This window comes from Phoxinus phoxinus, assembly GCF_949152265.1.
Source record: "Phoxinus phoxinus genome assembly, chromosome: 24".
In the NCBI taxonomy this organism is placed as follows: domain Eukaryota; kingdom Metazoa; phylum Chordata; class Actinopteri; order Cypriniformes; family Leuciscidae; genus Phoxinus; species Phoxinus phoxinus.
The window spans coordinates 22206748-22350926 of record NC_136899.1 but is presented as its reverse complement, the minus strand read 5'-3'; the positions used below and the strand labels follow the sequence as shown (position 1 = coordinate 22350926).

General features: G+C 38.3%; 3 protein-coding genes across 5 annotated transcripts; all 3 read left to right on the top strand.

Moving 5' to 3' along the window:
- The first annotated feature begins 4670 nt into the window (after window positions 1-4670).
- LOC306992737 (phospholipid scramblase 1) lies at window positions 4671-12563 on the top strand. 2 transcript variants are annotated; one of them, XM_079601894.1, is made up of 7 exons: window positions 4671-4798; window positions 5318-5401; window positions 6057-6099; window positions 6224-6444; window positions 8758-8919; window positions 10586-10744; window positions 10835-12563. In XM_079601894.1, the coding sequence occupies exons 2-7, from the start codon at window positions 5324-5326 to the stop codon at window positions 10862-10864; spliced, it is 693 nt and encodes a 230-aa protein (XP_079458020.1). In that variant the 5' UTR covers window positions 4671-4798; window positions 5318-5323; the 3' UTR covers window positions 10865-12563. The 2 variants fall into 2 exon arrangements, with proteins under 2 accessions (XP_079458020.1, XP_079458021.1); XM_079601895.1 differs by having other exon boundaries at window positions 4732-4798; window positions 5322-5401.
- An 18607-nt stretch (window positions 12564-31170) lies between these two features.
- On the top strand, window positions 31171-80587 carry plod2 (procollagen-lysine, 2-oxoglutarate 5-dioxygenase 2). 2 transcript variants are annotated; one of them, XM_079601875.1, is made up of 20 exons: window positions 31173-31564; window positions 50911-51002; window positions 51224-51360; window positions 54719-54882; window positions 57622-57734; window positions 57948-58011; window positions 58487-58584; window positions 60593-60694; window positions 67475-67600; window positions 67696-67817; window positions 69180-69284; window positions 70153-70278; window positions 71211-71352; window positions 72846-72908; window positions 74073-74186; window positions 74439-74504; window positions 76522-76626; window positions 76905-77051; window positions 78837-78962; window positions 79061-80582. In XM_079601875.1, the coding sequence occupies exons 1-20, from the start codon at window positions 31468-31470 to the stop codon at window positions 79214-79216; spliced, it is 2265 nt and encodes a 754-aa protein (XP_079458001.1). In that variant the 5' UTR covers window positions 31173-31467; the 3' UTR covers window positions 79217-80582. The 2 variants fall into 2 exon arrangements, with proteins under 2 accessions (XP_079458002.1, XP_079458001.1); XM_079601876.1 differs by lacking the exon at window positions 72846-72908 and having other exon boundaries at window positions 31171-31564; window positions 79061-80587.
- Window positions 80588-84411: 3824 nt separating this feature from the next.
- Window positions 84412-87816, top strand: LOC306992901 (uncharacterized protein). The gene is made up of 2 exons (XM_079602175.1): window positions 84412-85829; window positions 87080-87816. The coding sequence occupies exons 1-2, from the start codon at window positions 84540-84542 to the stop codon at window positions 87107-87109; spliced, it is 1320 nt and encodes a 439-aa protein (XP_079458301.1). The 5' UTR covers window positions 84412-84539; the 3' UTR covers window positions 87110-87816.
- The last annotated feature ends 56363 nt before the right edge of the window (window positions 87817-144179 follow it).

Below are 144179 nucleotides of genomic sequence, written 5' to 3'. Positions count from 1 at the left end.
CATGTGTGTTCTCTAGTCTAGCGGCAAGCCATTCAGTGAAGCTACATTGATTTTAGACTCGTTTCTTAGGTGCATTATGGGATTGAATTGGTTTTGGACACAAACAAATTCTTGTCCCTTCAAATACAGTAGTGTGGGTATAGGGGTGATTTCAACATAGCCTTGGACTCGACCCAGGTGATCCAACCTGATCACAATTATTGGACCGTTTCTCCACTGATTATAGCCACGACTATGTGTCAGCTCAATACTGCACTCCTGTGGTCACTGCTGAGATATCTTCTAGATACCATGTGGAGACAAATGCCAAACCAAGGTGTATCAGTCTGACTCCAAACAAAGGGAAAGTGTAGATTCATACACAGATGAGATGAACAGATTTCTGAAATCAAAACAAGGGACGTTTCCTGGGTCAGTTGTCAAAATATAATTTAAATCTCACTTGTTATAATCTATGAAAATAAATTAATAAATAAACCAATCAAATGAGCAATAAATTATGATCAATAAGTCATGACAACATGTTTTTACATTACTTTAACCAATTTCAACCTTTTTTAAGGTCTAAGATTCAACTAATTTAAGTCAGTTTATAAATTGAAATTATTTATTCAGCCAAGTTGATTGTACTTTTGTGATTTTCTTTTCACAGTGTGGATCATAATAGTATAATATTATAACAAAGGTATGACTTTACAAAAACACTCGCTAAAGTATTATTACAAAAATAAGACAACATAATGAGTTTTATATAACATAAAATTGTATTTAACTGGGACATCATGGTCACCCTATGACAGCACAACCTCTAATGCGTTGTTATTTAGGCTAATGTTATTGGATTAGAATAATTGATTTCATGAATGTGATTTGAATGATCAGAGATTTAAGGGACAAAAGATACTGCTCTATTTCATCACATACCTCAATAAATACATAAACAGACTAAAAACTGACTCAAACTCAAATAATGTGAAATAGTGTAACTCTTATTATATCACATTCTATTAGTATTAAAGGTACAATATGTAAGATTTGTGGTTTAAAATGTCCAAAAACCACTAGAGCACTGTAATATATTTTGTTGACTTGTATACTTCATCATCCCAAATGTTTCCAACATTGTTTAAATCTAGAGAAATCAGCTAATGTAACCAGTGTAACAGTTAACCCCCATGTCACTGCATCACCTGTCAATGACGTATAACGTCAACACCAAGGACACTTTAATATATTATGCTTTTTATTAGACAGGTGATTGCTTAGATACTTTTATCGACAGACAACTGTCATTGCTATACTCAACACGGTCTTATTGTTTGAATCTCGTTTTCTTGATTTACCGCAAATTCCATCATTATACATCAGTAATACAAAATTTTCTCCACCATGCAATATATTTTTTAATTAATATTTTTTTGTTAATTTATTTATTATTAATTATTTTTCTTTATTAATTTAAATAATTATGATCAATAAGTCATGAAAACATATATTTTTACATTACTTTAACAAAAAAAAATTATAAGTTCTAAGATTCAACTCATTTAAGTCAGTTTAAGTTGAAATTACTTATTGCCAATCTGAAATTCAATCAAGGGACATTTCGTCAGTTGTCAAAATATAATTTAAATCTCACTTGTTATAATCTATGCAAATAAATAAATAAATAAGACAATACATTTGTGTATGTTTTGTTGTTGATTTTTAGTTGTTGTGGGTTCCATGCTATTATAATTAAGAATTATCATGATGAACTGATTTTAATACAATTCACAAAAAAAATCACTGAAAAATGGTAAAGAAACCCGTTAAAATTAGGAATAAATTATGATCAATAAGGCATGACAACATATGTTGTCATCAACAAGTCATCATGCTTTTATTATGCTATTCTAATATCTACTTACTGCAATATGTACAGTAAGACAGTAACAAGGGTCTCATAGCCACCGAGCGAACGCACAGAGTAACGTAACAACTGTTAACACACTCAAATGTATTAGTTTGAGTGTACGATTGTTTTGACCAAGTAAAACTGCGCTGCATTACCCTACAATTTTAAATTGTCAAATAAATTGACATGTTTAGGCTATTTTCAGCATGTGATCAAGCATATAACTGTAAAAAATCCCAAGTGGGGTAATAGCTACTGGTTTATTTTATGTCGAATAAAATAGATGTAGAATAAAACATAAGTGTCTGAGTTTGTGTTCAGTACAGACCTTATTTCTGCCATTTAACCAAAAACCCATGACTTCAGGACGATGGAACCAAGAGTGCTAAAATGCTACTCACTTCCAGTGTCATACCTGCACCACTCTATTAGTGACCTCTACAGGTGAAACCTACATACTGCACCAAGCTATCGGGAATGTCAAAACAACACTCTTTGGCTAAATTCAGAATGTAAAACAAGGTTGTTCTTACTGAGATGTTTTCAGGCATGTTTCTATCTGATGTTCTCAACCAGGGGCCCTCAGGGTGATTTCGAGTATTTTAATGAATATAACTTATTATTCAATTACAGGCCTATATATTAAACTAAAATAAATGTAAAAATTGTAAAAAAAAAGATATATATATAATAATAATAATAATCTAAAATCAAAGTTAAAAGGCTAAAACAATATATTATGGGCCTTTGAGTCAAAAAGGTTGAGAGCCACATTTGTTTGCTATCACCACACACAACCTCAAGTAGGCTACTCAATTCCCTAATTATTTGTATTATTTTAAATAATAGACATTTAAATGCATAATACACCCATTTGTATTAAACAGGAAATAAAATAGGATAACTCAAGTCAACATTTAATAGGCCTACTGATCCAGACCATTTCTAATAAAACAAAAAAAGTATGAATATTAATTAGGACGTGCTGACGTTGGAGACGACCCGTGGCTAAATTAATATTCATGATTCAAGTCTTTCCTAGCGTCCATAGCCTATGGTTGAAAGGGACTCTGCTAGCCATAGATATATAACAAAGGCTAGATGTCTCGTCCGCGCTGCTGGCAAATGGAGGTCAACGTCCGCACACGGCGGCCATCTTGCCACAGGGGGCTCGCTCACTCGTAACATTGTTTTAATGATGCATGCACTTTTTAAATAACCATAACTTGCTCAATTTTCTACCAATTTTCGAACGGGTTGGTTTGTTATAAACGTCAGAGATGTAGTTATGACACTGCGTACTTATGAATAATTATGATATTATATATTTCAATATATTCAAGCATCCAGAATTATAGCCACGTTAATAGCGTTTGTAAGAAACCAAACCGTTTGTAAATCCGTCAAGATTTCAGCGAGATAAGAGTATTTGTGTTCGTGCAGATCACTCACCTTACAGAAAGCTTCCCTGTGACAAGATGGCCACCGGGTGATGCCGTTCGAGACTCCGCCGTAAGACATCTAGCCTTTATTGTTTCTATGCTGCTAGCGCCCACGCGCCCACTAACAAACGTCCTCTGCAAACGCAAACGTCTTCCTTTGAACCAGTCAGATAGTATTATATGGCGAATGTTACATTTTACGTAATTAATATTCATGACCCAAGGCTTTACCATACTGCTATGGGCTTTACCATAGTAGGATTTGTTAATTCGCTTCCGGGAAATCTCGACCAAAGCATAGATATTATATAGAGACTAGATGCCCTATTGGCCGCTGGGCACCGAGAAATACGGCCGCCATCTTAAACCGGTCGCACTCCTAGTTTCGTTGCTTAGCAGCAGTTAGATTCCAGAGCACTGTGGAGCATTTTCCTGTTCTAATCGGCGGACCAGCGCAATATAGGGCCCGGGATTACTTTTCACAAGTAATTTTTAACATTACCGTACTTTTGGTTGTGTTTTGTGAATAGAATATTAACAGATAATTGAGAAGGAGCAAGGATCTTTGATATTACTGTACTGAACTCGTAGCCAGCTAACGTTAGCTAGGCTATGTTTACTGCATCACTCGACATGGAGAGGTGGGGTAAAGTAATAATTACAAGAGCTTCTCGGTTATCAGATACAAGCATTCAACGGCCCTGTAGTATAAGCATATATAAATATAGGTTATTTGTGTTTGCGCACGTGATATCAGGAAGCAATCTATGTAAGTTAATAACTTTAACTTACCTGTGTAACGTTAACTTTAATACACACATGACGGCGATGCGCAAATCGAGTGTATGTATATGTATGTGTGTGTGTGTGTGTCACATCATTATTGTTTCTTCAACTTATTAAAATATCTTACTTTACTGAAACTATCTGTTTCTGCTTCTTTATCATATTTATAGTGTGTGATTTATAAAATACCTTATATCCTACATCACATATTTTGATTTTGGACGTCTGGTCACTTTATATCTGATATCAGAATATTATATTACTGTTAAGCCTACTATGAATATTAAAATATGCCGAACCATGTGTCCTGTATCATAGCTACATGAATGACATTTGCAGAAAAAAACCCCGCGTTAAAATCAGTTGGGTATTCAGTGAGGTATGATTAATTAAATGCGCTGACAGCTCATTGCACCTGCCATACAGAATACACTGAGTGGAGCGGGTGACCGGTTTAAGATGGCGGCCCCACGGCTCGACCGCGCTAATAGGCAGTAGCGGTCGATAGGGCGTCTATCTATATGATGTCTATGGACCAAAGCGTAATGACGTAAAGACGGTTTTAGAGCACGCGAGCAGCATGCCAGCCAATAGGATGTGGTGTTTAATATGGGGCCGAGCCCGAGACTCTTAAGTCAGCCCGTTATACACTCCTTATCATAAGAAGACGCAGGTGAGTTTTGATCTTGCAAATAGATGTGTACAGTGGATTTAACACATCCGAAAGCGTCATGCTGGTTATAAAGCATACTTTTGATTTTGATTTGCACTACGAGGGATACATCTGGTCAGCCACTACAAGCAGACCAGCCTTGAACGCACGCGCGGAATGACATAAACTGCTGTGATTCTTGTTGTCATGTTCTTAAATTAATTCATTTTATGACGAAATAATTTCCTCCTTATTTTCAGGCTATTCCATACACGAATATTTTAGGATTTAAATAGTCTCATAGTTCAGATTTCGATTACTTATTGTCTTTTCTCTCAATGAATGCTGCTCTTCTGAGAACATTTTATGATTATATATGTTTTTGATAAGTATTAATGTTACAAAGGCTATCTTTTCGAATTATTGAGCATTTATGCAGGACTATTTAAATGAATGTCCATGTTTGTTTATTGTCAATGAACCACCTGTAGTTGGTGCTAAAAACGAATTGACCATTATACAAATGTTTCTTTTCTTAAGGCAGCCATGCAACCTATGAATATGTATATGGTTCCAAATCCAGGGATACCAGGCTGTCCACCGGGATTAGAGTACCTGACGCAGGTTAGATAACAGCATCAATATCATACAAATATATATATATATATATATATATGAATATCTATAGTACAGGTCAAAAGTGATAACTGGCCTACTGTAGCAAAATGTAAATATTCACCCTTTATTCAAATATTTAAAAGGTTATTGTGTAGTTTTGCTTTAAATTGGGGGTCAATTGTTGTATTTGTGATAACTCAATTAAACATGCCAAATTATTCATAGGACATAACTTTTAGCCAGGATGTGATGCGGATAAATTATGAACACACGTAAACAACTGAGAATTAAAAAAATATTACCCTAATAACTGATTAGCATATGTTGTAGTCAATGTATGCTTTTTCCTGTGAGCTTTTTGTTTTTCTATGCTTTTTATTTTTTTTATAGTAGTTTGCCTTTTTTTTTCCAAACAATTTTGTCAGAAAAATACATTAACCAAGTTTTGTGTTTTGTTCTTTCCTCATATTAATTACAAACAAATATTCCCACCGGACATCACTTTTAGCCACTACTGTACTGTACTGTACTGTACTGTGTGTGTGTGTGTGTGTGTGTGTGTGTGTGTGTGTGTGTGTGTGTGTGTGTGTGTGTGTGTGTGTGTGTGTGTGTATTAGAAATACGTATACATCTAAATCACTTGTTTTTCCAACTTTCTCAGGTAGATCAACTTCTTATTAAACAGAAAGTTGAGCTTATTGAAGGTATGTATAACAGTTTATTACAGATGGACCTATTTTTGCCCTAAACCTAAATATGCATAGGACATTTAATAGAAATACTTTATATTTCATTAATAATAGTAAGTCGTTTGTGTGTTTTATGCAGCTTTGGCAGGCTTTGAGAGCAACAATAAATATGATATCCGTAACTCCATGGGTCAGAACGTGTTTTATGCGGTGGAGGAGAACGACTGTCTCACCCGTCAGTGCTGCGGCCCGCTGAGATCCTTTACCATCCGTGTCCTCGATAACATCGGACAGGAAATCATCACAGTCAACCGTCCTCTAAAATGCATGTCCTGCTTCTTCCCATGTTGTCTGCAAGAGGTGATCTGCCTGGAAGGCTAAAATGGCTCTGAATAGCGAATATGCAGTTGTAATTGAAAGTGTAAAAATTATTCAACCCCTTCATGGCAAGCATCTTTAGTTCTTAGTAGAACACCCTTTCGCTTTTATGACCTGCTGCAGAGAGATGTATAACCAGACACCAGCTTCTGGCAGTGTTTCTGAGGAATATTAGCCCATTCCTCATGAGCAATGGCCTCCAGTTCAGTAATATTCCTGGGTTTGCGTGCTGCAACCACCTTCTTCAAATCCCACCAGAGATTTTATATGGGGTTCAAGTCAGGTGACTGTGATGGGCACTGTAGAATCTTCTGCATCCAAGCCTTGGTGGAATTTGAGGTATGCTTGGGAATCGGGATCATTGTCCTGTTGGAAGCAGTGTTGTTTTTGGCAGCCCTTTTAGTTTTAGTCTCAGTCTTTTTTACGAAAATTCTTTTTAGTTTTAGTCACATTTTAGTCACTTATAAACTTGATAGTTTTAGTCAAGTTTTAGTCGACGAAAACACAAAAAGGTTTTAGTCAATTTTAGTAAAAAAAAAAATAGTCTTTTTTATTTTAACAAATTAATTTAGGTTAAAAAGTATTGGAAATGGGCTTAGGTTTGACAGGTTGCAGCAAGTGTTGCAATTCATGAAACAACAGTAAACCTTAAAACCTTTGCATAATAAACTGGACTTTCTCATTGATGAAGATGCAGAGCTGCCAAGCTGTACATTGTCGCATTGGGCAGAAACCTTTTATCCCCATATTCACCTAGTTTGTGGCCACATTTACCGTCTTCTCCCAATACTATGCATTCCGTTTTTCTTTCTGATTGATTATACTGAAAGTATTTCCATAAATCATCTCGTCGTTTCCGACCACCAAGCCCGTTTATTGGCGTCGCCTCCATGGTCCTTCGAAGATGTGTGGCGAGTAACTAGCCGCAGCCGCAGGTGTGTTGTTGTTGTGTGGAATCTGGTGCGCGGCAGCCGGGTGGTGTGCGTACCCAAAACAACGATTAGAATGCGGCATTGCTGATACTTTTTTAGCTCAAAACAGACCGATTTCACGCAAAATAGGCAGAAATGACATGCATTGTGAACGTCAGACTTATAATCATTTTCGTTCCATCTCGTCATGTAACGTTATCGTCATAAAAAAAAGGTGCGTCAACAAAATAATTGCATTATCGTCATCGTTGACGAAAACAACATTGGTCGGAAGGTCCAATGCTTCAGCTTCATCACTGAAGGCATGACGTTTTTTCCTAGGATTTCCTGATACTTCAATGAATCCATCTTGCCTTCCACACGCTGCAAGTTTCCAGTGCCAGACGATGCAAAGCAGCCCCAGAGCATCACTGAGCACCACCATGCCTAACTGTAGGTAATATTCAGATTGAATCTGAATCATAGTGCCGAAAACAGAATCCCGAAACTTCTGTGGCTTATTTATATAATTTTGAGCACTTTTTTGTGCTTTTTGCTCAGTATTGGTGTACATCTTGGAGTTCTGGCATGGAAACCGCATGCGTTTGAAACCTCAGTGCCTGTTGCCACTAAGTCTTGCTGCAGGTCTTTTTCAGTCACTCTGGTTTTTCTGAACCTGCTTTCTCAGAAATCTGTTTGCAGCCGTTGATAGCTTCCCTTTTCTGCCTCGTCCAGGTAGTTTAACCACTGTTTCTTTATCTTTGAACTTGCAAACTATGCGGTGTCTCTTGAAACATTTGGTGCCTTCGCTATCTTTTTGTATCCTGTTCCTTGTTTGTGGAGGACGATGATATTTTCTCTTAACTTTTTGGACCATTCTTTTGGCTGGTCTTTCTTTCAACAAACCTAATATCTAGCCAGATATTCCATGTGTTCTAGCTCAAGCACACCTGGTGCAACTAATGAAGCCCTTGATTAGTTGCATCAGGTGTTCTTGAGACAACACCTGTTTTGCAGATTTGTGTGTTGTGAGAGATTATTTTCAGGGGGTTGAATAATTTTGAGACTGCAGAAGACATTAGAAGTTGCATTTTCAGTTGAATTTGGGGAAACCACTTGAAACATTTGTTGTGTTGAACTATTTAAATGAGTTTTGTTTGATTAGTTCATTGCAAACAGCAGAAGTCTGCACATGTTGCCAATAAACCTGGTTTGCAATGGGGGTTGAATAATTTTGATAACAACTGTAGTAATGAGAATTGCAGCATTTGTTTGCAGATGTCGTTTGCTTTGATATAGACCATGCAGAACCTACCAGAATAGTTATGATTAATGGGACAGTTTTGTGTATTCCTTCTTTTCACCCTCTCCTCTCCTCTCTCAGTTGGAGATCCAGGCTCCTCCAGGGAACACAGTGGGATATATTCAACAGCAATGGCACCCTTTCCTCCCCAAGTTCACTATACAGAATGAGCACAGAGAGCCGGTTCTCAAGCTCCAGGGGCCGTTCTGCGGTTGGAGCTGCCTGCCAGACGTGGACTTTGAGGTACATCAACTCAAACCTGTGTGATTAAATCCTCACAGACACTAAATACTTCTAACGTTCACTGAAAATGAATGATTTCTGTATCACACAGCCCTTAAAGAGATGGTTCACATAGTTAGTTTGAGCTTCTGCAAGAACCAATGAGGTTTGTTCTTACGCGTCAAAGATCTCGTTATGAACGTTTTGAAGCATCAAGTGATAGTTGCGTAGCTGTCAATGGACGGACAGAAAGCTCTCAGATTTCATCTAAAATATCTTTATTTGTGTTGTGAAAATGAACGAAAGTCTTACAGGTTTGGAACGACATGAGGGTTAGTAAATTATGACAGATTTTTTATTTTTGGTTGAACTAACCCTTTAATTCTCTTGAAAGCTTTGTTTAGGTTGGCAAACTGAGATTGATGTTTTAGCAAAAACATACTAATTATTTTTGGCATTAAGAACATTATTTTTTTGACATTATTTTCAACAAAAAATAATTCTACATCATATTATTTGTTGCATCTTTAATGTATGCTAGTTGTATTTGCAATACAGGCATTCAAATGTGTTGGGGGAAATGTAACATGCTGAATTGTCAGAAAAAAATATATAAATAATAATCATAAAAACTTTTGTTATAGGCCTGGTTTCACAGACAGGGTTTAGAATAAGCCAGGATTAGGCCTTTTACGATTAGGACATTTGAATAGCTTTTATAAATGTGTCTTTAAAAAAAACATTACTGGTGTGCATCTTGTGACAAAACAATGTCATTGAGATTTTTGTAGATATGCCAGTGTAAGTTAATAATAAATAAAAAAAATGTATATGCCAATACAAGTTGCTTTCATTTAAAACCGCTCAAACATGCATTTTAGTCTTTTCTGCCATTCCGTCTCTGCCTGCTGTCTATTTGGCTCTGTCTATAAATGCCCACTAGGGGGAACTGTTATTCAGGAGATCAGTGGTTCCCAAACTTTTTAGAGTGGCGTATCACTCAGGCATTTAACATCCTTCTGCGTACAATTAGACTGCAGTCACACCTTTTCCATTAAGGGTCAATATTTGCCCCCTTAAATTGATTTTCAGGTGCATTTTTTACCTTTTAACCCTATATTCTAACCCTATTAATCAAATCAGTATCAACAAAAGCCATCTTTACACAGTAGTGGCACAAACCACATCTAGATGTATTTACCCACTGTTTAATGCTGCTCAGAGGTGGCATGAATGCAATTACAATGGCATAAATAATGTCATGAGATGATGTTTTAAATATAAATTGTTGGTTACACCTTTATTTCGATGGTCCACTTTAAACATTAACTATAAGTAACTTTGCAACTACATGTCAACTAACTCTCATTAGAGTATTAGTAGACTATAGTAGACTATTAGGTTAGGGTTAGTAGAATAAGTTAATATGTACTTGCAAAGTTACTTATAATCAGTAGGAAGTCAATTCGGGAGCATCAAAAATTATTTAAAAATTTACATAACGTAATATTACCTTTTTGTTGTTAATATTACCGTAGCTTAATATTACCTTACTATTTTATAAAATAAATGTCACATTGGCAAGAAACTCATACATGTGGGCAATAAAAAGATGACAGAATTTTCCATTTTGTGTGAACTATCCCTGTAAGTACAATTGAAAATGTTATTTGCTACTTCTGTCTAGATTCTAACCATGGATGAAGTTGGCATCGGAAAGATCAGCAAACAGTGGACAGGTCTTCTCCGAGAGGCTTTCACGGATTCGGACAACTTTGGGATACAGTTCCCTATGGATCTTGATGTGAGAATGAAGGCAGTGATGATCGGAGCCTGCTTTCTCATTGTGAGTTGGAGTGTATGGAGGATATGGTTTGTAGTGTGGGAGAAAGGCCAAGAAAGTGTTAGTAATGACATTTATGTTAATTTTTTTCAGGACTTCATGTTTTTTGAGTCGAATAACTAACTGCTATGCAGAGGGAGTCGTAACGTCCAGCTCTGTGGAAACGGGTGAAAAGAGATGTTTACCTTTGCACTTCATACATCTGTGAATCCCTATGGAATGCATGTGAATATAAAGCCAGAAGTATAAGGGAATAACGGTGCTTTTAGAGACTGAAGTAGCTTCAGGTGTGTGATAGAACTGGCTGTACCGATTAAAGTGCATTGTTTTATATTTTTTATCTACACATAACAGATTAATAAAAATAACTCATGCTATGAATGGCATTTAAAGGAATAGTTCACTCCAAAATAAATAAATCTGCCGCTATTTACGCATGTCCTGGCTGCTCCTTTTTCACCATGAAATGAAATAGACAACAGCCATACGAGAGATTTGTATGAAGAACAGAAAGTGAACTATTCCTTTAAGAGCTTTCAGTACGACTATGCATTTTCAAGTTTGCAGTAATACCTGCACTGAATGACCATTATTATCCTTTACAACACAAAATTATAATTTATAATTATAGTTTTCAACACTTAGTTTTATTGATTACTTAACAAAAATATATTTTGCATGCAAACAGCTAAACAGTTGGTCAAAATGTTCATGAACATGTGGTAATTTATTTATTGTGTGATTTATTTAGCTTATGTATTGTTTGTTTGTTTAATTTGTAGTGTCAACAATTAGCTTATAAATATGATTGTTTTTTAAAGAACTTCTTTCGTTGTACTCAAATTCTCCTGAAGAGGGCAATGCTGATCTTTACTGTATGTATATAAAAATGTCAATGTTTTAGGTTATTTAGGTAATATATTAATTATTATTAAATGTTAATGTTTGTTATGACTCAGGTTTGCAATTTAGGCATATTTTCATCTTCATGACACTACATGGATGCCTGTTATAGTTTATGTCTGACTAACAGAATGTATTTCTATCAAGACACTGTTCTTATGTTTGTTTGTTTTGTTTAAAATGTTATGTATATTATATATATTATATCTAGTGCTAAACATAATTTTATAAACTACACACGTTTGTCTAATCATTGTGTAGCCGATGTACTGTTATTTTCAATCACTAGTTATAATTTTATGTTTTGATTGAATTTGTCTTAAAGAAATAACACAAAATTGTGTCTTGCATAAACCCTTAAAAGAAATGGTATTTGTTGGGGAACTTAGGGAATATATGCATGTGTATACACAGAAAAGAATAATAATTTCCTACTCTATATTTTTGTCTTATTTTCCAGTACAAGTATCTAAACATTCTTAAATCAAGATACATTTACTTGTAAAAATTGTTTTCGGAAAGATTGGTCAAAATGAAGTGAGTTTATGCCTAAAAAGAGAATAAATATCTGCCCGTGGAATCAGAAACAAAAAAATCTTGTTTTCATCCTAATAGTTTTTTTTTTTATAAAGAATATAGGAAATCATTTTGCTTCTCAGCTGAATGTATATTGTTTCTTCTTGTACCTGGAAAGCAAGACAAAAATACCAAATAAGAAAGGGTTTTTTTGTTTGATTGTTGCAGTGTAGATATAAATAAATTTGGTGGAAACTTTTTACCCTCAAGCTACAGTCAACAAGTCAGCAGTAATGCCTCCTAATGATCTGAGTAATGAATACTGATGTAAGACATCATGGCTGTACGTCATCCAAAAGCTGTTTATTGGTTTTAGAAAAATAAATAAATATTTATTACAATTTAGCAGAGAGTTTTCAGTCAAGCATGGCATCAATGCAGAGAAAGTAACAAAGAAAGCAGTGCAGAGAAAGTAGAAATGTAGTGTAATGGAAACACATGAGGCACTGAACTCTGATCTGGAATACAATAAAGAGTATTATTTAGTAATTATCACTGCACATATGCCATTCGTTATGTGTCACTGGCTGCTTGTGTTTTAATATAATTATTAAATAACCCTATTTTGTTGGAAACGACTTCCACTAGTCGCTATACTAACACTTACTATTCTATATCTGAGATTATTTATTTTGTTAAACACACCTTCCTACTCTTTCTGTGGTCACAGCACTTGCATATGTTGCCATTTTGTTTCTTTGATTGCTTATTGTTCTCCTAATTTGTAAGTCACTTTGGATAAAAGCGTCTGCTAAATGATTACATGGAAATGTAAGAAATGTTAAAGTGCTCCATTATCTTGCTCTGTACATTTTGCTCAACAGCTGGCTTTCATTAAGTGGAGGGAAACTAAAATAGCTTAAATATTAGAATAGTTTTTGTATTAACTATTCCTCTGTCACTTCAGACAGGTAGTGTTACTGTGATGTTCTATTACAATATTACCTGTTCGGTTTTGATATTATGATATTGTATAGTCTATTTCTCTTCTACTGTATGTACTGTATATTTAATCTGCTGTGAGTTTATATTCATACAAGAACTGATTTTTTTTGTTTTTTTTACAAATTTTGTCTATTTTGGAAAGACTGTTGGGGGGCTCAAATGTCAGAGTTGTAACAGTGTTGTTATTGAAAGGAAGATTTTTGAAGTCAATCAGCAAACTGGCTTTCACAACTCACTCAAAATACCAAGATTGGACAGAGCCAAATCAATCTGCCAAGCAGGATGAGGACGTGAAGGTTTCCTCTCGGATGTCCCTGAGTGAAGCTTGGTTTATGTGCTGTCTATTCATTTCTAAAGAAAAAATAAAGAATTATAATTGCTCAGGTAGCATTACAGGCCAGAGTTGCAATGTTTTACCACAAACCGCCATGAGTAACAAAATATCAGATGACGGATTGAAGCAACTCTACGCCCTTTGAAGAGCCTGCCTTTTTCCTATAAAGAGATTGTGATGAGGTTCAAGAGTTAGAAAAGGAATAAGACAAGGGTCGGTGTGACTGGGACTCGTACTTTATTAAAAGTAAACAAAACAAAGAAAAGGCGCTCAATCGCTTTCACTATGACACACACTATGGCACAAAAACACTGCAATCAAAATGTTGAGCTCTCTCCAGTCCCTTGTACGAGTCCTCAGTCCATCTCTCTCTTGTTCCAGCACGGCTTTTAATCGGCCAATTACTGCAATAAGACAAAGGTGTTCATAATTTATCTCTCTCCCGTTACAGACTGCGCTGAACCACGCTCCGCTCGCCACATACCCCCACCATACCCCCCAAAAAACTCCTTTTCAATGGTGCTGTACTTAGTCTCTCTCTTCGAGAGCTTCCGACTAATGTACAGCACCGGCCGTTCTTCACCCTCTATCTCCTGTGACAGGACCGCGCCCAGCCCTCTGTCCAACGCGTCAGTCTGCAACATAAAGGGCAGAGAAAAGTCAGGAGCATGTAAGAGCGGACCGCCACATAGAGCAGCCTTTATCTGTGTGAAAGCCTGCTGGCACTGCTCCGTCCACTGGACCGTATCTGGTACTTTCTTTTTAGTTAAATCAGTCAGTGGGCTGGCGAGGCCCCAGGAACTCTCTAACCTCCTTTTTTGGCCTTGGGTCTCGGACAGGTTGCAACTGCTGCCTTCTTGTCAATTTGGGGACGCACCTGTCTGTGACCCAAGTGGAAGCCCAGATACCTGACTTCCACACGCCCAAACGTTTATCCGACCCCCCTCAGCTTCCTCAGGACAGCCCGCAAGTGCTGCATATAACGCTGCCAGTCATTACTATAGATGATAATATCATCTAGATAGGCAGCGGCATACGCAGCATGCGGCAGCTGAAATGTGGCCTGAGCCCCGAACAACCCGAAAGGAAGTATAACAAATTGGTGTAACCCAAACGGCGTTGTAAAAGCAGTTTTTTCTTTGGAAATAGGAGATAAGGAGATATGCCAATATCGTTTTGTTAAATCCAGTGTCAAATAAAATCGAGCAGTACCCAGCCGATCAAGCAATTCGTCAACCCGCGGCATTTGGAACTTCGACACAGCATTCATCTTGCGATAATCCACACAGTATCGAATCGAGCCGTCAGTTTTAGACACTAAAACTATCGGGCTCGCCCGAATCACTGCTGGATTCTTCTATTACTCCCATGTCTAGCATTGCCTCTAATTCACTCTGAACTACCTTTTTACGAACTACCTGTGCACGTTATCGTGAATGACTGGCCAAACAAATCGGGTCATTAATCGGGATTAAGTGTTGCTGCTTGTTCTAAATGCCCGGCCGTAGGATTATAGTGAGCCGCCTGGAAAAGCATTTCCCGACTGCTTTTTGGTATCAACAACTGAGTTGTAGTATCTTGTTTTGACTGAGTGTCTTGGATCACCCGATACAACTTATATTTTAAAATAGCAAAATAAGGAAATGAGAGCGGTCGACCTGGTTGGAGAAGCTGTCCTGTCAGGATCCAGGTTTCCTTTCCACTCACATTCTGTCTTCCCCATTTACACATACATTTACACCCTTCTGTTACATTCATTCATCTCTTCACACACGCACGCACATACACTCTCACACACGCTCGCGCACACGCACATACACACACACGCTCTTTCGTGATTATCTCATCTCCTGCAGCCCTTCTCAATCAGCGTCTCCGCTACTTTGCGGTGACACCTGTCTCTAATTACTTTTGATTACCCTGTCTATTTCTAGTGTTTGTTCTCTCTGGTTTTTGTTGGATTATTATGTGTGATGTGTTCTCGTGTTGACTGCTCATTTACCCAGTCTTGTCCTGTGCCTCAGACCGCGTTCATTGTACCTCCAGTCTGCGAGCCTTCTGCTGTGGTGAGCCTTTGAGCCTTTAAAGGTCCTCTGCCCTGTCGTCAAGGATCCCTGCTCTTTTGAGGATTTGTTTTCAGTTTTCCTTTTATTTTTATGTGCCTGAAGTATGCCACCTCTTTGGTGAGAGTTTATTTTGTTACTCGTGGGAGCTGTTTGTCAGCCTGCTTTTGTTCTTCATTAAAAGACTTTTTGCTGCATTCCCTCTGCTTTTGGATCTTATTACATCCCGTGACAGAATAATCCAACCAGAAGATGGATCCAGCGAGGGAAGAGTCGATCTTGTCGGCGGTGGAGGCCCAGGGTACATTGCTGGGTCGACACCAGGAAGAATTGTTAGCGGCCAGACGGGCCGTGGAGAATTTGACCGCTCAGGTTAACGACCTGTCTACTCGTCTTCACCATTCACAGATTGAACCCCCGGTTCTACGGAATTCCTCGTCTCCTGCTGAACCGCGAATTAACAACCCCCCATGTTACGCGGGAGAGCCAGCGGAATGCAGAGCGTTTTTGACCCAGTGTGAGGTGGCCTTTTCTTTACAACCGATGACTTACGCTGAGGATCAAGCTCGCATCGCATATGTTATCTCTCTGCTGACTGGACGCGCCCGCGACTGGGGTACTTCCGTATGGGAGGCAGGAGGTCCTTGTTGTCGACGTTTTAGTCTCTTCAGAGAGGAGATGATTAAGGTCTTTGACCAGTCAGTGTTTGGACGAGAGGCTTCACGTCTGCTGACCACATTTCGTCAGGGGAGGCGATCTGTGGTGGATTATGCGATTGAATTTCGCACACTATCTACTACCTGTGAATGGAATGAGCCTGCTCTAGTGGCTCGTTTCCTGGAGGGTTTAAGTGTGGATCTTAAAGAAGAGATTTATGCTCGAGGTTCTCCGGACCAGCTCGATCCTCTCATTGAGTTGGCTATCCGTTTGGACAGATGTTTTGAACAGCGAAGACGTGCTCGTAGTTCTCTTGTTTCACTTCGCGAGCCCCTTCCTCGTTCAACATCTTCTTCTTTTTCTGAGTCCGAGCCCATGCAGCTGGGGAATATCCGTCTCCAGCCGGAGGAGAGACAGCGCCGGATTTCGAACAAGCTCTGCCTCTATTGCGGGGCGGCTGGTCATTTTGCCTCTATGTGTCCGGTAAAAGGAGGAGCTCGCCAGTAGACAGAGGAGTACTGACGAGCGCGGCGGTGACATCCTCTTCTTCCAGATCCTGTACCACTCTGCCTGCTATTCTCCGGTGGTCCGGCCGATCCACTTCATGCCCTGCGCTGATCGACTCAGGGGCCGAGGGGAACTTTATCGATGAGGGATGGGCTCGGGAGCACGACATTCCCCTGATGGACCTGACAGAAGGCTCTACTGTTTTTGCTTTAGATGGCAGGATGTTATCTAAGATCCGACGTGTTACCAGCCCGGTGAGTCTGACTGTATCGGGTAACCACCAAGAGACTATTTCTTTTCTCATTTTTCATTCACCTCTTGCTCCAGTTGTTTTGGGACACCCCTGGCTTACTCAACATAACCCTCATATTAATTGGGTCAAGAGCTCTATTTTGTCTTGGAGTCTTCCCTGTCATGTTAATTGTTTAGTCTCTGCTATCCCTGTTTGTCCTTCTGTTTCTGTTTTTCAGGAGGAGCCTGGTGATCTGTCGGGGGTACCGGAGGAGTACCACGATTTGCGGGCGGTCTTCAGCAGGTCCCGGGCTGTCTCTCTTCCACCACATCGCCCTTACGATTGCAGCATCGAGCTTCTTCCCGGCACCACGCCACCCCGCGGTAGATTGTATTCTCTATCCGTACCTGAACGAGAGGCGTTAGAGAAATATCTCTCTGAGTCACTAGAGGCTGGCATCATTGTCCCGTCCTCTTCTCCCGCGGGGGCAGGGTTTTTCTTTGTGAAGAAAAAGGATGGTTCGTTGCGTCCCTGCATCGATTATCGAGGGCTGAATGCCATAACGGTCAAGAATCGCTATCCCTTGCCCCTTATGGCGTCGGCCTTCGAAATCCTGCAGGGCGCGAAGTTCTTCACAAAGTTAGACTTGCGTAACGCTTACCATCTCGTTCGGATCAAGCAGGGAGACGAATGGAAGACCGCTTTTAACACCCCTATTGGCCACTTTGAGTATTGCGTTCTTCCCTTCGGGTTGGTCAACGCTCCCGCCGTGTTTCAGGCGTTGGTCAACGACGTCTTGCGTGACATGCTGAATGTCTTTGTATTCGTTTATCTGGACGACATCCTTATTTTTTCACCCTCTCTCGAGGTACACATTTTACATGTTCGCCGAGTATTGCAACGTTTACTTGAGAACCGTCTCTTTGTTAAATCAGAGAAGTGTGCGTTTCATGCTCGATCGGTAACATTCCTTGGCTCGGTGGTCTCTGCTGAGGGTATCAGCATGGACCCCGAGAAGGTACGGGCGGTCCTCGATTGGCCTGTTCCTGAGTCTCGGGTTGCACTACAGCGGTTTTTAGGCTTCGCTAATTTTTACAGACGATTCGTTCGTAATTTTAGTCAGGTTGCCGCTCCGTTGTCTGCCCTCACTTCGACCAAGTCTCAATTTCTTTGGTCGGAGAGAGCGCAGAGCGCTTTCGCCCGACTAAAGAGATTGTTCACCTCAGCGCCCATTTTGGTTTCCCCAGATCCTGAGAGACAATTTATAGTTGAGGTTGACGCTTCCAGCGTGGGAGTAGGGGCTATTTTGTCTCAACGTTCTTCCTCTGATAACAAGGTTCACCCATGCGCTTTTTTTTCACATCGCCTATCTCCTGCGGAGCAGAATTATGATGTGGGTAATCGGGAACTCCTGGCGATTCGTTTAGCGCTGGGAGAGTGGCGTCATTGGCTTGAGGGTGCCAAATTTCCGTTTGTTGTCTGGACTGACCACCGCAACCTCGAATACATCCGCTCCGCCAAACGACTTAACGCTCGGCAAGCTCGTTGGGCTTTGTTTTTTGGTCGTTTTGACTTTTCAATTTCGTACCGCCCTGGCTCTAAGAACCTTAAGACCGACGCCCTTTCACGACAGTTCTGCTTCACAGAGGAGATTCCGGCCGAGGAGGTCATCATTCCTCAAACATGCGTGGTCGGAGCTGCCGTCTGGGGAGTCGAGCAGACCGTCAAGAAGGCTCTTTCACGCGCGATTAGACCTCCCTCCGCTCCTGAGGGGAGATTATTCGTACCCGAGATCGCTCGTTCTGTTGTTCTTCACTGGGGTCACTCCTCTAGGTTAGTCGCTCATCCCGGCATCAGGGGTACCTTAGCTGCTATTCGTCAGAGGTTTTGGTGGCCTACTAGGGAACGAGACGTACGTCGGTTTGTGGCTTCATGTCCTGTCTGCGCTCAGACCAAGTCATGTAATGCTCCGCCAGCAGGTCTCCTTAGACCTCTGCCCATTCCTTCTCGTCCATGGTCGCATATAGCTGTTGATTTCGTTACGGGTCTTCCGTCGTCTGCTGGTAATACTGTGATTCTCACGGTCGTAGATCGTTTTTCCAAGGCTGCTCGTTTTGTTCCGCTACCTAAGTTGCCTTCAGCCCGTGAGACCGCCCAGATCGTAGTTGATCACATTTTTAAGATTCACGGTCTTCCTTCGGACATTGTGTCTGACAGAGGGCCCCAATTTGCCTCTCTGTTCTGGAGGGAGTTCTGCCGACTGATTGGGGCGTCCCCCAGTCTGTCGTCCGGATTCCATCCCCAGACCAATGGTCAAGCCGAACGGACCAATCAGACCCTAGGGCGTCTGCTGCGCAGTTTGACCTTGAAGAATCCCGCGTCTTGGGCCGACCAACTCTCCTGGGCCGAATATGCCCATAATTCTTTACCCTCGTCCGCTACCGGTCTCTCTCCTTTTGAGAGTTGTCTGGGGTACCAACCCCCACTATTTGCGTCGCAGGAGTCTGAGTCTTCCGTTCCCTCTGTGCAGGCTTTTATTCAGAGATGTAGGCGTACATGGAAGAGAGTGAGATCGTCGCTGTGTCAGACCAGAGTTCGTACCTGTAGAGCTGCTAACCGCCGTCGAGTTAGGGCCCCCAGATACGTGTGTGGGCAGAAGGTGTGGCTCTCTACTCGCAATCTGCCCATACATGAGGGCTCACGTAAGCTCATGCCCCGTTTTGTTGGTCCCTTTCCCATCAGTAAGGTCGTAAGTCCAGCCGCTGTCAAATTAAAGCTGTCGGGTCAGTTACGTCGCGTTCACCCAGTATTCCATGTGTCATGTATCAAGCCTGTTGTCCGTGCTCCCGCCCGTCCCACCCTTCCTCCTCCACCTCTCGATGAGGTGGACTCTATTTATAGGGTTCGCAAGCTACTTGACGTTCGTCCTCGGGGCCGTGGCCACCAGTTCTTGGTGGACTGGGAAGGCTACGGTCCTGAGGAGAGGCAGTGGATTCCGGCCCGGGACATTCTGGACCGCTCCCTCATCGAGGATTTCTACCGGTCCCGCCAGATCCCTTCCTCTGGAGCGCCTGGTGACGCTCCTTGAGAGAGGGGTACTGTCAGGATCCAGGTTTCCTTTCCACTCACATTCTGTCTTCCCCATTTACACATACATTTACACCCTTCTGTTACATTCATTCATCTCTTCACACACGCACGCACATACACTCTCACACACGCTCGCGCACACGCACATACACACACACGCTCTTTCGTGATTATCTCATCTCCTGCAGCCCTTCTCAATCAGCGTCTCCGCTACTTTGCGGTGACACCTGTCTCTAATTACTTTTGATTACCCTGTCTATTTCTAGTGTTTGTTCTCTCTGGTTTTTGTTGGATTATTATGTGTGATGTGTTCTCGTGTTGACTGCTCATTTACCCAGTCTTGTCCTGTGCCTCAGACCGCGTTCATTGTACCTCCAGTCTGCGAGCCTTCTGCTGTGGTGAGCCTTTGAGCCTTTAAAGGTCCTCTGCCCTGTCGTCAAGGATCCCTGCTCTTTTGAGGATTTGTTTTCAGTTTTCCTTTTATTTTTATGTGCCTGAAGTATGCCACCTCTTTGGTGAGAGTTTATTTTGTTACTCGTGGGAGCTGTTTGTCAGCCTGCTTTTGTTCTTCATTAAAAGACTTTTTGCTGCATTCCCTCTGCTTTTGGATCTTATTACATCCCGTGACATGTCCGTCGATAGAACGGACCTGTTCAAAAGCATTTTTGAGCGTTTCGTCCTGGGACTGTTCCAGAGGAAAATCATTGCGCTCTGTAAGGATCCTCCTTTCTTTTTTTCTTTTTTTTTCTTTTTTGCAAGGACAGTGCATATTAACATAACAGCTCAACTGTAAAATATGCCAGAGTTAGCCAAAAGGCTAGTTTTCATCCTAGGCCAGATGTACAATAGGCATCCTGGAAAGAGGAATTCATGCTTTCAAGAGCGCTCCGGTCCCCTGGCTCAGCTCCCAGAGGTCCCGGCTCAGCTTCTCCCACCTGAGCGACCGCCCCCCTTCCCCGCTCCCTTTTTGTCCAAGGGCAAAATACCCCAGTAATATACTAAACCCTGGCCAATTTGTCCCCAAAATTAGCGGATGTCGGAGGTGCGGGCTAACTGCCACCTCTACATTATGCTTTTGTCCCCGAAATTGAATAGCCACCGACATTAAAGGATAGTTCACCACCTCCCAGTGTACGCACCGTACCTTAACCATGCGGCTATTATCCAATACCTCTGGTTGAATAAGGCTTTGATGAATGGAGGTTTGGTTACATCCTGAATCCACCAACACCTGATACGTACCCCCCTTAATACTCACTGGTATCTGGTACAGGCCAGCGTGATCGAGGGCAACCTGCGGGGCACAATATGTCATCATGTGCAATGACCCAGATTTTATGATTTGAAAAGAAAAAAAATGTAAAAGGCCCTTTTGAGCCTTTTTTAAGAAGAAATATGTACTCATTCTCCTCATGACTTCTAAATGATTTCCAAACAGGTTTTTTTTGTTAACTTTTGGACAAGGACTAATGTATACATACCTCTGATGGTGTAATCTCCTGTGATGGGAGAATGGTATAAATAAAGTGTTCATCACTGAACTTGTCAAACTTTAAGAGCAGGGTTTGGTTGAAACATCTAAATGTTTACTTAAGCTGCGATCGGTGTGAAGAGAACATCTCTTGGCTTGTGTCTCCCCTTTTGTGTAATGACAGTAAAATAAATGGTTCCCTGGTAGTTCAATCTATATACTCTCATCTAAAACCTGGAGAAATATCTTCTGTTTGTTCTGTAACAACTTTACCTAAAACCCAACCTTTATGTCAACCCATATATTAAAAGTCTTTCTCTGTCTTTAAAATATGTCTGAGTGGAATGTTAACATGTCCTATTAGCTAAATCTTGGTAAGCCCAAGACAATATAAAGTGAACACAAATGTCACAGTCAAGAGTCATTGCACTGAATGACGATTCCAAGCCCAAATTATACATTTTACTCCTTACAACATCATAAGTAATTGTTTTCTTCATTTTAAAAAGTTTACTTCTTTTAAATACTCAAGTACTTAAAGTGGTATACTTTAGTGGTAGGCTATACTCTGACTTTTGAGTAAGTTTTACACAATACCCATACTTTAACATAGGTGTGTAATTATATAAAATGACCTGGTTGCATAAATGTGCACACCCTTTTATAATGGGGCATGGTACACTGTCTGGAATTAACCGATCACATTTCAACTTTTGCTAAAAAGTAGCCTAATTGTCATCATTTAAGTGATGATGGTTAACCTTGAAAAGCCATCTTCTATGGTCACATCTTATTACTGAAGCCATCTTGAAAATGTACAAAGCAATTATTATTATTGTTTTACTTTTTTTGCTAAGCTGGACTAATAATCCTAGATAGTAGCTTGGCTTTATTCAGAGAGTATACATAAACATTAATCAGTTTACATTTGGCTTGCCTTTGTGGGTCTGCTCTGAAAAATATACATAGGTGACATGCAGCATGTATTACATTTAAAATATTCGATAATGCGTTGTGTCATATTTATTTGGAAAGATACAAAAAAGTTGCACAAATAATAAAAAACCCAGTTTAGCTCGATTATAAATGTGCATGTACACTGAAAGAGAATGCTCACTGGAAGTGTCAGAGCCAACATCCATCATGGCAATTCGTAACTGTTTAATATTTTGGAAAATTGGTGATGAATTTGTCTGCATTTATATGATTCCCATGTTTTCGTAGGGTCTGCTCATGCCCCACATTGTAAAAAAAAAAAAGTTTCTGCCTGAAATTTTTAAATACAAAAAACTTGGATGTTTGTTATGTATATATAGTTGAAAATTGCTTAACTTATTTTGATGAGTTAAATCAATGAAAAAACATATGCGGTCAACAGTATTTTGTGTAATTTTTTTTTTTTTACAGTGCACCAAGGGTTAGGTTAAGGAGTGGGAAATGGAATGGAAAATCATTGAAATGCTGTTCCAAGACCAACAAGGATGCTGATCCAGCAACATGTCCCACTTGGCAAAATCACAGTAAGCCACCCAAGGCCATATTTAAGTGATCAAGAACATCATATTTTGCATTATGTCTATGATACAGTGAATGATAGTAACACTTCAAAAATGAATATAACCTAAGACATCCATCACTTTTTTCATTAAATTAATTCCATGACAGACAACCCTCCAAGCTGATACTAAAATACCAGAACACTCCTAGAAGAGCGGGGGATTTACACTATAGGGTTCAACTGAAGTGCATATGTCAGAAAAGACAACTGTGAGTTTCTTATTTGAATGCAATTATTTTCAGTAACCAGGCTAACTGATGCCTGTATATAAAGGATGTTTAGGAATGTGCTGGCATACCTGCTTGCAAATCAATTATGTCATAGTTTACATATACACACTTCAAGGACCCCTAGAAAGAACATACTGTGTGGAATGTGTGTCAGTGTGTAAAGACCACACAGTCAAACAGAGGTCCTACAAACATCTGTGCAAACAAAGCTTGGAGATACAGTCTCCAGTGGGATGGGACATTGAGAACTGGCTCAAGATACAGTGCAGCTGAATGAATCCACTGAAAACTGCAATGTTTAGGCATCCACTCCAGCTGAGTTATTGTTCAGAGTTAGTGAATGCCGTGGCAAGACTCTCCTCTTGGGTCTTGTCCACATGTGATGGGCTCCCTTGAGATTTTCTCAGATATACTTTTTTCTAACCATATACTCTACATTCTGCTTGTAATGCACATTCCTCAAAAGGCTTGTCCTTTCTTTTTTCCCCTGGAAATGGTGATGGTCAGGGTGTATAAATATATCCAAGCATCTCATTTCAGGCTGGCCTCTCTAATGATCATGTTTGGTATTACTCTAATGAGAGACTGCTCATGAAGCTCACCCTGTATAATTAAACTTAAAATGAAGATGTCTCCCAAGAGGACAACTAAAGTTACCCAATGGAGTCCCTCCTTGGCTCCACCTAAGTTCTCATTGATTTATTACCATCTCTACGGTCAAACGTATGATGCCGTTGTGTGACCATGTCTCGAATGGTCACTGAAAAGTATAGTTTGAAAAAAAGACGTCACCCTCAAATTTTTGCAAGACCATATGACTTTCTTTATTCAGTGGGAGACAAAAGCAGAATGAAGCAGAATGTTCATGCTGCTCTTTTCCGTACATTGCAAGTATACAGTGACTGGGGACTGTCAAGCTCCACAAAGCACAAAAAAGCATCAAGTAGCCTATACTTAAAAGGTTGTGCACTAATTCGACGTCATCTCATGTCAAATGACAGCTTTGTGTGAGAAACTGACTGAAATGTAAAGTATTCAAATTATATTTAAAGTATATTCATATTCAGTGTGAAAACATATTACCTTGGGTTTGATGTCAATAATATTGAACACCATTGATTCCTGCATGACCAATCAATGTGGCAAGTTAAAATACACAGGATTTCAAATTAAATATGAGCAAATGTCAAGATTTTCAGTGACAATAACAATACACCATTTATAAATAATTTTCTATAGTATTTTCCTTATGTAAATTTTATTGAAACTTGCATGTGATGTATTTAAACATTTATATTTACACATTTATAATGAAGAAGTTGTCATTATACATTTATATATAACTAAATGTAAAATCAAATAACACACATTATACAATTATAATCAAGTACTTTAAATGTGCTTTAGTATGTTAGTCAACACATCAATGTGTGTAAAGAAACATTAAAGTTTGTTATTTTTAAGTAGACTTTAGTGGCCTTATATTTCATTGATTTAATAATATGTATTAATATCATGTACAGTTTTTCACAAGAGTCTTTTCAAGCAAATTAGCTTTCCTGCTTGTGTGGCCAATTGACTCCATACCCTATATTGTGTGTTTCTGAAATCTCCAACACTGTTATCCGCCTGTCTTCAGTCTTGCAAATGGCGCCATTGTGAATGCATAGATTGCCACCCATATGAATGACGGGTTCTTAAGGATGGTTATAGAGCAAGATGACAAATGTGTTTCCCTGGAGGTAAAGTTCTCTTTGTGATTTTGGCTGAATTGTGGGATTTCCCATCTTAACTTCACTCAAACCAGTACACAGATGTGGAAATGAGGTGGTCAGACTGAGAGCGACTGGTCTATCTAGAGGCACTGGTCTTCTTTCATTGCCAGTTTATAATTAACGCAAAGTGGCAGGATAAAAGGCATATATTTGAAACAAAAAAGCTATTATTGGAAATAATTATAGCAATAGATTCATCAGGTCCATGAGATCATGGCGTCTTGGATGGGTGACTCATCATTGTAATCGAGAAACCATTTGCCAGGCCTGCCAGTACCGCAAAAAGACACGTGTATATATTTTCGGTTTGCTCCATGCACTAGGGGAAAAACTAGGTGGGCTAATGCTTTTAGATGGTCTTACTGTGTAATTCAAGACAAAAGGTCTCAACGTCTGTTAAAATCTTTATCTCTGATTCATTTATTGGTTCTACCACTGCCCTGACTGTCATCAACATCAAAATTCACTGTACTTGACATTTTCGATGAATGGAAATATAGATGGAGATTCATGAACGCCTTTATTGCCTGCAGACATCAATGTCTCCTCAAACTAATCTCTTTGCCTTTCAAAGAAATTACAACAAGAAACACTTTGATTAACTTTATTTCCCTTTTAGGGGATCTTGTACACCATAAAATCTTGAATAGACACCAAAACCTCGGCCAGTAAGAATAAAACATAGGGTAATTCTCACATTTCATCCCAAAAATGAGATTCGTTGCATTCAGACAATATCTCCATGACAATTAAGCACATTTTACATTGAAATTATTATTATTATCATATTGCGTCTATAAGTTTTACTTTGGAATTTATGTTTTTTTGTTGTATTCATAACTCATTACAATTATACAATTATCTTTGTGTGTGTGTGTGTGTGTGTGTGTGTGTGTGTGTGTGGTCCTTGTAAACCCTACTTTAAGGGGACCAAATGCCCCCACCAAAGATAGAACTAACGGTAAATTGACCTTGTGGGGAGATGGGTAGATTTAGGGATAGGGTTTAGGGTTAGAGGATAGAATATACATTTTGTACAGTGTAAAAATCATTATGTCTATGGAGAGTACCCATAAAACATAAAAACCTAACGTGTGTGTGTGTGTATAAGCAAAGCATACACATATTCATTAAAAAATTTAAGCTATGTTCAGACTGCAGGCAAATCAGATTTTAGCTTTTGCTGTGCCCGTTGTGAGGAGCCGGCTAAGACCTTGAGCGGTGAGATCCTGCTGGAATGTCGGCGCCTGCTTTTTGGCCTCCTGAATCCTCTCAACAACTGAGTTGATGGGGTCGACGAAGAGGCCAGGAGGTGAAAGCAGGGCATCCATCAAAAAAGGACTTGTCCGTTTCTGTTATTTTAGGTTCAACCACAGGTGCCTCTCCGAAGATACCAGGGCTGCCATACACCAACCTAGCTTGGTAGCCCAAAGAGACAGGTCTGTGGCCCGACGCAGTTCTCGAATTGTATCAGGATTAACTCCCTCGCCCTCATCCAGGTCTTTTAGCAGGTCGGCCTGGTATGTCTGCAGTATACCCATTGTGTGCAGACATGCACCGGCCTGACCTGCTGTCGTATGTAAGCCGAAGTTGTTTTAAATGGCTTGCAGGGAAAGGTCGGGCCTTGCAGGACGATGCCGTGTCAGGGGAGAGATAGCAAATGTCTGCTCCACCTTAGGCATTGCGCCATAACCATAGTGTCTCAACCCCAGTATTTTCTTAAATAATTCAAAACCTGAGGGCCATACTCGCGAGAGGAAGTGCGGAGATCGTGAAAAAATGGAAGGCCCCGATGTACAGGTTGTGCATTAGCCTTAGTAACACTTTACAATGAGGTCTCATTTGTTAACATTAGTTGATGCATTAGCTACTGTAACATGAACTAAAAATGAGCAATATCATTTTAAGCATTTGTTAATCTTTGTTAGTAAAAATCTAAGTGTTCATTGTGTGTTCATGTTAGTTCACAGTGCTTTAACAAATGTTAGCAAATACAATTTAAAATAAAAATGTATTTGTAAATGTGGAAATTACCAACGATTAATAAATTATGTAGAAGTATTGTTCATTTTTAGTTCATTTTAAGTTACATGCACTAAACGTACATTGTTAACCGTATTGTAAAGTGTTGCAAATTTAAAAGGCAGTTCAATACTTATTTTTTACTCGTTATACTGATGGGAATTGGTCAGGATATTGTCTACTTATAAAATGTACTGTCTGTATTTAATGTAGAAAAATCATATTTGTTTTCTTTAAGCAAAATTTCAGTCTTAAATTATTAATTATACTCTCTTTTGATTTTGGGTTGAAATATGAAGTGTGCATTAGGATTAAAGCATTAATCCTTTAACTACACATTTGAATTGACAGATTTTAGACAACATCGTAATGAAATTGTTCAGATTTTTCTGAATCACTGGCAGTCTTCTGCCTCTATGGATCAAGATGCATTCACTTCACTTTGAAGTTATAATGATGTAAAAGCAATCTCATACAGTTGACCGCCCACACAAAATGCATGTAATTTGCACATCCATGCTCACATCTATATTGTTTCTCAATGAATTGCCAAGACCAGATGTGTTTCTAACTGTATGATACCGGTAAGTGATTTCAGCTGTTCACGCTTCCATCCCCCCAATACGTCCAAACAAACCCCTCTGTCTCACAAAGCTGTGAAATGTCACAGGATGTACAGTATCTACTCGAGAGCATTTTCCATTTGCAGTGACGAAGACTGCGACAAGACATTTTAATGGCTCACCGAGAACTGTGAACCTTTGATGAACTTGTGTTTTGAGTATTTGTATTGCTCGGCTGCTAAATGCACGAGTGAAACTGAATCTTGTAAAAAGGAATGAACGAGAATACACTGGCCTCGGTGACATCAATCAGTGGCTATTAAGAATGTTGGACGTGAACCAGGTGACCTCATTATAACACTGTGCAACAACACCATATGTCTGAAAGCTTGAGACCACAATAAAATGCATAAATGGCATGATCAAGACCCAACTCTGACATATAGTTTTTCTTTGGCACAGATGATATTTCTTTTCAATGCACTGCAATGTCATTGTGGTATAGCAATGGAGCTCAATTTATATGCCCGCAGGGAAAATTATACAATATTTAAGTACAGCGGTAATCAAGCGGTCAGTCAATGTATGTGGGCAGCCTCAACACATTTGTTTTTCCTAGTTGGGGATTTCTTTTGTTTTAATGCTGAACTGTTTCATTACAACATCATTAGAATGTTTATTAAGCTTTTTATACTATTTCATAATGGGGGCCGTTGCCTGATTCTCACAATGCAGGCGATTTTTGATGGTATTTATACTTTTAGGAAAACTTTACTATAAGGTCCCCATTAGTTAACATTAGTTAATGCAATAACTGGCATTAAGTAATTACAGTATTTAGCGTTAGATAGCTGCAAATTACAGAAACAATTTTTTATTTGAAATAATGTATTAGTAAATGTTGCAATTAATATTAACTAACATTAATAAAGTCTTTACAACTATTTCCCATTGTTAGTTAATGCAGTTAACTATTACAAAATAATAACCTTATTGTAAAGTGTTACCATACTTTTTTATTAGCATTGCACGTTTGTTATATCAGTGCGGACCTCCCATATACGTATATTGTTCTTAAAAATTGCTAACAATAACAACTTTAACCCTAAAATACACATTAGAAGTAAAATAAGACAATATTTGTTGTCTTTTTGAACCATTTTCTTTCAGCTGACATCCCAAAAAGAGTGTTCTGCAGTATCTGCAATCCACAAAGTAGTTATCTTATCAGCAATTTTATCCACAAATTATAGCTATCTTCACAAAAAAAGTACAGTAGCGGTATCATGTGATGGAATCCAGATAATACCACTCTCTTAAACATAAAAGTACAAAAGGGGGGTTTTGCTGGAATGCCATTGAAGAACCATTTTGGGTTTCTCAAAGAACCTTTCAGTGAACAGTTCTTAAAATAACCCTTTTTTCTAGTGATAAGAAGATTTTAGTAATCAGGGGAACCGTTGATAACACTTTATTTTACAGTGTCCTTGTAATTTTACATTGTCCTGTAGTTACTGTAGTAATAACTTTAAATCAAGCATACTTGCATGCAACTAACCCTAAACCAAACCCTAACCCTACATGCAGTTAATTATTAGTATTACTCAGTACTTAAATATAATTACACTGTAACACGGATACCTTAAAAAAATGTGTAACCAAACTGTTTTTCACTATAAAGAACCTCCTGTGCATTGGGAAATCTACATGGATGTAAAGGGTTCTTCACAGAACCATCAATTCTAATAAAGAAACTTGCATGGAACTACTGTAAATGATTACAGTACTGCATTCAAGGACCATATTTATACTTATATTACCTATATGAGTTATATATGCTCTTATTTTTTTTGTTTATTTATTTTTTATTTTTTTTTATTTTTTTCTGTCATAGTTTAACCACTGATATTTTCTATCCACTACTACAAATTTAACCCTCAAAGCTTTTATATTTCCATTAAAGCATAATTTGGTATGTTTATAAGCCTTTTTCCTCATGAGGGCAGTTGGCTTTCTGGTTTTATGGACATTTGGGGCTTACAATGTAAAGCCTGACCCACCCCGTACACATTTGGTTTTATGATGATGAGGACCTCCCTTTAGATAAAGCTAACTGTAAATTCTATAGTGACCCAAACCTTATCATTTAAAATGGGACACCATTTAGTTCCTTTATGAAGCTGTTCCACAATCATTTTAAGTTTGACTTACTATCTTGAACTTTGTTGTATTGTAAACAAACATGTATTGTGACATTATCCATTCAGTTTATTTCTCAAATGAGTGATTCTAAATTAGAGATATTTTACATTTCAAAAAGTTAAGGACTGTTAAAACTGTTTACTAACAGGACTTCTTTCCAGTATCTCACGAAAAAATATTTAATCTTAATAATTCAGTTTTTGTTTTATATAAAAAACAGTTTGCTCTATAGTATTGTTTGTCAACTGTCAATTCTGTTACATGTCAACATGCTTACTCTTCCTTGATAACAGAGTTTGACAGTAACAGAATTGACGATTTTAAACTTTTTTGTCAAAAACTCTGCGTGCTAGCATAAATGTTAAGAGCACATGGCACTAATGAAATCATGATTACGAGACTTTTAAACAACCCACTGTATTTATTTTGATATTGTGGTAACAATTTTGACGTTTCACAAAAATACTCTGGGTGTAAGACCTTTTTAGATTAACATATTTTCTCAGAGAGAGCACACATACACATTCCAGTGCTTCAGATCTTATCAGTGAGGGAAAGTGACATCATTTCCTGTATCTTATAGTTGTGGGAGATAATTCCTCCAATTTAAAGGCAAACGGTCACGGAATTGACGCATATTTAGACACACATTTGTATAAGATACCAGTTATAAACTATTTAATGTGGTAGAATTAGAAAAAAAATTACTATTTAGGGCTTTTATAATAAATTAATTGAAATTACCAAAAGAAAAGTAAAATAAATGATATCTACATGATGGGGGGAAATGCACTGACTAATTCGGACAAGGAATCATGATTTTCAGATAAGACACTCTTTACAGAAAATGACATTGTTATGGTATTTAATGTTATGATCCATGACAATGAGTATTAATACAATTATTAAAATATAACCATTTGAAAAAAGCAGGGGAAAAATAATGACTTTGGGCACAAAACGTAGCTGCAATTAGGCTATAGAATCACTCATATGCACTCTGTAAAAATGACTGTAAATATTGTATTCTAACATAATTTGTTGCATCCATTTAACTTGTCACAATGTTTTCTATTTTGTAATTTCTTTACATTTTCAAAGTTTTAACTTCGTTTTATTCATCTATAACTAATTTAGTGGTCAGAAAGTGCTCTGACACTAGCACTCAAACACTTTGTACAAGGTTTCACTTTTATTGTGCTGTTTTCCTTTTTATTATTTTACAGTGGACGCAGCGTGACTCCGGGTGTGAATTAGGGCGGTGCAGGGGGGCATTATTTGAGCCCGTGTTTGAGGACTGCAGGAGGGAGGAGGGGTGCTCAAACACAGCTGGACTTGTTCAATCACACACGCTCCTGTCACCCTGTCCGGGGAACATCGAGGGCACCATCACACTCAGCTCGTTCTTGAGGGACTAATCAACACGTGTATTGCTACTGCTTTCCAATTGAAATGACTTTACATGTTTGAGAAATGTTTTATTAGCTACTGACCCCAGGACTTCTCGGACTCGCCGCGCGCTGACCAGCAGCAGAGCTAAACAAAACTTCGCAAACTTGCTCGTTCACGCTGTCTCTGAGGACTTCACCGAAGCGACGATGGAGCATTATCGGTGCTTTTGCGCGTTCGTTTTGGTGCTGATGTCCTGTGTTCATTATTCCCTGAGCATGGAGGGGAATAAGGATATTCCAACAGGTAAGCGAGCCCGTTATATTGGGAGCACGCTGTGCTGTGACACTGAATGCGACGCGACGCAACTAGAATTAAGCTTCCTCTAAACGTCTTTAAAAATGATTATCTGAACAATTAACTAATGTGATGGTAATTCTAATTATCAATGACAACCTTAAATCATTATCATCTGATCGATAGATTATGCTCCTTTAAAGATAGTCACATGGTGTTGTCACAAGGGAACATTTTAAGTCACCCAATGTGTGTGTGTGTGTGTGGTCCTGGTAAATCCTACGTTATTGGGACAAAATGTTCCTATAAAAATTGCAATTTCCAAAATCCTTTTCCTTGTGGGAACCTTTTTTTTGTCCCCATGAGCAAACACAGCTTATAAATACTAGTCTAAGTGATAATTCTTTCTTTAAAAAACAAACAAATAAAGACTGCAGAACGCTTTCTGTGATGGGTGTAAGGGGATAGAATACACAGTTTGTACAGTATTAAAAAACATTATGTCTATGGAATGTCCCCATAAAACAGGATAACCTAACATGACGGTTCCCCAATAATGCTGTAATTTATTGTAGCCAAGATTTTAATGCTTGTGGCTATACAGAAAGAAAATGATTTTCAAAAATAACTCACCATGAGAAATATTCACTGGAGAAAAAAAATCTGAAACTAGCCTCAGTGCCACAGAACACCTTGCTTCTTGCTGGGACATGAGGGATGTCAGATAGACCTTTTTTTTTTCTCACACATTCGTGTTGTGAGGGAATGTGTGTGTGGGAGATATAACACTATGCTGTTCAAACTACAAGGCTGAGAGTGTTGTCTAGTGCAATAACTACACTGTTATAAAAAGCACACAGTTAATGCACACAATAATGAGTCAAGCACAAACAAGTTTTTTAATTACTTTCTGGATTCCATTAGGTTGTACAGTAATTTGTTTGCAATAGTAAAACATTTACAGCATAAAAACTTGTGTAAATAATTAAAACATCTCTATGTTTTGTGCACATTTTCCTGTGCACTTTTTAGTTACTGTACAGGAATATAAAGTTGCTCTGTTGAGTTTCAACAAGCCTAGTCAAAGTGAAAAATATGACCCATACTGTTTTCATTCATCTTGGCGTTCATCATTTCCATGCAACAGAAATTTGGCAATCTTTAAACTTGACTGTTCTAGAGCTTCATTTATATTGCATGCATAAGGTGATAAGCCTAACGCATCTATCAACCCAGCTTTGAGAGCGCAATGTATTGCTTAAATAAATGTCAAACATTTTAGTAAACAACCCTGTGTGCTCTGGATCATCTAAATACTCTTAATTTGGCCTGTAGACTAAAGTCAATTAGGTTTTATTAATGCAGTTAAAGGCAATGGAAAGTACATCAAGTTCTGGAAAAATGTAGTGTCACAACTTTATTGCAAGCTTTACTAAATAACATCACATCTAAAAAGCATCTTTCTAGAAAGGTCACTGGGTAAAACTTTCCAAGAGCAAATACCCCAAAGTGCAGCCATGTGTCACATTTGAGTATTGCACGACTGTGATTTCACAGTTTTATGGAGGGCAAAGGTGTGACCATTTCATGTGAATATATAGGCTATCTGCTGAGAACGTTTGTAACATCTGCCGTTTAGTATAACACAACTAAAGTACTGTTTCACATTTGAAGCCTTTGCAAGTTGTTTCTGTACAAGCCAATGAGCCTTGTCACCCGCCAAAAGTGCTGTTTACATATCCCTTGTCTTTGCGAAAAATTAAACATATTTATATTCACATATTTATTTAATTTATTTCCTTTTTTTACCCCAACTGTAGTCTAACTGTTCCTCTAATCTTGAACTGTTTCGATCTTTTGGTCTTTCCATTTTTCAATTATATTCCTTGATAATAAATTAAATAGCCCTCCTTACAAAAACCTGCCTAAGGTTGTTTGCTGGTCTTAGCTAGTTTAAGATTGACTCCCAGTCTGTTTTGCTAAAAAGAGCCCAAATATCTTTAAAATCAGCCAACAGACCAGGCCAAGACCATGAACCAAGTTTAGGCTGGTCTAAGAGGGGATGGAGACATCTCTCTTGACTTATCAAATGTCTTTGTACCTGTTTAGGCTCCTCTATTTGGTTGAATGGTGGATGATATATTATATTAACTTTTTTTTATTGTTATGCATTATTCATTATGGACAACACCATGTGTGACCCATTTTACTTCCATAATAAGAAACATGAGTGAAACCAGAAAAAGTGTAGGGTGGGACTTGGTTTTATCCATCAGAAATTGATAGGATTGTAAGAAGTCACATGGAAGCCGGAGAGTTGGAGGGGAGGGGCTAAAAAAGAAGAGGGTTTGATGACATCAGCCAAAGGAAAGTTGTTTAAAAAGCAAAGCAAATTTACAAAAAAAAACAATCATTTGATTTTGTGACATCCACAGATGAAGATCATTTACATGCATTCATTTTTTTTGTTTACATTTTGACCATGTTGACTTGAAACTATACCATGTTTCATAAGCTTTCACTTTCAAAACCACTGTACTGACACATACTGACCTCAAGAAATCCGGCTGTAAATTTCCAAATTTAAGGTGCACAGCAGATTCAAATCTAAATTGGTCTCTTAATTGCCCCCGATTTGAGTTTTTTCCGTACCTTTGCACACAGTAATTAAGCTACAGTCATTAACAGTTACTGGTATGTAGATGACGCATGCTATCCTAAACGCAGGGGAAGACATAGAAAGAAAAATACATGGCTTATGTAGCAGAAAGGGAGTGAACGGCACAGGAAATCTCTAGTGTTTGTAGCATGACATCACCCCAGTCTGAAAACCCATCCGTCAGCCTGTGAAGCCCAGAAACTCAAACGTTTAAATGACGCTAGATGTCATCTCTACTCAAATGCCTGTGGGTGAACTATCACCTTCTGTGAGTTTTCAATGTCCACCCACGTTTAGCCCTCTGTGAACCCTTCACAATGAAATACTGCCCTGTGAGTTGAACTGCTGTGTGAGATTTACGACTTCCGAGTCCCAGTAAAAGAGAACATATATGCTGGTCTATAGTGTTGACTGCTGGACCTGGCAGCACAAGCCTGTAATTGGTCTTGTGCAACATGGTGTCAGTCAACCACACTCTTGATTAAAGAAGTATGGTTTTGTAAAAGCAGTTTAAATGGATGTCTGCTGTGTTTGACAAACCGTTAAATGACTGTCCGAGCCAAAAGACACATAAACAGAAATACAGTTTTATCGTCAAATTTAAACTTTGTGCCACAACCTTGTGGCCTCTAGTCTCGGTTTTTACTTTTTCTCTCATCAAGTTTTGCATGCAGCTGCTCAGATTTGGCAGAAATGACCATTTGTTCCCGTAGACATCAGCCTTCAGCAGCATTTTAAAGTCACTATTACAGTAAAATACATTACTATATTGTAAATATTTCGTCAAGAGTTTTATCCTTTTCACAATAACTCTCAGAAAAAAATGTCCAACACTTTTACCTTTAGGGGAACAACAGGAAGTTGTTGTTCCTTATTTACCCATTGAAGGGATACTTCAGCATTTAGCATTAAGCTTTGTATCAGTAGAAAACCTGTAGTATTTTCGAATTACCATGCTTCCCTCCCTCATGTCCCCCTGAGATGAGAGATTTATGTATTTTTTTGTCTGGAAAAAATCCTCAGATGACGCAAAAATCGCCATTTTGCGTCATCGTAGGATTTTTTGGCCAGGGGCTAGAGACTACAGCCAGTAGTAGTAGCTAGTTCCGCATGTTTTCAACCCACCCATAGATCTCACTCACAGAATGTACAAATAGTGTCAGCCATCTTTTTTGGGAAGCTAAGCTAACAGGCTCTTGTTCTGTGGAGAAAGCGGAGTAGTAGGGGTTACCATACATCCTTTTTCCCGGACACGTCCGGCCGTCAAGATCGTCCAAAATGTCCGGGATTCGCCTTTTGCTTTCTACAGTTGCCATTCATTGTTTACATGCACACCATTCGTTTCAATTTAACTGAATTCATTCCGATTGGTGAATCTGAATGTAGTGTTTACATGAACGCTAAACAAGTGATCGGTTGATGTGCGTTGTAGCATTGCTAAGAAAATTCCCACTCCTCCCTGAGAGATACGAGACCGGTGCGTCTCACAGGTGCCGCTCATCAGTAATCACGCCACCGTCCTCGTGTCGTTCTCCCGCGGCCGTCAGCCTTGTCCTGCTCGCACACAGTAAACATAATGAATGGCGACTGTAGAACGCAAAAGCCGAATCCCGGACATTTTGGGCCAATTCCGGACAATCTTGGGCAGACTTGTCACGGAGACTCACAATAAAACGGCGTCTTTTAAGTTTCGAGTCAACTAGTAAGTAAGGGAGTGGCCTCATAGGGCAGCGAAGCAAGTGCATTCTGGGAGTTGTTGTCTTTCATCCACATGATCCAAAAATACATTTTCTGACTTTTCTCAGTCTAGAAGGCTCCAAATTCAAAAATAATTTCACATTTCTACTACATAAATTACCTATTTTAAATACACATTCATCTTTCCAGAGAGGAAGTATTCCTTTAAAGTTCATAGTAGTACCTTAGGTTACACATTTCTACTCTAAAGTACTAAAATGCACCTTTTAGTGGTAGATAAGTTTCAACGTTTTTCTTTTAAGGGTACTGCCCCAGTGGAAAGCTGTTATACCCCTAAAGCTGGGGGGTTTTTTGGACGTTTTCTCAGTACACGGACTATGTACTTTTCATCTGGCCAAGAACCGTTTTTCTAAGGTGAAAACACACAGAATGTTCTGGGGTGGGGTTTATTATATTCTGGTCATTAGAGCAGGCTTGTTACCTCCTTCAATGGAAGTCTGTGGAATTTTACACCCGCGTTTGAATAATTAATAGCATGCACACCCAGGGTCGGCCTGTGCCATAGGCGGATTAGGCAAATGCTAGGGATTCTGCCCATCCATAGGGGTGCCCACACTGAAGCTTGTAGGTGTGTTCGACTTGAAACGGCGCTGAGCAGACCGATCGGTGTATGACATCAAAGTACTGCGGGAGCTTTTTCGACATCTAGTTAATAGTGAGAATTGGACCCTAACTAAAGTGTTACCAGAAAAAGAAATGCTAGGTTTCTTTTCATTCATTTTGAACAGACAGTAGTGCAAATTACACTTTGTTCCAACTAGCGGCATTTAGTCCCCTCTGAGGTAGTTGGTAAGCACTAAGCAGTAAACCGAATGTACTCTTGTGTAGCCCCTCCAGCTCTAAGCGGGACTCGAACCCGGCCCTATCCACATGGGAGTCGGGCACTCTAACAAGGAAGCTAAAGACTATAGAGCACCTCTTGAGATTAGGGGAGTGAGGTTTACATGCACAGCTCACACTAGCCTAAGTCTGTTACACTCACCCCTCTAAATCTCACTCCCATCCGGGTCATGGCACCACCTGTAGCCCCTCCATTTCGAACCGCCCACTCTAAGCGGGACTCGAACCTGGGCCCGTCCGCATGGGAGGCGGGCGCTCTAACAAGGAGGCTAAAGTTCGGGACGAATACGTCACACCCATAAATTGTGGGCATTTTTAATGAATTCATATGAAAGCCAAGCATAATGCTCACATGTTGGATTGTGGGATTTTATGTAAATGAGGAGGCTGGTTGACAGCTGGTCACAGTGAGGTGCAGGTAATGCCGTATGTCTTAGTTTACAACTATATTTTTCAAATGCAGTTTGGATGCTGTCAATGTGACTAGACTAGTTGGGTTAATCAAATTGTTTAAATTGATTTAATTTTGAGCAGCACTGAACAGACACGCACAGAAAAAGCCGAAGTATACTTCAGTTATGACAGTTTTGAATACTAAGCATATGCTTACAGTGGAACTCTAAGAATGAGCAGTGATGCTTGCCTTCGTGGTTCATATCCTTATACGAACTCTTATAACTGTGTGCAGTATTCAATCTCTAGGTTACGAGGGTTTCCAGAATCAAACAGAAGCTGTTCCTCTGTTTGGCTTGTTTAATTGCTCTGGCCAACAGCAACTCCATGGCAACGCTAAACTCAGCTCAGCACAGGAAGTGATCACAGTAATTGTGAGCTTTAGGTCACGGCAGGCGCAATTTTGGTGATGTTAACCAAATATCCTCCTTCTTTTGCTCTGTTCTTTATATTTGTGATTGTTTTTCCAGCTAAGGAAAAAATAAATAAGAGTTACTGGTAGGTTAAACCCCCAAACCGAAATATTGTGGGCAAGCCCATGTTAAACCAGATGCTGCTGATGTCATGCAATGTTCCATTCTAGAGGCAATTTCAGCTGCTTTGAAAGGGGTGCATTTGAAGCACAACCCCCTCTGCCAGTGTACTACAAAATCCTCGGGTTATAGACACGGGGGCATGTTTAAACAATCAAGAAAATTTCCAGGCCCCAAGAGAGAAAGTTTTTCTATATAAGTTGCGAACAGCTGAAATAATGTCTTTCTACAATCACCCCACCACCCGTTTCCCCTAGTTTGTTTTGCACCCAGCCTTCAAATTTGGTTTCTGGTCCCTAAGTGATAACACATTTGGCAGTCACCTGGCTACAGATTTAGAGCATTTTAGAATATCCGCATGTCTGTGTTTATAGATAAGTATCTCATTGTTGAGTCACAGCTACCTGTGGTTACATTAAAATTCTTCCGATCCGATTCCGTTTTTTTTCTTGCAGTGTAATGAGGCGTAAGTCTGACCTCTTGACATGTGTGTGTGTGTATATATGTTCTGGCAGTTGATTCTGGTGATTTTGGTTGAGTTTGAACTAACATGCTCATGTTAAGCGGCCAGAACAGGGTGCTCCCTACACCGATTCGGAAGTGCTGGTCTGTTGAAGAAACATAGTGACATACTTGCGATGAATGATTGACTGGATGCTGTGGTAAAGTCTGGCTGTTGAGGGATCAGACTGCCTAATGAGGTCAGTTATATGACTCAGTAGACTATGTTTCCCAGAACTGCCTAAAGTAAAATCACCTCTGTTAGCCACCATTTCATTCGCTGCTGTAACACAGTGTTCAACTGGCTTAATGTTTAGAAATAGATTTAGCTGATGTTAGTAATTCTAAGAATTTTATAGCAGAAATAAAAAAATAAATAATACTAATTATTACTTTTTCCGTTTCATTCTTTATTAGATTCCTAAAGAAAATTATTTAATCCTGTTGCTTTAGGAGACCTATAGGTTTAATAATACTGCATTAGTAGCTTCTGATCAGTGTGCAACCAGTGTTATTTTATTATATATATTTTGTTAATATTTTTAATTAGAAATTTAACTTTTATTTTTCTATTTTCTATAAAGTTTTAGTAATTTTGATTCAAATTATAATCATAAAAAAAAATTAGTAAGTTGATTTTTGCACACAATGCAAAAAAGACTGAACTATTATTGGTTGGCCAGTTTTCTTCACAGTGTGACGGAATAGAGATTAGAACAACTCTGAACAAATATGATTGATGGCATGCAAATGGTTGTGTTGCTTTGAATAGATGCAATCAGACAGAATTATTGCAGTTGATGGGCTGACAATCTTTTATGATAACATTATCATTTACTTTTACAAAAACCCATTTATAGTGCAACAATTGTAAGGACTCAGTAATTATTCAGTCCTACATTGCCTTAGTTGGGATACAATCGAGTAGCCTACTGTTGTAGCTACTTAAATGTCCTATTTGAACTAAGGCCTAATCCTGGCTTAAAGGGATAGTTCACTTTAAAATTAAAATTCTGTCATCATTTACTCACCCTCAAGTTGTTTCAAAACTGTATTAATTTATTTCTTCTGCTGAACACAAAGAAATATATTTTGAAGAATGTCAGTAACCAAACAGTAGACTGTACCCATTGACTTCCATAATATTTTTTTTAAGTTTTAAGTTTGTTTAAATTAACTTTCATTTATGTATACAAACTTTTAGACACATTTTTGATTCTATATCATTATTTATTTGCTTTTAGAATAAGGCCTGTAAAACATGGCCAAATTCGCCAAAACTCTGCTCCGATAGCGTTGCACTATCACCACCTCACAATAAGCATTTTATATCATTCATGGCATCAGTACTTCATCAAATATGGATAAAATTATGGAGAAGAGCACCATTAACAGATTTAATGCAGATGCGCAGTAGCCTGGGTTTCCTCATGCTGCCTTGCGCGCAGCACAATTTTATTCACGTTGCTAGGCAGCCTGGACTCCATGGACCAGATTTTCGCCTCAGCGAGGGGACCAATCACAGAACGGGGAGGGAGCAGCAAGACGATGACGACGTCTATGCGACACACCGAAGCAGTTTGTTTATATCAACGTGCACTGCAGATTTACCTTCTACCCTCATGTTTGTGTTGCACAAACGGAAATAGTCGCTGAACGCCATCGTGTACACATAAATCTATGACCCATCGTCTTCTTCCTCGTCAAATTTCTCGCTCTACATACGTCATCTGGTATAATTGAAACGATTGGCTATGAGCTACATACAGGCGCATTTGATAGACATTCGTAGCGCCCAATAAATGGCTCTGGGCATTCGTAAACCACGCCTCAAATACGAGAAAGTGAACATGAGGTTCCCTGACCACATCTCAATGAGACGAGGTCTGATGTTAGCCAGGCTAGATGCGCTGTGTAGTCAAGAATTTTCAGCATTTTAGATGAGCCCATTCAAGTGCCTGGAGTGATAACGCACAGTTCCAGATAAATAAGTTATCTTCCACAAACAAGGAATCAGAACCAGCTTACCAGATGGGCAATAACACCATGCAAGTACAATTCATTCTTAGTTTATTCCCCTAGTGTGATTTACCCACCTGATGTATGTCGAGCCACCAGAGAGCTGACCGAAAAAGTGTGAAAGGCCATGTTATTGTAGACTGAGAGCTTACTTAAACATACACCGTCTCCAGAGCCTCAAGCATTACTTGGAAGATAAGCTGAGAGGGCCACAGAGAAAACAAAGTGTGTTCTCTAGTTTCCCAGTCATTTTGTTGAGAAATGCTTACTTTAGGGGGCATTATTTTGCTTTATCTTGGACTCTTGACTCTCCCACTGAGACTTAATTGTTCTTTGTGGTAGAATTCTGAGCGTATTACGGTGCCCTTCCAGTGCATTGTGAAAGTTTACACAGACAGCCCTGGACTGTGTGAGCAGGAATACTTTTAAAGCACCACACTGAGAAATGAAACAGCTAGCCTGTCTCAAGCAGCATTCCTCTGGACCTCAGCAGTTCACACTGATCTGTCAAACACTGTCTCCTCAAGTCAGCCCAGACTATGTACTACATTCAAAATAGCCATCTTTTAAAAGCCCACACCGCTTTTTCCGCATTTTTTTTTGCTCTAAAAACAGTGTTCCTACATCAAGGAGCGGAAAATGAAATTCTTTGGAGTGTTGGACAGTGACCTCTCTGTCTGCACTGAATGTCTGCCTGCACTACATTACGCACTATCTGTAGACTCCATTAACACACATTATTGCCTCTACAGGGTGCACACTCCCATAATATGATTCTTCTGGTTTTGCAATTCTTACTGTTTTACATGTAGGCTAAATGAATCATGGAAAATACATTGATCGAGTGCATTATTGCAGCTGCTTTAAGTGATTACATTATGTGGTGGCTAGGATTCTGTTTTTGAGAAGATACTTTAGAACCACTAAGCACATCTTCTGCTCAGTTCACGTGAAGCTCCATATGGCAGACATGTCAAGATTAATAGCACATCATTATTCATTATTTACCATTTCAAAAGTGGCTTTTGAGAAAGAAATAAGAGAAACAGCACATCTTATCATCTCATAAGTTAGAAATCACATTTAGTTGAGCGGAAAATAATTGTAATAATCCTCACTATTACAATTGCTCATACTTGGCTTTTCAAAAGCTACGCTTAGGGTTAGTCTATTGTCTATTAAAGTTGATGTAGGGAGCACAGCTCACACAGAAATCACTTTTTTCAAACCAAGCAGCTTTCTGTTGGTCAATACAGTGCTTGAACACACCAAAATGACTAAAAGCAACTGTCAACTAGCATGTGCTAACTTTCATCACTTTTGTTTTTATTTTCCTGCACTGGCTCGTTCGCCAAGATGAAGAGCCAATCAGAGATCTATCTCTCACCGACAGCCTGACGCCGATTCAAAATGCTGAATCGCACACCCCAATAAACAAAACAAAACAAAACAATGGCATCCGACTAGTGCCAGCGTTGCGGAACACACCAAAAAAATAAGCAGACAGATCAAAAACGGCCCGACGTTGCCTGGAGGCTGACCATCGGCATGGTGTGTCCCTGTCTTTATGCGAAATCTGTAAAAATTGTCACGCAGTTAATTCCCTGTTGAAATTACTGGATTAAATGTAGGTGTACTCTTCTCAAACTGTCACAACCAATACCTCAAATCATTTGATTAATGATGCTATTGCTTTTCTAATTGATCAAACTTTCAGTTTTTGTGGCCCTCCAGGACCAAAGATGCCTATCCTTGACCTAAAAGTACACAATCAACCACCTAGGACCCTCATTGTAATTGTCATTTTAAAATCAATTACTCTAAACACCTTAACAACATCAGTAGAAATGGTACAAGACAGAAGACAAATCTTCCTGTGAAATCCTGTATTTGAGCTGAGTGGAATGTTTAAGTCATGCTTGCGATCCAGACAAAGACAGTGGCTAGCGTACGCATTGTCAGCTACTGCGGTCGTTTGTTTATTGCTGTTGTCTTACAAGGATCAGGGGAAGGTTAGGTCACTTGTGGGTCAAAGCAATTGGTGTTTATTGGTTGGCCTTAGGAGAAGACTACAGACAAAGAATGTAACAATCCACCCCCGATCGCCCACCCTCATCTGTTATGCAAATGCTTTGAGACATGCTGGGAAATACCCTCCAAATTCTTTTCTGGTGTGACTTTTCAGATATGCATATCCAGAATGAAATAGAGTCAGATATATATTGTGCTGTGATTGATTGTACACATAAATGGATTATTGTGAAACTTTATTGTAAGTACAAGGAGTCCCAGTGGTGTAATACATTCTATATTGGCAAAGCATGTATACATGAATGAAAACCGTTGGCGTATTCTGAAAATAATGACATTTAGATGTCGATTCCAAACAAGATACATAGCTCAGTATATCTTGGTTAAACAAGCAATCATTGATTTATCCATGATTTACAAATCCCACATGAAAATGCTATTTTTCTGTGGTTACTCTCTCAAAGCTCTAAAGATTTTAAGATCTCAAAAGCCCCTTTCACACAGCGCGTTGATCCCGGGAAATTGCCAGAGTGCCTTCTGTGTGAACGCAAACACGTCCCGGGATTGATGCCGGGATCGATCCCGGGTTGGGGACCTAGTAACATTGCCGGGATCAGTCCCGGAACGTGGCCTGTGTGAACAATAGCCAGGATCAATGCCGCAAGGGGTGTGTCATAGTGATGACGCACGTGCCATTACGCGACTCTGTTGCTCTTTGAAGAAAGTTTGTGTTCGTCATCAACAAAGAAAGAACGAAAACATTTCTTCAAACTGGAATGAAGCAGAGACCAGGAGCTCCTTACTATCCGCGCTGAAGCTGACATCATTCGCCAGCTTTGTGGAACGGTATGCGATGCGTTAGTGTACATGTGTTCGACGCGTACGTTACACGTCTCATCCTGACGTCACTTGTCTTTACGGGATCTTACCGGGATGTGTGTGAATCCACAGATCCCAGAAAATCACTGGCAGTGTGAATTAACCAAAATCAAACGATCCCGGGACAAATCCCGGGACACATTATCTGTGTATTGTCTGGAATCTCTGTGTGAAACGGGCTTAAGACAAAACTGATACTTCACTGCAATATAACATGAGATAATTCTAATAAAATCCCAGAAGAGAAATCAAAATAGAGACAAAGGAGACATTTGCTGGGGATACAGTAAGAATATGTATGGAGCTATAAAATGAATGTGGCCATAATAGCTAAGGTTATTGTATCTTGGAAGAATTTGATACGAAATGTAGGCTATGAGTTCATATTGAGATTTTGATAGAAGACTTGGCATATTGGCAAATCTAAGCCTATCTTTTTTTATGAAACTGAGGAGATGCTGAAGCCCCCTAAAACCTCAAATGCACTACACCATTTGGTCACTATTTGTATTTAATCTTGTTGCTGTCTAGGAGAAACAACTGAGATGAGGAGATTTTTTTCCTACCCATGGGAGTGTACAATGATTAAAGACCCTTCAGATTTTCTTTAACATAACCCATGTTTAAAGCTGACGTAACCAGTGAACAAAAACAGCAGTCCAGACAATTTCATTGTATAGATTTCCCCAGCTGTTACTTTAAACTCAAGCTGCTCTTAGAAAGGGGCTTTCTCAGACAATGAGGCTCAATGAGACCTGGACGTTTATAAGATGCTGTGTGCACATGGCGTGACCATCATTACTCTAGTGGCCTTACGTTGGATGTAACATTACCGTTAAGCGTCCAGATAAAACATTTACTGCATCTTATAGAACAGCATATAGCTTATGTGTGTGAGAGAAACCATACCTTTTAGTCTGGAACTTAGAAAGGAATCAGAGGGATCATAGTTCAGTTCAAACAAAAAAAGCAACGAAGCCTGCTTTGTGACGGTCTCCAGGGCTTTCAGCCTTTTCTTGAGAAGTCCCTACCGATTGTATTGTGTTCTTCAGAACATTTTGGCTTTTTTTCTTATACATTGACTTACTTTATTTATGCTTCCATGGAAGCTGGGCTCTTTTTCTAACTTTTGAGTTTTGACTGTGGAGGAAATTCAGTGGAATTTTCTCTCATTGGCTTTAATATGGTAGAATCTGCTGAACGTATCACACCCTAATATACAGCTGAAACAAATAGTCTAAAAGATCGAATATACATGTAGAGAGCTATATATTGTCATTTCCATTCATTTCAATGGCAGTTACTCGGATGGTACACGACCCGCTGGAAATATGTGACCTGGAGGATGCCATCTTTTCTCAGTTTCGGATCAATTGAGACGTAAAGCCATGTGACTGATCATAGGCTATTACAAGCATATGTCTATTTAATGGTGATAGGAGCTAAGAGCCCTAGAATGCATGGCAAAAGCAACAGTGACTTGGGAAAAACTCTCAAAGATTATTTGGTAAGATGAATAAACAACTTTTGGACAACATACCAACATACCATCCTGTAGGTAATGTTGTTCCAACTTCAATAGATGGGCCGGTTTAAACATCTAACCATGACATTTTCAGAAGGGCTCAGAAATAGATCATTTTCAGTAAGCTATATTCTTAACGCGTGGAAATCATTGGATTTTTAATCGAATTTAATTCAGTATTCTGACTTTGGAGTGAAACTTAATATTAAATGAGAAGAAATAGAGATTGAGGCTTGAGTTAAGTACACATCCGCGTCATCTTGGTTGGAGGCGAGTGGTTAATGATGTGGTCGATGGCCGTATAGCCGTCAAACTGATGTCATCAGAGAAGGAATACATAGGAATGTATAAAACATTGTTAATGTTACATTTCCATGGTTTGCTCAGCACATGGAGTACTAACACTATTCTGAAATTGTACAGTTGAGCCATTTTATGAGGTGAGAAATCCTGTTGCTCCTGCCATGACTTTTTATTTTATTGCTGAATGTGTAATAATGTGACCCATTCCGAAATGAGTGAGGCACAGGCACTGACCAGTTGTGACTTCTCTTTCAACTTGATTTTCCTTAGAGATATTTAGAAACACATCAACGTAGTTCCAACTGTAGAGAAAGCATTTTAAGTGCAGTTTTTTTTAGTGGTCAAAAAGTGAAAGTGACTTGTGAAGACTATGTGGTAACCCAAAAAGTTTCTTCTAATCCAGTTAATTCAACAAAGACAAGTAGGCATATTGTGCCACCTTTGCTCATGGGCACTGTATACCTGTTTTTTAAGCCAATCACCTGAACCGCAAATACCATGTGACACTTGAGGTTTTATTCTATACATGCTTGCCATTTGTTTGAATCAGTACAGTTATGAAACCTACACTGTGTTACAGAGTTACTGACGTACACACATCCTGTTCCTTACTCTTAAGTTTGCTTAAGATTTCTCTGGGGCTGTTTCCCAAACCAAGAGATGACGGACGATTGAAGTTACCCAGCCCTTCACACCCCAGTCTGGAATTTATTTCCCCACACTGCTCTACTAGAGGGTCTGTACCTGCTCACTGGCACGTCCAGCGGAAATGTAGTGGGTGCTTAAGAAACTTAAGACCCTCTTCTACAGCTAACCATCAGCACCACTGTTACCACCATCAGATGTAACACTTGTTCACATTATGGAACACGTCCTGCCAAAACTATTTCAAATCATGGTGATTTTAACTTTACTCTGCATTTATCCTCACAGGAGGAGGGGATGAACTTTGGGAATCAGTCTTGCGAGTGTTGACATAGGTTTGAGGTTTGGTTGTAGTTTGGTTTGGAGTAATAAGATACCGTCTACTTCCTACTGTAGGCAAAAAGCGACATTTTGTATATGTATATATATATATATTGGTAAGGAGTCTGTAGATTCTAAAAATCATGCTTCCCCCATAATTGTTAAATCACGGAAGCTACACCTGATATCTTGCCAAGAGATTTATTATTTGAACATGTGTCATGTGTCAGACAGAGAGAAACACAGGCATATAAGAATAAGGCTACATGAGAGAAGGTCTTCATTCTAGATTTCTCTATTCCCCATTATCTATCTTCTCACCTCATCATGCTAGATGTAAATGGTTTCTGGGTTTCTCCTTCCTTACCCCATAATCTCTATGTTTCCTCCTTCCTCTCACCCCCTCATCATGCCTTAATGCTTCTCTGAGTTGGTACAGTAAGATTCAGCTTATATACATCACAGAGAGACTTACAACTTCCTTGTAAGGTAGAAAAACATATTGCTTATGTTTAAAGATGGAATGTCTACCTAATGCACATGGTCAATCCACTATCCACATTAAGAAACTATTTCTTCAGTGTATACATTAGTGGTGTATACATTAGTGTTATACAAATGGTACATTTGCATCAGTTGAAACATTCATTCTCCTTGCAAAGAACATACGAACTGTACACATTTGAAGTATCATCATCATTGGAACATCTCCGCTAAGTGAACATTGCATACCTCTAAGCAAAATATAACTTTACCATAACTCTACTAGCTCTCTGCTCAGCACACATGTACAAACATAGTCTGACTTCACAAAATACATTATGAAATTATAAAGAAAATTAATAAAGAAAAATAATACTAAAAAATAACATTAAACAGTCAATTTTCAGTCTTCATTCCCTCCACTGGAACTACGGCCGTCAGTTCCACACCTTCACTCCACCAGTGGCCACCTAATGAAGCGATAGTGAAGAAAAGGAAAAGCAGACCAAAGAAAGATACGATAGAAAAACAAAATAAACAAAATAAAGATACAATGGAAACAAAAGGAAAACACAAAACGAAAAACACAAAGGAAAAACAAAACAAACAAATAACCCCAACCCATGGTATGTCCCCGTATACTATGTGTCTTTAACGTCTATGTGTAAGCATCCAAAATGTACCCCAATCATCTAAGAAAAGAAAAAACTAATAAGTCTTCACCGATGCCTTGACTCGTTAAGTAAGTACTTAACTACTTCAAGTTCCCGGCTCCAAAATAATAAACAAAAATAAACGTTGATGTTAAAGGATCCTATCCCTTGGGGTTGAAAATCAGTAAACGGGTGTTCATTGTTTGTGAGGTTGTGTTTTGTAAGTAATGTAGCATGTGTAAAATCTCTTATTTTACTCCTTATGTCCCATTCTCGGTTTTATCCATTTGTTCATCAAAGGAACATTTCTAAAGTTATCTTTAATTTAAATAATGAATTTATTTATCCCCTGTTATCCAGACCTCTCTTGAGTTAGCAAAAACAATCTTCATCCTTAACAACACCATGTCTTATAATTGTCCAAATGCCATGTCTAATGATCTGCAAAAGTGAAAACTATGGTAGACATATTAATTCACATATGATTCAGGATCTAATACTTTAGACAATGTTGTCCATAAGGCAACTAACATTATATTTCTAAAATAAATGAACAATGTTTGGTTTAGTCTCCACAGAATTAATGACAATCACCCTCATGGTCTCAGCTAGCTCTTGAAAACTCCTTCCCATCAGCTCTTTTTTAAATAATCTCCTCCTCAGGGTGTTCCCCTGGCATAGTTATATCAAGTTATGACACTTGTCACATCCAAGGAATGCGGTTTCTGGTGATCAGGCATTGGAGAGCTCACATTTTTGGGCAGACTGCTGTAACCCTCAATGATGCTGTTGGCCTAACAAACATCTGCTCAACCATACCCATCTCACATAAACACCCCCCTTCAGGGTAGGTGCCCAGTGGCGGTGACACCCTGCCTAGGAAGTCCTCCGTTGGCCATTAGAGAATCATGCCGTCTTTGAGAAATCACCTCATGCTCACTGCAACCGCTCTTTCCCATTAGGAAACTGTAACAGGTATTTTCTGGAGCTCAGGAAAGTTTATTCAAGACCCATCAGAGCCATTTGGAATGCCTAATAGTGTAAACATATGGAGACAAATTAATGACAGTATTTAATCACCAAAATCCATTCGACATCTTCAAACATCAATATATCAATGCTGAGTTTATACTCAGTGAATCTAGTTATTACAACCGTCCATTAAGTGTAATGTTCTGTTACATCAACAACCGGTACCATCCGCCCTGTACATGGTGAAGACAAAGATGAGACAAAGAAGTTACTGGTCATGGGATAAACAAATAAAAAATGCTCACCTCTATCATTCAAGGTAGATTATCTTTTCTTAAAACATTTAACTCCCAATTAAATGTATCATTTCTTTTAAAATCTCTGTGTCTATAATCTCCAACTGAGACACTGTGCTGTACTTTGAATAGCTTGTTACTTATGCCACAGGCTCAAATATCAGAATCTAACTGACTTTGAATGAGAGAAAGACTGAAAGAAAGTCCAGAATGCCTCAGAGTAATTCTGCATTTTCATAACTTTTATAATTTCATTCTACTGACTTTTTACTCTGACTCAGTCAGAAATGACATGTTTTCCCAAATAAACATCTCTGTTAATTTTTTTCCTTATATATTTTCCAACTCACATTCTTTTGGAGTCATTATCTATAATTGTTCATCAACTTCTACTTGTCAATTAACTATACAACTATTATCATAGATCTTTCCTCAAAGTAATTCCTTAACTTTAATCTTATGATCTTATTTTTTATCTCTTGTTCTTTTCAGACAAAAACTAAAATTTTGTAACGTTAAACAATTATTTACTTTTAAACCAACATTAACACCAGAAATTTCTGTTCAAAAGCTTAGCTTGTTTCTGTTCTTCTCTCAAATACCCCGAAGATAATGTTTTGCTATACAATTACTTTCGGTCATTTTACCACTCTCTGTGTATACTAGAGAAGCAACAGGCTTTCTATTTATATCTCTGTGTGTCTGTGTGTAAAGGAGGGTATAGATTCCAAAGGAAGGGGCTGCTACTCCGTTCTCTCTCAGTTATCTTTTTCCTTCCTTTTCAGTTTAACTCAAATCAGTTTCTTTTTCCTTCTTTATTATTTTTTTATCTCAGATTAATTTATTTTAATTTTCTTTTTCTTTAAGTTTAACTCAGATCAGTAACCTCAAATATTTGAACAGCTTTACGGTCAAAATAAGAATACCCGCGATCCTAGCTAGTTACAAAGGGCTCCTTTAATACTTGTATTACTTCAGCGTGTTACAATGTTTTAGATATTAATCTGCCATCGTTTTTACAGTATCGCCACACTTAACCGCTTCTGTCAATCAAGTATCGCTTGTCACACTTTCCTCGTCTCCTTCTGAGATCGAATCTTCAAGTGTGTTGGATATGTTTTAGGGATCTGCCATCGTTTTAAACAGTCCCGCCACAGTCCAACCACGTGAACAGTCGTAATCAAGCAACTTTTCTAGCTTAACCGTCTTATAGCTAATTCTCCCAAATGACTAAATGGCCTTTTTTCTAAAAAAGATCCATCTCCATCCCAGCATATCAAATATTGTTGGAGGATTACTTTTCAGAGAAACTTTAATAAGTCAAATTAAATTGAATTACTTAATTTAATTCAATTTTTTCTTAATTTTAATTGTTTTAATTTATGTCTGACACATATATTCTTTGGCTACACATCTGGTACTTTAAATAACACAGTTCTTTTAAGCAGTCTCAGTCAATGTCTCAAATCATCAGGCAGACTTAAACTTTTTTAGAATAGAAAAAGTCTTACCTGGAATGACTGAGACAAATGCCTGAAGATGCGATCCTGTTCGTTCGTGACGCCAACTGTAGATTCTAAAAATCATGCTTCCCCCATAATTGTTAAATCACGGAAGCTACACCTGATATCTTGCCAAGAGATTTATTATTTGAACATGTGTCATGTGTCAGACAGAGAGAAACACAGGCATATAAGAATAAGGCTACATGAGAGAAGGTCTTCATTCTAGATTTCTCTATTCCCCATTATCTATCTTCTCACCTCATCATGCTAGATGTAAATGGTTTCTGGGTTTCTCCTTCCTTACCCCATAATCTCTATGTTTCCTCCTTCCTCTCACCCCCTCATCATGCCTTAATGCTTCTCTGAGTTGGTACAGTAAGATTCAGCTTATATACATCACAGAGAGACTTACAACTTCCTTGTAAGGTAGAAAAACATATTGCTTATGTTTAAAGATGGAATGTCTACCTAATGCACATGGTCAATCCACTATCCACATTAAGAAACTATTTCTTCAGTGTATACATTAGTGGTGTATACATTAGTGTTATACAAATGGTACATTTGCATCAGTTGAAACATTCATTCTCCTTGCAAAGAACATACGAACTGTACACATTTGAAGTATCATCATCATTGGAACATCTCCGCTAAGTGAACATTGCATACCTCTAAGCAAAATATAACTTTACCATAACTCTACTAGCTCTCTGCTCAGCACACATGTACAAACATAGTCTGACTTCACAAAATACATTATGAAATTATAAAGAAAATTAATAAAGAAAAATAATACTAAAAAATAACATTAAACAGTCAATTTTCAGTCTTCAGAGTCTTTTTAGTGAATGGCAGGGTTTTGGAAAACCTCATGAGTCCTAAATATCTTCAGGTTTTCAAGGAATACAGCCCTGGAATTGTAGTGTTTCTACGTCAGACATTTACTCTTTATTTTTTTCTCTTGATTATCTTTTGTCAGAAAAACTGCTTGTACTTACTGTTGCAACGGAGGAGACGGAAGGATTCCACCGTTTCATGCAGTCTGCAAACTACTTCAACTTCAACGTGAAGGTAAGATTTATTTCACACTTAATTTATTACACACACACACACACACACACACACACACACACACACACACACACACACACACACACACACACACACACACACATCACTGCTTCTCACCTGGGTGCTTAATTTTTAAACTCGTTCACAACATGCGGGTAGATGGAGGTGGGATGGTAGTATATGACTGAGCTGCTGTTTGAACTGACACATGCTGAGTGCAGGTGTTGGGGATGGGAGAGGAGTGGAAAGGAGGGGATGTCGGTCGGTCCATTGGTGGAGGCCAAAAGGTTCGACTGCTGAAGGAAGCCATGGAGTCTCTGAGTGACCAAGAGGACTTGGTGGTCTTGTTTGTGGACAGGTAGGTGTGCTTGTCAATTGCCTGTTGAAAAAAAGACGGTTGGATGATATTTATCTGGCCATGGAGCTGGTTTCTTTTAGTAGATTGATGGGTTTGATATACAGTTTTTGAGAACTTTTCAGATGGTCTGGCTATCAGGCTATACACTTTATATTGATAGATAAGTGACCTTGTAACTAAGGTCAACTACCAATTATTAGAGTATTAGTAGACTGATGGTCCCCAACAGACATTCTCAATATAGGTAACTTTGCAAGTACATGTTAACTAATCCCGAGTTCACACTGCACAATTTTAGCCCCGATTTTCACTCACCAACAGGTTTTGAGAGATTGCCGACAAATCCCGAAATCATAGGCAAATCGGTGCTCATTCACGCGGGTGACAATCACGCAGTGTGAATTATCAAAGACGCTAAAGCATGGCATGCTAAATATCTGGACCTGTTGGCGATTCAAAATCCTGTTGTGTGAATGTGTTCTGACTGAAAACTACATCGGCAATGACCTACAGCCAATGAGAGAGCAAGATACAGGGCAGCGGGATGTTTGGGGAGGAGTTATAGACTAGAATATCAGTATTTTAATAGAGATATGTACAATTATATCAAACAGAAACAAAGCACAAACATTTGCTTGACCAGCAGCAACATCAGCACATTACACAATTATTTATTTACCCCCAACTCTCTTTGTAGAACACACAATCGCTCCCCGCGACTCCCCAACCATTTCCTCCTGCATAATCTGTTTTTATTTTTCTCCTTTTCGTTGAAAATCAGCGCACAGACAATTTGGATCGCAAGCTTCTTGCGGGCTATAATTTTTAATAACAATTTCAGTCTTGCGCGAGAACTCCGGTCTCACGCACGCATGATCTTTGTTTGGTTGTGAAACGTAGTTTGCGGACCAGACAGAAGTTGTCGGCGATTCTTTCTTTTGTAAAGTCATGCAATGTGAAACCCCCTGTCGCCGATACATTGTGCAGTGTGCACACAGCAGCTACTGAATGTTACCCCAAATAGTCGGGCAGTGTGAAAAAGAACTGTGATCTGACTCTGCCTTATTCTACTTACTGTATCCTTCCTTACCCTAACAGTCTACTAATATTCTAATGACATGTTAGTTAGTTGATATGAATTTGCAAAGTTACTTATAGTTTGTAGAATGTATACTACTGTGTACTGTCAAAAGTGTAACCAATGTTACATCATGAACTTGAACATTAACAACTTTAAAAGTTTGAGATGCTTAGCCAAGATGTACAGTTGGTGTATTGTAAAAAAAAAAGATCACACACTAAGGCCCTGTTTACACATACATGGTTATTTTGAAAAACTGATATATTTCCCTCCGTTTGTGCCCTTCGTTTACACGCAAACGGAGAATTCGCCTCTGAAAACGATTCTTTCTAAAAACTCCGGCCAGAGTGGAAATTTTGGAAAACTTTGCATGTAAACTGAGAAAAACTGAGTTTTAGGCACCCGACGTCACAGTATGTGACTATTTTGGGGATTCTGATTGGCTAACGTGGGCTTGAGCTTCTCGTTACACTGTCACCTACAGGTTTGGCATGCCATTCACGGCATATACATGGGTTCCTGTAAACGAACACTTTTCTGAAAGCTCAAAGGTGTCCACGATGTTATTTTTGAAAACTGAGAGGGGTGAAATTTCCGTTTATGAAAATAGCCATCCACGTGTAAACGTAGCCTAAATCTTGGGTTAATTATTATTTTTTTGAACTAGTTAAAGACACGTTTAACCTTGGGTAAACAAAAAATTAATTGAAATTTTGAAAGTGGGTTTAGCACCGCTTTAGATTCTACATTATGAAGCCTTTGACAACCCTAAACTGCATTGTATGGCAACTATTAATACTGGGTAAAATATGAACAATCTGAAACATGAAGCAAGACAGCCTAAGATTAAGTGTTAAGGATTAATAAACTTTGTTTACAATTCATGTGTGAAAGGCCCATAAATGGTATCAGATTTACTACACAGTAAAAATACTGGTCCACATACCAGAGACAGAAAAGGTTCCAAAATCCAGTTCTCTATGTGGGGACGAGCTGTGAATAGACTCTAATCTGCCATAAAATGCTTACTACTTACTTTGCCTCAATACTTACTATAATTATTTACCTAGTAATTACCTGTAATTTAAAGTAAATTACGCCCAGCAAAAAATATAGTCTTGATAAAGGCAAAATACCTGGCTAAATATATAGTAGCTTTTCATCAACTATAACAAATGTGTCATAAGTGTAAATGCATATCCTTTTCCACCCATCTCAGTAAGAGAAATCTTACATTATCATTTACAGTTCAATGGGAAACCTCAAGACTCTGTGTGAAGGCAAAACGGTCGGGAATTTGTTCAACAATTTTGTAGACCTACCTTTCAAACAGGCTCTTGCAGAAATGGTGGCGTTTTGCTCAATTTATGCGAAACAACCATAATAAATTGCACGTTATTTAACTTCAGCATTCAAGGGAAATTACAGCATGTCAATTTATAATGAAAGTGTGGCGAGATTATTATTATTTTTTTTTGCTGTGCAGATCTGGGTGTGTTCTACAGAATTGTGAGTTATTATTATCATCACAAAGTAGAAAAAGATTAGTATTTGAAGTCAACTTCACGCTTACCTGCCACGTGCCGTTTTATCAAGGGGTCATTTATATAAATCACCTCAAATCGAATCAAGTTCTTATTGCAGAACTCTCTGAACTCTGAAGCAGCTATTTATACACACCCATATCTGGAATTACACATATTTCTAGGTCTCCTAAACAGCTCAGAGTTCAGAGAAGTTTAGAATAACATTCAGGGCCGCACGTTAGTGAATAGCTAGCCTTGTGTATAAGCTAAACATTTAGCGAAGTAGCTAGCAAATCAGAGTTCTGGGTTCCTTTGAAATATATTTTACAGTATTATTTCCTTTACAGGTGTAGTTGAGACCATTTTGCCACATTAAAGCTGTGTCACATATTCCAGAGATTAATTTTAAGTCATGATAGAAAAAAGTATAATGATTTGTGTGCACAGGTGTTCCCCAGACGAGAGGAAACCATGGTGCCTCCCTCACAGTTTACTTCCTCTGATGACATTTATAGTTACTAACGTTACCAGGCATATTAATAGTGTCTGAAATAGAAGACTAACATGCCTAAGAAATGCCCTCCACTCCCTTCCAGCAGTTCAATGAAAACAGACACAGCTGATTAAATAAACTGGACGGGGATTAGCAAACATAATTTGCGCAACTGCTTGATAATGTCTTAAATGTGAAAATCGCTGATCCGTTGGGACGCTTGGTGAACATAACAATTTACTTCTTTTCCCTGTTTAGTTATGACCTCATCTTTGCTGGTGGACCTGAGGAGATTCTCAGAAAGTTCCAGCAGACCAATCATAAGCTGGCGTTCGCTGCTGAGGGAATCATCTGGCCAGATTCTCGACTGGTAGAGAAGTATCCTTCTGTCCGGAGTGGGAAACGCTTTCTTAACTCTGGAGGTGTGTAAAAATGGGAATGGAAAATAGGAAAGTTGCTTCATAGTTACTCATAATGGTTTATCAGATGAGCCCAAAGCCTTTTTATTATTGAGATTCCTTCAGTTTGGTTCAATTGGATTTCTACAGCTCTTATATTCTATCAAAACAGTATGAGGGCATTTACATGTGCTATCTTATACTGATTATGCTAAATAACCAAATAAAGGTCATTATGTAAATGCCTTAATCAATATTATTTTTCAACGGAAAGGCATAAACACATGGAAACCACACATGCAAGCTAGTAACATTTCTGTTAACTTGAATATAGTGTTTCAGACATAATTCTTGGTATCACAATCACGATGCTGCATTTACATGATATTTTTTAAGTCATAAATGTGCTTGAGCTCACCAATTTTGGTATAAATAAACAGACTTTTGCATATAACAGGTCAACATCTGATTGGCACACATTGTTGGCTTTTACCCTCATTTCTGCATGTAAGCACCTTTACTGCCAATCTGGTAACTTATTCATTGTGTACACATCTTATATTTTTATGTCAAAACCTGACGATTTTCTTGTTGTTTTATAGATATTCACTTTCACTAATCAGCATTTTGTAAACACTTTTTGCATTTTGCAAATGTAAAAACCAAACCATTCAAGTACGTTTTTATCTTTAATGCATCATCCAACATGTGTCAAACACACTGTTACCACAAGGGGCGCTATAAAGACCAGTGTGAAATAGGTTATGTTTAAGAAACAGTTAAAGACAACTTTGCTGAGAAAGTTAGGCTAGTTAAACGGTTGACATGTACTGTATATAACAGGCTACCTGAATCTGAATTCTCTTTAAGATTGTGCACAGTTAATTTGTGCAACTGTTTAGTCTGTAAACATGCTATTGGTTCTTCACAGCTTGTAATACCTTATGGTTTACATTCTTCAACATCCCATGTTATTTATACACATGTTTGCATGTTTTTCTTGTGTGTTTGGGAGGTCAGTCTTCAAGAATTCAACTCAGGCAGCATATCACTGGAAGACTTTATGCACATGAGGTCATGGCCAGCTGCCATTCAGCCGTATCATCACAGTGCAGTTTGCCCCGGACGCTTCTGTGTGGGTTTGTTTGGTCTGGTAGGATTTAGAACAACGCAAGGAGGGTGATTATAGAGAGCGAAGTACAAACAGTGGAATTTCATTATCTGTATAATATGATAGAGAAAGTGTTTTCTGTGTAAACTGCCAAGCGGCGGCCACTCACCCTGTGGAATTTCCTGAGGGCCACCAGGCATAGTGGACTATTCATACAGGGGTCTTCATGAATGGTGCATTCATTTGAGTGTGTGTACGTGTGCATCCATCCATCTTTCTCAGATTGTCCATTGAAGAACAGTAACGTCAGCCCCTCTGTACTCAAAAAACCCTGTGGTCATTGCTCGTCTACACTTTGTAGTCCTGATTCTTTCTATTTTCATCTGGTCAATTACTGCTTTGACTGCAGTGGTCACTTCATCTTGTGTAGTGTCCTTTCAGGGCGTTGAGCCTGTGTCATTAACAGGACAAGTTTGTTTGTGTTGGACTTCCTGTTCGATTGCCTGTACATCCAAAATTGAAGGTTGGTTTTATCCCTTCGGCTGCTCCGTAGATTGCGGTGACTACTGTTTTGTTTCAGTTGGACCAGAAATGCCATGTTGACCAGTGCGTTTGTGGAAATAAGAAAGACTGCATTGCACAGCTCGTCTCTTTCTGATCATCCCTTATGTTGCCCAAATTCATGCTTCTTGAAGCTAGAGTTGATTTGATCTGTGGGAAAAAAACAAGCTGGATTCTAAATTAAAACCACATGTCATAATGCATTACATCTGGCTTCAGCTATTGCTTTCGAACCTGGGCATTATGTCAAGGGTTTTACTTTATTGCACTGTAATAAAACAATATTCATGTCACCACATCTGTGGTGACCGCCTTCAGACTAAGAATATCAGCTAATTTAGCGAATGAACTGACATGTAAATCATATTTGCTTGAAAACTTGCCTTGTTTATCTTCTTTTGGATTCTAGCGGATTGGTGATTAATTGAAAGATCCCTCAAGTCTCGATTTCCAGTAAAATCATTTGAGGTGTGATGGTGCCTTCTGAACAGATTTGTACAGATTCCTACTAAAGCCACTGGCAACATCAATTTGAAGTGTTTTAAATGGTTTTCAGATCAGCCTTTTAATGTAAGCAATAGAAAAAGGTTATTAGGAATTAAAAATGTCTAGGGCGGTAACTTAAAATAGTTCCTAATTCCTGCGGAATGATGGTATCTAAAACTGCACAGAGGCCAATGTGAGAACCAAGCCCAACAATTTTTAACTGCGGTTAGAGCTTTAAGAAAATGATGAGAAATCCTTATGCAGGTTACTATAGGAACACAGAGAGGCAGCACATATGCTGATCAGAGTCCTCCGTCCTGAGTAGATGTAGAAAGTCTGTGCCATCTGAGGTTAGACGTGGCCACACAACACTTGTTGCTTGTTGGTCAGATACTTCTGCCAGACTTCCCACTGTTTTGAGGGTTTGAGGAACCGCACCAGAATTGGGAGTGAGATTTAAGATTCTCAGAAAGGCATAATTGAAATTGGAATTGTTATGTCCAGACATCCCATAATGTCAACGCTTCACACATATCTTTTACATCCTATACTTTCTTTTACAACATAGACAGTCCATAAAACAACCAATGTGATGTCTTTCACAGGCTTTATTGGCTATGCTCCATACATACAGAAGATTATGAACCAGTGGGACCTTCATGATAACGATGATGATCAGCTATTCTACACGAAGATCTACGTGGATCCACTTCAGAGGGTCAGTGAAGAAACAAGCCTTAAGGCACTCTGCGAGAACACAAATGTGTTTGTAACTTGACCACATGCACTTATAAAACGCTTACAACCATATCATACCATTCAAAAGAAAACAAACTGGTTAAAAATACGAAACTATAAACAGTTTACACAAGGACAAAGGTTACACCGTCACTTTTACACAAACTCAAGTGTGTTCTCTTCTTTATTTTAGGAAAGGCTTAATATGACCTTGGACCACAAGTGTGAGATTTTCCAGAATTTGAATGGAGCAGTGGGTGAGTCAATCCAAGATGCTGCGTAAAACTTGCTATTAAACACAATTAGTTTTTTTTTCATATATTGCATCATACTGGTGAATAAAGGGTTGATCATCAAAAATCTGGGTTACTCTGGGTCCGAGCCCGGAGCCCTCCCCCGGACAGCACACCAAATACTTATTTATTTATTTATAAATATTTACTATGATCTGATTAGTGTGAACTTGTGAAACTGCCAGTGTGAAAGCACTCACACCTTTTGTTCTACAGACACCTCAAATGATGTGGCCTACTTGAGAAGAGGTGTACAAAATCTAGTCTCAGTGCCCAGACTTACAATTTTTTGCCTGCTGGGCAATAAATTAGTGCCCACTGCCCAAACTTACACTTTTTACCTACTGGGCAATACAACATATCAAAGATATGTAATACAAGATATCCATGGACTTACTGAATGTAAAAATGAAATTATCCATTTTATTTTTTTATTTAGATGAAGTTTTCCTGAAGTTTGGGACAGAACGAGTGCGAGTGAGGAACACTGTCTACAACAGTCTGCCTGCGGTTATCCATGGAAATGTGAACACCAAGGTAAATATCAATGAATAATGCAAACAGTGTAGAAAATAGACCTGGATCAGAATACCTGCAGTTTTCTGTGTGCTTAATGTAATGTCTTCATGCACAGCTTCTAACAGATATTGAGGACTTGAAAGTGTTCTGAACGTAGGTTTAATGGGTTTTTCAATTGGCACTTGAAGTGTCATTCAAACTGTGTCCCTCAAAGGAAATTAACTTCCAAAACAAAATGTCTTATTAATTTTCATTGATTATGTAGGTAAAGGTATGCACCTTCTGCAGTTGCTTGCATTTAAACAGAACAATATTTCATCTACATTCATTCATGTTCCTGGAAACTGATAATATATTCCAGTAGAACACTACATGAGTTATTTTCAAAATGATGACTGCAATTGTACAGTTAGTGACTAAATGCTAGACAGTCCTTTGGCTGGAATATCACAGTCATTGCCCAACTTTCTCAGCCTTGCTGTAGAGTTTGACATTTTAGCAGGATACCTGGGTGATAGTGTAATCTCAAGCCTGTAGAGCTTTTCCATCTGCGCCTCAGTGACAGATTAAACAAACACAGCACTGTGTGGAGACATCTTCTAATATCCAACCATCTGTGCTGTTTCTAATGAATAATCATCCATCCAGAGCTCACCCTTATGCTCTTTGATTCATTCAAGCTGCCCCATGTCCGTCCCTCATGATCTCTCTGATCTCCAGTGTCTTTAACATGCCCTGGGGAATACAGATGTTCTCGTAAATACTAAAACAAGGTCCAATAAAAGTAACAAGGCTTAAGGATACACAGTAGTAGCTTACAACCAGAACATGAAGTCAGCGGCTTGGTTTATAGCCTCTTTTCATTTGGAATCAGTGAGCAATATCAATTTTCTGTCAGCAATGTTTAAACAGTTGACCTCACAGCACTTGAGGTCATGACCTGTGTCTCCAAGGGGTTGTCTGTCTTAGCAGTCAACAATAAATGTTAAATTATCTAAAACCAACTAACATGGGGCGAATAAGAAAGACTGCATCTGGATACCATCTGTAATGTGGTTGAGGCTGGATTGAATTGAAGATCCCCTCCTTACAATTACGTTCTAACTTCCTGTAATCGAAAACAGCATGACAAGAGTGTGCAGTTGTCCTGCCAAAATCTGTATCCAGCAGTCAGTGAACAAATTAACAAGGAATATGGGCTTGCGTCAAAAACTCAAATCTTTGGCACATGGACAGTTTTAAATTAAGGTGGAATATCACTTAACAAATACCCAATTGTATATGAAGGCAAGTCGTTTTAGTTAGAAACATGTTGTCATTGTATCTTGACAGATTCCCCTACTTCTAATTTTCATGACAGTAGTCTTCTGTTTCTGCGTTACAAATATACAGCAGTGATAAATGTTTGTCAGTGTAAATAATATTTGATCTGGGGTCCCATGGGCTTCACATGCATGCCTTTATCTCACCAATCAAAAATAAATATTTAAGGTTTACTCTTTCAGCAAAATTTGAGGCAACCTGTTTATGGTAACACGTAAATGTCATTATCCTAAACTAAGATAAAAAGAGGCGTTTCCCCACAAGCCAACACACAAGAACAAGAACATTATTTCTTTCAACACAGTTAATCTGCTTGATCAATCACACTGTTTAAATACAAAACGACCACCAGATGAAAGTTTTCCCACCCTGCGATGATGTCCAAGCTGAGATGCAAAACTCGTTCTTTAATGTGTGTTGTGTTATACATCTAAAGTAACCGTCCAGGAATAATTATAGTTCTAGCTACAGTAGGTCATGAAAATTTGACAGCAGGATTCATTTTTGGGTTTTTGTCCTAACCAAAATTGGATTTAACTACTACAGGCTGGGCTGGAATATGGGTGAACATTTCCAATCCTGGAGCTTAGATCATCCGGACCATGTAGAATAAATATTAAAAAAAAATTTTTTTGAATAATTTCAACATTTTGAAATGTATTATAAAATAAATAACCAAACTAAAATGACTCTTTTTCCACAGATATACTTGAATTACTTGGCCAACTACATCCCCAATGTGTGGAACTATGAGCGAGGCTGTACCATCTGTGACCAAGACATGGTGGATTTGTCTCAGCTTAAAGTGAGTCATCCAATGAAAGCCACAGTTGCTGTTTTTGTTCATTTTCCTCTCAGCACCAGAAAGTTATGTCCTAAAACTGCCATTTAAAACCATGAAACATTTCCAACACTATTAATACATGTTTGTATATGTCAACTGTTTTTTGTTTTGTTTAGTTTTTTTCACTTTGAGATAAGGTTAAAAAAAGCGTGGCATGGGAATTTGGTGTTGTTTCCAACAATAACATGAATCCTAAGCACCCTATGTGCCTTTAAACACTCCTAAAATGATTTTAAATGCCCATGAGGAGCCACTTGAGGAAGAGGAAGTTGTACACTGCTGTGGTGCAGGAAATGGCTTTTGGTTTTAGAACAGTTTCACTTACTGGGGTGTTGCTGTCAACCAGACCTCTCTTTAGCGGGCATCTCAATGTGGGGTTTTATCCACAGGGCAACATACAGCGGTTGTCCTGAAAATTTGTCGTAGGGTTCAGCTAAGGTTGGCGAAAAGGACTTTGAGTTCTATACATTAAGCTTGAGTTTAAGCTTGAGTTACTGATTCAGAAATAACACATGTCTGCTTGTAGTACTTGCCTGTGCAAAATTCACTACAATGTTGGAGCTGAACATTTTTGGTTATCAGCATTTCCTAACACACTGCTAATGTTTGTGAACATTATCAAAGTCACAATGAAACGGAATCAGCAACAGATATTTCTTTCTGCATTGTGATGTACATTTGAGTAGTATCACTTTACAATAAGGTTCCATTTGTTAACATAAGCCAACTACATCAGTTAACATGAACTTACAATAGCATGTATTAATCTAATTTATACATTATTAAAATATAAAGTCTGTTAATATTATTTAATGGACCTGAGCTAACATCAACTAACAATTAACAGTTGTAAACGTGACAACAACAACAACAAAAAAGTAAATACTGTAACAAATGTATTGCACATTGTTAACCCTCTGGAGTCTAAGGTGTTTTTGGGGTCCTTGAGATGTTTTGACATGACCTGATATTTGTATTTTTTTCAGTTGCTTATAAACATATTAATGGCAAAGGTGTAATTACACTCTATTTAGCACGAACATGTCTATCATAATATGTGAGCAACATGCATGTACATGTTTGCATTTTTGAGAGAATATTATTTATGCGTGGTTATTCAAAAAACTCAAACTTAAATGTTCTGATATAAGACCACAAACGACAAACTTCACATATTCCCACAATACTTTTGACTAATGGGTGCTGTCGGCTAAAGTGTTTACTTTAAAATGATCTGAAAATCATCCGGGCTAATCGTTCACATTAAACAAAAGATTGATTTAAATTTTGTAAGACACTTTTTGTTTGGAAAGGCAATATGCAGGTGGGCGTGAATGATCCAACAAGGTCATGAATAATGTCCTCATTCCCACCTGGAGACAAAGAGCTGCTAATGCTGCATACTAATGAGCAATTCATAGGTGTCACTGAGCCACAAGATGCAAAGACAACACACACACACATATATACACACACACACACATATATATATATATATATATATATATATATATATATATATATATATATATATATATATATATATATATATATAATAATAATAATAATAAATTTTATTTGTAAAGCACTTTACATTTGACACCAAATCTCAAAGTGCTACAGTAAAAAATAATTAAAAAAAAATTTAAAAATCAATACAGTATACAATAAAAGCACAACATGTTAAACGACGGGGCTAAAAACAAGCATTAGCTGTTAAAATAAGCCTGTGTAAAAAGATGGGTTTTTAGCCCTTTTTTAAATGTGTCCACTGTTTGAGGGGCCCTGAGGTGGTCTGGGAGGGCATTCCACAGAAAAGGAGCAGCAACTTGAAAGGCCCTGTCGCCCATTGTTTTGAGCCGTGTCCTGGGCATGACCAAACGGTGCTGTTGGCCTGACCGGGTTCTGGTTGAAGAGGTTGGAGTGAGCAGCTCAGTAAGATAAATGGGGGCCGCACCGTGCAGACAGTGATGTGTTTGAAGGAGGACCTTATATTTTATGCGGGACTGGATGGGTAGCCAGTGCAGTGAACGGAGGATGGGGGTGATGTGCTCATGTTTTCGCACCCCCATCAGGACCCTGGCAGCGCTGTTCTGAACATACTGGAGCTTTTGAAGGCTCCTGCCAGGAATCCCGATATATATATATATACTGTACATACACACACACACACACACACACACATACACATATATATATATATATATATATATATATATATATATATATATATATATATATATATACACACACACACACACACACATACATATATATATGTATATATAACTACAGAATTGGTTCAGAGTTGGAAACAGCTTGAAAAAAAGTGTATTTTTCCCCAAACTGTGTATGCTTGCAAATTCTATAATATCCAAGGTAAACATTTCTAGTAATTGTGCAGTTAATTCTCATTCGTATTTTCAGAAAGTTTTGGATAGGCTATCCTCTCCCCAAATTTGTCACTAATAAAACACAAAAATAATTTAAAGACAAGGCTTATATTGATATTTTAAGATTTTGTTTGCACCTTGTAAATTAGGTTTTGATGTGGCAGTAAAAAAAATATAATCTATCCAAAACGAAATGTTGTCTTTCATATTTAGTCTGTAACATATTGTCTTTTATAGGCTAATATATATTAGGGCATAAATGTTAATTTGCAGTTTAATATGTTGTTTATCCAAAGACATTTTATTTCAACGTATTCAGTCGATTTTTACTCATCTCAGTAGGCAATATAGATAGTTTCATTCACACACAGACACGCGCGAGATGTAGTAGCTAAACAGCAACATGCACATGTGCCGTTCATTCATTCAAACACAGAAACGCGCGAGCTGGAGTAAACAACAGCATGTGCCGTTCATTCATTCAAACACAGAAACGCGATTCAAATTTGAACAGTCTTTTGCGGTTTACAGACACCATTTCATATCGCGATTAGAACAAAGCACTTACTGATGATCTGCAGCTGGATCCGTTGTTCGGCTACTCCAGCACGTTTGAGGTAAAATTTCCAGGATTATCACGATATTATTATTCCTCACAGCGAGTGTGTTGTCCAGCTGTTGTGGGCGTTGACTGATTTGCATGTGTTGCTTCAGATCATCTGCGTTTGAATAGCGCGCGCTCTCCATGGGCGTGTCACATTAGCGGAGTAATGAGGTGCCAGAACGATAATGAGACCGGCTGATTTCTCGCTCTTTATATATAGATTACATAAACAGAGAATATTTATTTTAGTTTTGAATTAGATAATTTAAAACTACACACTTAAATGATTACAGAGATATATAGCTCATGTCTGAGTGAATAGTATTCGCTGAGTTTTGTTTGAGTTTAGAGAAGTGCTTCAGAAAAAAAGTTCACGGAGACGGAGAGGCAGAAAGCACTCCCTGTTTGTTTACTTTATTTTACAAAAGCACAATGTTTTATTTCGATTGTAAGTGGACACATAAAAAAGTAGACATTTAACAGCTTATTTTTTCATATTTCTTAAGGCTGTATGACCAAAACTGACAGAGTATTTTAGGTCTATTTTGCTGCTATGTAAAAAAAAACGAGCAAAACGCGCCCGCGCGTTTGCCGACCTCAGGGGGTTAATTAAAGAGATAGTTCGCCCCCCAAAAAATCACCCTCAAGTTGTTCCAAACCTGTATGCATTTCTTTATTCTGTTGAACACAAAATAAGATATTTTGACGAATATGGGTAACCAAACAGTTCTGGGGCACCATTGACTTCCATAGAATGGAAAAATAAATACTATGGAAGTCGCTCTTAGGAGCTCAGGTAATTAAAGCGTGGTACCGTGATAGGTTGCCACCTGTGCATTCGGGAAATTCCCTCACTACTAAATATTCCACGGTCAACTGTTAGTGGTATTATAACAAAGTGGGAACAACAGAAACTAAAATCACAGAGCGGAGTCAGCGCATGCTGAGGCGCACAGTGCGCAGAAGTCGCCATCTTTCTGCAGAGTCAATAGCTACAGACCGCCAAACTTCACGTGGCCTTCAGATTAGCTCAAGAACAGTGCGTATACAGCTTCATGGAATGGACTTCCATGGCCGGGCAGCTGCATCCAAGCCTTACATCACCAAGTGCAATGCAAAGCGTCGGATGCAGTGGTGTAAAGCACGCCGCCACTGGACTCTGGACTCTAGAGCAGTGGAGATGTGTTCTCTGGAGTGACGAATCACATTTCTCTGTCTGGCAATCCGATGGACGAATCTGGGTTTGGCGGTTGCAAGGAGAAGGGTACTTGCCTGACTGCATTGTGCAAAGTGTAAAGTATCGTGTGGGTTTGTTTTTTTCTCTCTTAATGCGTCAGCATACCAATACATTTTGGACAACTTCATGCTCCCAGCCTTGTGGGGACAGTTTGGGGATGGCCCCGTCCTGTACAAACATGACAAAACAAGATTAATAAAGACATGCATGAGTGAGTTTGCTGTGGAGGAACTTGACTGGCCTGCACAGAGTCTTGACCTCAACCCGACAGAACACCTTTGGGATGAATTAGAATGGAGACTGCGAGCCAGGCCTTCTCGTCCAACATCAGTGCCTGATCTCACAAATGCGCTTCTAGAAGAATGGTCGAACATTCCCAAAAACACACTCCTAAACCTTGTGGAAAGCTGTCACATGTCTGTCCTGTCTGGTGATGCACATGGGTGTTTTGTTATTTTGGGGCCATGTGCTCTTGTCATTGTCCCCCTTGTTATCTGATTATTGGTTTAGTTGTCCCACCTGTCCTGCTCGTTACCCTCCTTGTTTGCCTCCCTATTTAGTCTTCCTGTGTTTGCTGTCCTGTGCTGGTTCGTTGTACATGTTACGTGTGTCTGTGCCTGTCCTGCCCTGTCCGTGTTGGATTTAGTTTCTGATTTCCTTTGTTGGTTTGTTTGTTTTATGTTTTATCTTTATTAAATATTAATTTCACTCCGCATTTGTGATTCCCAGAAGAGTTGAAGCTGTTATAACTTTAAAGGGTGGGCAAACTCCATATTAAACCCTACAAATTAAGAATGGGATGTCATTATAGTCCATGTGCATGTAAAGGCAGACGTCCCAAAACTGTTGGCAATATAGTGTATGTCTTGGACTGTCCGTCACAATTTTTTTTGAGTTTTTATCATCCTCCAGGCAGAGATTATAAATCCAATCACTTAGAAAATGAACACACTTTTCCTTATTTTACCTAATTAATCTGCATACAGTATGAGACATGTAATCAATGCTGTATTGTGAGTTTAGTCACGACTGATGGCATTGTTAGGCTCAATGCAAATGGAGTGAATTAAACCGCATCAAGGAATGGATCAACTATAATTGTTCTTAGTCTGTTAAGGGGAAAAGTGTGTAGAGATATAAGATATACTTGGGCTGTACCTTGCATTAAAGCACGGATGGCAAGAGCATTTTTCATTTCGGTCATTGACAGATGACTGGTCAAGTGAAACAAAAAGCCTAGTTTTAACCCATCAGATACATTTGATTTATTGCTAAAAAGCACTGGAAAGGCTGATGAGATGAGGCCCAGCCCAAAGTCTGTTGTTTGTCAAGGAAGTGGCCAGGTCGTGCCACTCTCATCTGCTCAGTGGTTTTGGGCTGGTTGTTGAATAAGGGACGAGAGTTCAAATTCTCACACTGCTTTTGCAGAGGTTGAAAGGGCCTTTTAAAGGAAACTGTCCTGGTCTAGACTCCGCAGAATCCCCTGTGTCTCCTGTTTATTCCCTGCTCTGCTGTCGGTAACAATTTAAAGACATTTGGCTCGATTCTAGGACACTCCCTTCAGGAACCCAGAGCCAAGGTCGGAACTGGGAAATTACATGGTGCCACTCAGCTCCCGTTTCATCTAGTGAGCTGTGTAGACTGGTCAAGAACCACAAAAGTAGTGGTGACCGATCCATGTAACCTTAAGCTCAATGTCATGGGAAAGAAGCTTCTACTTTCTCTAAGACCTCCAGCAGCGCTTCTTACTATGTGAGAAATAGGGCTGGATGGTATGATGGTACTGTTTATTATTTTGCTATACCATAATAAGTGTGTAGGACAGGACATATTTTCATTATTTACATGTGAGAGAGGAACATAAAGAAATGTGAAAATAGAGCGAAAAACAGCCAGGTTAAGGGAAATCTTATTTAGGGGCGTTATATAATTCAACTTATACGGTCACATGTGTGGTATAGGCTATTAGCTATTTTACTACTGTTTGATTTTAGTTTATCCTTTCAGAATTAATAATTGTTTCTCTTTGGAGTCTTTTGGTTTTTCATTTAAGTGTTACATAATATGAGACTGTTTTTGCAATGATAGTAGACTGTTTTGATAAATAACATCATCTTTTTTTTGCATCTATGAAATAAAGAGACAAAATAATCAAATTAGATTAAGTATCTTTTATTTTTCAAAGATTTAATTCACTGGTTTATTAAAAAAATAAGCATTACCACATGGTTATTAAGTATGCCTCTGTGTGTTAGCCCCGTGATGGATTGGCTATCCATCTTTCGGGAGAATGGCTGGAGGAACATGGTTATTAAAAAATACAAAATATTGAGTTTAATTTTCCAGCAAAATATTTATGTTGAAAAACACAATCACTGTGCAAGAAAATGTCTCCTGCTGTGATATTTTTTGGTTATACCGCCCACCCTTAGTGAAAACATTGTGAATAACTCAACTGCATGAACAAGTATTAATGTTTGACCAGACTTTTCTCTTTATCTAAACAGGACTTTCCACAAGTGACTGTTGGTGTATACATCGAGCAGCCAACTCCATTCCTGCCAGAGTTCCTCGAACGGATCCTAAATCTAGATTATCCCAAAGATAAACTGAATGTCTTTGTTCATAACAGTGTGAGTGTCTGGCTGACAAAGCAATGAGAAGCATTTGACCCTTTGGATTTTAGAGTCTGTCTTTGAGCGTTCTTGTTCCATGTCTTGTTCTTCAGGAGGTTTACCATGAGAAGCACATACAGAAGTTTTGGGAAGACAACAAGGATGTATTCCGCAGTTTTAAGGTTGTTGGCCCCGAGGAGAGCTTAACTCAAGGAGAAGCAAGGAACATGGGAATGTAAGCGTCCCTTTAATTTAAGAGTGACTCTTGAAAATATGCAAATAACTAAGTAAATTACAATGCAAATCTGAGTAATTTAAGCTCTAACTCCTGATCAAAGATAAATACAAACCTTTGCCACATGTCGGCACACTTTCAGCTCCTTACAAATAAAAAACACAGTAACAACTTCAGACTTGCTATAAAGCAGTAAATCCCCTCCTATAGCAATGTAATAACAAAACACAGAAGACACTCCTGTGAACCCTTCTGTTTGATCTCAGTTTAGCACTGCTGTCTCCAAGACTCCCAGCTCGGCTCCAGAACCCTTTCAATCTGCTTGTACATGATAATTTTCATATAGTGACCCCAAAGGCAATTAACACACGTAATACAAGTATAAATGTCATGATGTTTTCTCAATCGACTTCCCTGAGCCTTTTTCACAATTACTTATAACCAGCTGGTTCCAATGTAATTATTGCTGCTTGTTTAAGTGTCACTACTACTAATGTTCATATTCAGGAAACCCCAAAACTCAGATATTAAATTTCAGTTTGAGATTTGCTCAGACAATCCCAATAACTAATGTATGAAGTCATATACCCTCAAATATGTTTCAGGACTACTCAATGGGATGTGTAAATACATATGTTGATTATCTTAGCTGGTCCTGATGCTATTTTCACTGCATGTCTGTGTTTGGCATTAGTGGCTGCTGCCATGGTGATATCACTCACGTTGTTTGTCTTAATTAGTAGGTTCGAAAAATGCTGGTTTGCATAAGACGTCAGAGCAGACATTACTTTTTGTTTTGTTTCAGACACCTACTATTGTGCTTCAGAGCTGAACATAGAGGAATATATAAATAAATATTCAAAATTTAACAGATTGATACTCAAATGAACATTACTAAAAGACACTTGGATTGTCCTTTGCTTAATGTAATAATCAACTTTGTCTCAGATATTATTCTAAAATACCGTGTACTGTCAGACAAAAGGGCTCATAGAATTTGGTTTTGGATGAATATGTTGAGAAATGTTTGCGTTTATATTCAGATCTCTGACTTCTGACTTTCACGCAGACTTTGTCAATCAAAGTGTTGATACGAAAAGAATGCAGAAAGCTATGATTAAATTATTTTCTTTTGTTTAAAAGCAGATGCTCTGTTCTATCTTTTGAAATATTGCATGTTAAGGTATTCATAAAAAAAATATTCTGAGGGCCATGGAATTTTGGTAAAAATGATCTAAACCTCTGTCAGTGGCTTGCAACTTTTACCCCCGGAGAAAGAGTTAAATAAGAATGGTGATCTTTGCATGTAAAGAGGTTGAGAGAATCAACATGGAACATCATGTTTCCATTGCTTTCTTACAGGGATTTGTGCCGAAAGGATCTTTCTTGTGATTATTACTTTAGCATCGATGCAGACGTGATGCTCACCAACCGACAGACCCTGAAACTCCTCATCGAGCAAAACAGGTAGCTTCACTTTGATGCTAAGCATTTCAATACTCTGGAATCTTCCACAGTAACCGTTTTGTCTGAGGGAAAGGACTTGAATCCCTCAAGTGCTAAAACCACAGGAACATTACAGCCGACTGAATGCAAATCCCTCACGGTTTAAAAATAAGCATGGGTGGCTTCCTGTTTTCCCATGGCACACAGGAACAGTCTGCTCTATATCGCATGGACTCTTAAAATGACACTCGACTCTAACTAAAAAACAAGCCCGAACTCAGTCACGTTTAACGTGACAACCTAAGCGCTCTTTCGCATGACTATAGAGGAAGCCCTTTTTGGATATTTTGAGAGGTCTTGGGAACTCTCTCTGCTGGCCTCTGGCTTGTGGAGTGAAATTGTAACTGGTGACCGTAGAAATGTGGAATTGTACTTGCTTGCTTTCACATCGTTGACCAACACTATAATTTCCACTAATGTGTTTTGAATGACATGTTTACCTCAGTAAAGTGATATTCTGTATGCTTGTAGAGTTTAAGGTCACACTAGATGTGAAGGCTTGACTGTGTTACTTCAGGGTCACTCTCATGATTATAGAAACGATACCATATAAAACTGCTCTCGTGTTCCTGAATGAAAGGATGCACTTTTCACAACCTCACACAAGAAAATGTTCTCACATGAATCATCTTAACCACTTACTTGTGCTATGTTAAAGCAATATGCTATAGTGTCATCTTGCAAAAATGAAGTACATCAAATCTACACCTGTTTTGTGGTCATCTTTCAGCATCAGATTTTCTTGTAGGCCTTCTTAGTAGACCTACAGTATATTGTGCATGTATGAGCTGATGCTGATTTTTGTGTCATTTATCTTTCTCCACCTCAGAAAAATAATTGGCCCTCTTGTCACCCGTCACGGAAAACTGTGGTCCAACTTTTGGGGAGCCCTGAGCCTAGATGGTTATTATGCAAGATCCGAGGACTACATTGACATCGTGCAAGGAAAGCGTGTGTGAGTGACTTGAGAGAATGTGACATTTTAGATCTCAATAATTTCTGAATCGGTGTATATAATCTTATTAGACAATTAAGAAAATGTATAGTTATCCTTCTCCGAATCAAAAAGAGGACTTTATTAAAACTCAGATTGCCTTTTAGCATGTACATTTCTCACCAGACCACTTATTTAACAAAGTCTATCTATTCTAATCTATCTATTCAAAATATGACTATTTAATACCAAACATGGTTTCTATTCTCATTGGCCAATAAATAATTTACATATGCACACACACAAACACGTATTTCAGTATCTTTGTGGGGACTGCATAGACACAATGATTTTTATACTGTAGAAACTGTATATTCTATACCTTAAACCTAACCGTCACAGAAAACGTTCTGCATTTTTAACATTTTCATTAAAAACGTATTTGTAATCTTTGTAGGGCCCCGGAATCCTTGTCTGGGAAATGTATTGGTCCCAATGACCGAAAACTGCTTAAAAAATGTACATTCTGTGCCCATAATATAGGGTTTCCCAGAACCATAAACACACACACACACACACACCCACACACACACACACCGACACCCCCATAAATTGCAATTTTGTACGTTTTTTAACAGTCTCTTATGCTCACCAAGGCAGCATTTATTTGATAAAAATACAGTACATACTGTAATACTATGACACATTATTACAAATTGAAATAACAGTTTATTTTTTATTTTTATACATTTTAAAATGTAATTTATTTCTTGTGATGCATTTGCTGAATTTTCAGCATCACTACTTCAGCGTCACATGCCTCTTCAAAAACCATTGTAATATGCTGATTTTGTGCTCAAGAAACATTTGTTATTGATGTCAATGTTGAAAACAGTTGTGCTGCTTAATATTTTTGTGGAATATATAAATCAAATCTCTTCTTGTGTAAATAGTGGTTTGTGGAACATCCCCTTCATGGCCCACATCTACCTCATTAAGGGCCAGACTCTGAGGAATGAATTCAAAGGGAGGAATATCTTTGTGTTGGAGAGACTGGACCCTGACATGGCCATGTGCAGGAATGCCAGAGACGTGGTATGACCGCTGGAACACAAATCTGTACAATTATGACAAAAATGTAATCTAGATCAGCAACAATTATATAATTTATCTAGTGATAGTCTGGGGTTTCAAGTATTTAGGTATGCAATGTCCATTTAATATAATTTGTAAGTGTGCAATTAGATTTCAAAATTGGTTTCACAGACAGGGCTTAGACTAAACCTGGATTAGGCCTTAGATCAATTAGGACATTTAAATAGCTTTTATAAACGTGGATTAGAAAAAAAGCATTACTGGTGTGCATCTTGTGACAAAACAATGGCACTGACATATTTTAAGAAATACCAGTGCAAGTTGCTCCCATTTAAAATGCTCAAACATGCATTTTAGTCTCGGACTAGCTTAAACCTGGTCTGTGAAACTGTGGTTAATGTTTAAGTTAAGCTCTATCAACAGCATAAATGGCATGCTGTTTATTAATAAGAAATAAAACACACATTTAAAGTAATTCACTTACAATGGAAAACTGTTCAAATGCATACCATTTCGAAAGTAGTCACAACATTTTTTTATGTGTTATCATGAGTGGTATAATTGATAACTAACTTGTATGCTAAATTATGTCCAATATTTCAAGTTTTATCTTGAACAATTAGTAAAACAGTCTGTTATCACGGAAACATGATACACACATAAATTATGTTTACATTACACTGTTTACTGGTTACAAATACTGTTTACTTCTTACGTTAAAACTCCACCCACATGAATTATGTTAGTAACATATAACTAGTTTATCCAGTCCTAAATCCAGTTATCCAATTAATCCATCTAGAATACATTTCCACATAAACTTCCATTGTACATTCAATACTGCTAATAAGATCTTTGTTTTTTACAAACTGAGACTTTAGTCCCCATTGTCTTTGGTAACTGACAGCATGTTACAGATTATGTCGATATAATATAAGTTGGACTAAGGGGGAATGTAGGAAGGTGGATTATAAAGCTTAAAGTCTTAAACAGCCATTGTTATTTAATAGTTTGCATATGACATTTTAGCCTGATTTCTCATTGCTTTTAAACATCTGCTGCACTTCTGTGACCAAGATGTAACTGGCAAGTATTCAAATATCAATGTGCTGTTGTGAAGGCATGACCTCTCTGTCCGTTTATGGCAGCCTCTGTGATGCATTCAAAGTGTTCATCATCCTTTTCCTCTCTCCCTTTTTCACAAGTAACCTGACATTGAACCAATGGGAATGTCTGGCTGTGTGTTTTTGCCTCTCCTTAAACATCCTACACCACTAATAACTAACTCTGCTGTTTTTCTAACTAAAATACTTCCTGTCTACTGCTCAGGACAGGATTTCTAAACAGAAAATCAGCCAACTAAAACACAGGCACCTCAACTGTCCTAAAAGGGCATTCTTCCCTAATATGCAAATTTCTTAATCTCTCTCTCTCTTACTCACACGGTTTATGTCTCATTATATAATTTACATGGTGCTTTTCCTTCGTTTTAGACAGTACACAGAGAAAGGGAATCTCCTTCTCCGGAAAGATTCCATATGCTCAGACCCCCAAAGGTTCCTCTTGTTTTGATTATTCTTTTTTATATAATTTAAGATTCAAGTGTTTTAAAGCAAGGCGTCACTTTTCCAAATGTTTAGAAAGTTATATTCCAGCCAGACTAAAATACTAAATTATGTAATAAATGCATATTTTTGGAAGTAAAAGGCCCACTAACATTTAATATTTGCTTGAGATTACAGAACATGTAATCAAAACGAAAGTGTAAACCAGATTTGAGATGAATTACTATGCATGTGGAAAAACCATAAACCCCCATGTTATGCCCAGTGTGGTTTTTTCATGTTTTTTTTTTCTATTCCATACATTTATGTGCATGTCCTAGTAGGCATTCAAACATTTGATTTAAACATAACACCATTTTAGAATACATCTTGCACTGACAGATGTCTTCAGCTCACCAGCGGAAACCTTTGGGAAATTGACGCCATTGTTTTGATAAGCTACCTCTGCTTTTTGATGGGGTTTACCTGGACAAAGCACCATATTTATATACATATACACAGAACCATAAAATTAAACACCCCCTCTGAGTTAAGTGGTGGAAAAGCCAATGAAGGATCTAATAGATATCCTGCATTATAGTTTTCCCTGCAGTGACCTCTATACCCAAGAGCAACCCTCTCCCAAGCACACCAATACCAATAACATGACTTAACTTACCCTCATAAACTTCAAGACTTATCTCAGCCTAGGTACTTATGTTGCACTTTTTACTTTTGTATTTTTGCATTGGATTCAACAATTATGCTAATATTTTTAAGATTGGTGAAACATGAATTGGAAAAAACCTAGACTGAGAGTAAGCCTGGATCTCCCCACATTTAGATGCAAGAAACCTTGTCCCTGCTTGTAGTATGGTAAACGGGAATGTTGATTCCTGGAGTTGCACTTTTCCCTTTGTTCCCGTTCCATTCCCTCTCAAAGCCGTTCCCAACATCTGTCCTCCATTGTTATTGATCATCACACATTATTTATAACAGAGGATGCTTTTTTTGTGATTTATTTGATCATTAACTTAAAATTATTAGGGTTTTGTTTATTTCTCATTTTACATGTACAGTACATGTGTATTTTTTTCTTTGAATTGTGAATGTTTGACTTTTTCCATTATAAATATAATTTGTAGTATCTAACTACATTTTCTTTGTCCGCTACAGGGAGTTTTCATGTATGTTACAAATCGTCACGAGTTTGGAAGGCTTATTTCGACTGCCAACTATAACACATCCCATTATAACAATGACCTTTGGCAAATATTTGAAAACCCTCTGGTGAGTGACTATACAATTTGTAATCAAATGTTTTCTGTATACAAAGTGTCTGTTACAAAAACCCAGAAGTTCTCATTTAGTGGTTCATTTATCATCAGTAATGAAGTGGAGTGCTGACAGGGTAAACATTAGTCTGTGTTGACCTCCATCACGGTTTTAGTCTGTCTGCCGAATGAATGCTGAGAAGCTTATCAATGTTTGCAATGCAGGTCAGTGAATGGACTAAGTACTAATTCTCTTTCTTTTACACAGGACTGGAGAGAGAAATACATCCATCCTAACTACACTCGAATTTTTACTGACAACCTCTTGGAGCAGGTATTTATTAATTTAGTAGATGCTGTTTGGGTAGAGTGGGAAAGATCATTCCACCATGGATGTACATTGAAACTTAATATTCCGCAAAGAGATTTCATTCACTCTCTTATCGACCAGACTTATCGGAAAGACTTGCAAAAGTGGATGTAATTTGGAGGCCACAAATGCAGAACCAGTGGTTGTTCTATAGGCAAGGATCAGTACCTTGAACTTTGAGGGCAGCAACTGGCAATCAGTGAAGCAAGGCAAGTAGTGTTTAGCACATACTATTTTGAAGACCAACTGAACCACATCTGCAGTTTAAGTGTCCATGCAAGAAGGCAGCTAGCTGACCATTGCAATATTCCAGTCTAGGTGCACATTGTTTAGATAAGAACTAGATAGGACCTGATCTTCTTGATGAAGTACAGTGTGTAACAGACGTTGGCTAGTGAGAGATGTGCATGTAAACCTCACTCCCCTAGTCTCAAGAGGCGCTCTAGCGACTGACACTATAGACTCAGTCTTTAGCCTCATTGTTAGAGCACCCGCCTCCCATGCGGACGGCCCAGGTTCGACTCCCGATTAGAGCAGGCGGTTCGAACTAGAGGGGCTACAGTGGTGCCGTGACCCGTTTGGGAATGAGGTTTAGTGGGGTGAGTGTAACAGACGTAGGCCAGTAAGAGTTGTGCGTGTAAACCTCACTCCTTTAATCTCTAGAGGCGCTCTAGTGAATGACACTAGAGACTGTGGTCTTTAGCCTCCTTGTTAGAGTGCCCACCTCCCATGCGGACGGGCCCGGGTTCGAGTCACGCTTAGAGTGGGCGGATTGAACTGGAGGGCCTACAAGTGTAAATATGCATGTCTGCGTGAAGCTAAACTGGTCATCAAACACTACCTCCAAATTCTTGTCTGACCTGGATGTTGTTTTCTATGATGGGCCTTGTTGAACTATGATGCTGAAGACAAGATGCTTTTTGTTTGTTAGGTTGAGCTGAGATTTGGGCTGCCAAAGGCAATAATGAGAATTAGAACAGTGTTTCTGGCATATTAGTGTTAGGAAAATCCATAGCTTTAATGATAAGTCTTAACAACGTTGTGAATATTGAGAAAAAGATAAGGCAAACCACCGGACCCAGAGTCACCACTGTGGTTACTTGATGGCGACTTCTCCAAATACAGGAGATAGGATTCAAACCAGATTTCCAAGATACCCAGTTATGATAAAGTTTATGGCATGATCTGGTGATTTACAGTGTCAAAACATCCAAGCTAGTTTGAGTCCCAGCCTTTCTGTGTAGAGTTTGCATATTCTTCCCATGTTGGTTTAGGTTTCCTCTGGATTGTGGGAGAAACCAGAGCACCCAAAGACATGGGCTCCAACATTCCCACAACCCTATATAGCATGGCTGGGCAAGTCAGGCCCTCGAGGTCCACTGAGCTGCAGAGTTTATTTCCAGCCTGAATCAAACTAACCTGCCTGTAGCATTAGATATCCTGAAAACCTTGATTAGCTTAGTTTGATTAGAGTTGGAGTTAAACCCTGCAGAAAAGCTGACTTCAAGAGCCAGAGTTGCCCACTCTTGCTATACTGTATAGGAAATGCAGTTTGGAGAAAGAATGGATTTAAAATCACTCTACACTTTTGTAGCAAATAATTTTTATAAATGTAAGGTTAGTCAAGCTTTGTGCACCAAAAATAATTGGAATTTAGATTTATAGAACAATTTAGATTATTTTCCACCTCTTTGATCCCTAAATTGGCTGTTTTTGCGACTGTACCTTTCAGACTTCTATCTGTAAGTTTCTTCTGTTATGATTGTCAGATGGATATGTAAACGTGAGCAGCCATGTATTAGTATGCTCATTGTTGATCTCATAATGATTATTCTGTTCTCATAAAGATTATACTCATGATTTAATCTGAAATCTCTTGGTGGAGGTGGACTGGGCTGGGAGCTACAGTATCACTACATACTTTAGTGATTTTATTTAAAAAAAAAATGATGATATTAAGCACCTGTTTATCTTTCTGCAGCCATGCCCAGATGTTTTCTGGTTCCCCGTGTTCTCGGAGAAAGCCTGCGATGAGCTGGTGGAGGAGATGGAAAAGTATGGGTCATGGTCTGGTGGAAATCACAAGGTCAGATAAACCCGCCGGCCTTAAAACAGTCTGCACACTTTGTACAAGAATCACCCTTGAATGAAAATTACCTAAAAATGTGTAAATACAAAAGAACATTGATTATTATTCTTAGCTGAAGAAAATGTGTGAATATCTACTCATGCACATATGTAATCTTTATTCTGGGGATTTTTTCCCCAGTGTAAATTAACTTTAAAATAGACTTTACACAGCAGTGCAATTGCACGCTTTTTATCATTGACTGTTTGCCCAGTTATTGTGTTTTCTCTTTGCAGGACAAGCGTATCACTGGAGGCTATGAAAGTGTCCCGACAGATGACATTCATATGAGACAGATCGATTTTGATAAGGAATGGCTGCACTTTATCAGAGAATTCATCTCCCCCGTCACACTCAAGGTTTTCTCTGGCTATTACACCAAGGTGAGCCATTCTCTATGGGTCTGGACTGAGTCATAATCAGCTGTTAAATCAGAATGTCTCTTCTACCTCTACTTCATATTTTTTTGAAAGGTATTATGTCTTCCTATGTTTATTAGGTTGAAACCACTGTCAAAAATGTTCAATTAAGGGGCCAATTGTTTTTTACTTTGTATGATTACCCTATTAAATATATCTGTATCATCTTTTATTTAATCAATTACTTCAACCAGAATGCTATCCATGGTTATTTTTCACCCCCAAGTCAAAATAGTTTAATATTTAAGGCAATTAATAATATTTAGAACAAAAGATCATTGGAAGATTTTTGTGTGTTGTGACATTTTTATTACAGTTATTCACTGTCATTACAGTGCATGTTTTACTTATAAAGGTCTTTCTGTATTATTATCTGAAATTACAAATTTAAACCAAACACAGGTGGCATGCTCAAACCAGCTTGCCAAAGACTTAAAGCCAGCTGTATCCTTACACCAGTAAGGATGGGGAAATTTATTTTATTTGATGAATTATTGCACATTTGCATTTCAGTGTTTGCATTTTCAGTGCATTTTTTTCTTTTTGAAACGCACACAGTATTTTTAAATTCCACACCAGATTTTCCACCATTTAAATTTAATTGGAAACTAATGGTTTTGAACTCATAACTGGTTTTTGCAGCAATTTTTTTTTCTTTGTGGGGTGAAATTTGACCCAGGCATTTACTTGACAGGCTTCTTGAAATTCATCCGTTAAGTCTAGATGATTTGACTCATGACATAATGCAACCATTGAGCTGCTGCTTATTAGTTATAAATAGGGCATTTTCTATAATTTTAGCAATTTAAATAATCTTTTTTATACATTACACATCTGCATGATTCCGAAGGCTTATTACAGCAGCCAGCTAAAACACAGCTTGCTAGATGAGCTTTGTTAGTTCTTTGGTTGACGTGACTCATGGAATGAGTCAAGTCATCTTTTTCTCTGTAATTTTCAGCTTTCCCTCTCGCGCTGTTCTTTCGGGAAGGCTCTGTGCACTATTGAGTGGACGAGTGTTATTAGGTCTGGTTGATTTGACTCGTGGAATGTGAATGTGAATGTGAGTTATTTGTAGGTCATCCATTAAAGGGATAGATCACCCAAAAATTCAAAATCCTTGCGCTGTTGTTTTTTCAAGTGGAATTCAGAAGTAGAATTTTAGAAGAATCTTCTTGAAGCTCTTTTCCATGGAACAGCAGTTCAAAATGACCAAGTCTGTTAAAAGTACGGTATACAAGTAGTTCATATTATTCCAAGTCTTCCAAAGGCACATTTGTCATTTTATGTGAGGAACAAAAGAGTCATTTTAATATGATCTGTTGTTGTATAGAAAAACTTCTCCACTATTTTTTTTCTCTCCACAGAAGAAAAAGCTGCACAAATTAAGGTGGCGTTTACAAAAAAACGGAAAAAACTTAATTTAAGCGACAACAGCGTTTTGGGGGCCTAAAAACTTGTCTCCGTGTAAACTACAAAAATGCGCATTTGTGAAACCGGTGATATCATGCGCATGCATGTGTTTCTTTACAAAGGGACATTGCCAACTACTGGCCTGGCAGTAGAATACAGCGTTTTTAATTGTTTTTCACAGATCCATGTGAACGGGGAATGCTTTGACAACATTGTCGTCACGCAAAAAAACGCAAAGGAAAAAACGTTTTTAATACATCGTTGTCAAGCAAATCTGTCTGATACTTTTGAGAATCGGGTTTTGATTGTGTCTCCTTTCTTTATTTTGTCTTTCAGAGCTATGCGATTATGAACTTTGTGGTGAAGTACACTCCAAACAGACAAGCCTATCTGAGGCCACATCACGATTCCTCAACTTTCACCATTAATGTTGCTCTCAACAACAAAGGCTTAGATTTCCAGGCAAGCTTGTGATATACTGGTCTTACTTTTCCTAAAATAGATTTTAAATACTTCAATCACATGTAATTAAACTTATGACACATTTCCTTCTATTTCAGGGTGGAGGATGCCGGTTTCACAGATATAACTGTTCCATAGAGTCTCCTAGAAAAGGCTGGAGCTTCATGCATCCAGGTAGACTCACCCACCTTCACGAAGGACTACCTACGACCAACGGCACACGCTACATAGCTGTGTCCTTCATAGATCCTTAGACTCACTGGTAGTTCTAGCAGTTCTACACTAGAAATTTACTGGCCTTGATATGTTTGTGTAGTGTCAGCTGTTTGTTTTTACTGATTTATTCTTGGTTTATGTTGTGTGACTGTTTGTGTTTGCTGTCTTTTCAAACATTTACTACTGTCGAAAGAGAAAATGCTGTTCATCAGAAGTTTAATAAAGTGGGTGCACACAAACACACACATACTCACTCCGGCAGACTTCATACATATAAACCTCGGTCAGTACTCAAAATAACATGAGATATTTTATCATAATTTTTCTACTATAACTTTGACAAATAAATCAGGTGAGCTCAGTAGCTCTTCATTTAAATAGCTTTAGTTTGTGGTGTATAGCATTGGCACTCGTTCATAATAACTGTCTTCAAGTCCACCTGGAAAGTTCCCATTTACTAGTTTGGAAATTGTAATTTCAATATGTGCATTTAAGTCATTCTTATTATAATAAAATTGCATACACATTGCACAAGGCTCTCACCCTTTTAAACTTTTATTTTCTAGCAAACTTAAGTGCTATTCTACATCAACAATGAATGTCAAAAAAATCAATTGTACCATCAATATTGGGAGTTTCAACTTTATGATAAATATTAATTAGCTTCCACCAGTATTCTCAAACTGACATGCCCCCAACTCAAAGTCTGGGTTAAAAAATAATAATAAAAGAGTGTGCAAATGAACAATACTCATAAATGCAATTATTCCAACATGATTTCAAGGCAGCAATAATTACACTGTCAGCTTCCTACCGTCAGTAAAATAAAATACAAAGGAAAATAGTTTATTTCAGTTTTCATTGATAATTGGTACAAAGGAAGGTGAGCTCCAAGTACTGTAAAATAATCTAGATTGTTGAGCTGTTACTGGCAATGAAATAACATGACTTCAATAGTTCTTCCATGTAGCAGTTGACCATGTTTTTAAATACATGAAGGGTACATGACAAGGTTACATGACAATGAAACTATGAATATGCTGTCAACAAAATACAAATAATTTTGTATGTTTGCACAACAAGAAACGACAGGATTTTAATTTAATTCTGGTGAAGTTTGTTTTCAAAGTTTTGCTGAAGGTGTTTTTTTTTTACTGTAAAAAAAAAGGTAAAATATGCCTTAATTTTTTTGAACTGAGAATATCTCAGAGATGTCAAATGTTTTACTTTCTTGTTCCTTTTAAATGTCTCAGCCAGGTCAAATTCTTAACTTATTTTGCATTTGTTGAAATAATAAAAATGTTTTTTTAAAGAGAAAAAGCTTTTTATATTTGACAAAATATGCTTTGTGTTGAAATTTGTTAATAAAAAAAAGATTTTTTGCACAAAAAATATGATCAAGACAGATCAAGATTGGGAACATTCCGATTATTTAAACACTGACCTTGTGAAATACAATGCAGCTTTAAAAAAGTATGATTTCTTTTTACACCATTAATTTAAGAAAATATGTTATGACATGTCAACTTTATTTATATAGTGCGTTGTACAACAATACATATTAGCAGATTAGCAAAGCAGCTTTACAGTGATAACAGGAAAATAATGCAAAAAAGTTTGTTTCTAGAAAAAAAATAGCGTCATAGTGCCAGCTTAAGTAAGTTCAGTGATAGTTCAAATCTTAACATCTGCACATTCCACATGTCATACTAATGTAATACAGTATGTGTATGTGAACACTTGCGTGTCAAATACATCATATGCACTTGACTTGTCAAACCATGCATGTCTCTATAGAGTCAGTCATCGCAGCTTAGAAATGAATGTGTTGACAGTGTTCATGCATCTCCAGATTGATCCAATCGCTGTTACAGTACATGGTCAGTGACACATACTTGAACTTGTCTTTAAGTATGATTGATGAGATGATGCAATTTAAACGCAACAATTTAAGGATTGTGCGGGGGAGTTGTAGCTGGTTCCTGTTTCAATGCAGCTGGATTATTTTAAGTGGAATCAGAGATGAGCTTCTACAGCACAGCGATGGAAAGTGTTCTTAAAGGAGAACTCCGGCGCAAAATGAACCTTTGGTCTAATTACACATTGTTACCTAGTCAACCGTTATCTGAGATTTGTTTTCATGATTATCGAATGTAAATAGTTTTATCTCTAAAAACAGTTTAGCCTATAACGCTAGTATAACGCTAGTATATAGGGCATAGAGTAATGACAAATAAAAATCGCTTGTTAATACCACTTACAAGGCTCAAAATAGCCCCACACTAACACGGTAGCATAATGAGGGTCCCTACATGCAAACCGAAGCATTGAGAACTGTGTAAGTGTACAGACAGTTTAATAAGAAGATATTTTATACATACAGTATACTTCGCGAATACAGGCAGAAGCCATTTTGAAAAACAGTCTCTATCAATCGATCTACGAACCGCCGATCCAAATGCGCTGAACTGTGTAGAATCTCATATGGTCCAGCGCATTTGGATCGGCGGTTCGTAGATCGATTGATAGAGACTGTTTTTCAAAATGGCTTCTGCCTGTATTCGCGAAGTTGACTGTATGTATAAAATATCTTCTTATTAAACTTTCTGGACACTGTCAAAGTTCTCAATGCTTCGGTTTGCATGTAGGGACCCTCATTATGCTACCGTGTTAGTGTGGGGCTATTTTGAGCCTTGTTAGTGGTATCAACAAGCGATTTTTATTTGTCATTACTCTATGCCCTATATACTAGCGTTATACTAGTGTTATAGGTTAAACTGTTTTTAGAGATAAAACTATTTACATTCGATAATCATAAAAACAAATCTCAGATAACGGTTGACTAGGTAACAATGTGTAATTAGACCAAAGGTTCATTTTGCGCCGGAGTTCTCCTTTAAGTCCTATGTTCAGTGCATGTTTCTTTAAATGATTGCAACCAATTATAATGTTTGAAAAAGTATCAAAGAACATTCCAATAAGTGGGAGTCACTATCATGCACCATTTGAAGGTGGGACAGGTGTGTGTGTGTGTGTGTGTGTGTCTGTCATATTAGAACAGGAAGGGGCCATCAACAAAACGTCTTGGTATGCTGAAGCATTAAGAGTTCCTTTTACTGGAACAAGCTCAACCCCTGAAAACCCCACACCATAACCCCCCCTCCACCAAACTCTACACTTGGCACAATGCAGTCAGGCAAGTACCGTTCTCCTGGCAACTGCCAAACCCAGATTCGTCCATCGGATTGCCAGACAGAGAAGCGTGATTCGTCACTCCAGAGAACACATCTCCACTGCTCTAGAGTCCAGTGGCGGTGTGCTTTACATCACTGCATCTGACGCTTTGCATTGCACTTTGTGATGTAAGGCTTGGATGCAGCTGCTCGGCCATGGAAAATGTGGCCATGAATTCCATGAAGCTGTATACGCACTGTTCTTGAGCTAATCTGAAGGCCACATGAAGTTTGGAGGTCTGTAGCTATTGACTCTGCAGAAAGTTGGCGGCTTCTGCACATTGAGCCTCAGCATGCGCTGACCCCACTCTAAGATTTTACGTGGCCCACCGCTTCATGGCTGAGTTGCTGTTGTTTGCAATTGCTTCCGCTTTGTTATAATACAGTTAAAGAGTTGACTGTTGAATATTTAGTAGTGAGGAAATTTCACAAATGGACTTATTTCACAGGTGACAACCTATCACGGTACCACGTTTGAATTCACTGAGCTCTTGAGAGCGACCCATTCTTTCACAAATGTTTGTAGAAGCAGTCTTCATAGGTGCTTGATTTTATACTGTGGCCATGGAAGTGATTGGAACCCTTGAGTTCAATAATTTGGAAGGGTGTCCCAATACACCAATATAGTGTATATGGAGATGATTAGGATACATGATGTACATGATATGACATGACACACTACATGATACAAACCTACGTCTGTATCAAATCAAATATATCAATGTGTTTCAAGTGTTTTTCCCTTTTTACTCAATGATTTCTTGACATTTTTGGAAAAAATTTTTTGCTTTTTGTATTGCTCTCTGAGCATTGTATTATGATAATTTTCTCTATGATCCTGTACCATTGTTGCTCAACGTTGGCAATGAAATAATACAGGTGAAACTCGAAAAATTTTAATATCGTGCAAAAGTTCATTTATTTCAGTAAATCAACTTAAAAGGTGAAACTAATATATTATATAGACTCATTACATGCAAAGTGAGATATTTCAAGCCTTTATTTGTTATAATTTTGATGATTATGGCTTACAGCTATGAAAAACCAAAAGTCAAATTTAGAATATTGTGAAAAAGGTTTTCATAGCTGTAAGCAATAATCATCAAAATTATAACAAATAAAGGCTTGAAATATCTCACTTTGCAACTTTTAAGTTGAATTACTAAAATAAATTAACTTTTGCACGATATTCTAATTTTTGGAGTTTCACCTGTATTTTGGGAATTGGCAATAAATCAATGAAATGTTCCTAAATGACCCAAGAAATGATGTGGAATAATTTTGATCATGTGCCATATATATAAAAAATATATATAGGCCTCCTCTCGTGCTGACTGGATAGATCATTTGAACGTTTTCCACCCGAACATTGTTAATAAAACATAATTTCATATAATCAACCAGTTAAAGTCACGTCGGAGTCGATAGCCTTGTGGGCAACGCTCCGACATATAACGCAACTGCACCTACTATGACCCGAGTTTGATTCCTGGCTTGAGGTCCTTTGCCGATCCTTTTCCCCTCTCTTCACCCTGTACTTTCCTGTCTATCATCTATACCAGGGTTCCTCAAATCTTGCCCTGGAGGGCCAATTCCCTGCAGAGTTTATCTCCAACCCTGATCAAACACACTTAAGCAAGTTAATCAAAGTCTTCAGGATCACTAGCAAATCACAGGTAGTTGAATTTGATCAGGGTTTGAGCTAACTCTGCAGGGCAGTGGCCTTCCGGGACTGGATTTTAGGAACCTTGCTCTATACTTTCCTGTCCAATAAAAGTAGAAAGCAACCCAGTCACGTATAGATTGATACATGTTGTATTAGCAGTTTTTGTAACTCGTGTGACTTCAACTCTCATTGAAAGTGTTGAGTTATATGTTCTCATTAATCATATATTTTATGTTATATTATGCTACCTACTGTTGTATGCCAAAAATGTGCAAGAGTTCATTGTGCGCATGTGTGAACAAACAAAGGACTTTTATTTTGACACAAGTTCAGAACTCTGTATACAGACAGAAAGTGTTGCTGCTCCCTTGGGTACTGATGTGATGTTATTCCAGTGCGTTGAGATGTAAACCTACAAATAAACAACACCAAAGAAGTTATATCTGGATTATTCTTTAATGGATGGATGACAGCAACATATTGCATTTAGACATGACGGAGAGAAATGAAAACTTAACAGGTTATGGGCCCAGGCGCGCCAATGCTACAGGAGGAAGATGGCAGAGGCTAGTCTTCGACGGAGATGAAAATAACTACGAACTATGGGAAGTAAAATTTCTTGGTCATCTGAGAATAATTGGTTTAAAAGAAACTATACTGTCTACCGGGGATGTAGACGAGGAAAAGAATGAGGAGTGCTACGCTGAACTAATCCAATTTCTCGACGATAAAAGCTTGTCACTGGTGATGCGAGAAGCGGCTGATGACGGCAAGAAAGCTCTGCAAATACTTCGAAGTCACTACGCCAGTCAGGGTAAGCCTAGAATTATCGCCCTATACACTGAACTAACTTCGTTAAAGAAGGAATCTGACGAGACGATAACAGACTACATTATCCGAGCTGAGAAAGCGGTGACTTCCCTAAGAAACGCAAAAGAAGTAATAAGTGACGGACTGATAATAGCTATGATCCTAAAGGGCCTGCCAGATTCCTACAAACCTTTCGCCATCCATACTACACAGAGTAGTGAAGAATTGACTTTCACCCAGTTCAAAAGCAAACTAAGAAGCTATGAAGAAACAGAAAAATTTGATGATAAATCCAAATCTGACAATGTGATGAAAGTGCACATAGCATCCGTGACCTGTTACGTATGTGGAAACCGTGGTCATATTGCGCGCGATTGCCGCCAAAAAGGCATACCTAAGTGGTGCAGCTACCATAGAAGTTCAACACACAGTGATGAGACATGCCGCCGGAGAAAGGACGGGCACAAAGATGAAGCAAAACAGGCTGCAGAAAAACAAGAGGAAAATGAGAATAAACAAACTTTTGTGTTCAAAGTCAGTCAAACATTTCTTCCAGACAATAATACGAAAAATGGACTAATGGTTGACTGTGGAGCAACATCACACATATTAACAGAGAAGAACAATTTCACGAAATTTGACGAGAGTTTCGACCCAAAGTCACACTACATGGAGCTGGCGGATGGAGCCAGGATGAACAACGTGGCATTAAAGCGGGGCGACGCAGAGGTGTTACTGCTGGACGTGGAAGGGAAACGCGTCAGGATCACTCTAAAGAAGGCCTTGTTCATACCATCGTACCCACAGAGCATCATCTCCGTTCAAGCTGCTACAACAGATGGGGCCAGGGTGATCTTCCAGGAAGGACAGAATGAACTGATAAGCAAGGATGGGGATGTGTTCCGCATAGAAGAGCATGAGAGACTGTACTATCTGAAAACGGTAAATAACAACAAACATTGTGTTGATGCATCAGTTACTGATATGATGTCCAGGGACAAAGTAAGTCTAACTTGTGATGTTAAAACATGGCATGAGATCATGGGACATTGTAATGTTAGTGATGTGTTGAAATTACCTGAAGTGGTAGAGGGTATGGAAATCACAGGTAATACCAAACTAGACTGTAATGTTTGTACTGAGGGAAAGTTCATCAATAGCAGAAATAGGAAAACTGACACAAAAGCTAGCGAGGCCCTAGAGTTGGTACATACTGACTTAGCAGGTCCCATTGAACCAACTTCTCAAGATGGATATAAGTATGCAATTTCATTCACAGATGATTTTTCAGGGGCAGTATCTGTTTACTTCCTTAAGAAAAAGAGTGACACTACTCAAGCGACAGAGAAGTTCCTTGCAGACAGTGCACCATACGGTAGAGTCAAATGCATAAGATCAGACAATGGCACAGAATACACAGGCAATGCATTTCAGTCACTTTTACGAGAAAAGGGCATAAGACATGATACATCATCTCCATACTCTCCTCATCAAAATGGTACCGCTGAGAGACAATGGCGAACCATCTTTGAAATGGGAAGGTGTCTGCTAATAGAGAAGGGATTACCAAAGGTTCTGTGGCCTTATGCTGTCCAAACTGCAACTCATATCCGAAACAGATGCTATAATGACAGAATTAAGAATACTCCATACTTCATGTTGACAGGAAGAAAGCCAGACATTTCTAAAATGTGGGTTTTTGGATCAGAATGCTATGCGTACAACCACAATCATAAGAAATTGGACCCTAGATGTGAGAAGGGAATATTTGTGGGGTATAGTAAAAATAGCCCAGCTTATCTGGTATACAATCCACAGACAGCGAAAGTGTCAAAACATAGATTGGTGAAATTCATTAGGAAGAGCAGTGCTGAACAGCAGACACAAACCGATGAAGATTACTTAGAAATCCAAGGCTACAGAGACAGGACACAGGATAGTGAGAACAGTAGTGATGCCCCACAAAGTGAGGAAAGCACAGAGAACCAGGTCCTAGATGGAGACATGGAGAGTATTGATACAGACAATACAGAGGTGTCAGAACATGATGGAACTATGGAAAAAGTAGACACAGACGACAGTCAAAAACAGTACCACTCGAAAAGAGAAAAGAGAGCCCCAAAGTATTTACAAGATTACCTGACATACTCCGACGACGATGTAACCAATGTGAGTGTTGATTATTGTTACAGGGCAGTATGTGGAGTCCCTCAAACCTATAGAGAGGCCCTTATGTCACCTGAGGCTCCCGGATGGGAATATGCTATGAAGGAAGAGATGGACTCACTTAAAGAAAATGACACATTTGAATTGACAACTCTACCAGAGGGCAGAAAGACAGTAGGGGGAAGATGGGTATATGCCCTTAAAGAAAATGCAGAAGCAGGAAAAATCTTCAAAGCTAGGTATGTTGCAAAGGGATACAGCCAAACTGAAGGCATAGACTACCATGAAACATTTGCTCCTACAGCAAATCTCACCTCAATACGAGCATTAATGCAAATAGCTGCTCAGAACAACTTCTTAGTTCATCAGATGGATGTTAAAACAGCATATTTACATGCTCCAATAGAGGAAGACATATACTTAGAACAACCAGAGGGTTTTGAAGAGACATCTGACATAGGAGACAAGTTAGTATGCAAGTTGAAAAAATCTCTGTATGGTCTAAAACAGTCTGGAAGAAACTGGTACGAACTTTTAAATAATCATTTGGAACAAAACAACTTTGAGAGAAATCAGTCTGATCACTGTGTGTATAGAAAACAGATTGAAAATGAGACAATCATAGTGATCATCTGGGTAGATGATTTGATAATTGCAGCAAGCAGTGAGGATCAGCTCAACAGTTTTAAAGAAATAATGAAGTCCAAATTTAACATGAAGGATCTAGGGAAAATATCTTATTTTTTGGGGATTCAGTTTGAGCAAAAAGAGGGAGAAATTAAAATGAATCAGAAAAGGTACACTGCCAAAATGCTTGAAAGGTTTGGAATGTCAAACTGTAAACCAAAAGCTACCCCAAGTGAGTTAAAAGTTGAGTGTAATAGGAATGAGGAAGAAAACAACAACGAGATTGAGAACCCCAAAGAATACCGTGAACTTGTTGGAAGCTTGATCTATGCAATGACCTGTACCAGACCAGACATTAGCTGGATAGTCAGTAAACTGTCTCAAACCCTTGCAAAGCCCAAAACACATGACTTAGTAGCTGCTAAACATGTTCTGAGATACCTAAAAGGTACAGCTGATTACGAGCTGTGTTTCAAGAAAACAGACAAGACTTTAAGTCTAATAGCATTCAGTGATTCTGACTGGGCATCTTCTGTTGAAGATAGACGTAGCACCTCCGGATACTGTTTCAGCCTGACAGAACAAGGACCTGCTATTTCATGGAAGTCTAAGAAACAGCCGACAGTGGCACTGTCGACCTGTGAAGCTGAATACATTGGTCTAGCAAACACTACTCAGGAAAGCATGTACCTAACTCAACTGCTAAATGGCATGGACAGTAGTGTTTACACTTGCACCACGATGTATGGTGATAATCAGGGTGCCATTGCACTGAGTAGAAATCCAGTGAATAGATCCAGATCTAAACACATTGATGTGAAATATCACTTTATTCGTGATGCTGTCAGTAAGGGAAGAATACATATTGTGTACTGCCCAACAGAAGACATGGTGGCAGACATTTTGACAAAATCTGTATCAAAAATTAAAATTCTAAAGTTCAAAGGTTTTCTGTTTGGGAACTAAAAATGTGTGATGACGTACATGGGTTAAGATGATGAGAACAAGTGGGGGTGTTGAGTTATATGTTCTCATTAATCATATATTTTATGTTATATTATGCTACCTACTGTTGTATGCCAAAAATGTGCAAGAGTTCATTGTGCGCATGTGTGAACAAACAAAGGACTTTTATTTTGACACAAGTTCAGAACTCTGTATACAGACAGAAAGTGTTGCTGCTCCCTTGGGTACTGATGTGATGTTATTCCAGTGCGTTGAGATGTAAACCTACAAATAAACAACACCAAAGAAGTTATATCTGGATTATTCTTTAATGGATGGATGACAACAACATATTGCATTTAGACATGACGGAGAGAAATGAAAACTTAACAGAAAGCAAATGAGTTTATGATTCTTTGTAACTGCAAGTCCAGTCAATGTGAATGCACTTTCGGTGTAGACCACAGAGTAAAGTTTGAAAGTTGCCATGGAGATGGAAGGTAGCGGATATGCCCTCTAATGCTGATGTGTGAGATCTTTTTCCTTCCCTTCATCTTTCGCCTGTTGGTTGGGGCTTGCTGGGAAGAGATCCCTGACTTGTTCAATGTTTCCGTCTCTGTCTGCGGGTTTGAGAAGCTGCTGAGAAATGCAGCGAAGGAGGGAGGCATGTAGGTCAGAGACACGAGCGCAGCAGCGAGCTACAGAAAGACCCCTTTGTGGCCGCTTTCCCCCTGCTCATGCCTCTGAAAGATGACATTGATGCAGGGCAGCGGCACAGGAAACTTGCAAGGTTAATAAACTTACAGGTTTGCTGAGGATAACTTATCAAACAGAGCTGAGGGGAAAGCTGCAGTCAAGACGATCAGTGTAAAATGTGAAAGTGAACAGGAAGTGTGAAGTCAGATCAAGCCACTTTACTTGATTTATTTATTTCTCTGATACTCTGCACATTCAATGAGAGGGTCCTACATGTTACATGTTAGTAAAGCATTAAAACCGTTTTGAGTAATTTTTGCAACACCAAATGGAATTCCAAAAATACTGATGCAGTAGCTTCAAAAGGTTTCAAAAAGGCTTCCTAAACATTTACCGCATCTCCCATTCTTCGGACGAACAGGTAGTTCCACTGTTCAGGAAATCAGATTATGAATGGCTTACCCAATGTTTAATTTGTAAAGATAACTATTTGAAACAGCTATTAACACATTTAGCCATTTAAGGTCAAAGACAGGAAATCATGGTTTGTGAAGAGTCGTTGTTGAACGTCTAATCCCGGGTTCCGACTACTAAACGATATCAGTCCGTATTTGGCACAATCCGTTTCACGTAAATGACAATAGCTCTGTTTCCATCCACCTATTTTTATGCACATTTTGGGATATCGCATTAAAAAACACTGGATGGAAACTCTAAGGATAAGCATAAATTCTAAAAATGCGCATAAAAATCGTATGCACTCAATTGAGTCGGGTAAACATTTTATCCGTTAAGAAACCGTGTATAAACTACAATGGAAGCAAATTTACTGAATCAATTTCCCGATGCACCTCAAAAAATATATGTAACTTTGCGATGGGATGGTATAACTGGACCAACCAGCAGACCGATTCTAATTGCACAGCATCTAAAATGCTGCTTTGCTCATTCTTAAATGTCTGAGCAAAGTATTTTGTCAAAGTGGTTTGGTATAATTACCTGCCAGAACTGTCTTACACGACAGTTCCTAAACAGCTTAAAGTCCCAAACTGTGTTCCAAACTGTTCTGTACACAGCTATGAAACATTAAATGAAAGAGAGATGATTGTACTGGTGCTGCCAGGAGAAATTATGCAATGGAGGAAATGTTTCTGGAGCTATGGCAACAATAATCCTGCCTTTTTTATGTTTCCTCGAGGGAATACCATGACAGAGTGAAAAAATATAAATCCTTGTGAATGATAGCGTAGGCACTTTAGCAACTGGATTTAGCATTATGCTAACATACTGCTTTGGTAGGCATTGTTTGTTTACGGTCTTCTTTCCAGAAGTCAGTCCCTAGTTCCGCCTTGTCCGTGACACTTCATTAAAGACGGCAAGCAATGATTGGTCAGGAAGCAATGAGTAGTCTGACATGTTTCTTGTCTACGACGTGACAAGTATTAAGGAGTCAAAATTGCATAATCTGACACAATGACTATGGTAACAGACAAAAATAATGTGTATTCTGAACCTGGCCTAAGTCAATTGACCTGTCCCTTCAACTGTAAGTGCCCACTGACAGCCAATGATTGCACAGTGCAGGCCTGACCACACAAGGAATTTGGCCACCCATCTGTTTATGTCTAAGAAAAAAATCCAGACACAGTGGAGGTAAATCTCAGAGTTATCACCGAGTGGAACCACCCTGTTTTCTGAGGCATCAAGGTGGAGTTTCTTGTTTAGCAGTTGGCAGAATAAAAGATGGTGCTCACAAACCAGTTCCAACCATTCAGCACAGCAGACTAAATAGTGTTTGCCTAGGCTGGAGATTAGGTATTGAATATATTCTGGAGTTTACGGCACAGCTATTCATATCACTGTTTAGAAGCAGGAAAAAAAAAACTTCATAGTCTACTAAAATAACTAGCATATTTTGGATACTAGTCTAAATCATATGCTGTATTCTGGTATTCCAAGGATTCTTACCTATATTTAGTGTTGGGTTCGAGTCCACCTTAGTCGAGTCTGAGTCAAGTGAGTCTTAAACCAATCGAGTCTAAATCAAGCCAAAATGGGCCGAGTCAGACTTAAGTCTGAGTCCAAAAGGTCAGAGTCCAATTAAACAATCCTGTATTTCATTAAGTTGATATTTTTTTAACTTATAAAATACATCCATTTTAAATTTAACCTCTATTGCATCTTGCCATTTTGATCTTTGTTTTAATGTCACCTCATTATCAGTATCTTGCTCAGCAAACTTAAAGTCATGTAATGGAATTTATGGTCGACTTGATTTCTGTATTGTGACATATTTCTGAGTGCTTTTCGAATGTGAAAAGCTATAGGGCGGGACTTGACTTATCCATCGATATAAATGAATTCAAGGCAGGGGGTGGTAATCGGGGTACCTTGGTGAATGGGAACAGCCTACTGGGATCTGAAGAGCTGAAAATGCACCTCTTTTCTCTCTGTTTGAGGCTGTGCATTTTGCATTCCATATTGATTTGTTTTTCGTGGATGAAAATGAGGCTGTGAGGGGACAGACCTAAAGTACAACCTTTACAATGGCATGTACTGTGTATAAAGGTTCTTCATGTAGTTTCCATAACTCAGGGCCAACTCAAAACTGTTTCATTTTCTGAATGCATTTATGATTAACAAATCACATTATTGGACATTTATTGTATTGCATATGATGAATATTTTGGTAGAGCTTTGCCCTGCCTGCCTATCACACCTGCATATAATTACTCTTATGTCCATATTTACCATAGTAAAAATCTAGTAATTATTATTATATATAACACTTAGGAATTTTGTTATTGTTGTTCTTTTTGAATTTTGACCCTTGTAAACTACTGCTTCAAAGATGTTAGAAACATTATTTTCTTTTGAAACTGGAAGCTGCCACCATGTAAAAAAAAAAAAAAATTCATTACAACAGAAAAAAAAAAAAATACTAGCCTAATTAATGCAAGTAAAAAATTATCAAGCTTACTTAACACTGGTAAAGAGTCTAACAGTCAATTACAAGCAAAAGGACGAATAATATATATCAATAAAACATACAAATGACCATATTTTTCATATATGTCTATGGTATACTACAGATATATAGCCTACTACAGACTTTTATTTAAGTAATAAATGTAAAAAATTAAACTGCATAATCTTCACTGTAGCTTTAAGCGTTTGGGACTTTGATGCATACAATGTAATATTTTTGTAATAAAATAACCAAAAATCACTTGCACAGTGTGATATATTTCTTGCAGTTGTGTACTTACAATATCCAAAAGTTCCCAAAGATTTTTAATTTCAGAAAAATTCCAATTTTAAAAAATTGCCGTCCCGGAAAACTTGTCGCCTGTCACTGACGTAATATCCACGTTATCCCTGGTTTCCGCTCAAGTACTGCCATAGTAACCATGGCAACAGACGTGGACAACTACGTAGTGCGTAACGCCTAGCTGCACGCTCACGCTGTTGTTGTTTCGTTCAAACATTATGGACCATGGCAAGCAGACTTCGGAAAAAAAAGGAGAACTAAAATGAGGATCAATAAGCGTGGCGTTTTCGAGATGCCAAGAGCTCCACGTCCGAGACAAACTTCGACTTGACGCCGCTCTTACATGTACTTTATTAGACAGGTGAGCAAATGTACATAAACTAATCAATGTTATATAGTTCAACATGATGAAATGTTAAAATATGATCCGTATGTTATTCTAATGTTGATCTAGCTTACTGCTAGTCATGATAAAAACATCAATGTATTCACTCCATAAACATTAGATCCATCGGCTTGACGACAAGTTCCGTAATTCCGCAGAGAAATTTTTCGTCATCAAACTACGCATTTGTTATTGTAAGAGGTTAGCTCCCCCTAGCGGCAAAAAAAAATAATAATATTGTATCTTTAAGTCTGTGTCAGGTCTGAGAAAAAATGCATCCGAGTCCATGACAAGTCCAAGTTCATGAAAGTTGTTCTCAAGTCTGGACTCGAGTCCGAGTTCGAGTACCCCAACTTAAACTATATTCACCAGCTAGGCATTGCCGGTATACCTGTTTGACATGGAATTTGTGCTGGTCAAAGCTGGTCTTGTTAAGAGATGTTCTTCAAGACAGAAACAAGTTAAGTGTCCTTAAAAAAAGAAAAGAAAAGTGTCCTTAAAAGACAGAAACAATACTATCAATCCAACCTTCATTTTTTCATACGCTATTTTCAGAAATTAAATGAATTATCTGACCATGATTGGGTTTGTTTTCTTTAGTTTGGTTAGTTCATTTGTTAAAAAACAGTGGATGAGAACATTCAGATCGTCTTGGTTTGGAAAGAAAAATCGGATTCATGAGTCATGAGCCGGAATCATGACATCAGGCATGAGAGGAGCAATGTAGACATTTCAGATGTGTTAAGAAATGCTTACCCTTTAAATGAGCCCTGCATTCACTTAACTCCCCCTCTAATTTAATGTGGGACTGATGAGTGTGATTCGAAGGCCTTCAGTGTATCTTCAGTTAGAGGAATTTAGCTGGACCGGCACGGAAAGCTTGTGGGGAAAAGATGAACTGGTGACTCAGTCCATATTTTGACACATGGAAAAGTACTGATGGAGAAAATTATGAGAAACAAAGTCAAGAGAAGACAAATCTTGAGGAGGTGCTGTCCTATTAATATAACAGTGCCTGTTAATATGCCTGTACATGTTATTGTATGTGTGCAGTTTATGGATGGTTCTGTTGGGTGTTCAATAAGTACTTTGTCTAAGGTAAACTTCAAGACAAAAACAGACTTTTAGGTTCTAGCCATGCTAAACACCTAGTTGTATGCTGCCTTAAAGTCTTACTTGTGTGTTTGGAAGTTGGCTGAAATATAACAATCATTTAGGTATTTTAATTTCTTTCTTTTAAAAAATAGCACATTAGGTGAATAATTTAGGCTTCTTATGCTGCCTCAGATAATGATCTAACATTAGCTGGCAAGTGCTACCGTTATTCTTCAACAGTACACAGAATGTGTGCAAACTAATTGTACTGTCAACATTCACAATTCAAACTTACCACTTAATTAAAAATTAAAAATAGCAGTTTGCTTCCGCCATTATTCTTAAATTGACATGCCCCCAATTAAAATAGTTTGAAAATCATGAGGTTTCCCACTGGTAAACACAATTTTCACTTCAGAGAGAACGTTTTTCAAAAGAAGCTCACATACGTGTACCGTCTCTGAAAATCCAGGAGAGCTGATTCACTGTCTATTGCCTACATGCATCCTAATAAAAACAGAACATTAACTGATCATATGTTAGCATGTGACTAAGCTAACAAGTTGATAGGCTACTATAAAAATACTGTCCAAAAATAACACACTCAAATACTGGTTAGATATATTATATTGAACTTTTCCTCCCGATAGTCTACTTTATAGAAATACATAATAATACAATAAAAATAAAAACACACTTTACAGATTTTCTGAATCTTGATTAAAAATGTTGATATTTGCTGGGAACATTGCAACATGTCATAGGATTGACTTATCCATTATAGATACATGCAATGTAGCCTCAAATTATGGCAATATTGAGTTGTCTTAGTAATCATTTTACTACCTACAATTTGAGACAGTTTTGTTTGGAAGTGAATCAACATTGCTTTAAAAAAAAATCTAGGTATGCTGTTCATTTTTGACACATAACTTCAGAATTTTACAGCTAATGCAATTCTTTCAACCGAGCAACCCAATCATAAAAGCATATGAACAAAAACAAACTAATTCTACATTTTCTCCTTTTACTGTGTTATTTTGCATATGTGGCATTATCCTATTTCTCAGAGGCCAAGGGTGTGACATCACACTGACTTCCAGATGGTTTAAAGGACATTCAGCCTCTGGGCAACACAGCCAACACCCCATAAAAGGCCTCTCATTCTTTTTATTTAGTGGGCAGTGAATGTGGGCAGCTGCTACTGGGGCCCTGCAGGTCCATTTCAGACCATTCACAGGCCGTAGAGCTAAACACAGACACCACAGTGTGCAGAATATGTGACAAAAATGCATACTGCCCTCATAGTTAAGACCAGTCATTTGACGCTAACACCCAGCCATTACTACTTTTTCAGGTGAGTGGTATATCCTTTCTCCTAAACTGTAATTAGGGTTGATTGTATGCTTGTGAGTGCATCAGCTTGTTTAATTCCAGCAATGAGAATCTTTACTGGATTGTTTTAAATGCAGGGCAAAGCCCATTTAGTCAAATTACACAGCAACACTCTGGAAAAACAATCTGAAACTCGAACACTCCCAGACATTTATCCTTCAACTTATGGAAAGACACAAAAGGAGATCTTTACCCACAAACAGTTTCATGAGCAAGGGTGCGTGGCACTGTCTCCAAGGCGGTCTTTCTTTCTTTCTTTAATACCTACCCTCTCTCAAGTGGATTTATGAGTCTAGTTGAGGGTAACAGGGTCGTTGGCAAGGGTTTATGATGTTGACATTGAGGTGTTTCTGGAAAGTGGAAGAGATCACATGCATGTTTGTGTGATCATAATCATAAAAGTACGATGCCTACAGGTCCAATCTGTCAGCACGGTGTGCCAACCATGGCCAGACACTGAGTACATAGAGAATCAGTCAGGTTTGTGTGTCAAACAGTCTGTTCTGACATAGACACATATTTCATGTGGTTTTATGGGATGAATGGACCCAATGATGTCTGTTTTTTTTCACAATAGTGTTTCTCTTTCTAAACTGCCAGACGATGAGGAAGAGGAAGACTTCGGGGTGGATGTAATGTGTTTTTCAAGCTTGAGCAGCGAACCGAAACACTCCTCTATCAAATCTGACGGCCTGAGTCAACAGGGCCGTAACTCCACAAAGTGAACCTCAGCACTCATGTCTGCCCAATTTGGCCAATGTCTATCAACCGGATCACATGTGTGCAAGCAGCTACAAATCATGACCAGACCTAACAAAAATCTAGTCCTCAGTAATTCAACAAACAGTGCTGTGGGAGAACCTTTACAAGGACCAAAAATAATCAAGACAGCTGTTTTGAAACAGATGTATGCAGGTTCTTTGAGGTATGTATGTATGTGAAAGTGAGTCTCCGGGATATCAACAAAGTAAACCTGTTCATCTTATATCTGTCTGATAAATAATTCTAGGTTGCGCATAGCAGTGGGGAAAATCTGCATGTGTTAGGCGCATCCCTGTCATGTTTGTTTGCAGTGCTGTCATCTTGTATTTGTGCTGATATTGGTTCACGGCTGTCTGCTCAGTGTTTATTACTGATTATTGCTGCCCACGCAGGAGCCGTCTCTCTTGAGACGTCCAAAATGAGTACTCTTCACACGTACACATCAAACATACGACACACATACCCACAAACTATACATCCCAGACAATTACATGTCATGCACATTCATCTGTGTCTCTATATGACAACACATCTTCCCAAAACACTAAATTCCCAAACCTCACAACTGCCCCTCCTCTGAGGTATAAAACCAAGGCACACACTATAAGACTGAAAGTCGCCATCATGTGCAGATTTAAAGTTTATTGTTTAGTGTTGATGTGCACCTCACACAACTATTCATGAACTATACGTGCATTTATTATGGCAGTGTTTCCCAACCCTGTTCTTAGAGGCACTCCAGCTTTTTGAACTCTTCCTAATCTAACACACATTATTAAATTCACGAGCTTGTTAGCAGAGACTCCTGAAATAGATGGGTTAGATAAGGGATATATACCAAATCTGTACCGTTGGTGTGCTTCCAGGAACAAGGTTGGGAACACTAAATAGGCCCTTTTCACAATGACGTCAATTAACTTCGGTGCTTCCATTTTACATTTGCAAACGTTTACCTTTCCATTTAGACTTCCACAGAAGATTAATGTATTGTTTGATATATTTAGACTGCTTCAATTATTGTTTGCTATCAGGATGTGAAAAGAGTTTCAACAAGTATAACAAACAGTGTTTATGAAAAACATTACCTACCCTAGCTTTAATAATCTGCAGCTTCCTTGGATGGAAAATAGGCTATATCAACAACATCAATATATAACGTAATTGAATTGAGTTACAAATACAATAAAGTGATGCTATTTTTACTACGGGAAAAAGGACATAAACAAGAGGCATATTTATATATGAAATTTTCTCATATTATATGGTAAGTTTAACATGTGTAAATGTAAGTGGTCTGAGAGAAAACCTACTGTAATATGGTCCAATTCAAGAACAAAATAAAGCTTTATTTTGAAACACTGAAAGCTGTTAGGACTATGGACATACAACGACTCAAATTCCTCCTTTTAATTTGAATATATGTATATATATATAGCTTACATTTTCTTTCTTTTTTTCCCCTTTTTCTTTGTTTGTGTATTCTTATTGTTTACTGATATGAGTAATATTTTTGTTTTGTTTTATGCGCAACGTGGTATTCAATTAAAAAGAACAACAATGACATCCATTTTGTTTATTATGACACCTTCAGTTCTGCTAATCCTCTCAATACCATGCTTTCATAATAGTAAAAACAATTTTCGTGTATTAGTCATACTATATTGTTTAATAAGAACAAAAAACTGATTAAATTAAATTACTTAAGTTTTAAAAAAACAAGTCATTTAAAGTTATTGAAGGACATTATCTGCAATAAAGACAGCAAACAATGTGCGAGCATCACTACGGTAAGCATAAAGAGTCAGACTTGTTTGCTCTATTTACAACTCCTCCTCCGACTGTAAGCGACAACTTGCCTCGAATTTAGATGAGAATAGATGCTGCAGTCATCCTCTGGTCGGATTTGTGGCAGGTGGTACAAGGGGCTGGGAGAGCTCCATGCGGTAACACTTTATTTTGATGGTCCACTTTAGACATTCTGCTAACTATAAAAAAACTTTGCAACCTCATGTCAACTAGCAGTCATTAGAATATTAATAGACTGTCTGCTTAATATCTGCCAACACATCATTTTGATGGTCCCCCAACATACATTCTACTGACTATAAATAACTTTGTAACTAATGTACGTCAACTTATCCTACTAACCCCAACCCTTACTTAACAGTTTACTACAGTCTTCTAATACTCCAACCAAAGTTAGTTGACATGTACTATAGCTGCAAAGTTACGTATAGTTTGTAGACTGTCTAAAGTGGATCATCAAAATAAAGTGTAACCCTCCATCCATACTGGTGCTAGCTAGGCACTAGCATTCCACAATAATGACTAAAGTAAGCATACCCCACTTCGAGTGAGAACAGAAGTTACTGATGTCATGCGAAAAAGGGCTTTTTATGGGGTCACTGTCCTCACCAACTGTATATAAGATTAATTCAATGATTGGCAGTGCCTCCAGAAAAACGCGATTATGTGATCGCATGATTCAATGCATAATCAGCCAAAGTCCGCATATTTAATGCGGGGGACGCATTTTTTCAAATACGCCGCACTTTCACCGCATAAATTGCAGAATTCCACACGCAAAATATGCGAGCTTGCATGATTTCATAACCCCCGCATTTTCGTTGCAAAAAGTCACATATATCTAGCAGAAAGTTGAAAAATATTGCGTTTACTTTACACAAGTGCAGCCATTTAACCTGTTGCCATGGGAACGTTATGACGTAACGTAATTACGCGACATCATTGAAAAGCTGCAAACCCCGCGATGCCGATGAAACCATGATGAAGCCCGCAAATCATTCTCATTTGCCAACAAACATAAGCGCAAAAGACAGCGCAACGCAGTTTCCCAGTGTGTTACATGACAGTGGGGGCAAATTATTTTGTACTCCGTGCAACTGTGTGTTGGACCACAGGCGGAAGTCGACGCTGGACAACCACTTTGCCACTTTGTCATTTTTACAGAAGTTGTAGCATATTAATTTTGTAAAGCTACAGAACTTGTTCGACTCATCAATGTTTTGTAAGTTTGAGCCATGTTTCTGAAATAAAACAAGTTGAGAACTTAAATATTCCCAGCACTTTATGTGAGGTAGTATGCTTGCTTATCATAGGAAGAAATAATAAATTACTCTTTACATTAAAGTAGTAGCCTAGTGAATAGGGTGTTGGGGGAATCACTTTTTTTTCTCTTTTTCATCAAACCGCAGTTTTTGCAAGTTCCCGCAATTTCATCGCATAAAATTGCATAAATATCCCACATATTCCATCGCATTTTTTAAGAAAATGTGCCGCATAATCAAGGATTTTTGCCCGCAACAATCACCAAAAAACTTTTTTTTTGGCTCCTGCTCCTGCCTTACCTTCCTCTCCCATTTGTTTGCTGTCCTGCAATTTCATTGGTTGTTGCTCATTGGTGTTTCTCCTTAGTAGGGACAGTGCACACACCTGACTAGTAGGCCGAATTTCAAAACAGTCTGAAATCTGTTGAAGCATCTGTGACTAGTCACAGCAGCACGCCTCACCACTGCTTATACTAGACTAGAAGACCGCCTGGGTTGGGCACTTCCAAGAGTTAACTACAACCCAGGGATTTTTGTTGCAGACTAAAAACATGAATGGGTGACAAACTTCAGTCTTGTAATGTTAGCTTGGCTTAAGATAAATGTCTCACAGGAATAAGTTCTCTTCAAATTTAGTAAATGAGATGGCTGTTGAATTCTCTGGCAGGAAGAAATGGGAAATACTTCAAACGTAGAGAAAGTAAAGGAACTGTTAGAATAATTGTTGGAATTAATCAAACATTCAGCATCAGTAATTAAAAAGCACAATATGGACTCAATTGATAGTATATAATCAAATGGTTAGATCTAGCCAAGAAAATCTCGTAGAAGTACTTACATTACAACCTTCAGGCATATCAGATTTAGTACAAACCTAACATTGAGTCAAACCTAAATATGGTATGCTAATCACGGGTCTCCATGATTAGAAAGGATGATGAATTCTCTCACTATGTTAGAGAGAGTACATCCCACACAGACAGACTGAGTTCTTTGCTGCTGTGGTTTATATCAAAGCTGACAATCCATGACAGTGAATTACCCATTCAATTAGAGCCAATCATGCGGCAGTATTCCAGACTTAGCCCAGTTCTGTGAATTCTGTGCATCTCTAGTTGAATATGGTAATTGCATACTTCTTTTGGCCCTGTGCTTGTTTCATTTGCATTTAGCACTTCCCCAAGTCCCCAGCTGCACGCAGAAGCAAAATCTGGGAAAGAGGACTGCATTTCGTGCAGCATGAACCCATCACCCTTCTTTTTCTCCTGTGGAAACACTAGTACTTAGTACAGCTTTACTCCAAGAACACAAAGACCTGGAGACCAAATCTAGCTGTGCTTTAACCCAGTGACTTTGACATCAGAATCTCCAAAGATCCTGACCAGACATTCATATACACTGGTCCTAGATGTCACTTTTCTTCTTGTCTCTCTTTCAAGACTTGCTTGCGTGCCTCTAGAAACCATTGCCACTGTGGATCCTGGACAGAAGACTGAGGTTCTGTCTTGTGGCAAGTCTAATTTACTTTTGGGCTCTGTGCCTTTCCCATCCCTCTCTCCCTTTCTCTTTGTATAAATGTACTATCCTGGTGATGGATGCATAGCATGAACCGAATTGCATTATGCCCGATTTAACAACAAAGGCATTTACCACAATAACCATGCCATCCTGTATTCTTACTCTTTGTCCCCTCCAACTCTCTGTCAGTCCAGTTGGAAGCATCTTATTTTAGCCCCATCATTACAGTAAGAACAGATTCACTGGGCTGGTCCTCTGCTGTTTTAGGATTTCAAAGAGCACAATAGCTAATGGCAACCGACAAGGTCTTCCAGGAAAGCAGCCCCATGGAGAGGAAAATGAGCTGGAGAAACGCAGTCAGACTAAACAACAACTGGTTGCCACTTCAGAACAGACAAAGTGAATGGAGACGAAGCAGCATCTCTTTCTGAAGGTGTTTCTTAAAAAACCCTTTTCCCTGAAAACCAATAAAAATCTAATAACTTCAAACCTCACAGAGATATTCTTAGCCACAGGATTTGCTGTTTCTTACCCAGGGTTTTAAACAGCTCAATCTCCTTCATTGATTCCTTTCCCAGTTCTCTTGTTCCTGCCAAACACTGTGCTATTGGGACTAATGGCTCCTTCTGAAGGTGGGTTGTTTTTCCTTGTGGACATGTAAGCAGTGGACTCTGACTCTTCCGGGGTACATTCTTGGCAGCTCTCTAATTTCTTTTGCTCTTTCAGACCTGCTGCTCACATTCCATGATGTCATTACCTTGTGCATCTGGAATTTCCCCAACAAAACACAGCACTAACCACACTAAGTGATGTTTAATGGATCAAACTGTTCTCTCCCTTTTAGCTCTGCAATCATTACTTAAAAGCATTTCTTTCCATATTTACTACATCAAGTTATATGGTAGGTTACTGGAAATTGCCGGACGTTTTATGAGAAATGAGTGTGTCATTACTGTAAGTTAATGTTGCATACCTTCTAAATGGCAGACAGGTAGCATTTAGTAGAGGTACAGGTTGATGTCAAAGAAGCATGTCCTTTCCATTTATACCAGTGTTTTAAATTAGCCAAAGAGGACTTGAGCATCAGTCCAAAATGTTCTCTGTTGTCAAATAACTGAGTAGAAAAGCCGCAAAATACTTCTGATCACCCTGTGATCAACTTACGAGTAGCTGTAACTAAGCCACGGATTGGTTTACAAAGTCAGTAGTGAACACACTTGCAGACATGATGTACAAGAAAGATTCATTGAGCATATAAGGACTGAAAGGATCAATCAACTAAAGATGCAGAGATGACTAAAAACAATAAAACATTTGATTAAACATTACATTTCTCAGATGTATGAGTCGATTCACAGATCCGCTGAATTTGAGTCCAAGGCCTTACAAACTTCAGACTAAGGAGTCATGTGAAATTAGGTTCAGGAATTCAGATAAATGGAATTTATATCACAGAATAAAAATTAAAATTCACATCACAGAATTCCCATTAACCCACATTTTTTAAAGACAATTTTTATTTGGCTTTACAAATGAGCTAATATAAGTAGAAGAACACAATCATATCAGACCTTATTGAAGGTGCAAGGTTTGTTTAATGGGAAGCATCATGGGAATTGTTTAGCCATAATGAGGAAATAAGGGGGAAAACAAAGCAAAACAGAATATCTATGTAAGGTGGCTGCCACTGTTCAAGGTGTTTGTGAAGACATTGCTAAGGTGTACAGTGTTGATTCTAGGTCATTGACGGGGTGTTGTGTGCGGTCGATAAGCGATTGCAAGGGAATTGCTAAGTAATTGCTAACTGCCTCAAGTTGAGGCCCCTGGAAGTGGTGGGGCTTTGGTTTTCTCAGTCTAAACTGTGAATGAGCAACTAGAATTTACAAATCTTTCTCTAGCAAAACAACACGGCTCAGCTAGGAAGGTATGAATGCATGCAATGGACCTGGGTGTGAGAAGCAGACAACATATTACCCTTCCAGTCAGCCAGCAGGCTTGAATCCACCCACTGCCAGCCTGTGTGTCTGCTCTAAGAACAGAAAATTGTGGGCTATTCAGAAAGCCTGAATGAAAGCTTATAGAAATTGTAATGTATTTCATGACTGGTGTTCAGTTTCATACGACAGTGCTGACCAAGTGGAACTGATTCTGTAAAGGAGGAATGGCTGGAAAGCCCATTGAAATTAATGAGCTTCATAGTTCAAATCTCAGACTGAGCGTAACATTTTTTTTGACATTTCTGAACATTTTGTGCACATTCGTTGAAAAGTAAATTACTTTGTTTTCTTCCAGTCTTGGTGCAATTGGATCTTTGGCCATTATGTATTAGCAACAACGTCATCATTTAATAGGACTATAACCATTTCCCCCCATATTTTTTTCAATCTTTTGTTAGCATGTTAGTAAAAGATCTTGTTAGGTTTCCCTTACAAAATCACCAGACATATTGTTAACATCTACAAAAATTAAACACACACATCAGAACTGACTGGGGGTTATAATCAGTAAGGGCCTTTGCTATGTTTCACCCGTTTCACTTGGAATGGGCCTCGCAAGAGAAGCGGCCTCCGCTTGGGCTCGAAAAAAACACACCGGGGCGGAAATTAACGGGGGCTTGTGTCACAAGGTGACGAAAGCAAAGCGGAACTGAGTTCCCGCTGGAATTATGTTCCGCCCGGACCGGTGTTACGGTAACACCGGCCCACTTCCGGGTTGCGCGTTATGTCGCCATAACAACCCTGATTTGACCGATTGACATCTGGTGCGGAGGATGTGATGTGGCGATCTGCGAGAGGACTATGGAGGTGGGGCAGCTCTATAAAAAGGAAGTACAGAGGCCATGGAAGGAGGCAAGGAAGCAGAGAAAGGAGAGGAGAGGAGAAGGGGGTGCGGACGATTCTTCCTGTGTGCTCTCCCCTCGGAGGGGGGTGGACTCCTCCTGTGTGTTCTCCCTCCGCGTTGTGTGGTTGTTTCTTTGTTCTTCCCCCGGCGATCTGGTGTGGTTCTCTCCCGTTGGGAAATGTTTGTGGAGTGTTGCAGCTGAAGGACCATCGTGAAAGAAGAGGAGTGTTGCTTGTGGGATCCGAGGGCAGTTTTGAAGAGTGGAATTCGTCGTCTGGACTGGGAAAGAGTGAGATGAGTGATTGACAAATTGAATCTCATAAACGCATGTTTTCTACACTAAATTGGATACTGGTTTGAAGTGCTTGGATCACGTTGTATACATCGCACTGAGTGAAATATACTGATTCCTTGTCGATCTCTAGCCTCCCCCTCGGCCATTGAAACCAGCGAAGTGAAGCCCGCTTGTAGTGGTGAGGAAATTATTCACCGCATCTGTCCCAACTCTGACTATCATCGGCTCTTCAGATCGAGACCTCTGGGTGAGTGTTGGCCTTACTTTGCACTTGAAGAGTGGATTTGTAGTGCTGAAATTGACGTTTCCCATCACGTTGCATGTTTGGAATTGGACTGTCGTGTGTGTGTGGAAGATTTACCTTTTATCGCCGTGCACTCCCCATGTGTTATGCTGGTCTACCGTCCATCATAAGAGTCTAGCAAGATCGATTGCAGTCACCTGTTGGATGTCAGAAGGAAAAGCCCCCGTGCGCACACTACACGTGAGAACTGTTTACCTCTGTTTGAAGTTTATGCTGCCTGTCCCAGTGAGAGCCCGGCTCAGCTTATGACTTTGTCTCCTGCCGCCCATGTGAGAGCTGTTCACCTCTATTTGAAGTGTTTATTCCGGCTGTTCCAGTGAAGGCCTGCTCAGCTCGTGACTCTGTCCCTGTAACACACGTGAGAACGGTTTACCTCTGCTTGGAGTGTTATGCTGTCTGCCCCAGCGAAAGCCCCGCTCAGCTTGTGACTTGAGTCTGTTGTAGCCCTGAAACCCACCTGTTCGTCACTCACCACTGTGAGTCTGGCACCAGCGCCAGAAGGAAGTGAGCCCCGACCGTCTACTCACCTGGGATACCCACTTGTTCGTCACTCACCACTGTGAGTCTGGCACCAGCGCCAGAAGGAAGCGAGTCCTGTCCTACCTACTCACCTGCGATACCTACCTGTCCATAAACTTACCACGGTGTTGCCTCGGATTCCTGGGAAGAGGAAGGAAGAAGATTTTAGATAGGATTTTCAAATTGTTTTTATATTTAATAAAGCCTGTCATTCTTTTTATTCCTGTCTCCTGCCTCCTCCTTTGACACGCTCCTCAGGGTGATCCTGGTCTAGGGGTGGGTGCAGTCTGGCTTGGCCCACCTCGACCTGTGACATAATTTGGCGTAGTCGGCAGGATTCACCTTGAGTTGAGCGATCAGAGGTTGAGATGGCGGAGGAGGAAGAGCCTGGAGCTCGGCAACCTGTCATGCCGATTTTCATGGGTGCCCCATGGGCCTCGAGGTACGGGGGCCCGGGGTCCGAAGTAAGTCTGTCCCTGTGGAAGACCCAGGTGGAATACCTGGCAGGGCTTCAAGGTCTGAGTGCTCTGCAGAAGGTCCAGTTCGTTTTGAACTCTCTGGAGGGGGAGGCGAGAAGAGAGAGTTCTGGTGAGGGATAACCGGCGCCAAGGAAAAAGGAAGTGAGTGATCGGTGGGAGCCACGCCCTATTGACGTCCAACGACAGCCACATCCCGAACAGCCTGTACACGCCATTCGTCCAGAGGAGAGAGATGGTCCTGAACGAGTGTTGCACCGAAATTTGATTCACCCATGTTCTAACTACCCGCAACTAGTAGCAGACGAGCCTATGGCCGTAGCAGCACAAATGCCCTCGTTGGTAGGGTGGGCAGTGGTCCCAAGGGGATTGGGCTTAGAGCCCCGTTAAGTCGAACCGGCCTCGCCACTGAGGCGGTTCCAGCGAGACAACCGAGGCCCGCCCCCAGCGAGGTATGAAGACTGAGTCACTGGATCCTGTTCTAGGGACTAGAACAGTTTGGCAGGGGGGTATGTCACAAGGTGACGAAAGCAAAGCGGAACTGAGTTCCCGCTGGAATTATGTTCCGCCCGGACCGGTGTTACGGTAACACCGGCCCACTTCCGGGTTGCGCGTTATGTCGCCATAACAACCCTGATTTGACCGATTGACATCTGGTGCGGAGGATGTGATGTGGCGATCTGCGAGAGGACTATGGAGGTGGGGCAGCTCTATAAAAAGGAAGTACAGAGGCCATGGAAGGAGGCAAGGAAGCAGAGAAAGGAGAGGAGAGGAGAAGGGGGTGCGGACGATTCTTCCTGTGTGCTCTCCCCTCGGAGGGGGGTGGACTCCTCCTGTGTGTTCTCCCTCCGCGTTGTGTGGTTGTTTCTTTGTTCTTCCCCCGGCGATCTGGTGTGGTTCTCTCCCGTTGGGAAATGTTTGTGGAGTGTTGCAGCTGAAGGACCATCGTGAAAGAAGAGGAGTGTTGCTTGTGGGATCCGAGGGCAGTTTTGAAGAGTGGAATTCGTCGTCTGGACTGGGAAAGAGTGAGATGAGTGATTGACAAATTGAATCTCATAAACGCATGTTTTCTACACTAAATTGGATACTGGTTTGAAGTGCTTGGATCACGTTGTATACATCGCACTGAGTGAAATATACTGATTCCTTGTCGATCTCTAGCCTCCCCCTCGGCCATTGAAACCAGCGAAGTGAAGCCCGCTTGTAGTGGTGAGGAAATTATTCACCGCATCTGTCCCAACTCTGACTATCATCGGCTCTTCAGATCGAGACCTCTGGGTGAGTGTTGGCCTTACTTTGCACTTGAAGAGTGGATTTGTAGTGCTGAAATTGACGTTTCCCATCACGTTGCATGTTTGGAATTGGACTGTCGTGTGTGTGTGGAAGATTTACCTTTTATCGCCGTGCACTCCCCATGTGTTATGCTGGTCTACCGTCCATCATAAGAGTCTAGCAAGATCGATTGCAGTCACCTGTTGGATGTCAGAAGGAAAAGCCCCCGTGCGCACACTACACGTGAGAACTGTTTACCTCTGTTTGAAGTTTATGCTGCCTGTCCCAGTGAGAGCCCGGCTCAGCTTATGACTTTGTCTCCTGCCGCCCATGTGAGAGCTGTTCACCTCTATTTGAAGTGTTGATTCCGGCTGTTCCAGTGAAGGCCTGCTCAGCTCGTGACTCTGTCCCTGTAACACACGTGAGAACGGTTTACCTCTGCTTGGAGTGTTATGCTGTCTGCCCCAGCGAAAGCCCCGCTCAGCTTGTGACTTGAGTCTGTTGTAGCCCTGAAACCCACCTGTTCGTCACTCACCACTGTGAGTCTGGCACCAGCGCCAGAAGGAAGTGAGCCCCGACCGTCTACTCACCTGGGATACCCACTTGTTCGTCACTCACCACTGTGAGTCTGGCACCAGCGCCAGAAGGAAGCGAGTCCTGTCCTACCTACTCACCTGCGATACCTACCTGTCCATAAACTTACCACGGTGTTGCCTCGGATTCCTGGGAAGAGGAAGGAAGAAGATTTTAGATAGGATTTTCAAATTGTTTTTATATTTAATAAAGCCTGTCATTCTTTTTATTCCTGTCTCCTGCCTCCTCCTTTGACACGCTCCTCAGGGTGATCCTGGTCTAGGGGTGGGTGCAGTCTGGCTTGGCCCACCTCGACCTGTGACACTTGGGCAAAAATCCAACAAAAATTAATACAAATCCCCCAAACTTGAAGATATGGGGCAAAAATGTCCCTGTATGAGTTCTTGTTGATAATACCATGCTAGTAAGAGTGTTGTTTTCCCGAATACCAGCACGTTTGCAAATGTAATATTGATTTTATAAAAGAGTTAAATAAAAAAGAAGTTCATATTAAGTGAGTTACATTTTAGACTCAGAATATTGTCTATTGGCTCTATTTTGCTAGTTCCAAACAAATCCACAGTACCGCCACGTCTCTGAGCAACATAGAGATGTTTCGTTACTGAACGAATCAGTGTTTTACCGACTAAACGTGACGCACGTATACATTTTCCTCCCCTTTCACATCGGTCACAATCATTTTAATTTATACTTTAGCTTTGCAGTTTATATAAACCACACATCTCACATATTTCAACAGGGTATATTGCTTTATTATTATTTATTATTAATTTCTTAAATAGCCAAACTTCAACAACGTAAGGGCAGATCCTTTGAGCGCTGCTGATGACGCCGTGAAGTGACGCTCGAGTGATCAAGTATTCCAATGTATAAAAAAGCTTTCATTAACTTCCTCCAGTTATACTGTACAATTGGATTTTTGCTTTTTCTGAAGAAGAGTTTTGAAAAACGCTAATACCATTATTAATCGATGAACTGCACCTCAACCACTTTAATTCTCAGCATTTACAGTTTGTGAGGATTGCACTAATGCACTGGGAATGGAATAATAGTGGAATGAAGTCCACTAATGCATGGGAGTCCAGAGCAATTGTTGTAGAAGTCTGTGCATTTATCTTGACTGGATATTCAAGCACAAATCATCACCAGAACCAGAGATGCTACTGTTTGACTGTGTCAGGTGAAATATTCTGTGCTTCATATGCCCTATAGGTTTGGGCCACCTAGTTTTTTTTTTGTTTTTTTTTTATTAAAAGAAAATGACACTAAATATGCAAATACACAAACATATTGAGCATGTATAGTGAAAGGTGGTTTTCTGGTGTTAGCTGATCTCCAATCCTGACCAGCTGATAAGCAGCCAAACCTCTAAAACCAGCAGATCAACTGACCAGGCTGGGAGACCAGCTAAGAATATAAATCAGCAGGGTTAAGAGATGCAGAGAAGTTGTCCGTATAGTGCAATGCACAAATACGTTTGGATGCCACAATAAAACTTTGAACCACCGTGCCTTAATCCATCAGACCTAAGCAATCCTCCACAAGGTGTCACTATATCTACAGGGTAAACCTCACTAGACACACACAATCCATATCCCCATCATCCACATTCTGCCCCCTTGAGGATAAGTGCAGAAATAGGACCAGTAAATCAGAATTAGAACCATGAACCACACAATCTATAATAATCCTTACATTACAAAATAAAGAAATATAAAATAAATTAACTATGGCAAAAAATGCTAAACACAGTCAAATAAATGTTTTTCAGAAACAAAGGATTTTTACACCACTTTTTTTTACCACAAGGAGGAACCAAAGAGCTTTCAATGAAAACTGAAAACTTTGGTAACTTGTCCCCAACTTCACATAAAAATTATTAGTCATGTTTGATAACACAACTATAACTATTGTGGCTTTTACTTGGTCAGGAGTTTGAACAAACAACATGGGCTACTTCACATAGCAGTCACCAGTATAGTATCCATCAAAAAATTACCATATAACATGGTCACCATGTAATGACACACACACGCACGCACTCACACACACACACACACACACACACACACACACACACACACACACACACACACACACACACACACACACACACACACACACACACACACACACACACACACACACACGTAACAAAAATGTGTAAAATGCACACTTTACTTGTTGATAATAAAACTAGCTGTGATGGTTACCCCATTAAAAAGAGTATACAATGGTTAGGATTTAATGATTTTATTTAATGAATTTTATTTTTATTCTTTAACAAATTCCATTTTCTAGTTATTTTACAAGCCCGGAAGATGATATTTGGCACAAGAACATGAGCTCATTACAGATTGTTTTCCAATAAATTTTAGGTACTTATTTTTCTTAATGACTTTAATTCTGAGCTCTTGCTCATTTTTTATTATTATTATTTTTTTCCGGCAGATAATACATTAACATAGAAAAAGAAACAAAAGAATGTTTGTACTGTTACCTATGTACACACACGCACACATGCACGCACACACTCTCCACCCCCCCCTCCCCCCCCCCCTCCACGCACACATGCACGCACACACTCTCCACCACCCCCCCCCCCTCTCCACGCACACATGCACGCACACACTCTCCACCACCCCCCCACCCCCCCTTCCCCAAACACACATACATTTAGGTCCTGTCTGACTATGCCTATAAAGTAGTAGGTAAAATACATATAAAACAAACAGTATGTGAAAAGAGTAGTACAGTATGTCCGAAATTTGTAGGTGATACAGGTACTTCTGGTTAGATTCTGAATCTGATGAGATTGTAAGTTCTATATAGAACTTACTTTTTTAATGGCTGCAAAGTAAGGTTTTAACCATGTAGTATCTGTACAGTATGTCCCTCGAGAACCACTGTCCTGCAGAGTTTAGCTCCAACCCACCTGTTCTAATCCTGAAGACCGGGATTATCTTGTTCGGCATGTTTGATTAGGTTGGACTCTGTGTTCCATGAGGAAAAAGGTCAAGTTTAGTAATATGGTGATGAATAGATGATGACAGAATCACTGCAGAAGGTGCGACTCAACTGGACTGAACAAATGTAGAAGAATATTTAGTGATATACCAGTGATATTTAGGTTCGTGAAATTATAGACGATATGCACATGACATCACAGATGCATCACATCACAGTTATTGATATATTAACTAAAGTAGATTCAAATATATTACAATTGATTAATATAAATAAATCAACTTAAAAATATATTTAATAATAGATTACTGTAGTAGAATAATGTAACTTGAAATAAACTCATTTTAGATTTATAATATTAATTATTAAAATTTTAGGATGAGGGTCCCTCACACAAGGATAATCATATTTTGGGATCAGTGTCATCTAAAAGATTGAAAATCAGGTTGAAATCAGGTACATATAATGTCCACTGACCACTAATTCTTTAGTAATTGTAAGGATCTCTGTCAAGTCCAACTGCCAAATTAAGCAGATTAAAATGTTTGTTTTATTGGGAATGTGATATCGTTGCATATTCTAACACCATCTACACTGGCCACGTCCGTTGATGTGTCGCATCGCACCGAAACAGTTTGAGGCTGTCTATACTGGAGGTGTCAAAGCACCTGTTGCAAATCCATTTGTCCTTTGTGTCAGAAGTGACTCAAGCAAGGTGTACGTCATAAATACAATGAGACGTCAGTTTATTGTTGGGGACTCGTTGCGCAACTTCTCGTCTAGTGTAGACAGAAACACTGATTATAATGGGTTCTATTGGCTTTTGTTGTATTGCAACGCTCACGTCCGGTGTAGACACGGTGTAATATACCCAACATAAAATCTAAAATACTACTAAAAAGAACTGAACTGAACATGGTAAAAAAAAAGGCAGAAAAGCAAACAAGCAAAACAATCTTGTACATTAGCTGCTTTTCCACTGTTGGCCTGAATGGTTCTAAGAATATAAGGATGGAACCATTATATTGAACCACTTGAGCATGGCATTGCATGATTACAAATGATTCTCGGCCCGGAATTCTCAGCACCATTGGCTATCCGTGCTGGAAGAATGCGTAGTGACGTCGCCACTCAGGATTGTTCACTTGTCTGTTGTCTGGCTGCCAGTAGCTGGCCAGGCACAGTATTTGAGCAAAGGTGGTCGCATCTCATATCATCTGTATACTCTTGCATTACTGATGCATTTGCATTGCATTCCAAAGAGCTCTGTTATCAGCTACAGTGGAAAATTAAACCATATCCATACCAGCTGGGTCGGATCGGCACGGAATGAAAGTGTTAAGCAGCAAGACCAGGTTGGCCCAACGGTGGAAAATAGGCTATTGTCAAGTAACAAAAGATCAGCATTGGCACATTCAATTAATGGAAGATGTGTGTATCTGTCACATCCGCCAGCTGCAGTGCTCTTGACCACCACCAGAGGGCACATATCCTGTGCTATATCACCATTAACTTAATTTCCCAGTATCCTTTGTCTATTCTCATAATGTGTGATTACATTAAGCTGTGTTTTATTATCTGGTTAGCCATAAGCCTGTTGTTTTCACTCATTCCTTGCGAAGTCTTGTATTTGTGTTACACTGAAATTCGGAGTGACATCCTGGTTTCCTGTGTGTCGGTTTTTGATTCTCTGAAATTCTTCTGATTTATCCTGTTTACCTGTGTTTCTTGGACCCAGTTTTGTTTGGATTGTTTGCCCGTGTTTTTGTCCCTTTCCCTGTTCTATGGATTACGATTCTGGATTGTCCCAATAAAGCTGCATTTGGATCTTCAACCCAACCGTGTCAGAGCAGTGACGTAACAGTATCCTTGTGTGGGAAAAATAACCTCACTTTGTTTTTGAACAGGGTACACAGGATTGATGACCATGGATGACTTCTGCCATGAGGCTTTTTCTGGTCTAATGGAAAGTCAAGGATTTTTTTCAAGGTTAACTCTATGGAGGCAAAGTGTCCAGGGCCGAAGGTGTCTGGTCAAACAACCGAAAATGTGGAAGAATATCAGGGAATCATTGGAGAACTCACTAATCTCTTCACATTACAGCCCAGAGAGACAGCGCAACGATGCACACAGCAGCTAATGCCTCTGGACCTGCTTTTTGTGTCAGATAAATGTGTGACAGCTTGGGGTTTTCACTATAATAACCTCTCTAAGGACCCTGATACCTGTGTCAGTTTCCAAAGCTGCCCACACGACTGCTATATATGAGTAAGAAGAGATTCTAGTATATAATAAATTAAAGCAATGAGCCACGCATGGCCATGTTTTAGAGTTATTTTACCATGTTGAAGGAATGTTATGCACAACCTCAAAAAGCTTACTTGTTTAAATTAAAACAAAAAGACAATATGATGTTTAATATATAACACATTTATACATTACCAATATATTATGCTAAGTAATATATTTAATTAGCCTATACCATTGCATATGTCTCGAGTCAGGGTTTCAATGCACCTCTCAACACAGTTAAGTCATGGGCCACTTTGATCACATGAAAAGCATTGCAGATAGTGTTGTCACGGAAGGGTGATTTTAAAAGTACCAAGAAAGTGGGAAACACATACAGTGACAACTGTGAAAGAAAAAGAAAAAGGGAGCAAGTATTGGAGCTTAGAACAGAAAAAAGACCTTTCAATTGCTTTGATGCATAAAAAAATAAATAAAAAAAAGGACATGGTGGGTTTAAAAAACGTTTGGCTGTGTTTGGATGCTCTTGTTAAATTTAACAAGAGCATATCTCCAACAAGTTGTGGGAAAGCAAGAGTGGATTTTTTTTTTGTCAGACTTTAGAATACTATTCTGTCATTAATAAATAACACAGGAACAAAGAGTTACGCACTATTAACATTCTAGTAACGACTACTAAGAAACTCTGATTCACTGTAAAAAATAAAACATAGATTTTATTTATATTTAATTAATAAAAATGAGGCAACAGATTACAAGCAATATTATTAATTAAATTTAACAAATTAGAATTGAGTAATAATTAATCAAATTAATTCCTTAAATGTTAACCATTTAAAATGAGTAAAAATTACAAAATATATGTTACTGCCAACATTGAAGACACCTGATGTTAACAAGCAGAATCACTGAAGGAGAAAACCATAATTAAAGTCACCATTATGGAGATGAGTGTGTGTTTTAGTTGGGCTCTTCACCCTTAAATTAATAACTTTAAGTTTTGTTTGGCTGCTGTACATGAGTTATAATAGCCAGATGAACAACTAGAAACGTTGATCTGATGGTGGTTGTGTTTGATAATTTCACAATCATTTGACTTGAATCACTGATCTCATGTAGAGTCCAATTTATGAGTTAAATTTATTTTATTAGTTCTAGCTGCATAATATTATTAGCCTTTTCAATGAAATCCAAATGATCAAATCAATAATAATAAAAAAACATATGCTTTTTTTTTTTTGGCGCACACAGACATCAAGATTTGGCGTATGAATCTCAGCAATGGTGACAACCTCTGATCATAAGCTCATTATTTATTCATGCAGCAATACATGATGGGAGCCATGAATGAGTTTTGATTGGTGCAACCCAGAATGCACTGCAACATGCTTTATAAATGTCACCATTGTTGAGATTCACAGGCTGATTCATGATGTCTGTTTTTTTTGTTTTTTTTTGTACAAGAGAAACTTTTTAGAAATTATTTGGATTACATTGTAAAAGTTAAAAATATTATGGTGTACAAGGCCAGTACTGCTATGGTTAATAAAGTTAACTTAAAGGGGTGGTTGATTGCGATTTCACTTTTTTCATTTTAAATAGTGTGTAATGTTGCTGTTGGTGCATGAACAGTATCTGCAAAGTTGCTGCGCTGAAAGTTCAACGTAAGCAGAGATATCATCTTTTAAAAATCAGGAAGTTTAATGCCTACAAAAACGACTCGAAAGGGACTACAACGAGATACTTCCCGGGTTTTATACGTAGCTAACCCATACATTTACATCAACCCTCCCTCCGGAATATGCAAAAAAGGGGGCGTGGCCATATTTCTGCGGCTTCGTGGAAGAGGAAGAGTTATAGTGGAGAGCTGTAGCCATGCCGTCGAAAGTGTGTTATTCTCACCCAGCTGTCAGGTCTTCGGTGTTCGGGCTTCCTATGGACGCTGTAGTTCGTCAACAATGGCTACAATTTCTGTTTTATTATGTTCCTGAAAATTACAATCGTAGCTCTCTGTGCTGCGCATTTTACGGAAGACAGCTTCCAGAATCTCCACGAATTCAATGCCGGATTAAACAAGAAACTGTGACTAAAACATGAAGCAGTTCCAACTTTAACTGCTTAAAGTTGGGCCACAACCTGTAAGTAAGACTTAATAATTTTAAATGTATTTGCATGTATAATTTCAGACGTAATGTTTTAGTTTGATCAAGGACGTAAACAAATGCCAGCGCTCGCGTTATAGCCACTTAAGTTACGCTATTTCGTGTGTATAAGACAAACGTGTATAAAGTTAAAAAAAGTATATGTAATCGCAACAGCAAACTTCAGCTGCTGTATTACGCAGTCATTTATTCTGTTATATGAAATGCTTAATCGGGAGAAACCCGTATCTCAAAAGCTAACAAACAGCAGTGGCATTTTCAAGTAACAGCGTATCGAAATTATTATATAATAATAGTAGAATAGAATAATAATTTAAAAAAAATGTACCTTTCAGAAGCGTTTTGTAAGAGCCGTGTTTGGGGAGGTTCTGCTTGACTCTCTTCATTGCCGCTTTCTGGGTCTGATTCTGGCTCAAACTGACGGCAGTATTGAAACCATTATTTACATTTGACCGGAGCACATGCAACTTTCGCCGGTAAAGGAAATGGGCGTGAAGTTTCCGGACAACGTGCACTAGCAGTTTAGCCAATTACAACACACCGGCCCAGCTAACCAATCTGAGCCCATGCCTGTTTCTGAGGGAGTGGTTTCATAGAATCAGGAAGTCAACCGGTCGTTCAAATGACAGAGGAGAAAGCGGCTTACAATAAAGGGGAAATTTATGAAAAATAAGGCTAAAAAAAAAAAAAAAAAGACGGAGACATGTTATATTGCACCCCATAAACACAATCATGTAAAGAAAAAAAGCAGTAAACCACCCCTTTAAGTCACAAATTGGACTCCATTTGAGTTCAGTGATTCAGATTAAATGATTGTGAAATAATGATTATGTTCAAACACAACCAACACCATCAGATCACCGTTTGTTCATTTGGCTGTTACAACTCATGTACAGCAGCCAAACAAAACTTAAAGTTAATAATTTAAGGGTGAAGAGCCCAACTAAAACACACACTGATCTCCATAATGGCGACTATGGTTTTCTCCTTCAGTGATTCTGCTTGTTAACATCAGGTGTCTTCAATGTTGGCAATAACATATATTTTGTAAATTTTACTCATTTTAAATGGTTAACATTTAATGAATTAATTTGATTAATTATTACTCAATTCTAAATTGTTAAATTTAATTAATAATATTGCTTGTAATCTGTTGCCTCATTTTTATTAATTAAATATAAATAAAATCTATGTTTTATTTTTTACATAGCGGTCAGTTGAATGAGGTAATTTACTATTGGCTAATAAATAACTACTAAGGATGACTACAAAGAACTACAATATAGGTTCATGATTAATGAGTCTAATTCATAATGTATAATTCATTCTAAAGTGAAGATCATGGTAACAGACTAGTTATGACTCAAGTGTTACCAAATCTTTCAGAAGGAATTATTTCTGAATCTACTATTTGGATCAGTATTCTAAAGTGAAAATCATGATAACTCCTTAATATTGACTAAAGTCATTGTAAGCTTTTTAAGGTTTTTGATAGTAATGGATCAAGCGTTATTACACCCTTTAGAAGGAACTAATTATTTGGTATTCTAAAGTGAAGATCATGATAACCCACATGACTCAAGTGTCACCAAATCCATCGGAAGGATTTGCTATCCAAAACCTTACAAAAACATACAAGAACCTCAAAAGTTTACAATGATTCCAGTCATTACTAGAGAGTTATAATGCTTTTCAATTTAGAATACTGATCCAAATAATGCATAGTACCTTCTGAAGGATGTAATAACACAGTCATTGGTTACCATGATCTTTACTTTAGAATGAATTATATATTATACATTATTCATGTTAAATATGAACCTGAACATAGTCATTCTTAGTAGTCCTCTGGGATGTATGAAAAAATGGCAGTTATTGATTAGCTAATAGTGAATACCACATTTGGCTAAACACTATTAATTGGTGTTAGGAAGAAGTAATCAAGCAACAGGAGGTGACAATAAATGTGTGTTTGTTCCTTTTTCTCATTTGATTTTAGCACAGTTGTAGTTGCTAGGAAACATTGTTTGTTTACTGTGCTCACGTGCTATAGTAAAGTCTCGTTTGTTCGCGTTGGTAAACAGTTTCGGTAGTGAGGCGTGACCTAAGCCAGCTTGCGCCATATACAGTGTGTTTGTAGCATTCATCAGGAAGAAGCATTCAAGCAACAGGAGGTGACAGTAACTGTAAGTGGGCAACATCTAGCTACTGGGGTGCCTCAGGGCTTAGTGCTTGGACCACTTCTCTTCTCCATCTACATGTCATCACTAGGATCTGTCATTCAGAAACATGTTTTTTCCTGTCACTGTTATGCTGACGACATACAGCTCTACCTCTCATTCCAACCAGATTATCTGATGGTAGCTGCTCTCATCTCAGCCTGCCTGACATAGATTTCTTGCTGGATGAAGGACAACCACCTTCAATTAAACCTTGCGAAGACAGAGCTGCTTGTTGACCCGGCCAACCCAACACTACACCTCAACTTCTCCATTCAGCTAGGTTTGTGAACCATAACTCCATCCAGGACAGCCAGGAACCTTGAAGTTGTGATTGATGATCAATTGAACTTCACAGACCACATTGGAAGAACTGCCCGGTCCTGCAGATTTGCCTTATACAACATTAGGAGCACATCAGCTCTCCTCATTTGTAAGTTGCTTTGGATGAAAGTGTCTGCTAAATGATTAAATGTAAATGTAACTTACTAATTCGTTAATAAGAATTTCTTGTTAGTTAATGGTAGGTACACTGTTAGACTTTGCCGTAATTTTACAGTTACTTACCGCAAAAAAGCCCAGTAAAATACCACTTATATTATTTACGGTTAACTACTGTAATATGCACTGCATTGTGGGTATTTTGTGTGAAATTTACAGTAACTTACTGTATATGGTAATTTACAGTACTTTACTGTTTACGCAAAAGCAGTAGTGCTACTGTAAATGAAGAAGACAGATTTCTTGAAGTGTGTAGGCTTCTTTTGACAAGGCCTGCCTCTCTGCAGTATATATTAATTGGCATATATGCAAAGCACTTTACAGGAAAAAAAAATTAATAATAACAACAACAAAAAAAAGAAAAAAAGAAAAAAAATTATCAATACATTAATAAATTAAAAAAGGATTTTAAATACAGAAATGTCGGCCCTCTGAAAAGTATAATCATGCATAGTTATATACTAAATATATTAGTTTCACCTTTTAATTTGAATTACTGAAATACATGAACTTTTGCACAATATATATATATATATATATATATATATATATATATATATATATATATATATATTAATATAGTTGCCTAACTTGCCTAATCATTGCCTTATAATTCGCGGGATGACTGCACTTGTGTTCATTGTGTACACAACGTGTATTAGGCTACTCATAGGGCTATGCATATTGTATTAATGTGTTAGGCCTATTAAAATGTCATATAAAAATGTTTTATAGTTTTTTCCCCTGTGTTCTGCAGATGAAAATCATGAATCTGCATTCTCAATAAGCAATGCACACGTTGGATGTTTAAAAGTTAAATAAAAAAACACGTGGATGGAAGGATTTATTTTAATCCTATATAAATAAGTCATTTTTATATTAGAATTTTCTCAAAAAACTGGTTCCCATACATAGACATTAGACCTTATTTTTTATAATTTTATAAAATTACTAACTTAGTTTTCCTCAAAAACTTCCGCTTTCATATCCCATTATGTCTGACTGCCTTTTCCAGTCGATAGACCCAATCTAGTATTTACACAAACAATGGTTTCCCGTAATTTTTACGACCAGTTAAGGCATATTTTACTCGTCATTTAAAAAAATACCGTTAATGTGTGTGACGTTAGGCTATTTTGAAGTTACCTAGCGCGTTTTTTTCAAAGGCACTCTCTCGCGCTCTCGCTCTAGGCCGATTCTATGGGAGTGCTATGCACCCTCAAACGCAAGCAAGAGCACCCTCAATTGATACTGTAATAATATTTTGGCGCAACAGATTTGCCAAACGCCCCAGTGTATATTTTTGTGTTCACGCTCTGGAGAACGGAAAATTAATCCATTTACAACGGGTTTTGCAGCGGTGAGCAGCAGTAGCCAATCACAGATTACCGGTAGTTGTTGGTCTCTTGTCGATTTATGCAGGCTCGCGAATTTCGGGCTCGCCGCTCGCGAACAAATGTCCTCTATTGAGGACAATAAAGAATGAATATGAATGTGATATGGATATGAATCCTCTCATTAACAAAGTGTAAACACGATGTAAGAGATGTATTGGACCGACAGCTGCAAACTATTTCTGAAGTGACAGCTAAATTTACATAATAGTATCATAGTGCTGGATTCACTCTGCACAGGACAGACATGCTTAAAATAGTAACGCTTTTAACGCAATATAAAGGCAGGCTAATAGATTAATTGATACATTTTCATTGCAAAATATTTTAGAAATGCTATGCTAATTATTGGTAAAACGGCCCCCCTATCCCTTCCCCCTCTCCCTCCTGCATGTTGTAGGCTAAAAAGTTATATTCTCTTCTCTCTTTTTTCAGTGTCGATTGTCATCTGTTGTGTAAGTGATCAATCTAGCAGTCATAGATCTGTGATTAATCATGTTCATAACATATAGTCATTAGCCAATAATCATCGATGAAAAAATAATGTTTCTTCTTTTTCTCTTTTGTCTGTGTCAACAGGAGCTAACTACAGCCCAAAGGCTCTTTTAAGAACCACAGCACTGAGGGTCTTTGGCTTTGTAAGTATATGTTTTGAGTAACTATCAGATGCATTATGTGATAATGGAGCCTTGCAGGCCCTACGCTTTCTTTAATTTATTCATTTAACCATATTAAATGTGTCATATTTTGGGCCCTGGTTTAACGTTCTGAACGTATGATAGGACCCTTTATGTCAAATTTATAAATTAATATAAATTGAGTTATAATAATACAACACAATCAGGAAGAATAAGTTATCAATCAAATTAAATCAGAATCAACAAAATTCATACTTCACAACACTGGAAAAAAGTTGTTTGCAACTTCCGGTTCACTGGGACTTAAATGAGCCTCAGAAGTGGCAGGAATGCATTTAAATTCTTGATAACAGTGTTATGAGATTAAAGTCAGCATTAAAATCAAGATTGACCCTGTTTACTTTGTTAGCGCATATTACTAGTCTTGTGGTGAACAATGAATCCGTGCAAGTTAATACACAGAAACAAATAGTTTGCCGTGGTAATCTATAATCAAAGTCTGAAAAGTTACTTCCGGTCTGAAATGGCGTTCCTTTTCTGATGATGTAGGCTTGACGGCTTGGGTTGGAAAACGCTTAACCACTCCCCTCAGACCGTTACTCTGCTTTGAGGGAGAGATGGAGAGGAGGAGCGCTAAAGTAAAACCCTGCCCTCTGTTCAATATTCTGTTTCACTGGGAAATACGTCACAACACTGGAGACAAGTCGTTTGCAACTTCCGGTTCACGCGTACTTTAATGTTTTAAATAGAAGGTTTTGATTATAAAAATATAAAATGATTTAAATAATACTTTAAAGGGTTAGTTCATCTAAAATTGATAATTCTGTCAGTAATTAATCACCCTCATGTTGTTCCAACCATGTAAGTCTTTCGTTCATCTTCCGAACACAATTTAGGATATTTTTGATGAAATCTGAGAGCTGTCTCACTCCACCATACACTGTAAAAAATAAAACATAGATTTCATTTATATTTAATTAATTAAAATGAGGCAACAGATTACAAGCAATATTATTAATTAAATTTTACAAATTAGAATTGAGTAATAATTAATCAAATTAATTCCTTAAATGTTACACTGTAAAAAATAAAACATAGATTTTATTTATATTTAATTAATAAAAATGAGGCAACAGATTACAAGCAATATTATTAATTAAATTTAACAAATTAGAATTGAGTAATAATTAATCAAATTAATTCCTTAAATGTTACACTGTAAAAAATAAAACATAGATTTTATTTATATTTAATTAATAAAAATGAGGCAACAGATTACAAGCAATATTATTAATTAAATTTAACAAATTAGAATTAAGTAATAATTAATCAAATTAATTCCTTAAATGTTAACCATTTAAAATGAGTAAAATTTACAAAATATATGTTATTGCCAACATTGAAGACACCTGATGTTAACAAGCAGAATCACTGAAGGAGAAAACCATAATTAAAGTCACCATTATGGAGATGAGTGTGTGTTTTAGTTGGGCTCTTCACCCTTAAATTATTAACTTTAAGTTTTTGTTTGGCTGCTGTACACGAGTTATAACAGCCAGATGAACAAACGGTGATCTGCTGGTGTTGGTTGTGTTTTAACATAATCATTATTTCACAATCATTTGACCTGAATCACTGAACTCAAATGGAGTCCAGTTTGTGAGTTAAGTTAACTTTATTAACTATAGAAGTACTGGTCTTGTACACCATAATATTTTTAACTTTTACAATGTAATCCAAATAATTTCTAAAAATATTTTCTTATACAAAAAAATACAAAAAAAAGACACAGACATCATGTATCAGCCTGTGCATCTCAACAATGGTGACATTTATAAAGCATGTTGCAGTGCATTCTGGGTTGCACCAATCAAAACTCATTCATGGCTCCCATCATGCATTGCTGCATGAATAAATAATGAGCTTATGATCAGAGGTTGTCACCATTGCTGAGATTCATACACGGAATCTTGATGTCTGTGTGCGCCTAAAAAAAAACACAGATATATTTTTTATTATTATTGATTTGATCATTTGGATTTCATTGAAAAGGCTAATCATATTATGCTAGAATTAATAAAATCAATCTAACTCATAAATTGGACTCTGCATGAGATCAGTGATTCAAGTCAAATGATTGTGAAATTGTTAAACACAACCGACACCATCAGATAAACGTTTCTATTTGTTCTTCTGGCTGTTGTAACTCACGCACAGCAGCCAAACAAAACTTAAAGTTAATAATTTAAGGGTGAAGAGCCCAACTAAAACACACACTGATCTCCATAATGGTGACTTTAATTATGGTTTTCTCCTTCAGTGATTCTGCTTGTTAACATCAGGTGTCTTCAATGTTGGCAATAACATATATTTTGTAAATTTTACTCATTTTAAATGGTTAACATTTAATGAATTAATTTGATTAATTATTACTCAATTCTAATTTGTTAAATTTAATTAATAATATTGCTTGTAATCTGTTGCCTCATTTTAATTAATTAAATATAAATAAAATATATGTTTTATTTTTTACAGTGTAGGCTTTCAGAGGGAATGAATTGCTGGCCCAGAAAAGTTATTAAAGAGATCGTTAATATATTCCAAGTGACTACAGTGGCTCAATCTTAAGTTTATCAAGCGACGAGAATATTTTTTGTTTGCAAAAAAAACACAAAAATAACAACTTTATTCCACTATTAATTTCCTTCTCTCTGGGCCTCGAGTGAGTTCACTAGTATAACTGTGCAGCGCGTCTGTGTTAGAGGGCCGCTTTTAAAGATGACTACTGTATGTGTTAATATGAAAATGTAAGACCTGTGTTTGTTTTAAGATTCTTTTTAAGGATCAACCCTGAAGAGGTTGTGCACGGCCAAAGTTGGCACAAGTCGAAAGACAGGAGGTGTTGTAAAGAGAAAGGTGACTGCCATCAACTCCCGGGTAGCAACGCTTCTGCAGAGGCTCACCGAAATTGAGTGGAGAACATCAAATTAGGTAAGTTTCTTATGCAGTGCTGGACTGGTACAAAAAATTGGCCCGGACAGGCCACCACAATCAGTCAGACACCAACACCAGTACACAATTTTTGCAGTTCCATTAAATATTTGTCCCTGCTGTTCTCAGGGTGTCCGTGAATCCTTTAAAGGACAACTCCGGTGAAAAATGAACCTAGGGGTAATTAACACATGGTTACCGAGTAGATCGTTCTCTGGGATGATAATCATGATAATCGAATGTAAAGAGTTTTATCTCTAAATACAGATTAGCTTATAACGCTAGTATATGGGGCAGAGAGTAAGTTTAAGTAAATCGCTAGTTATTACCACTAACAAGGCTCAAAATAGCCTCACACTACCACGGTAGCATAGGTCCTTACATGCAAACCGAAGCATTGAGAACTGTGTAAGTGTACAAACAGTTTAATAAGAAGATACTTTATAAAGACAGTACATTACGCGTATTCAGACACAGCCATCTTGGAAAACAGTCTCGACAAGTCGAGCAACGATTGCCATGCTAAGTGATTTGAACTGTGACTTGGAATCTTCTGTTGTTTCCGGAAGAAAGCACTGAACGCAACAGAGAAAATAAATAAATACAAATAATAATACAAAAATGAACAAGTCACAGTTCATATCACTTAGCACAGCGTTCGTTGTTCGACTTGTCGAGACTGTTTTCCAAGATGGCTGTGTCTGAATACGTGTAATGTACTGTCTTTATTAAGTATCTTCTTATTAAACTGTTTGTACACTTACAAAGTTCTCAATGCTTCGGTTTGCATGTAAGGACCCTCATTATGCTACCGTGGTAGTGTGAGGCTATTTTGAGCCTTGTTAGTGGTATTAACTAGCGATTTACTTAAACCTACTCTCTGCCCCATATACTAGCGTTATAAGCTAATCTGTTTTTAGAGATAAAACTCTTTACATTTGATTATCATGAAAACGCATCCCAGAGAACGATCTACTCTGTAACCATGTGCTAATTACCCCTAGGTATATTTTTCACCGGAGTTTTCTTTTATAGGAACACTCCACCGTTTTTTAAAATAGGGCTTATTCACCGTCTTTCCTACATTTAGATAGGTGGGCAAATGCATTTGTCTCAGTGCATGCATTGTTTTAGTTTGACAGGGTCGGCGCTTGCTTAGCTTAGCATAATGAATGGAATCCTTTGTTGCCAGCTAGCATGTACTGAGTAAAAGTGATAAAAAAATAAAACACCTAATTACTACTGCGTATTCACAAGTACAAATAGCGATGCAGATTAAGACTAGGTGATTTCCAAGGCAGATATTGACTTGGGACTATATCATGGTGAAGCACAGGCGAAGCACTGCTACTTGGGCGCAGAGATATCACGCAACACATGAAATCTGTCAACTTACCGGCATGACCTGCACCGAGTATCTTCGCTTTTGGATTGTGTTGAGTTTATTTCAGTCGGCATAGGTTGGCATATTCCCCCACACTCACACCACCAGTTTGTGCTGGCTCTCATCCTCACGTCCTCAGGTTGTTGAGCGATCGCAACCTCCTCCTCCTGTTGTTCTATTTCCAAAGCACGCAGCTCCTCTTCTGAAAACTCTGGTTCATAGAGGTATGGTTCTGGATCTTGACTGTCTGAGAAGTCACCCTCTTCGTCTCTCACAAAATCAGCCATGTTCATCACCATTTACTATGTCTACTGTAGGAAAAATAGCCAGCTACTATTATGTTGACTGGGATTTCATGTGTTGCGTGATATCTCTGCACTCAAGTAGCAGTGCTTCGCCTGTGCTTCACCCTAATATAGTCCCAAGTCAAAATCTGTCTAGGAAATCGCCTAGTCTTAATCTGCATCGCTATTTGTACTCGTTGTGAATACGCAGGCCACAAGAAGTAATTAGGTGTTTTTTTTATATCACTTTTACTCAGAACATGCTAGCTGGCAACAAAAGATTCCATTCATTATGCTAAGCTAAGCTAGTGGCGACCCTGCCAAACTAAAACAACGCATGCACTGAGACAAAAGTCTAAATTTAAAGGTGCTCTAAGCGATGTCACGCATTTTTTAGGCCAAACATTTTTTTGTCACATACAGCAAATATCTCCTCACTATCCGCTAGCTATCTGTCTCCTGAACACACTCTAAAAAAACGCGGTCTCTGTAGACACCCCAGGCTCCACAAACAGCAACAAAAACAAACTGGACTAACCCGCACCACAACATAACAAACAGTGTTCCAGCCAATAACAGACAAGAAGGATTTGGGGGTGGGGTTTGGGTTGTTAGTGCGCGGATGAGGAGGAGGGAGGGTCTAGCTAGCCTCCGTTTTGTTTGGCAATAGTTCGAACGTCAACAAGAAGTGACGTCACCCAGGATCGCTTAGAGAACCTTTAAGAAAGACGGTGATTAAGCTCATATTACATGTGCGGTGCTACCAAATCTGGTGCTGGTGCTACAATCTGTAGAACTTGCTGTTTGAGTGTGTTATGTCCAAGGATGTATTTTTTATTTATTTTTTATTTTAATTTATTTTCCCCTTTCTCCCTGTTTCTCTCTCTCTCTACTTCCCATAAGCAGAAAGGAATTGCTGCCACCTGACGCCAATGATCGGGTGTAAATCTGCTGTGATTGGAGGAGAGGAAGCTTTGGGGGCAAAAGCAGCACCATTCCTCAGATCAGTTATTTATTTGTAAACTTTTGTTGTATTGTTCTTTATCATACAAATGTATATTGTTATTTTTTTGGGATTAGTAGAGAGGTGGGTGCCGTTTCCTTTTGATTTAATTTCCTCTTGTTTTAGCTGAGAACTGTTAGTGTATTTTGTATTTGATTTAAGAAAAAAAAAAAAAATTTGCGTATTGTCATGATCTGCTTTTATTTGTTATGCATGAATTTCTCTTTTAAATGTTGCATCACAATAAGTAAATTGAATGTAATTAATTGTGATAGTAAATAATAAATATGCTGATGTACATGAACTCAAGTAACTTTTTTGGAATTTATTCAATTCAATAGCATTAATAGTGTAAAATAAATGAAAAATAAGTTGCAGTAAGGGTATTGTACTGTAAAATGAAACTGCGGTAAGGGCATCATACTGTAAAATTAAATTGCAGTAAGGCATCTTACTGTAAAATGAAATTGCAATAAGGAAATCATACTGTAAAATGAAATTGCAGTAAGGGTATCTTACTGTAAAATGAAATTGCGGTAAGGGTATCTTACTGTAAAATGAAATTGCGGTAAGACCATCTTACTGTAAAATAAAATTGCAGTAAGGGCATCATACCGTAAAACACATTTACAGGTAAGCTACTGTAAAGTGGAACTTACAGTAACTTACTGGCAATAGTGCTGCCAGTAAGTTACCGCAAAAATACAATAAAATGTCTAACAGTGTATAGAGTCAATATTGATATTGCATTACTCATTTGTTCCTTGTAGTTATTCATTAATGACAAGCATTATTCTAAAGTGTTATGGATTTGTTTTATACTTGCAATACCTGTACATCCAGTCAACACTGCTATTTGCTGCATTAACGACGTGTAGTAATAACTGTAATTACAAGATGACAACCCGTGACATTCTACTTGGAGCTTCATGTCCTTAGATTTGGAATTATGCATTCCTATGACTAGACGATCAACACCAAAATGAATCTGCAAGTAGTAATTACAAATTCTACGAGGACGGGAATTCTTTGCAACCCGGAATCCTGGAATTATGGTAATTCCGACATGGCGTGAATGCACCTACAGTTTACTTTTGTGTACCAAACCCGGGAATGTTAAGGGTCCATTGCAGACAAAACTGGAAAGCACCTCTATCGAGAAATATTCAATCTGATTGGCTGTATTTAAACAACGTCCTATAGTAAGCCACACAGGTGTTTTTAATCAGTCCATCTGGCAATAAATTCTGCTAAAAAAAGTACCAGAAAGATACAACATGTGCTTTAATTAGAGTATGAAATAATCACTTGATTTGGCACTGGATTAGTAACATAAAATCTTTGAAAGACATGCAGAGTTTGGACACTGCCACTACTGCCATTACATCTCAGATAACCCCTGTAACGAGGTTCGTTGTTATGGGAAGAAGGAGGTGGGAACCGGCGAACATTCAAATATTTTAATACCAAAATAAAACAAATACAAAAACGAAAGTATAAGCCAGCAGCCCCTCGCGGACGACTGCTGGCCACATAAAACAGAAACAACACATCAAATAAAATCATGCCTGTTCCTCTCTCGATCTCCACTGTCGTCGCTCCTCCTTTTATGCTTCCGCTCTTCCGTGAGAGATACGAGACTGGTGCGTCGCGCAGGTGTCGCTCCTTATTAATCACGCCACCGGTCACGCGTCGCTCTCTCACGTCCCTCGACCTCATCCTGCTCGCCACAACCCCTAAATGGGACATATGAATAAAACAAACTGTGGATTAAATGTCAGGCAGATGGCCTGAGGCCAGAATAGGCTGCAGTGTGGACTCATAATTTCTTTTTTTCCCCCTTTTTCTTTGAAAGAGACCCCCTCCCCCCCCACCCCACTGACCGGGTTAAAACAGGTTCATTAAAAAAAGAACCTTAATAATGTAATCAGCGCATTGAGAATCACTAAATTGGATCACACGACATGACTTTGGCTCATGACAAGTGCAAATATCCCGCCTTGTTGGCAGATGCTATTTACAATAACCCACCATTGTCTGATTGAGCCAGACAAAATTACAAAAGAAATTGCACTGATAACATAATCAATGGCATGGAGAATAAGGTGGGAGGCAATTGTCGTTTCCCATCGCATATCAGCTAGAAGTGTTTATATTATATAAAAATTAAGAAAATATAAAAAAATTGGAAAAAAAGTGCCAAATGGTTATTTAATAGTGGGAATTATTTTTTAACAGGTACAGTAGGGTAAGGAGTAGGTGTAGGGATTGGCTTTAGGGACAGGGATAAGTAGTAGCCTAATGTCTCCATTATGATTTTAATAAATACACTACAATAATGTTGTTATTATTGCACAATACACTGAGGTGAACTAAGCTCAAATAGTATCTAATTACTAATTACACAAACTGAGTTTCCCATTGGTAAAATATTGGGTATTTTACAACATTTAAATGTGGCTCATCAGATGAGAACTATTAAACTATCCATTTTTATAAGACGTATTAATCACCTCTTCTTAATATTTACAATTGACTGCACTAAATTTATGTGTTCAGTATAATGGTTTATACTGAAGTCTTAAAATCATTGTTCCAGCGATTGATATAAATGCAATGGCTAAAGTAAAAAATAAATAAATCTTGATCCGGCAAGCTGTAATCTGATTGGCTGACTTGATGCAGCTTCTGGGAGTCTGAGTGCATGTTTATATCAGTCCACCCAAAAAAAAAATGTGACCAAGGTTGATACAACAAGCATTTTTGAAGAAGAACAAATCACTAGTTTTGATCAATTTTAACAGCTTGATTGGATCAACTCAATGAAAGTTGTGTTTAAGGGACTTTTTAGCAAGTAAACTTGATTGTCATGAACATAATTGTATATTCAGCTTAGTTCTCTCATCTCTGTATCTATGTGTCAATAATCACAAGAACCTCTGCTGTAGTCATTTCAAGAAAGACCTGCAAGCGGAAAAGAAAATGTGCAGGTGAGGAAGAGGGAAATACAAAGTAGTGTAAGAGAGAATGTGTACATGAAATACTGACGTCCCACTTCTCTGGCCTTCCCTCTCATAAACACTGTTGTCAGCCATCGACACAGGGACAATTAATCTCTGTGAGGCAAAAAAAAAAAAAAAAACACAAAACGCACAAACACAAAACCTGTCAAGATGACAAGACAAGGCAGTTCAATATACCACATTTTCATTGCCATCAAGTACACAAATAGCAGTGATAAACTTGTTCAGGCTGAACAGTAACAGATTGCCACTGTGAGATTTTGTTCATATGTCCGTAATTGAGATTTTCAATTTGGTAAGATGAGTTATAACACAAATTTGTTGGTTTTCAGAATGGAGAACTAGTGCCCAGAGACAATAAATTAAAAAGTAGACAAGTAAAATTGGTATGAGGCTTTCAAAACAGGTAAAAAAAAAGAAAAGGTAACATTTTTTCGATAGTCCAATTTAGACATTATACTGACTATGAATAACATTTCAAGGCTACACGATTAATCGTATTTTAATCGTGATAACGATATATACTTTTCTCGATTTATTAAAAATAATAGTCGCGATATTGGCCCGCTGGTTATTTCTCCTGAAACCGTTTTAACAATTTTACATTTCCATTAAGTTGCATTGGTAACGAGCCTCCACTATCTTTCCTGCTTAGGGTTGCCAGATCTCAAGAGCATAAATCCCTTAAACTGAGCTTTTCTTCTAAAATGCTAAATTTTCTATCCAATGTTTTACACCAATGGATATGTTTAAGTTTAGCAATGTCCATTGTGAAATTCTGCTCCACTTTGAAATTCATCTCGAATGAAAGTGTCCTTCACGAGGCTGCGTCTTCGAATTGCTGCTACTAAATCTGCGAGCGAGCTTCCTATGTGACACACAAACTGTAATAAATCCAAACATGAATCTCAACCATATTGTTTGCAATCATGGTTGATTAATGAATGCACTTTTGCAACCGTTGCTAAAATAGAGTAAAAATTTAAAGTTTGGAATTATTAGAATTAAGATTGGTAACCACTGTTTTTTTTTTAATTATTATTATTGATTTTCCGTTTGATTAAATTATAGCTGGTTGAATTAAGTCCATGCGGCATACTTCTGCTGTATTGGACTGCTTACCTGGACTCTGACCCTCTGCCTGTGTACTCGTTGTGTTATCTGGATCTTCCTCTCATTAAGCCTGCATTTGGATCACCACTGTCTGCGTCCTCGAGCAGTTCATGACACATATATGCATATTTGTAATTAATTTCCAGAAATAGTATCCCATTGAGATGACAAGGGAAAAGTGTCCCAAACAATCTGAATTCACCTTCATGGTCATGTGGTTTCATTTATAATGAGAATTGGGTCATTGCCCAGGAGTCCTGGGTTTGATTCCCAGGAAACGTAAACTGATCAATTGTACGTCACATTACATTTTCCTTTTTAATATAATCTTAAAATGTCTCATATAATAAGAAGGAATTGGTCAAGGAAGGCATACAAACTTCATCACAGATGAAATTCGATAGCGTTTGTTTCCTGAAAACCCCAGCACTCTGGCAGTGCAGATGTAATTATTCAACAGATATTTATTACTGTGGTGTTTGTTTGAACGTACCGAATTGTTTTTCCAGTGCCACGTCTATTTCACCTTCCCTCAGTTCTTTTCATAAAATCTACAGCACTGGCAGAGCACAGCGAAGACTTCTAATAAGCCTGAAATCCTCTTGTCTCACTCCACAAGAAGAGACGGCGCATGGGGGAGAGAGAGGGGAAAATGCATACCAAATCAGAAATCATTATTTTTGCCCTTCAGAAGTGCAAAACAAAGGGCAACAGGTTAGCTGGCGGAGAGTAGATAGAATTTTACTGCCGTCATTTGTGTCTAGGTGTCACAGTGACAAACGGAGAAAAAGAAAGAAATGTCGGTTCAAGCTGTCCTTACAAACCAGCACTTTCCAAACAGGAGATAGACTATACTAAAGAAACAGCTCTTGTAGCACATTATGAACGCTAAAATCTAGGTAAACTCAAAGTTAACATGCACAAAAAAATAAATAAAAAAATAAAATGCAGCACTTGACCTTGTTTTTACTAGTGTGTTATGTGTTTTTTTGTCATAAAGCTGTTGTATAACATGTAGTCTCGTTTTGTTTGAGGAACACACTTATTTATGAACCATGCAGTGTTGCCAGACCTGGTCAACGATTTCCAGCCAAACATATCTCAAAAATTTGCTCAAATCAGTCAGTGCCAAAAGAATGTGATATCATTTATATGTGTATAATCCCATTCACCTCCTTAAAACTAAATAATGATGATAAAATAAAATCATTAAAAATGAATCAATTCTCCTGCCAGGAGAACAATAAAAAACGGATCTAAACGGATCAAAACATGGCAAATACAGTAAAAGAAAATGAACAAATGACAAAATATTTCTACCAAAATAGGTAGATACTATTAAAGTGTCAAATATTTGCAAACAGCATGACTGCAGTCAAGAATTGAAAGCATTTAAGCCTCGCACACACCATAAAAGACGAAAATGTGTCATTTGTGTTCAAAAAAAGAATGACAATAATAACATTGTTGCGCTTTAACTATTAACTTCAAACAGAACTAGTACATATTTCTTGAAGTACACATTGTGGAACATAATGCCTAACTTTGCACAGTCAAAACTGATTAATCATTGATTTAAACCTCTTTCAGCTGTCGGGGACGAGTATACCAGAGTGCTGTCTGGACGGTTTAAAAGTTGCAGAGGTCCTGGTCAGGCCAGTGTGCACATGACAATGGAGAGGAGTCCTCCCATATTCAATTGCAGTTAAGTTATTCAACTGTGCTCTCAGAAGCTATTCACAAAGAGTGTAATCCACATTGAGAGTTGGGTCACTCTCCCACTCTTTAGTGAAGATTTAATTTACCTATGCCACTTTGGAATAACAATCACTTGAATATACTTGTCTGCTTTAGCTCTTGATTGGCTAAAAGTGTGTGGTCGTCTGTGATGTAAACACCAAAACCAGTCAACTCTGCAGTGTGTTTAGTAACGTCATGTTGACTGATTTCATAAGTACATGCACACTTGAGTTTAGTTAACCAATTAGTCTATAAAATGTTGATGTTTGAAAACCCCTGAACTGACCCCAAACCAGCCCAATTTTTGACCACCTGCCCAAAACTATTTTTACCCGCGCAATTAAATTCAAAACCACTCAATCTGGCAACACTAGCACAATAACCATTAATGATTATTTATTTTATTAGTGTTTACAGGTTTCACAAAGTGTTTGCATGACCCTTTAACCTCACTGTGGTCAGTGGGAGGAGGATATAGAGCTGCAGAAGAAGTAGCATGTTTGAATAAGATGGAGGCAAATGTTGGAAGTCACCAAGTTGTTGTCCAGCTCTACCAATCTTAGAAACAGGCTGTGACAGATGGGTCCACAGCCAAGCGGGCTATTCAGGTGAACCCAGCATCTGCGTATCAGGGCAAGGTTAATTAATGTGCTAGCAATTGATTTCAGGGATTTTCAGCTTTTCAGGGATTTATATTTTCCCTAATGTTTTCTATTCAAATTTTTTGATTGCCTGAAAAGTTAAGCAAGGTAAACTCGATGTGCGTCCCAGTCCCATATGTAATAGGAGAACTATACATAAGTAAACAAAATAACACAGAAAGACAAGAAATGTTAATTATAAATATACATTTATATCGGTATTTACACAATACTGGGAACTATAAAAGTTGTTAATTTAAAAATTAACTACATTACCTGTACTATGCATTTCTATTTATACAGTAATCCCGGAATTAGTCATACAACAACAAAATAATCTAGGTTTTTCTCACACACACACACACACACACACACACACACACACACACACACACACACACACACACACACACACACACACACACACACACACACACACACACACACACACACACACACAATTACTGTTGTAGGACTCCTGGAGTACTGTATAAATGGAAATGGAAACCAACCTTTGGTGGTGCTGATTGTTTGAACCCGTATACAATCACGGCAATTCATTGGCTCGATACAGTGAACGCACCATCTGCTCATCAGATTTTCTTCATCAGAACAAGTGGTTTATCTGGCCCATGCTAGTTGAGCATTTTTCGATTAGATATTCTCTTTTTGTGCTTCAGCGACTGCATACAGTGGAACTTGCTTCGTTCTCCTCTTGGTGAAGGACAATGGATCTGCATTGTTGCCACCCGCAGTGCTATTGCTACATTGCAAGCAACAATCCGCACGGTAAGTGTGTGAAATGCCTCGGCCTGTCACATGCACGCAAGGCTCTTCATGGCACTTCTAGCTGCAAGTTTTGTGAGAATTCTAAGCTTGAAACTCTCCGCGCGAGGCTTGCTTGCTTTGAAAAAGATTCGCTCTCCCCGTCGCTCTGTGACCAATGAAGCAGCTGAGGCCCTTCATGACTCTGAAGCCTGGGGATCAGATGTCGAGCTCGAAGCTATGGAGAGCGAGCAGACCGGTTTCTCCCTCTCTCTCTCTTCCTTTCATCCGAGAGCTCGTGCCGCGTTGATTCTCCTGTTCAATTTCACCATGATTATTTATGCCCCAGTCCAGACGCACGCAATTCTGTTTCCATTGGAATGGAGGATATTTTATTCACCGCGGCGTCTGATTCTGATGATTTTGTTCTCGCAGCCGACGCTCTCCCGCCTAGCGGCCAGGAAGCGGCCTTCTGCTGCCTATACTTGAGTAGCCCATTAGAAGGAAGCTGCCATTTTTCAGCAATCTTCATTGTGAGATCTCAAGGCCCTTGAAGCAGCCTTTTTCTGATCATTTGACTAATAAGGCGGCCTCTGACTTCACCAACCTGGGGTGCGTTTCCCGAACAACGACATAACTCGCTGCTTACAGTAACTACCATAGTACGATGCTTTGTTGAAGAAATCAACTAGCTAGTCACGACTGTTTCCCGAAACCATATTGTCGCAAATTGGTCGTTCAACCACGTTGGTTTATGATGTCACGCAGGTGGTGGAGTAATAACTTATTTTAATGAAACTGTTTGAGATCAAAATAATGCTATGTTTTGCTATAAATTACGGACATGGCATCTGAGGACTATTTCTCATTTTTCTCAGTTATTTTGTTTTATTTCCAGATTCAATCATATGCTTGTTCTTGCGTACTAGAGCACATTCGCACATGCGCACTCTTCAAAAACGACGCTTTAAATATCTTGCTGATGGTTTTGGGAAACGCACCCCTGGTTGGTTATCTGGAGCAGGACTACTATCATTCCAGCAGTTGAGGACACGTTGGCCACTCACCTTTCAACTTCTTATGCTTATTCTTGGAAGTTCTGACCTCTTCTTGCTTCTAAGCCCTGTAGGACAACTTCCACCCTCGTGGGTAATTCCTACATAGCGGCTGGCCAGGCGGGTATAGCGTTTGATACAATGGCCATTCTTCAGGCCTACCAATCGGATATCCTTAACCCTTTCACGCATTAGTTTAAAATATTACAGCTGACCCCCTAGAGTGAGTTTTTTAAGGTGACCAATATTTTAGAATGTATCACCTTATTATTTCAAAGGCGACGCGTCATGCTTGTCACGTATCACAAGCAGCCACAATAGTGCTATATGGCAGATGTAGCACTTTTTCATTTTTTTATTCAATATATTCACAAACTTGACAAACAATATATTCACAAGGCTATGTCATCAATTACCTGATATTCCGATTCTCAAATACGTGTCAATTAATCTGTTTTATTGTTTAAAAACCTTTATAGGGATCATGTTAGTTGATCTGACGAGTGATGGGCGCCGCCATGTTAGTTATCACTGCAGTTTAGCAAATCATATCTGTTGGATTTACAACACCTCAATTCATCCACTTATCCAATGAAGGTCAGTAGCCGGTGAAGTGGGAGAAGAATAGAGTAAATTTATAGTTACGTACACATGTTTATCTGATATGAATAAAATACCTTGTCAATTTATATTTGAATGGATTGTTATTGCCGCTTCCATAGACATCAGTGTGTATTTTACAAACCATACATGTATTGTTTTGCTAGTACTTATGCGTATTTAACCTAAAATAAACCTTATGTGGATGAAAACACTGATTAGTTGTCACATATGACAAGAGCTGAATGTGTCTGTCTTTGGCTCAGCTTCAGCCAAAGAATGAAAGTACATTTGAATTTAGCAGTTGATCACGTGATGCACTATACGTTCTAATCACACCGGTGTGATCGTATGCGTCAAAGGGTTAAAGAAATGGGCGGGGGCTTGACACCGGAAGCGGTCAAGGAGCTCCGCAGAGCTACTGACCTGGCGTTGTGTGCGACTAAGCACACTGCACATGCGGTGGGGCACACGATGGTGGGTTTGGGAGCTGTTGAACGCCATGTTTGGTTGAATCTCACTGAGATTCGTGAAAAGGAGAAAGTCTTTCTATTGGACGCCCCTATCTCCCAGTCAGGTTTGTTTGGAGAAGTGGTCAGCTCAGTGGTTGATAAATCCCATACTGCTACGACACAATTTGCTGCCCTTAAGCAGTTCATGCCTAGGAGGTCTTGTAAACCTCCCACTCCAGCCTTTGCACCCTCACACACAGGAAAAAGATCTCAAGGAGGAGTGACAAGCCGAGACATCCCCCACCTCACACCGTTTGGGGAGCTCATGCTCATCCCATGCTCCGGCAGCGCCCCCGTATGTGCGTTGACCTGAGTGTGGAGGTTTCTGCCAGGCGTGTCGCAACGGGTTCTCCGCACTATCCAATTCGGATACATTCTCCAGTTCCATCACAATCCTCCTTGCTTCGATGGGGTTTATCCCACTGCTACTAACAACGCCCCAGAGAGGCTTCTGTTCTACTGAAGGAAGTGACATCACTCCTCCTGAAGGGAGCAATAGAGGAAGTTCCTCCTTCTGACTTTTTCATCCGCCACTTCCTCGTTCCAAAGAAGACTATGTGCATTTCCCTCTGGTCAAGTTAATCCCTGCAGGATCAGCGATCACTTGCCGCCTCAAAGAAATTGCGTCTCTCACTCAATGAGAGTTCCTGTGCTTAGGCGTATGAGGTGCGGAAGCTCCCTTGACCTCTGGGCGTCAGAGCTTACTCTACCAAGAGTACCGTGAGTTCCTTTGGAAGACCAGGTTGGTCCTCTCCGGCTCTGCACACTTTTATCAAGTTTTACCTAACCCTAAGCTCAATAGTCTCATGTTTAATTCTATTACATAAAATACATTAAAATGTTTTAAAAAGGCAGTTGCTAAGTGACTACAGAGATGACTGGGTCAATAAACGGCATCAAGACAAACATACACATTTATGCATTTGGCACTTTTATCCAAAGTAACCTGCATTCAATATACACATTTACATTACAGTTTTCCCTGAAAATCGAACCCATGACCTTGGCATTCCTAGTTATACTGTATGCTATATTGTTTGAGATACAGCAAAAGCTAATGGGAATTTCCTAATAATTTTTTGTTGATATGTAATAATAATAAACACATATTCTGAATTCTGAAATACTTTTTCTGAAATATTTGTGGGAGCTCCAAAGAGAAAGTAAAGAAAAATACAGTAGCATTTTGACTTTTCCCCCCACATTATTTGTAGGAATGGTCTTTGCTTTAACTCATTTACTCAATGGTCTTTGCTTTAACTCATCTAATAACTCATTTGAATATATCTTGTTAATCTGTTTCATTTTACTCAGGATTTTCAAAACAGTATATATTGTACACCCCTAAACACAAAAACACATACAGTACACAAAGCCTGAAGCTTGAAGGCAATAATTTATCATTACCAGCCTTCACTATGATGGAATACATTCTTGACTGTGGCAAAGGGGACATTATTTTCCCTTTAAACTCTGGCAATTTCTGTAACTCTCTCTTTGCTACGGCAAAACTCTCCTCAGGATCAGAAATTACAATCTTACTCTTCCTCGCGGCGCTAACAGGAGTGATGGCCGTGAAGGCTGAAGTCTTCTCAGGACTCTCTTTGCTAACCCTCTGCGCTACTGGAAATGGAAAATAAAAATTGCTCAAGCAACACAAGCCCACCTCTATAAATTAGAGTGTGAAAAACATAATTTATCATCTGCCTGCGGATAGCCCTTTTCAGCTGACTCTATGAAATAACAGCGCACATAAACAGCCAGCATAAAAGGGCTACGGCCGCACCCGAGAGAGAGTGCATTACACCATGAATCAGTTTATTAACGTCTGCCAGTGGCACAATGCCAGTGGAGGTGAATTTATTCATTCGTAAAGATCTGTTTACGACGTTTATCTACACTCTGGTGCCAGACCACTAAAATGTAACAAACAACCCAAAGATAAAGACATGGCATGAGGGGTTTATAAATAAATGACATTAGGGGGAGACATTAGCTCTGTTCCAAAACATAGTGAGCTGCCTCACTGTCAGATGCCGAGGCAGAAACCTTCATTCCAACACGTGTGAAACACCATAACTGAGACGGTTGAAACGGTCATGTTCATCACACAAGTACGGTCCTCGCCTGAATTGCACATGATGCTTACAGCTGATTCCAAAAGAGTTTAATTTTAGCATTTTTCGAAGCTTATAAAACAACAATACCACAACACAATAACCAACTTTTTTTGGTTAACATTTGTATTTCATTTCATTTCATTTTATTGTGTTTACAGGGGCAATGCACATTAATAAACATAAATGTAAATGTGCCAGAATTAGCCTAAAAGGCTATTTTACATCTGTAGACCCTTGACAGAATGTTAAGAAAAAGTCACCCTAAAAACAGACAAAACATCACACATATACACATCATATGACCATATATACATATACACATAAATACACACATATATAAGCATATACATATATCCGCATAGACACGTATATACATATATATACATACACATACATACATACACAAAACGCATAGAAATTAAAAATAATGGTAATAAAAATGGAGAGAAAGATAAAAGCAGAGCAGAAAACAACACAACAAAGTCCATTGTCAAAGATACAATGCTAATGTTGACAGTGTTGAGTAGTCAGTAACCATTTTTTAAGCTGAAACTGGAATGGACCAAACGCATCTAATCGTCTAATGTTTAGTGGGACGCAGTTCCATTCCATTGCAGCTTTTACCGAAAATACAGCCTGGCTAAATTTACATTTTTTGAAAGGGATAATACAATCCTCTCTTTCCCCACCCCTTGTAAATCGTTGAGTAGTTGTTCTAACATTCACAAACTGTTTTAGTGGTGAAGACAGGCTATGTATAGTCTTAAACATCAAACAAATATGTACATATGTACAAGTTATCCCAGTTTAGTAAGTTGTATTTTTCTAATATGGAACAATGATGAAACCTAACTGATTTCTTATCAAGAGTTTTTAATGATTGTTTATACAAAGACTCTAGTGGTTTCAGAGTAGTGATATTAGCGTGTGACCAAGTAGTTAAACAGTAGGTAATATTAGAAACAATCATTGACTGCATATACATTAAAGCGGCATTAGACGACATATAATCACGAATAAATCTAAAATTTGATAAACTAAATCTGACCTGGTTACAGACCTTTTTAACCTGTGCCTTAAATGACAATTTAGAATCAATCAGAATACCAAGGTACTTATATTCAGATACAACTTGTAATTTTTCACCTGATACAGATACATCTGGCACTATACTTAAATTCTTAGTTTTGGTGAAAAACATGCACACTGTTTTAGAGATGTTTAACTGTAAGCAGCAATGTTCTAGCCAAGCTGCAACATGAACCAGGGATTCTGTAAGGTCGTTTGCAACTTGTGACACACTACGTCCGTGTATATAAATAACATTGTCATCTGCATACATTTGAATATTAGTATTAGGACAGACTGAAGGAAGATCGTTTATGTATAAAGTAAAAAGTAAAGGGCCCAGGATAGATCCTTGTGGAACACCAGTAGAAATACTTAGAGGAGCTGATTTATAATTCTGTATACTTACATACTGTGTGCGACCTGACAAGTATGATTCAATCCATTTCAACGTATGTGGCGAGAAATTAAAACTTAATAATTTTGACAGCAGAATTCTGTGATTTACGGTGTCAAAGGCCTTCCTTAGATCAAGAAAGACAGCCCCGACAACCCCTCCTTTATCCAACAGAGACTTAACTTTTTCAGTGAAATAGCAGTTTGCCATCTCTGTTGAATAATTTGCTCTGAAGCCAAATTGCATTGGATGTAAAGCAACAGAATTATTTAAATAATTTGTAATTTGTGCAGCCATTAATTTTTCTGCAATCTTTGAGACTATAGGCAAAATACTAATAGGTCTGTAATTACTAGCTGAGTGAGGATCACCGCTTTTGAATATAGGCACAATAACAGATGACTTCCAAACACTTGGAAACATCCCCTGAGAAATTGACAGATTAATAATTTTAGTGATCGGACTAACTAGCGACTCACTAAGCTCTTTAAGCATTACCACATCCATGCCAAATGTGTCCTTAGCTCTGGATGATTTAAGAGATGTAATTGTTCTCATGACGTCTACTTCAGAAACTGCCCTTAAAACAAGGGCTTGTTCATCTGTATTTACTGTTAAAGTGTCTATGTACTTAGGAGAAAAACATTGCGCAATTGTGACTACCGAGTCAACAAAATAATGATTTAGTTCTTCGGCTACATCAGCTGGATTGTTAGTCAGCTTCCCGTTAACCATCAATTCAAGTGATGACCTATCTTTTCTTTTGTCACCTGTTAAATAGCTCAACTTATTCCAGATTGTTTTAGAATTACCCCTAGCCTCATTAATTATCCTCAGGAAAAAAATCAGCCTTTGCTTTTCTCAATGACTTTACTACCTTGTTCCGTAACATGGCAAAATATTGTCTATCATGACTAGACTTTGATCTATTTGCTATTTTTAAAGCAAGATCCCGTTTTTTCATTAATTTAAAAATATCTGAATTAATCCATGGGACGGTATATTTTTTATTTTTAGGATTAAGTTTACAACTAAATTCATTAATAATACTCTCTAATTTTTTAGAAAATATTTGACTGTCTTCATCCTGATCTTTACCGAATAATATATCCTCCCACTCCGTCTGATGAACTGCATCTCTGAAATCATCTAGTTTACGTTTTGGAATGCCATAGGTGTCATATTTCTTTCTGGATGAATTGAATCTCTTGTTAGATAATTTTCTGGCCACTAGAGTCAGATTGTGATCAGAAAGGCCTGTTAACATATTAAAAGTTTTTAAAATTCTCTCTGTGCGGTTACTAAAAATTATTTATGTCACATGACTGATATTTAGTGTTGAATTAAATTAAATTAAATGTAATTAATTAGTATTTATAACAACATGCTTGTCTTGACCCCTTATGTTGGATAATTTATTTATTTATTAATTTGTTTCCCCTTCTTGTCGGGAGTACACATGATGACCACGATGTCACACAAGGTTGCAATAAAAATGACAAAAAGTTATACAATTTATTTTATTGATAAATAAAGGGGATATAAAATGATGAACAATAAATATAAGAATGAAAAACAATGGTTCATTCATTCATAATTTACACGAAACATCGTAATTTATCCTGCAAACTGAATGTTATGTTTTTTTTTTTTAATACTTTAAAGTATGTTATTTGCAATTGCATAAATTAAAATATAGTATAGTATATTTCAGTTCGATTACATTTATATTAAATGCTATTAGTTGAACTGCATTTTTAACACTTGAACATGACTTTTATTGAATTTAATTTATGATGTTTCATGACCAAAAAAATTTATAAATTATATTTTAAAATTGTGGAACCCCCCCACACGGATCCAATTTGGCATTATGAACATAGCCATCGAAACAATTTCTGAGTCTGAGAATGTAAACTCAGAGTAGAAGGAGAGTAAAGGCAGCGTTACTTTCGAGAGTGTTGTGTATGCAAATTGAACTATTCTAGCTCTTGTTTAAATTTATCCCACCATTGACATCTGTTGTCTTTTGAGGCATTGCAACAATAAACCAGATTTCAGTGCCTGAGCTCCTTCTCTGAGCAGCTGAGCTCAAACCTTGATCTCCCTCTGAGTATGTGACACACAGGGCTTTGCTCATATTTTATGCCTACTAAATAAACTTAACAGATGTCTCCCTTCAAGGTAGGTGCTTGATAACTAACTCTGTCGGTTTCTCTTTAATGTTGTCATTCATCGTAGAGAAATGAAAGGGGCTGGCTGGCTGTTTGAAATATCAAAGGAAAAATACTGGCTAACTAATCATTCCATCAGTTTGATTTGATCAGATTTGATCAGTGGAGCTCTGAGATAAACAAACTCCACTGAGAAAAATAATTCTGCTCTGTTTGATGCTCTGCATCGAAGTGAACAGGGGTTTTTAAGTGAAATTTGACATGAATTATGTATCACATTTCCATCCAGTGTTTTTTAGGCAATATCCCAAAATGTGCATAAAAAGAGGTGGATGGAAAAATAGCTTTTAATCCACTTTTAAAAAAATGACAGTTCTAACCAATGTGGTTCAGAAATGCAACAAAGATCTTACGCTTTCAGGAAACAGTTGTGACTTGCTTAGTTTACAACAATACATCATAATACTGTAGTTAAGTAGCGAGTTACATCTTTCATCGCACACCAGAGCAATGATTAGAATGGTTCACACTCATCCAACTAATAATAGCTTCATCATAGTTGTCCCTGCATGTTAAAGCAGCATAAACTTAACTTTATGACTTAGACACCAACAAATCACTAGTTTGCATGAACAAAATCCTAGTGCAGTTTTGTAAGCATGAACTGTAAGTTATTAATAAATTCTAAAAACGCACATGCAAATGTATGCGCTCAATTGAGGCAGATACATTTTTTTATCCGATAAGAAGTCGTGCATAAACTATATGGTAAAACTTTTTCCGAATAAATCCCTCAATGCTCAAACTCACGTGACTTTGCCTAAGTGGATGTGATTGGATAACTGGCATATTAGCCAGACATTTTATGTGCTTATTTTTTTTCCGTAGAAATATCATGTAAATACAGAAGGAAAAATGGAAGTTTGAAATTTCCAGCCAAATCGAACTATACAGAATATTAGCTCTAAATATAAATCATTGTACTGTAGGCTACGTATGTTTTTTATTTTTAATTTTTTATGTTTTTTTTTCTCTATAATTATTTTTTACTAAAAAAATGGAAATTCTCTACAGTGTACCTTTGAAGGATTCTTTTCTATGGTTTTGATTAAAACAAATCCTTAATTCCTTATTTATGTATAAGGGTTATTCTATAATTGCAGGTACATTTGGTATCCAAAGTCATAATTTTTTCAGCTTTTTTTCAAATTGTTATATTTTTAATTATTTTAATAATGTGTTACTCATTGTCATGGATCATAATATGTCACATGCCATAACAATATACTATTTTCTGTAAAAAGTCTTATATAGTATTCATATGCACTTAAAAACTAATTTTTTTGCGAATAAATTTCACGATAAACACACTGTGTGTTATAGAGACGCATTTAGTGTGACCGGGTTGCAAAAGAGTCCGCACACTCCACAAAAGACGAAAGACGTCAAAAAGCGAGATAAAGTCAAGTGCTTTTACTGAGAAAAAAGGCAAACGTTTCGGTCACATGCGACCTTTCTCAATCCCAAACTTTATAAAAGCCCTAAATAGTAATAAAAAATGATTCCTAATTCTACAACACTAAATTGTTTTAATAACACGTATCTTATAAAAATGTGTGTCTAGAAATCTTTTGTCAATTATGTTACCGTACCGTACTTTGCCTTTAAACTGGTCAAATTACCTCCCACAACTACGTAATACACAGGAAATGATGTCACTTTCCCTCACTGGTAAGATCTGAAGCACTGAAATGTATGTGTTCTCTCCCTGAGAAAATATGTTAATCTAAAAGTTCTTACAGCAAGTGTTATTTTGTAAAACGTCAAAATTGTTACCACAATATCAAAAGGAAAACAGAATTTATCACTGATCACACAGTTTTTTTTAAAAAGTATTTGAATCATGATCTCATTAGTGCCATGTGCTCTTATATGCGCGCAAGCAGTTTTTTGCTAAAAAGTTTAAAATGGTAAATTATGTACCTTCAAACTCTGTTACCAAGGTAGAGTAACAATGTTGACAGTATGTAACAGAATTGACAAGTAACAGAGTTTTTTTTTCCAATTAAAATTAAAACAAGGAAGTCACTTGTGTTTGGCAAGCACTGAATTAATAAAATTCAATATGTTTTCAGTAAGATACTAAAAATAATTTCCATTTAGTGAACAGTTTTTTCCTTAATTGTTTAAAAAGCTAAATGTATCTCCAATTACAGAATCAGAATAACTATGTGTATAGTTGGGACATTTTAAGATCATTTGGAGTTCCCAGTTAAATCCAGTTCAATTGTTTCTGATTGAACAGGAAGTTGATGTCTCTGAATCAGTCTTGAAGGGTCAGAGCACAGCAGGATCTCATTATTATGGTTTGGGGAAAAAATGTCATCTGTCTCTTCAGAATCGTGCTGTATCTGCCAACCGAGTCCCGTTTGAGCCTCATCAACAGAACAGCTCCAGGCACACAGAAATGTCTGCAGATTTATTAAAGGCTAATTCAACTGCACGCTGAAAAACGTGGTGCTCTCATGGTAGCATTCCAGCAATCAAGTGTTGGCTCTTGTAGAGAATCTGTCCGATTATTTTAAACAGACATTTCTCTGAATCAGTTCTTTCAAGGTCTTGGTGATTTATTTATGACTCTTGCTATTTTATTTTATAATCGATTTTTGACTGTCCATCATTTTATTAACAATTTCTTCATCCTTCTTCACAACCCTCATTCCAAACACATTTATTTAAGGCAGGAGAATACATAGTATCAGTTTATTTTATGTTTCATATCAAACTTATAACCTTGGAGTTGCTAGTGCCATACTTTACTTTTTAGGCTACAAGAACAACAACTATGTTCCAAATCTAGTTTCATGCTTTGCTGTCTAGATAGGCAGCTGACTTCTAAGGCAGAATCCTAACCAAAATGAAACCTCATAGGTGAGTGATTCGGAACACTCTATGCAATAACACACAACAATGTTGCTAAGTTAACAACACAATACTCTAATGAGCATTTTTATCTTGATTGAACAATATGCATTTCATGAATGAGGCAATCCCAGAATACGTTGTGAATGAATATATATATTTTTGCCCTAGAATTTTGTCAAAACATCTCAGAAGACCCTTATTTTCTTCAATAAGTTCAATTTCAACAATAGAGGCAGTAAAACAGTAGCATATTTTAGTCATTTTCACACAAAAATATAATTATATGGGTATATTATTGATTAATACATTTTCAAACATTACAGTATACGTTATACCCTAAACAAGTAACTAATTGCATTACTTAGTCACTTTTTATGGAATATAATGTTACATTACTTTTTCTCATAAAGTATATTTGTATAATTGTATATATTTAATTAATGCAGGTTTGCATATTCCGAGATTGCATTTCACTGTTTTTATACATCTTTGAGTACCACGTATTTTCCGGACTATAAGTCACACTTTTTTTCATTGTTTGGCTGGTCCTGCGACTTAAAGTCAGGGGCGACTTATAAATCAAAATTAATTCATACTGACTGAGATGAACCAAGAGAAAACATTACCGTCTACAGCCGTGAGAGGGCGCTCTAATTGGCGGAGTTGTTCAGAAGCGACACCGAGGAAGAACTCAACTGATTCAGTGATTTGAAATGAGATCCTGGGAGCTTTGTGAACTTGCTTACCGCTAACTTGCTTGTTGTGCAAGTTACCGGTATGCGACTTATATATGTTTTTTTTTCCTCTTCATGACGCATTTTTTTAGTGATGCGACTTATACTCCGGAGCGACTTATAGTCCGGAAAATGCGTTAATATTAAATCTGTGAGATGAGTAATTGACATTTATTCTAAATCAACAATAACCATAATTTTCACACAGGGCACAAAATGCCTGTGCATTTATTCATGATGTATCTCAACACAAGGACAGGAGAGCTGTCAGTCAATAAATGGAAAAAAAAGTAACGTCCATCATTTATTTGAAAAAGTAACTCAGATATTATTTTCAATTCAATTCAATTCAATTCAAGTTTATTTGTATAGCGCTTTTCACAATACACATTGTTTCAAAGCA

Excerpts from the sequence above, each read along its gene's own strand:
- LOC306992737 (XM_079601894.1), top strand. The coding sequence starts at position 5,324 with ATGCAACCTATGAATATGTATATGGTTCCAAATCCAGGGATACCAGGC. Across the intron at positions 8,920-10,585 it reads TGCCAGACGTGGACTTTGAG|ATTCTAACCATGGATGAAGT; the intron begins GTACATCAACTC and ends ACTTCTGTCTAG. Across the intron at positions 10,745-10,834 it reads TCGGAGCCTGCTTTCTCATT|GACTTCATGTTTTTTGAGTC; the intron begins GTGAGTTGGAGT and ends AATTTTTTTCAG.
- plod2 (XM_079601875.1), top strand. The coding sequence starts at position 31,468 with ATGGAGCATTATCGGTGCTTTTGCGCGTTCGTTTTGGTGCTGATGTCC. Across the intron at positions 71,353-72,845 it reads GCAGGAATGCCAGAGACGTG|ACAGTACACAGAGAAAGGGA; the intron begins GTATGACCGCTG and ends CCTTCGTTTTAG. Across the intron at positions 74,505-76,521 it reads CTGACAACCTCTTGGAGCAG|CCATGCCCAGATGTTTTCTG; the intron begins GTATTTATTAAT and ends ATCTTTCTGCAG.
- LOC306992901 (XM_079602175.1), top strand. The coding sequence starts at position 84,540 with ATGGATGACAGCAACATATTGCATTTAGACATGACGGAGAGAAATGAA. Across the intron at positions 85,830-87,079 it reads GACTGTACTATCTGAAAACG|GGCAGTATGTGGAGTCCCTC; the intron begins GTAAATAACAAC and ends TTATTGTTACAG.